Consider the following 108,129-nt stretch of genomic DNA (forward strand, 5'->3'; position numbering starts at 1 on the left):
AAAAATGTTACATATTGCTTATCAAATTCATTACGTAGTTTTAATCAACAAATTTACTCACTTGAACAATGTAAAAAAGCTCTATCCCCGTACGATGATAAAAAATTTGTATTGGAAAATAATATAGACAAAGCCCAATATGAATATTAAAAATTTATGGATATTTATATTATATTCCTTTAGAAAAAAAAGAAACAAAAACGTAATTTAATTTTCTAATCGACATCCGTTTTATTGCTATTTTTAATTTCTCTAATTACTTTAATTTTTTTAATATATGTTAGTTAAGTTTAGTAACAAATTTTACAACTTGATCTAATTAAATATTTTTCAATCATGATACAATAACGAGATAACATTTTACATTAAAATTTGTTACAAAAGCAATACATATCTGTTCACATTCATGTGTTTTCTTTATACTATTGATAATTGTAAACATCCTTTCATTTTCTTATTATTTAATAATGAACCAACTGAGCTTAAGTATTGTTAAGCAATTATCTTATAACTTCACTTTCCTTTAAATTATCACAAACAACATTACTAATTTTATATCTCTTCAAGATAGACAGTATGTTTAACATATATTTTTAAATGTGTATTTAAATAAAGTATGAAATTATTGTAATTGAATAATATTAATTAATTCAAGTAAATAAAGGAAGTGTAAATTATCCATAGTTTATTTAACTGGCAATTACTTACTGCTATTACCACAATTAAGTAATCAATGGATGAAGCTGTCTGTTACTATATGAAAATCTCCATTATAACAAAAGAAAATAAACAAAATATATTAAATTTTCACAAAAAAAAAAAAAATAATTCTGTGAATCTTTCTCTTCTGTAAGCAACATGTAGAATGAAAAATTTGTAAAATTTATTTTGTAGATGAGCAAGCGTATTTGAAAATACTCATTCTAAATTGAGTGATAATTGCAAGAAAATGTAATTATCTATCCTCACAGAAATTACTATTGTACTGAGAATTCAATGTTGTCTGATTTTCAAATAAATGTTTGAGCAAAGTATGACAAAATCACCATGTCATCAATAATATCATAGAAAAGTTAGAGAGAAGACTAGTAAAACTTAAATGTCATTATTTGACTTAATAATAATACAAGCCTTCAAATAAGTGTAATTTTAATGGTATAACAATAAAAACAACCATGTATACAAAGAAATATTGCGCAATAAAATACGAATACTCAATATTTTATATTGAGCATCTTTGCTACTTACTCTTCAATATTCATATTTTATTGCGCAATATTTCTTTGTATACATGGTTATTTTTATTGTTATACCATTAAATATAAAATAAATAAACAAAACTACTATAAAAAAATGCTTTATTATATACCATATGTAATAAAACAGCATTTCAATAATTTGTAATTTTTTATTTTTAATTAGCTCTTTTTCTTCTCTTTCTCCTTCCTTTTCTTAATATGCTTCTTTAATTTAGTTTTACGTTTTTCAGCTTGTTCTTGTTTAACTGCTTTCTTCCTCGCCTATAAATTTGAAAGCATCTTAATTTTACTGGTGTAAATTAATTTACTTAAATTTTTACTTAATATGGACTATTTCTATTAATATATATTTTAAATTACAAAGAAATATTCCATATCTGCATACTGCATTTATGTTCTTATAGTCTATGTCTTATTTTAGTATTTCAGTATTAAACCACTTATGTATTGGATTCAGTGTAATAATGAATATTTTCTAGAATAAGAAAATTTCCCCAACCACCTGACAATATGAGGAAAGAGAAAATATATGAGGAAAAGGCTGGTCCTACAACTGTCCAAACCTGATTTGGGAAGTTGATTTTCTGGATTTAACAAATCCATCTCATTGGATTTAAAACTCTTTCTTTTCTTTCTGTTTAGCCACCGGAAACAACATAAGATATTTTTTCTCAACCAGTGAAGCATGTTCCCCTGATTATAAGAAGTGTTCAGAAGTGGAAAGAGAAATGAATATTGGTAAAATAGACGAAGCATACAGGAAACCTAAGGAAAATTTTGGGGTACATAAATTAAAATCTAATGTGATAGTTAAATAAAGATGATATACCGATTTATAATATGAAAGGCAAAGTCGATAGACGGGTGGAATATATTGAAAAGTTATACGAAGAAAATGAATTAGAAAATGGTGTTATAGTTGAAGAAGAGGAAGTCAAAGAGGATGAAAGGGGAGAAACAATACTGAGATCTGAATTTAAGAGAGCATTAAAAAATTTGAATGGCAGAAAGGCTCCTGGAATAAACAGAATACCTGTAGAATTACTGTGCAGTGAAGGTGAGGAAGTGATTAATAGATTATACAAACTGGCATCCAATTTGTACAAAAAAGGGGAACTTCCGTCAGACTTCAAAAAGAGTGTAATAAGCAGGAGCAAATAAACATGAAGAATAAAATCAATTAACTTAACTAGCCATGCATCAAAAATCTTAACTAAATTCTGTACAGAAGAACTGACAGGAGAGTGGAAGAAGTGTTAGGAGAAGACAGATTTGGTTTCAGGAATAGTATAGGGACAAGGAAAGCAATTTTAGCTCTCATATTAATAGTAGAAGGAAGATTAAAGAAAAACAAACCAACATACTTGGCATTTATAGATCTACAAAAGGGTTTTGTAGATCCTTTTGTAACATAGACTGAAATAAAATGTTCAGCATTTTAAAAAAATTAAGAGTTCAAATACAGAGATAGAAGAACAATTGCTAACATTTACAGGAACCAAACAGCAACAGTAGTAACTGAAGAACATAAGAAAGAAGCCGTAATAAAAAAAAAGGAGCCCAACAAGTATGTTCCCTATCCCTGTTACTTTTTAATCTTTACATAGAACTAGTAGTTAATGATGTTAAAGAACATTTTAGATCCGGAGTAGCAGTACAAGGTAAAAAGATGATATAGTAATTCCAGCTCAGAGTAAAAAAGACTTAGAAGAAACAATAAAAGGCATGGCTGAAGTCCTATGTAAGAACTACTGCATGAAAATGCACAAAAATAAGACGAAAGTAATGAAATGTAGTAGAAATAATGAAGATGGACCACTGAATGTAAAAGTAGGAAGAGAAACGACTGTGGAGGTAGAAGAATTTTGTTATTTGGGAAGGAGAGTTACTAAAGATGGACGAAGCAGAGCGATAAAAAATGTCGAACAGCACAGGCAAAACAAGCCTTTAGTCAGAAATATAATTTGTTTACATAAAAAATTAATTTAAATGTTAGGAAAACATTTTTGAAAATATATGTTTGTAGTGTAGCTTTATATGGAAGTGAAACTTGGACAATCGGAGTATCTAAGAAGCAAAGACTATAGAAGCTTTTGAAATGTGGTGCTATAGGAGAATGGTAAAAATCAGATACGTGGATAAAGTGACAAACAAAGAGATGTTGTGGCAAATTGATGAAGAACAAAGCATTTGGAAAAATATAGTTAAAAGAAGAGATAAACTTATAGGCCACATATTAAGGCATCCGGAAGCCTATATTGGAGGGACAGGTAGAAAGAAAAAGATTTTGCAGGCAGACAATGCCTGGATGTATGTAATGAATGTAGGGGGTATATAGAAATGAAATGACTAGCACTAGATAGGGAATCTTGGATAACTGCATCAAACCAATCAAATGACGAGACAAAAAAAAACAATTGTAAGAATATTTGATTAAATGAAACATAAAAATATAAAAATGACGAATATATTTAATGTAATATTTTATACTACCAAACAAGATGAATAAGAAGGCTTGTCTAGAAAATATTTAAAACACAAAATATAACTAAAAAAAAAGCAAAATTTATCAGTTCATGCACATTTAGAGTGTTACTTTAAACTGTCCCTTTATCATAGTAATATTTAAATTAACTCTGCAATGTGTGAAAAATTTCTTAGCCTGACCAGGGTTTGAACCCACAAACCTCTGGATGAAAGGCAGAGATGCTACCAATCTGCCACAGAAGTTGGCAAAGGAGGTAATTATAAATTTCTATTCAATATATTTCTACCCGAATCAACGTTGATAATTATCTGAATAAAATAATAATTTGAATAATTTTTTGGTTTATAAATTGAAAATTATTTTTTTTTTATCTTCAGTCATTTGACTGGTTTGATGCAGCTCTCCAAGATTCCCTATCTATTGCTAGTCGTTTCATTTCAGTATACCCCCTACATCCTACATCCCTAACAATTTGTTTTATATATTCCAAACGTGGCCTGCCTACACAATCTTTTTCTTCTACCTGTCCTTCCAATATTAAAGCGACTATTCCAGGATGCCTTAGTATGTGGCCTATAAGTCTGTCTCTTCTTTTAACTATATTTTTCCAAATGCTTCTTTCTTCATCTATTTGCCGCAATACCTCTTCATTTGTCACTTTATCCACCCATCTGATTTTTAACATTCTTCTATAGCACCACATTTCAATGAAATGAATATTTTTAATAATTTTGGAAAATTTTGGCACCACAAGATGGCCACAACTGCGGGCGGGACCAAAAATGCTGGCTTCTGTTTGGCTCCTGACACAGGAGCCCTATTTCCACACTACTCATACAAATTTAAGCTGTAAATATAAATTCACTCTAACTTTTTGATCATATGGTTATCAAGACCTTTATAAATGTTTTCAGAGTAAATTTTTCAGATTTTCTGAATGATATCTCCAGTAAAAGTATAATACACATTTTACTTAACTCAACTAAATTTATTGAACTGCTTCTGATAAGTCCTAAGTGGCACATTTCCGTTATGCAAGCACAAAACATATGTCATTTTATCTTTATTATGTTACTGGTAATGATTCTGAATGTTTGTTCTGGCTATATGATTATTGCATCCCACATAAGTAATAACAATCATTATTATTGTTTTGAAAGTTATTATTCATGAGACTGTATTTAAGAAGAATTTGCTTAAATTGGGATCGAACAAATGAATGTGTCTTTTAAACATCTAATCAGTAAATGATGTATTATTATAATAGTTTTAAAGATTAAGTACCTTTTTGCTTTCAGCTGATTCATTTCTTGGCCTAGCTGAACTAACAAACTTTGATTTTCCCTCTTCATCTTCCTCTTCACTACTATTACTTTCTGTACTCCCCTCACTTTCAGCAGATTTCTCTTCTTTTGAATTACTAAGAATATATGGAGTTCTTAATGGAGCTAAATCTTTTGTAAACCCTGCTATTGTTCTATAAACCAATTCTGATGTGTCTTTCCCACATTTAACTTTATTAATGTCACGCTCAAAGTCTATTACCTAAAAAAAAGAACAGAAGAAACCATTAATCATCTGCTAAAACTTACTAGCACAAAGTACATCCTTGAATAAAAGAACCGGGTGGTTCAAAAAGAACTTCACAACTTTAAAAGCATTTTTTATTTTGGGTGAAAAACGCTTTTGCTTAAAAGCATAAACAAGTCTATTTAGAAAACTTACAGATTTAATTGAGGTCTCATTTCATAGCAAAACACACAAAGTTTTGACTTACGTAGTTCATTAGCATCGAATTCGGCTACCAACACTGTTACAAATGAATTACATTTACTGTGTGGAATGTGCTCACTTGTATTTCAGTTTCATGATTTACAGTCGGCATCTGCAGTTCAACGTAATTTTAATAGAGTATGATAAAAAACCTCCTAATAGGTATACAATTTACACTTTGCTCCAAGCATTCATTGAGACAAGTTGTTCTGTTAAAATACAAAACTAACAGGACATCCAAGCATTCCTGAAGCTGCTAAGGAATAACTCAGAGAAAGCTTTGCATGTAGTTCAAAGAAATCAACTCTATGTGCATCATGTGAGATTGGCATTTCACAAACAATTGTTTGGAGTGAATTATGTAAATGATTGCACTTGAAACGTCAAGGAGGCAACATAAATGGTATTCTTTATCTAGACATACTTCAAAATATTTTAATTCCTCAGTTAAACGATGACGAGCAAGATGGAAGCCAATATTATCAGCAAGATTGGGTACCACCTCACTACCACCTAAAGTCTGAGATTTTCTTGATACTCAATTCCTGTCGGTAAATTAATCATGATGGTCCATTCACATGGCCACCTCGCTCCCCAGATTTGACCCTGCTAGATCTTTTCTTGTAGGGGTCTCATTTATGATCGGGTATATGTACCACCTCTGCCTGCTGATCTTGTTAAGCTAAGACTTCCAATTAATGCTGCAGCTGCAGAGGTAATCCCTGACTTGCTAGCTATAGCCTGGAATAAAATCGACTTCAGGTGGGATGTGTTGCATTACAAATGGAAACCATATCGAACCAAAGTGAATGTCGGCTGTCAAAAATGATGTCTTTTTCTACGAAATGACACCTCAACAGAATCTATGAGATGTCAATAAATTTATATGCTTTTAAATTTATGAAGGCATTTTTTAACCAACTGGTATTTAAAAGATCAATAACTGAACTGGCTTTTATTTGAATATTGCTGAATTTAATAGCAAACTCACTGTAATAAAAGCAACAATGAAAAACCTATCCATGTTCAACAGTTTATTCATAATATTTTTATATTCAGAAATGCATGATATCCAGAGAAGATTCATAAAAGAACTGAGAAAACTGAACTTCATTCAAGGAAAACCAATTTTATATATATATATATATATATATAACTAATATTATTTATTTACTGCTTGATGTTTTCCAGTACAATGATATTATTAGTATGAAAAAATAGTACAAACTTACTTCAGATAATGTCTGTGGGATATATATATTTTTAAATACTTCTTCTTCAACCTGTTGTTCATTACTGAGAGGCTCAGCTTCTACAACTCTTTCTGATACTTTTTCTAAATAGGCATCCATATTTTTTTCATTTATAGTTGGATCAGTAATGAAATCAAATAATTCTTTAACTGTCATTGTAGCTACTTCTTTACGTTTGAAAAATTCTGTAAACAGAAGTTATACTTATATTTTAACAATTACTTCAATCACAAAAATTTTAAGTACATATGTATTTTATCACAACGATATCTGAATTCTGTGTACATTACACTAGTTTTTACAATTTATTTAATTTTTTTTTTTAACAATATTAATTTCTTTTTAAATTCTTAATGATAATAAGATTATACACAGACATAAAAGAAAATCAACATACCTGATACATTCGTGCAATCTTTTCTTAAAAATTCTAATGCGTGTGGATGATCATGTTCTACAGACTGGGATACATCAATAATATAAGCACGACTTTCATGATATCTTTGAAACAAAGAAAGTTATTTTAATGTTACAGTTTTTAATTCAATTAAACTACTTATGTTACTACAACAAATAAACAAATCGATCTTTAAAATGTATTTATAGTTCTAAAATCATTCGCTATTTCTTTTAATTTATTTCCTGTTAATGACACCATACTATTCATTAGTTACTACCATTTCATATAAGATTTAAAAAAAGAAGAAAAATCTTAGGATAATTACACTATTAGTTTTTTATTAAATGGTACGACTATAAAAAAAGAATTTTCATCAAACTGGGTTGCAATATTTGCCATTTTTATTAATAATGCCACTAATCGCTTGCTTTTATTCCTAGTGTACATTTCTTCATGACCACAAGAATGGCTACTCAGATCTTAAAGATTAGCTGGTATATAAATACTAATCATTATAGGGTTTCTTTATTTTGACCAAAAAATCTAAAAATCAAGCAGAATTCCATAAAAACTATAACAAATGCACAATTTAATGCATATTATCAGGTAGATGGTCCTTGACATAAAATTCATAATTATTTTGTAAAACCAGTTTGTACTTCAAACAAATAACATGATTACAATTACCATTTTAGCCAAATACTTGTCTCTTACTGCATAAGAAAAATTAAAATTATTTTTTTGTACAGATTTCAGCTTATATAATAATACATATGGCAACCATTTAGCAATGAAACTTAGACCTCTTTCATTTCTGAATTAATATCCTGGCCGATAAGCTAGCAATTTCCTATTTTCAGACAACAAAATAATTTTCCTGTTACAAGCATATATCATGAATATCACTACTTCTTATTCAGGCAATAAAAAAGGGACAGACAACTTTTTAACTTTGTTTTTATTAAAATAGTAAGAATTTCACACCACAGTAACAATCTTGTTTCTCAGAATGTCAAAAAACCTATAAAAAATAAATTATATATACAGTAAGTATTGTTTATAGTAACATTGGTTTTAGTGACATATCGGTTATTATGACTTATTTTTCCTACTACAATGCAACATTCTATAGTTTATAATGATGGACAGATCTGACTCATCAGTAACGTAGTATATTGGGGCTACAGAAATATTTTGATGGATCCTTTTTTCTTACAAATGCTCTGTAGTTCTTTTTTTTAAATAATTCATGTACCAGACACATTCAGTTGTTATTAATCTTTTGATGTGAGTGTATCATATCGTGTGAGTACAGTATTTTATATTTTATTTTACGTATCCTGTTTAATTCATTCAATAATGATTTAATTACGACTTCGTGAAATACATTCATGATAGAGGAAAAGCCACATATTATCAGGAAGTTAGAGAATGGCCAAACTAATAAGGACATCGCCCAAGAATTAGGCAAAGGTCATTTAAAAATATTGGTGATTTGGAAGAACCACGAAAAAATTAAGAAAAATTTTGAAACAAATTCTGTAAAAACAAAAAAATTACGGCCTGGTCAATATAATGATGTAGACCAAGCACTGTTAAAATGATTTAACTACCAGAGGACTAGTAATAACCCTATTAGCAACCCTATATTGCAAGCAAAGGCAAACAATTTTTCTGAAAAATTCAGAAATTAAATTATTTTTGAAATTCTGAAATAATTAAATTATTATTATTATTATTACTTTATTACAATACCCGTGTAGATGGCATATTAAAATAGTACCACTAAGCTACCTAACATCGGACCAGTACTATCAGTAAACATCGTATGGTTATTGTGACTATCGGTTATAATGACCTAAAATTGTCAGTTGCTTGGAGATAATAAACTATATTTACTGTATTTTGTATTAGCAAATTAATAACTATTCAATCCTAAATTACTATTAAAGTATGGGTCGATCTATTATAAACTTTTACTGTAGGTAACACACATACAGATATTTTTTTTCAGATATATTGAATAATAGTTGTAACAAATATTTTAGAAATATTATTTCATAGAGTTAATATTTTTAAAAAAATAATCTTTCTTTTGGTTGGCCTAGAGCAGAGGTCGGCAAAATGGCGCCCGCAGGTGCCATGGCACCCTCGATGAGATTTTTATACGTCCTCACTATATTACACACCTACTAAGCCCAGTAACTGTATTGGAATTGCATGTATATGATACAATATAATTGCGCAAGAGTCAGCAAATAGTAATCAAGGTCAAACATTGACACACTTGTTACTTAGCTTGTAGGAATATTCTCGATTTTGATAAATTTGGTAGTGTTACCGTATTCTGAGTTCTACGTATTTTGAGTGTTATTATTATTGACTATATTCTATTATTTACATATTATTAGTAACCATATCATGCAAGATAGTCGCGCTTTTCAGTATCAAATATGTATCGTACTGGTTAAACAGATTTTATAAATAACCCATCATGAATAATTGTAAAGAAAAAGAATTTATTGTTTTAATGTTGACTGGGAAGAACAATTTTGCTTTATTGACTTTAAAGGCAAATGTATCTGCTTATTGTGTAATAACAGTGTGGCGCTCTTTTGAATTTATTTTGCGCTCTTACTGACAAAAAGGTTGCAGACTTCTGTCCTAGAGTATTATTAAGACTTTTTTTATATTTTGTTGGCAGAATGAATTGATCATTCATTGGAACTAATTTTTTTTTTATTATAATAATAATTCATTACAATTTAACTCTTTATTTCATGGTATTAATTTAGGTTGTTTTAAGGAAAAGACATTCTCCTATCAGTACATCTGAACTGGCCTAATTTTAATTTTTGGATAATTAGACTTTTATATAATTATATGACCCCAAACATTTTTTAATTAAAAAGTTTAATCCTACGATACTGCTGATACTTACAACATATTATATTCACTAAGATCAGCATGTACCAACTTGCACTTATTATACATTTTCCACAACATGACTATGACATCTCTGTATAACTTACACGCTCTTGAAGTAGAGAGTTCAACATCCTATAATAAAAACAGCATAAAATGATAAATTAACATTAAAGTTTTTGTAATTAAATATAGGAAAGATTTAAATTGTTTTAAAAGGTTTATGAAAACGTACTTTTATTAACAAATATGACAAAAAAGGATTCCTTCTACTACCATGCAAAAGAGCATCAATACTCTTGTTGTAAGCTGACCTCCTGCCCTTGAGGATTGGTTTTTAGTAATGATTAAAATATTTATAAAATGTTTTATATCACATAAACAATGGAAATGAACTTAAAACTGGACTGAAGACTTTTATGTTTCATGTTTCATATGTGCATGCATATGTGGTTTCACATATTTTTTTACAGACAAATCAATTATGTTCAAATATACGAAGTCTGTTCAAAAAATAACTGAACATTTTAAATTATGAGCCAACAGAAATATTAGCGACTTGCAGTTGGCAGCATTGTGTTCTGCATAACCTCCCCTGTAACCTCATGTTCTTGGATTGTTAATATTTCATTTACTTTTCATGTTATTGTTATTTGAGTGCAACATGTTGAAGTGTTAGTAACAATTTTTGTAATGTGCGATTTTCGGGAGCAATGATACAACATAAAATTTTGTGTGCAACTGGTGAAAACTTTCACAGAAATGTTTCAACTTTTGAAACAGGCTTACAAAGATGATGCTCTGGGTTGTACCCAATGTTATAAATGGTTTTCACGACTTGTGATCTTCAGTCAATCAAAGATGACCCTCGACCAGGAAGACCTTTGACTTCAACTGATGATACCTGCTTTCAGAAAATCAACTATCTAGTGTCTTCAAATCGCTGATTAACTGTCAGAGAACTTGCAAATAACATCTTGATTGGATCATGCTGTGACATTTTGACTGAAAATTGAATGTGCCTACAACTCCTTGAACAAGCCAATAACGATTAAACATTCACACAAAGGATAAAAACCGGAAACTAAAGCTGGTTTATGGCTGCCACATTGAGACAAAAATTAAATCATCAAAATGGGTCGGCAAAGGATTTCCATGCCCCAAGAAAGCACATCAGTCTCAACCCAATATATGATGCTCTCTGTTTTTTCAATTTAAATGGAATTGTGCATTTTGAATTCTTGCCTCAAAGTGAAACAGTAAACCATGCATACTATCAAGGCATTTTACAACAGTTACACGAAAAATTCGCAAAAAGAAACCAGAGTTGTAGCGAGACAACACATAGTTCCTTCACCATGATGACGCCCCTGCACAATCAACTTTGTCAATTTGTCAGTTTTGGGCCAAAAATCAGATGACTGTCCTCCCTCAGCCTCCCTCCTTGCCAGACCTGGCTCCTTGTGATTTTTTAAATTAAAATCAGTGATCAAAGGATGTTGGTTTGAGGCTATTGATGATATTAAAGCAAATTCATCATGGACCTTAAAGGCCATTTCAAATGATGCTGACCAGGACTGCTTCACGAAGTAAAAACACTGCTGGGAAAAGTGTGTGAATAGAGGAGGGGAGTAACTTGAAGGGGACAAGGACCAATAATCTGTAAATTAATAATAAAGATTAAAAAAAAAATAAAGTTCGGTTATTTTCTGAACAGACCTCATATATTAAAAATTCAATTGATTATCTTCAAATTAATATGTATACACATATGACTATATTTGTAATATATTTGACTGTAAACTCATATTTGATTTACATTTCAATAAATGTGAGTAAACAGTAAAATGACCATATTAAAATAGCTATTAAATAGTAATAATGGGTGGATAGTGCACAAAAAGAATTATATTCTTGACAATGAACAGTAAAGACTTTTCTGAAAGATTTTCATTAGAATACAAATATATATATATGAGGTCTTAAAACTGAACTGCTACAAACTAAACACAGTTACACATAATATTTTATGAATGAAATGAAAAAATTAGAATGTAAATTAAATTAAATTTTGTATTTACATAAGTAAGTTTACTTATTAACAATATTTTTACAAAAAATGTTAAAAGTGAATGGAAAGTCACGTTTTTCGTTTGAAACCGACCCTGTAGTTCCCCATTTTTTAACCAAACTGTGTTTGCTACTCTTTGCAGGGATACAAATGCCATTTGGCAATTTCTCCTTGAATATTCAACACATAAATAGACATTAAATACTAACTCATAAAAATAATAATAATTTTAAAAATCAATCACATTTTACATCACAACTGAGAAAGTACATAAATAGTTTATTATAAATATTTATAGCAACTTTGGATAGAAGTATGCAACTAAGTACCTTTAATTTTGGAGCAGGCCATCCATCTTTACCGATGAATTCCATCAAAAGTACATGTGATCTTAAAAATAAAGGTTCTGGAACCGGTAAACCAGCCGTATGTAATCTAACTAAATTTCTCATTTCTTTCTCTGCCCACGTACGAACCATCCTTCTAGGATTATGTCGACAATATCCGTGCCTAAAACTATAAAAAAATTTTTTTTAAGGATGCTGTATTCGTACAGTACGCAAAATCGAGCATTTATATGGTATTATCAGTTTCTATAAAATCAATAAGTTGAAATAAATGTCGTCCAATAATATAATAAACTTTATACAAATTAATTGTATAATTTACTATTACTATAATGATTTTATTACTACATTTTCTGATCTTTTAAGTTATCTGTCTACATTGAATTTTTACAATTTTAACAAAGAGTTAAAGACTATCAATAATTAACCTTTATACTAGAGGCCAATAAGACTTGAAATCATGAAGTATTCTTTTGAATAAATCACTGCCCTTGTATCATATATACGCTCAGAGTACAAATCAATAATTGTCCGAAGCATGTCGTTGTACAAACAGATGAAGTTCGGTGCTGATTCTTAAATAATTAAAGTCATAAGTTGATGTTATTATCAATTCTATATTATATTTGAAATTACTTTTGTACATATAACTTGAATGTTTAATATACTTGAAATATTAAATGAATTATTTATATATTATTACATGTTTATTATAATTGAATTATGAACTGGAACTGTTACTGAATGGCTCCTTTTGGAGTGCATCCAAAAGGAGCCAAGTGACATGTAAGGAGCCATTGATTCATCAGCAGCCGAATGCATACAAAAGAAGTGGAGTGTACTGTAAATATCTGAATGAATCCAACTGAAGCCGAAGATATTTAAATTTAAAAATCCTATTAAATACATTAAAGTTCCAACAATTAAACAATAACAAAATATAAATATATAAAGAGTATTTAGGAATTAAAGAAACTAAGTCCTTAGTTAATTAGGACTTAGTTTCTTTAATTTTAATCACTGGCATAACACTGTTACGGTGTTTTGCCAGTTTCTACATGCTTTCTATTGTTTATAAATGTGTTTATAAAGGGGAAATAGCAAATTATACTTACAAGTCACAGTTTTAACCTATGCTTTGCAGCTGATTGTAGGCCTTCCACTAATTCAATATTATTGTTGTACCAGATAGAATAAATTGCCCAATAATAGGTAATAGTTATTCAGATAACTATTTTCAACAGTCATTAAAAAACTATATTTCTACTTTACCTACAAAGGTGCCAAAACCCCACTTTTAAGGAAGTAGATAACCAGCATGGGTTCTTCAAAGGAAAAATAATAAGTTCTCATCAATTTTTACTGTAGTACAGGTGTCATAAATATGAATTGAATTTTTTAACAAGAAATCAGCTATCACTTCATGCATATAAATGTTCCAATTTATGTATTAATTTTAAGAACCTTTTCGCAAAATTTTATGGTAGTCAATTTTTGCGACCAGTAATATGAATAAAAGAAAAACAATATTTTACAAAACAGCCATCCTTACCCTAATAGATACATGTTCTGTTGTAATTGTTTATATTCATATCACAGTATTTTTCATAGCACCATTGTTGATGATTATGCAATAGCAACACAATTTTATTCCATTACTACATTTTTGTGGGTTACGCAAAACACCATGCTCTTCAAAAAAATTTGATTGCATCTTCACTTTTAATACTTTCAACCAAACAAATGAAATTTGTATTAACAACTTGTCACACAGATAACACAACGCAACTAAGTGATGTACAACTCATAAACCAAGCTTATTTTTTCTGTGTTTTCCAAGTACATAAACAGGATGATAACAATTATTTCCTTCCTATCTTTACTTAAAGATGAAGAGTATCTGATTGTTTTTTTATTTAATTTGATTAAATTATTACAAGTTATGTAGGCATATAAGTGATAAAACATCCAAATTTTTTGCTAAGATTTAAAGGCAAATAAAAACTGAGCAATTAATTTTTAGACAACCAATCACGCTTTTCAATTAAACCTTGTTAGTTACACAGGTGATTTAAAATCAGATAGCAGTACACCAATGTTTTGATTCTGAGAATAAAATTTATAAATGTTACTCTTTGTATGATATAAAAATATACAATCTTTCTGTCTCATCAGTTTTAATGTTTTTCACCAACAAATTTACTCTTGTCATCTCCAAAGTTAAATCTCTCTTGAATTATAAATACAATCTAAACGATGCCCAAAACATCAACATTAAACCACTAAAGAGAAAAATAATTTTTCTAGAGTAAATAAAATAATTATGGTTAACAAAAAATTATCAGAAACAGAGGATGTAATGTTGCTCATTAAATATGAACAATTCTCATTAGATTAGGGGACGGTAGTGGTCTGCAAAATCTGAAGCGACAAGTATCTCTGAAATAGACGTAATTATAAATAATAATTAAAATTTAACACGCTAAGAAAAGCATATATTTTTAAAAATAAGTATAAAACTAAAAAAAATATGACAAAGCAATTACCGAAATTCTCCTCTCACATATTTATCTCTATCTTTAAAAACAAGAATAGAAGTTTTATAAATTTTAATAGCAAAATCTTTTTGTCCATCTTTGAATGATGTCGCATGATAAACATTGGCTTCTTTACCGGTAGATATGCAACCATTTACTTCAGCAATTGTACCTCTATTTAATAATTTGAATAGAATCATTCTTGTTCTCGGATCCATTACTTGTTCAGCAGTTGCACGATCGCATTTATCTTTTGTTCTTAACCTGTCAACAATATATAACTATGTAGGATCTGTTTTTGTACATAACATAATAATCTATTTCCTCATCTTACAAATTGACAAAACACAGTAAATAATCTCTACCGCAAACAATGAACTTAATGAAAAGTTTCTGCAGTCAAAGTATGATGAAGGATATTTTTCATTTGTATTTGCAGCAACTGTTAATGTATGTTACTGAACAGGAAAGTAATTAGCCATAACAAACACATCACTTTAGTCTACATAAACGCAGCCTAGTAGTTGATGGTTGCACCTTTGGGATGATGACTTTCAAGTTTCATAAAAATCAATAAGAATAAACTGTTACAGTATTACTAATCAGCTGTTTAACACGAGATAATACAGAATTCAAGTAAAGATATAGCTACAAATTTTAAATGTCCGACTGAATGAATACAGAAATAATGACTGGGGAGAAAGTTCAATAGCATTCAGAAACGAGCAGCCTGAGGTTTGACATAACTATTAACTTATTTTTAAAATAATGATTATTTAATGTATTATTTCACTATCTACATTTTCAAGGTTACTGTATTTTAAACTAATAGCCTCATTGATTAAGATACTTTATCGAGTAAAATATTCACACGATAATTCATTTTTTTTATTTTAGAGCTACTGTTGTGTTGTTGAGTGCTGCTCTATGGACAGTTGCCAAAATAACGCGGAGAGCTGGCAGTTCAGTTCAGAAGTGGAGCTCACACAGTTAGCATGATACATAATCAGTAGATTCAACCACAACGATTACAGATTTTAATTTATACGATTCAGTATTAACCATTAATAGTGGTTAATATTCAGCGAAAAGATATCGTTAAATAAAGTTTTATAAAATTGAACTTAGTGGGATTCATTTGTTCCCCAGCTACTATGAATTGTAAACAGGTATTTTCACAAAATGATTATGGAACCCCTAAAAAACAGACCAGATTAGCTGACTGTGACTCGAATTCATTCACAATTTTAGAAGATGCAATTAAAAATAATTTAATCACTTATATTGAAAAAAATGAAAATATTATCACTTGATAATATTAATCACTTGAATGAAACAAATAAAAATATTTATTTATTTTTAAACAATATAAAAAAATTGCATTTTTGATATTTTAAAATCACATATATTATCAGATGCTGTCAAATTATTGAAATGTACATATGAAAAAAGTCAAAGTGACCAAATCGATAGTCAAGACATTGCTTTTAAAACTAAAAATATCTCCATATATAATTGTAACGATTTAGATCAAATTATACATGAAGCGTTTGAAAAACTGTTAATTGAAGAATCTGAATTTCAAGCTAAAAGAAGCGTTTGATCTTTAATCAGTATTGATGGTTTATTGTTATGTATAAATAAGTTTAATTTTAAGTTTTAAGCCATTACATGGTTCTATTTTCTTTGTCTACATCTTTAGCCTCACTTGAAATTTGATTGAAAGAAACAGAATGGCGCAAACAAAATTTTTCTAGCTATCCATTAGAAGCACTAAATGTAGTACCTCCTAACTTAGCAACAATTTCTTTCGCTTGTTATTGCATGACAGGCTCCAAAATAAAAAGATTTTTTGATCTTGCATGTGTGAACCATTTAAATAAAATTGAATTTATTTCTTCATTTTTGCTTTTAGTCTGCCATCTACAATTAGCAATCCTTTCATCTTTCAACCATTCTTCGTTGATTTTATCTTTATTTCTTAAAATTACAAAAAATTTGTGTTTTACCAAAATTAAACTTCTCACTAAGTTCTTTAACATTCGTTTTAGAAATTAAATTAATAACCTCTATTTTGTGTCCTTTAAATGTAAAGTATTTTTTCTTGGCAAAATTATGATCAAAGCTTTAAAAGAAGAAAAAAGTTTTAGCATGTAACTAAAACTAAAATAAGTTACAGTTTTTAAAGCGTAAGATTCAACTAAAAATATAGGCACGTATGTACTGTATTTAAACTCTTAACAGATAACTAACAGAACAGGAAACTATAATAATTTACATCTACGACAAAATAAAAACTATACTGCTGCGTAGCACGGTGTTCAAGGCACTGAATAAAATTATTCTCAGGACTGTACATGGAATGTTTACATAAGCTGCCGCCTGCTATCAAATTATGTTAATGACCGTCGGCAAATATGCCAGAAATTTGGAGCCAAGAATGTGATGGTGTATAATTAGATAAACAAGTTACAATACTGGACTATAATAATAATCATCATCATCTATTGGATTTATAATTTGCAAATCATGGGAATATACAATCTTTTTTTTTAATTTCCTCTCTGTCATATGGGAAAAGATTAATATATAAAATTTAAAGTAAAATCTATGTTTCCTTTCCATTTCTGTATTGCAAAGTTTTCCATCTTGAAGAGATTAATTTCTATAAAAATAAATCAGGACTTGGGAAACCATACATATTGAGGAGGTTTCTGTTTTTTGGAGGTTCTGTTTTGTAGAGGTTTCACTAGATTTACAATGAACCAGCAAGTAAGAAAATGCCAAAACCAAGTGAAACTGCATTAAAATTTAAAAAGTACAAAAATAAATTTCCAATGCCTGTTGTAGCATATGTTGATTTTGAACACATTTTGAATCTGACAACATATTATATAACATACACAAAATCTTATAGTTAGTTATACAACACATATACACGAACCGATGAGTTATTATCTATATTTAATTTGTCATGAATCGATTTATGATGTTTCAAAAAACAGACATTTGGTCTTATGCTTCAGGGTGACCGAATGGGATCATTGTAAGAGAAATGCCAAGCAAACCAAGACCTGAAATCATAAATGGAAAATTAAAATCTACCCGAGGCTAAGCAATACATAATTGAAATTAAAAATTAAATTTTTTTATATAGATTTTATAATGAATAATTTAAGTGTTGAAAAATATAAATGTCAAGACGAACTGTTAACATATAAACTATACTATAAACATTATCCATTTGTGGATAAATTAGATATGGGTCCGGAAATCTGAATTGCTAAAAAAATCAACCAGATGTATATACTGTTCCTGATGATAGTTTTTTGATTGTTTGTGGGAAACTTGTAGGTGAAAATCATCATCAGATTAAGTATATTTTGCAGGTGCATTTTTATTCGAAGAGAGATTAAGTATTTTTTAAACAGATAAGTAGCCAGCAGTAGAAATGTGGGTGTAGCAACGATTATAAAAAAGCAATTTCAAAGACAAAATCTTTAATTTCATTGGCTGTAAGAGCTGAATGATAAATGGTGAAAATAAAATTTATATAGACAATGATGGTATCTTAGTTTGTACATTCCTTTATCGCTGTTGACAGATTTTGCTGAAGATTACAAAAAGATAATCATAAACAATAGACAAAAATTAAGTGTTGAAATGTAGTAATAACAACATACAACACTATACATTCTATAGTTTCAGATCATAAATCTAAATTAGAAATAACAGAAATCGTATCGACTGTACCATATTTAAAAGCAGCACCTGAATTTCTCCAGCCATTCCTCAAACAAATTCCAAAACATGAAATGTAAAAACATCATGGTTAAGACAAACCATGTTATGTTACTGTAGGTTTTCAAACCAATAGGAAAGATAACGCTGTTAAAGATACATCAAAATTTGATTCTTGTAATGTGAAAAATATTAAAGAAATGATAAATTCCACTCAATATCCATATGAAGATTTATAAGAAGATAAAATGTTAATGTAAAGTATGTTTATATAATTTCAAAAATCATATTATAAAAATATTGAATTGCCGTACACATTTTCAGATTACAACAACAATTATCAATTATATGTGATTGATTGTTCTCGACAAGATGAATCTATAAAAATAGGTGTTGTTGATTTGAAAATTAGAACTGAAATTGAAGAAAATTTTAAGGCTAATATAGCAGCATATTGCTTATTAATATATAATGTAGTTAGTTATTTACCATTAACTGGAAAAAAAACAAAACACAAGAATAGAGTTTGTTTTTAAAGATTTTTTACTATTTTTAAAATGTGATTTTTATTAAGAGGATCTTTTTATATGTTAATTGTTTTTAAAATGTATATTCATTATGCAACTATTATTTTAAAGAGAAAGATTAAAAAATAAGATATGGGAAAAATATAAATAAATGAATAATCATAAACAAACTACATGCTCCTCCACCATCTGCCTTTTTCAAAACCAACAGTACACACTGATCCACTTTAACGATCACCTGGTGTAGTGGATCAGACCCAAACTTTTTTTTGATTCGATCGTTCTTCGACCTCTCTCTGCTTCCTTCAGTCCTAAATTGCATTTTTATGTTGATAAATAAGCTTGTGCGAAACGCCTTTTAGCTGTCAGAAACCTATGGTTAGCATGGAGACCAAGTACTGAATGTATACAAATAATGACGCATTACAATGCAATGTAAAACCTCAAACATAAAGAATTGTCGATTTTAATAAACATAACTTATTAATGATATCTTTTAATGTATATTATAGGCAAATAGAAAAAGATGGGTTTTACAACAATGAGATTATAAATAGATCAAAGGTTACATTTGATAATATTAAATTTTATTCATATCATTCAATTTATTCATATTCAATCTTATTCATATTTTTTTTATGTAAAGCTGTATACTATGCAGAGAAGAACTGAGACTGTATAACACTACACTTCATTTACACCAGTACATATCACTCATAAAATAAGAAGTACTAAAAAGAAATTGCTTCACATTTATGCCAACCTTCATTGTTATACCTTTGGATGTAACTGTGGAAAGAATCAATAAATCTCAGAAAAAAAATAGTTATGCAATAAAAACACAAATTAATTCTGCTTACTTAAAACTAAAGTAAAGAGCCGTAACATACCTGTCAGCTTCTACTCTTCTATTACTCTCGATAAGATGATTAACAGCAGACTGCGGAAGTACAGGGCCTTCATATTTTTCTACATTTATTTTGTGAGAATATTTCTTAAACAATTTTTCAGCTGGTTGATAATTTGTTATTTTATCACTGATTACTTGCTTATTGCTTCCTTGTGATTTAATAAAATCTTTATGTTTATGATATGATTCACCTATTAAAAACATATTCTGTAATTTATAACATGCAAATTAAGTAAAAACAAGGTATTACAATTAGGGATTAATTATAATTAGAGACTTAGGAATTGTTAAGAATCTACTATGCAAGAATTAGGAGTTTATAAATTATGCAAATCCTTTCACTGTATCATGTAACAGTTAAACATCAAGCATCCAAGACAAATGAAAAATTATGAGAAAATAGTGGTAAAAAAATCATTGTTGGAAAACAACTGCTTAACAGTTGATTTTCAGAACTGTCTGTTCTTAAGTACAAATCCTAGTAAAGATACGTTACTTTTATATGGATTTGAAAATTACAGTAAATGCCGGTGTACTTTGTTGATTGAATTCAATAAACCACACATCTCAGAATAGTGATTCTGTGACTCACAATTCATATGAAATAAATTTCACCGATGTTTTGTGCTTTAGGTATGTAACAGAAAAATCTGTTCAAAAATTATTAATTCTTGACCAAGGTTGCATTGTTAAAATATGTTTCAGAAAATTATGAATTAAGTCATTAATGAGCTAAAATTGTTTAAATGTTTTTTACTGCTGACAAATGGCTGAGCATCAACAAAACAGCTCGCTTGTTTCAATGGGCCAAGCCCCCTACGATATTTGATAAAATCATTCTTAATATTTTTTTTTTTATTATTGTAGTACTCAAATTAATTTTTACAATAAGCTATGTTCAATAACGAATACTATTTACAAATTTTACGTAGGCCTATTAATTTTACATTAAGTTATACATAAAAAAATTGCAGATTTATGAAATGACAATTCACACATCATTACTTTAGGAATTATTGGCCAAAAATAATACCGTAACCATAATATTCACACAAACATGGCTTGAATAACTTTTTTCTCTTCTTGAGAATGCAAAACCTTTAAAAGGTTAATACTTCGTAATCAATTAAAATATTAAACAAAGCTGTTGACTGAACTGAAGAATTGACTGTAAAGTGCATTCCTGAAATGTTTTGAAGACTGGAAAAATATTCTTCAAGTGTGTTTGGCTTAAATGTGATTTATGTAACAGAAAACTTTAAAAGTTAATAAAAATGTAGACAAATACTTTTTCAAATAAACAAAAATGATTAAAAAAAATATTACCTTCCACCAATTCTTCATCATACTGATTGTAACCAAACTCAGGATCTGAAGAAAAATGTTCCTCTGCTGAGCTGTAAACATCTTCAAGGTCATTGCTGTTATTTTTATTTTTTATTGATAATAGATCTAGCTGCTCCTCTATTGCAAATTGAACTGTTTTATATGCAGGTTGCTTACTACAACTGTAAATTAAACAACAACAGCAATTGTAAGGTTGCTTATTACCTTCTTATAAATTAAATTCACTTAGTAACAACTTCACTTAATTACACCAACTATGTTAGCTTTGTTAATTAAGTGAATTAATAATCAAACTAACCATATTGCTTTTGACACACAGAAATTTTACAGTTTCAACTAATGAAGAATAAACAAACTACTTTAAAAGAAGTTTTTTTTTTTAAATTTTGTACCCCATTTTTAACAACAGCTAAACAGTTTTCTAACTATATGTAAAAATAAATCTATGTTACAATGATACTTTTGATATTATTTACCAGTCAAAGAAAACTATATGCAAAGTAAAATCTTCTTGAGTGTAGGAGCATGAAAGAATACACATCCTTTCTAACTGTGTATGAAAAACATAGCTTGCAGTTGCTAGTTACAGCTTTTATCAGGAAATAAAAATTAATACAAGGCGATATGTACAAAACCTGTTGAAGCTTCAAAACATGAATGTCCTTTTAAGTCAATAAAATCTATGTAATAACATTACCTATCTAAGTTATTTCACAAAAAATATACTAAAATCACGAATACATTCTGAAATAATTTTTTTTTTTAATAAAATTTCATGTATAGATATCCTTAAATTCATCCAGCTAAAATCTTTGTAATGATAAATTTAAAAATTATAAATTGGAATAGAAACTCGGAACTGAATGTCCATATTGCCAATTTGTTTAAAAACAATTAACAAAAACACTCTTCAAAGTTGAAAAATTCATGTTCCTAAATCACATTTTAAAATTAACTTTTCAGAAAATCAGTACACTTACAGAACAACATTTCGACGAAAACAATGCAGTTGATTCTCAAAGCTATCTCTTTGATATCTTAAAAGCAGAAAAACTACCAAAATTTAATGTGGGATTTTATTATTCACTTTAAATGATGCAGTATTAATGTAATAATTATATCTTCACACTAATACAAACAAACCATTTCATATATCTTTTAGCTATTATGAGTATACTGTCAATTTACAAAATTAAAAAAAAAATCCCTTTCGGCATGCTGGAAGGCGGAGGTAAATTTCACCAGTGCTAAATAGGGGATAAAAAATATTTCTACCTTAAAGTTAAGAAAAACTTCAAAATTACTCAATACGACGATGGTTGCATGTGAAAAAGTTTCACATGTTTAGCATATGACAAGCCCCATCTTACAATTCCAGCAACATTTTGTTCATCCCTTGCTGTAAAGGTTGGTCATATAAAAAATTGTTTCAAAAAGTTTTAGGTAATGTTAAGAGAACTAACGATTACTTTAAACCAATTCGATACTGTGCCTATTAAGGGAGATAGATTTTTTTTAGTCTTCGAAACCCCATTTTTTCCACCCCCTGGGCCAATGGTTGGCAATATCAAAAAACTTTACTTAGATAAGTTTTAGGCCCTTACCCAAAGAATAGTAGGAACTTCAAATGAATTCGATATTTTACTTATTCAGAAAGTTATAGCGATTTTTTTCTTCTAAAAACCCTCCCATTTCCACCCCCATGGCCCGATTTTGTCCATTAACAAACTCGACCAAGATTTTGGGTAGCTATATTTTACGTATAAATTTGAAAGTGATTGGCAGAAAATTACAGCAGTTATCGTGTTGACAAGAAAGTAAAAAAAAAATATATATAAATGTATATAAAAACTTTTGAGCTGACAGTGGTTTTGGGGTCTGGTGGATGTGAAACATGAAGATATTTCAAAATTTTCCGGAATTCAAATCTTGATGCCCATCACTATTGGCAGCTTTCTTATGAAATCTACCTAATAACGGATCTATCATTTGGAATCATATGTAAAAGTATACCAGGATCTGTTACAAATATATTTACTCTTTTAAAATATTATTATTATATTACACACACATAATGGATTGGTAACAAAATAACAACTATTGAAAAAATGTTTAATGGCTTCAAATACTTTTATTTTTCTACATACTCACAATTTCATTCCAAACACTTCTGATGTATGAAACAAGTTTCTTCAAATCCATTGCATAAAATTCTGCAATCTTTTGAACTGAGATTTCCAATTCTTCATTTCCTCAAATCATTAAGATGCAAGCCAGTTTTTAAGATGTAATGAAGAGATGGTAGTCACTGGGCACAACATGAGGACTGTAAGGGGATGATAAAAAATCTCCCAATCGAATTATTTAATTGTTTCTGTTGTGCATGAAGCCATTGGTGGATGTATGATGTCATGAAGAATAGTTCAGCATTCCCCACTGTCAGTTTTGAATGCCACAATGCAGTTTAGAAAGTGTTTCACAACAGACTTGTGAAGTAATGCGGTAGATGTTCCAGTTTCCACAAAATCAACCAGTTTGAATTTGGAAAGGACTTGTTTGAATTTTTTCAGTTTAGGTGAACCAGGATGATGCCACTGTTGTTTCATCTCAGCATTGATATAATTCACATTTTGTTACAAATGACATTATGGGAAAAAAATTTGCCTTGTGGTTAAAACAAGTCAAGAAAATTACATGCAGATGTCATTCTGTTATCTTTGTCAGCACTTGTCATGTTTTCAGTATCCATCATGCACACAATTTACAATAGCCTAAAGCATCAGTCACGATTCTCGACAACATTGTCTTTGAAACTTCTGGAAATTCTAGAAAAAGATTACTTATAAAATGACGATTTTCTTTCAATTTTGAATTCACACATTCAAGGAGATCCTTCAGTCCAGACACTAGCTTGCCACTTCTTTGTTTTTCGTGAACATTTAAATAGCCTTCCTTAAACTCTAAACTCACGACACTGTTGCCTCACTCTTCCTACACTCAGTGCAGTAAGCCCATATGATTCACACACAAGTGATAGTGAATTTCAGCAGCATTATGTTTGGAGATCTAATCACTGACTGAACCTCCCAATTGGCGGTTTTTGTTATTACTGTATTAATTTTAACAAACTGCCTCGCAAAGGGCAAACAACAATCAACTGACAGCAATGTGGCAGTTACATGCACAACAGATCACTTAAAGCTACAATGCATGCCAATAGTGTTGCCAATAGCTACCTATAACTCACCAGCCCTTACTTTTGAACTGCACCTTGTAGATACGTGAGAAATTTTTTAGCCTTATTTGCCAAAGTGGGTGAACGAAATGGCAGGCTAAGCAAATAATAAAATTACTATTGTTATTATTACTAGTCCTCATGTTTTCATTTTCAAACAGAAGATTTTGTTCATTTCAATGTTTTAAATTTAATTATCAGCCTTTCATCCAGAAGGTCTTGGCAATCGCAGTCTTTTTTCATAAACTACATAATTTCCATTCCACATTCCCACACACAAACTTAAATGGTGAATTAATTATAAAAAAGATAGATAAACTTTGCTTTAATTTAGTTGATTTATATACACACATTTTTATAGGGTGTAAAAAAATTATGAGGAAATGTTAACGGCAAACAAAAACAAACAGCGCACAGAAATCTATTATGGACATAGAGTTCATTCATATAAGCAAAACTCCATAAGAGACTCAAACTTTCAATCTTATTTTTGAAAAAAAAAGTAATTATATTCAACTTTTGTTTAACGTGATACATAAATCATGAGTACATTTATTTCTATTTATGTATGATTACCAGAAAAAATTATGAGTGGTAATGTATTAATATACAAGTAGCTTTGATTTTTAAAAATAAAAACTTCTCAGTAGATATTGAAAGATAGGGTAAGCTAAACTTACAATTAGAGTAAAAAACAATCGCATATTAAAATTACAAACACAATGAAATTCTAACATTACTAACCTATCTTCTTCAGCATCACTAAACTGACCCTCCACAACGTCCATCTTCTAAAAATAATTAGATGCACAGCACAGGACTTACTAAATCCACACAGAGGTTACCAATCTGAAGGAAACGCTCAACAGTAATGATATAAGTAGTGGTGGGGAACTGTAATTAAATATTTCACAATTTGCATCATACGTAAGCAACCAACACGTTTCAGGTTATTTCATAACCCTCAGCAACTCGAAAACAATTGCAACACAAGTGTGCTGCAACTTTTCTTACTAACTGACTTCTTATCTTCCAGGAATTGTGTTACAAATAATAATAAAATACCGAATATATTTAAAAAAAAAAGAGTATTATAGAATTCAACTAGCTGAATAATAATTTCATTTGATAAAATAATTTTCTCGTGATGTCGCACTTCACGATAGCCATTAAGTCGATATATTTACTTTTTACCATCTAATAAAATATCGATTCATATGTTTGTTTGCCACTTAATATTAATTATAGTTATGATTTTCAAGTTGTTTTAAAATAGCATTATATGTATGTATGTGAAATATTTTTGTTATAAAATGAGTATTAGTTAAATAAAATAATCTCCGTGTTTAAATAACAGTTGTAAATTGAATAGGTTAGTCTACACCAAGGTTTACGCTCGCTTTATACGTGAAAGCTTTTACGTATAACCAAATTACATTGGTTCATTTAAAAAGTAAATATCTGTCATTAGGGTGTTTTTAATTTACTAAGGAACTAGTGATATGTCATCATCAGATGCAAAACATGCTTTAAGGAAACTTGAATTTCCATTTCGTGCAAGGGAAGCACTAAGCCGGATAGGTGAGTGATGCATTTATACAGGTAGGCTGTATGTGTTGCAGTATTAGGTGTATAATGTAACAATTTAACAAAGAATCGTTAAGTTTTTCAAGCCAAATTACGTTTGATATATCTTGAGATACCAACCTTAATATATAATGTTTGAATCTAGTAAGGCTATTTTTTTACATATGTACGAAGTGGATTTTATAAATTTATACAAACTATTTTGAATGTATTACCATTTAATACATATACCTACTTAATCCATTACATATGTTTTGTTAATTTAATTTATTTTTACTAGCTATTTTTCTAATTTAAATGCATTGGATCCATTTTGTAATATCTTTAGGTAACACTAAATTTTACTTGCCATTATTATATAAAGATATACATGAATATAGTGTCAGACATAATATTATTTGGCAAAAAAAGATTAGAACATTATTGCTGATGGATTTCTTTGTGCCGAAAATTTTTAGCTGTTTAAGCATATCAGAATAAAAGTGCTTAAAGATGTATTAGATATCCTTCTCAAACATTATCTTACAATTACTGCAAGAAGTTTGTGGAATTTTATTAAACACTGTCAGTACTAAACAACTATACTGGAATTGAGATATGATTATAACGTTGTAAACAATAATCTTGAGTTGGCAGTCTAGATTCCTTCCCATACTACAAAAAATATCCCTTTTTCTATAAATGTAACCATAAATCATTTTAAAAGTCACATTATTATTAATCATCATTGAGTATTTAAACATATTTCTTTTAAATTTTAATTACATTGCCATAGTTAATTGCATATCTCCAATTGTCGTTTTAACCTATCATCATGTGTTTTGTTTCTATTCCGTTTGCTAGCAATCTATTTTTGACAGAGTATTTTACAAAAGTTTAATGACTTCATTTACTTTTAGAAATTAATTCACTGCAGTTCTAATTATAACACACTATCTACAAAAAAGTCAATATTAAAGTATTCAGTTATGGATCAATCTCATTTACAAATAAAACAAAAGTGGCCCCAGAATATTACTTGTATGTAGATTTGTAATTATCAGTTGATCAAGTTATTGACTATTGTAACTTATTGTTCATATTGTTAGGTTTTGTTTTACGACCGATCACGAAGGCCAGGAAGAAGTTTTATGGCTATCTTTGGTAATTCTGTGCAATTGTATGTTCACCGTCAATTTTTTTCATGTTTTAATATACCACAATAAATATGCTTACGATCAGGAAAACACAAGATCTAAATGTCAGAAACCAGGTTAAGAACGGATAAGTATGCAACTCCATAGATAAAAAGATTATTCCTTCAGCATTTGCTGGTTGGATTAAGGAAAATCAAGATAAATTCTTGATTAGAACACATCATAAAATACATAATTTTAAAACAAAAAATGAAAGTGATTAAACCCTAGATTGATTATTTAAAATATAAATACATGAAATAATATTAAATTAAATATATTGATACTAAGTGAATTAGATATGCCACACTTAAAATAGCATTAATAAAAATTATTATTTGAGCATATTTAATGCAGATATAGAAAATTCAGGTTTTAAAAACAAACAAAAAATTATTAGTGTTTTACAAACTTATCGACAGAGTAGCCTTGTTTCTGTAAAAGTTTCTTTTTATTTAAAAAAATAATAGTAGAAAAGATCTTTTAAATGGCTCAGTAATTTATTAAGAATAGCCTTGCAATCTTAAGGAGGTTCTATCTCATAAGCTGAATTCTTGTGTTGAGGTATATGAAACCATTATGCTGTCTGATTTGGTAGAGGTGAATATTACTTGACTGAATAGAATACATGACTAATTTGAATAAGAATACATAACTGTTATGCGAGCCCATACTTAAGTCCATAAATAAATAGGATAAAACTAATAGGTTATTTCAATTATTTCACCTCATTTATAAAATTGTTGTAAAGTTTATTCACTTTAAAAATTTATTTTACAGAACAACTCTGCACTGTACATACCGGTAGTCATTCTCATAATAGTCGTCAGGCTGAACTTGCTAATGATCTTATCACTGAATTTGTCTTTTGTGAAATTGATAGAAGAGGAAGTAAAAGAAGGGTAACATTTCTAATTTTATAACATATGTTGTGGAATTAATGTTTAACGTATATATATATATATATATATATATATATATATATATATATATATGGCCAGGAAGAAGTATTATGGCCATCTTTGGTAATTCTGTGCAATTATATGTTCACCTTCAATTTTTTTCATGTTTTAATATTCCACAATAAATATGCTTACGATCAGGAAAACACAAGATCTAAATGTCAGAAACCAGGTTCGGACAGCAGTTGTACCATGCAAGTTCGTACTACATTATCAGTTCTCTAATCGATTAGCTATCAGTTTTGTCAGTTATCATTTTATCAGTTGCCTGTTCAGATGCAGATGAATTGACTCCCAATACAACATTACTGTCAGAAGAGGTAAACCAGGTAAAACCTCTGTAATGTCATCTGGAAACATATTCCCTTTATTTAATCTTACCATAAGGTGGGGTAATTAATGTTTTGCAGCTGTCAGTTTTCTGAAGTCTAATTCAAGTGTAGATATTCGAAATCACAAATTTGGTTCCTGATTAAGTTTATTTCTTTACTTGTTTATCAAGAAGACTAGAGCAGAAAATTTACACTCAGACAAGTATGTTGATGCAGATGGCAGTAAGTGTTATAAAGCAGACCTGTTAACATTTGGGTAATCATCCGTGCATGGCACCAAAATTGCTTCAGAATCATAGCAGCAAACAATTTTCAAACTGGATTCTTCTAATAGCTTTTCCCCTACTTTGATGGGAAGCTATTTTCTGAAACCATGAAGGGGTTTTCATCTAGTTATTATTTCCACTTCTTGAAGGAGAATATTCCCTTAATTTCAATGCCAATAACTTAAGATTTTCTTTTATGTTTTCAATTATACCAGACAAGAGTTGATCATCATTTACTGCAAGAAAGTCGCTGAGAGATTGAACAAATTGAATTCTTGATTAGTAACTCGGTGTGACCATAAGTTTAATTTCTGTATTGTTGCTTCAATCTTATCCTGAACAAAGAATATTATTAAAGACGAACCCTTAAGAGTGTATCTTAGAGCTAAAAAGCTGATGTAGACACCAAGTAACTTCCTTGGATGCCTATTAAATTACATTTATGATGCGGTCTATGAAATCATGCCATACGTTGGCAGTGTTATTTTGCAGTAGAACAAAAATTAACAAGCAATGTCAAAAAAATTGATATGTAGGTTTTAATGGCATTTATTGAATGAATTCAATAATAAACTTTCAACTAAATTCAAATGTTGCCAACGGCGTTTAAAATACTGAAAACGGATCTTGAAAACATACTGCACATTTTAGAAACCATGCCATAAGTCTGTAATGTTAAAACTCCATTGCGACTTATGGCATGGTTTCTTCAGAGGTTTCGATGAAAATATGGTAATATTTATTATGTTAATCCATTTTTAGGAGACTTAGGAAATTATTTTTTAAATAAAAAGTATACAATGATTTACATTTTTTGTTTTTTATAACAAAATTTCTAACGCAAAAAAGTGTTGAAATTATAAAAACTGAATTTTTAACAGAGTCATGTTATTGAACAGTATAATTTAAATATAATTTTAGAATTTTACAACATGAAAGAATTTGTGGTAAAAGAAAACGTTTCCTTATACAATATTTGTACCAGTAGAAAGGGTATAAAAATAAAAAACGTAAACAATATTGTTGCTAAACTTGAAACGTTGTTTTCTAATGTGGATTGGTTTATAACGATTTGGCTATACGTAAACATCAAACGATTTAAAAAAAATGAATTAATCAAATTATTAGATGAATGTTTTGTTTACACATATGATAACGATCATATATATTATAATATTACGTTTGAAGTAATGAAATATTTAAGTACGTATCAAATTAAAAAATTAATGAGTATTGCTTTATAAATTCAGACATCTTTTTCTTCATTACCTTTTTATTTTTTAAATTGTTTTTTGTATTTATCATTATATATATATATATATATATATATATATATATGTGTGTATGTGTTAAATTTGTTATTATCATTATCATAATTTTTTATATATTAGCTTTTTTGTATCATTGTATTAAATGTTTTATGCTTTACATATCCATATATTAAAAGTTTGATTTTTTCCGATATTTTTTTTATTTCTTTTTCACCTTATTTTTTTTTAAGTAAGGAAAATATTTTTTTATAAATTTGTTTTAGTTACAAAAAAACAAATACATTTAGCTTGGATTAAAATTACATTTTCGTATGTTTTGGATACACGTGATTTGAAAGAGTTTCTGAATTGGTAAAAAATAGTTTCTTATAACACTTAAATCCAAAGAGATCGAGGTTTATTTCACCCGATTTTATAAATTTTCCACCGAACTCACTGTATTCGGAAAAGATACCTTACACTTACCCGAATTCAGTAAAGAAAGTTATGTTATACATTACCTCTCCTTCGTTCTTTTTTTGTTACATCCTTAGGTTTAAACCCGATTGTTTTGTGAGATGTGTTGTTATATTCCTTTATCAATTCGTCTAGAATACTTACCCACCTGTAATTACCCATTTCAGTAAATTTACGCCACATCTTGTTTTTCAACGTTCTATTAAAGCGTTCCACAATAGACGCTTTTCTATGACTGAACGTTGAGTAGTGATTAATATTGTATTTATCCATTAATGATTTAACTCTGTAGTTAAACCACTCCTTACCGTCGTTTAAAAGTTTTTCATCTTATTGTTTTTCAATATAGCTCAAGAGCTTTGACGACTTCTTCGGCCGTTTTACTTTTTAATGGTACTGCATATGCAAATCTTGTAAAGCAATTAATAATCGCCATAACATATTTAAAACCTTTATTAGAATTAGACGGCAGCATTCCTACTAAATCGGCCTGGAACAAATCATAAATGCCCTTAAGCTTTACATTGCGCGTCGAATAACTCCGCCTACCTTGCTTGTGAAGGTCACGGGCAATACCTTCTCACGCTCATCGTTAACAATATTGAATAAATAAAATAATTTTAATGTGCTTATATAAGGAAAAGGTAAAAAAATTATCTACATACATACTTTTTTATTGTAAAGAAAATCCACACAAATATCTTAATACATAACTACAAGTGGGCGAATAACAACGATGAATATCTATCGGTTCGTCTTCTTTTTCCCAATTGTAGAGTTCAATACCACATTCGATGCAACGAACGGAGTCCGTCTCGCCTGTATAATAGAATCCGGCGTCCACAAACTTTTCGATTTTCAACTGCTTATTCGGGTAGTTGTACGTCGTCTTCATTTTTTCCTTATTAGAAAGCATAGTAGATAACAGTTCTTTTCCATAATCGTTATCGCTTTGTAACATCCTACAATTTGGATTTTCATTCACGAGCATAAAAATAATGTTGCGGTGAGAGCACAGTATCTGTAGACCAATCACAAAAATAATATTACACTGTTCGTTTAATTGAAAACCATGACGTTTTAAAGATAGTAACGCCATATTTCCTAATTTATTTTGTGCAATTCTAAATCGCAAAATGTATTAGCCATTGTTAATTTGTTACCATCGACAAAAATACGCAACTGTTTTAAGTGCGGTATTATTCAAGATCGAATATTAAATATTCACTGTACTCGCGCAATGAATCTTCTAGAAAATAGAACGGAATATAATAAGTTAAACACAATTTTACAGTTTGCGAATCCACTATAACTGTTTCACCCCACGGATAAACCCTCCACAATGTCTTTCAAATGTTCAACTGAAGCAATTTTATTTCCACCAGGAACGAATAAAATTTACCAACGGTCAGACGTAATCACAAAGGCTCATGATTGCGTACTGATGAAAATAAAGTTCATTTCATGACACGATAACACACTTCCGTTTAATACGTTTTCATTTTTGAAAAGCCGCATTTATCAACATTTTTATTTCTTCTAAAAATGTAATACTTTTCTTGTTTGAAATTTGGATCAGTTACGCAGTCTCTTGTAAATTATTCTTCTACGATATTTTTAATTATTTCTTCATGTTCTATTAAAAAGATAACGATTTCAGTGTCCAAATATCGCATTTCTTGGAAATGAACGTCTTAAGACGTTCAGGTAATGTCTTAATAATTTACCTGAACGTATGGAAACACACCTGAAGACGTTTGTCCCAGATCTCCTATGTTATAAGTGCTAGTGTGCTATCTGATTGTTCTTTCAGAAGGTTGTGGCAACAATTTTGTCCTGATATTGTTGTACAAAAACCCAAAACCGACTTGTACAAGACCTGTCAATCAAACTACATTACTCTAAATAAAAGTAGAATTTCTTCAGTAGCTGAAAAGACGGCAATAGTGCAGCAAATGTCCTTGCATTTGAAAAAAGTAATGGAGGAAAGAAAATCTTGTAGAGATAGTATAGAGTTGTCAAAACAAGCAATGGCGAATGTAAAATTTTCTCCAGGCCCATGCACTGCTAGATCACATCAGGAATGTTGTCATTCTTTTGATATGGCTCAGCAGGTTTTTATAGCATCAAACCCCTTGCAAGCAGGGCCTATTTATTTCCTTGCCCATACAAAGTGGCAGTTATTGGGTGTAATGTGCAAGTTAGCCCCACAACATAACTACTTGATTCCAGAAGCTGCTGTTACATCAAAGGGAGCCAACACTATTGTTAGCGTGGTTCACCATTATTTTGAAAGTTATGGTTATGGTGAAACAGACATGCTTCTGTCTGCTTGTCACATGCAGACAACTGTGTGACCCAAAATAAAAATAACATTTTAATGAATTATTTAAATTGGAGAATCCAAAAAAAATTGAAAAGTCAATAAAAACTTAATTTCTCCCAGTGGGCCACACAGTTTGACGGCTTTTGGCTTGTTAAAAAAAAAATTCATAGTTAGTGTTGCTTCCTTGTTAAATGTTTTAGAGAGAATTATAGAATACAGTACACCAACATCTAAACTGAATAAAGCAGTTGTAACGGGAACACATAAGGATGATGTTCTGATTCCATTTTGTAACTGGCAGGAATTTTTTTCTAATATAAACTGGAAAAAATTTCTGAATTTAGCCATTTTATGTCCAGCAGTAAAGTATTGGGTAAAGTAAAGTGTCAATATGGAGTCAGTGGAGTATCTGTATCATTTCACTTAGGAGATCTTGCGCCTCGTGATTCAAGTTTTCCAGAAAAAATTGTTCCAGAGGGTTTAACATATCTATGACAGAAGTACTTGTATGAAAAAATTAGAGTGTACTGCTCTGCTGAAACTGCTGATTTGATTTGTGCTTGCCCTAGTGGCACTATAGTAATTGAAGAACTTGTGGATGATCGTATTGACCTTCACAACCTCCATTAAAGAAAAAGCGTGGGAGGCCTTCAAAAAAGTGAATTGTGTTGAATGTGTATATATTGCTAGTCCCATTGAGTTGTAGCTTGTAATGTGCTATGATTATTGTAAAAAGGATCTTATTAGTAGTAATAATTATTGTAGTTTTAAGTTTTTTAATTAAACTTGTTTGGCTCTCCCATGTTGAACGTTAAATGTCATGTCTTACAGCCAGCTGAGAACTTATAATATCTCTGACGTAGCTTAATGGAGTATTGCGTCAGGCCTATTATTTTTTTTTTTTAAATACAGGAGCAGTTATTTATGTTTAAGTTTGTAGGTTAGATTATGTTCTCTCTGTTGGTAAAATGTACAATGTTAATTTTTTTGCTGGAAGTTTATGATAATTTATAATAATTTCTTTGTTTTTTGTTATGTTTGTCCTTTCTTACAGAGTACTTTATGTACTCTTACAGAGAATGTTATGTTTGTCTCTTTTACAGAGTATTTATGTAAGTTTTTGAACAGAAATAACAATTAAGTAATAAGCTGGTAATTAAGCTAAAAAATAATTTGAGTTTGTAATTTTCAGCTTTTTAAATTATGTTACATGCTTTATCTTCAACCTTCATACATTGAAGATTTACGTTGTGATTTCTTTATAATAGGCTGTTTTATAAGAATTTTTTGTTGAGGTCTTAATAGGGTTATTAAATCTTACTAGTCAGAATTTTGATGTAGTTATTTTTTAACTGAATAGTGTTTGAATATTTATGTCTGTTTGTTAGGATTAATGGATAGTCGAAAATAATTTGCAGATTTAATTTTTTATATAGTTGTGTGGTTTTGTTATTCATTTTGTTCCGCTTTATTGAAAACAGTTCTTTCACTTCGTATTATTAGTAAATTTTTATTTGTTTCTTTGGATTCAATAAATGAACTGTTATGAAATAGGAATTTCTAGAAAATTTTGGAATTTGTGATATGAGATTAATGTAATTTCTTTATTACTTCCTATGATTCTTCTTTATCAAAAAAAATTTTAAATGATACTATTTATTATTTTATAATACATAACAATCCTACACAAAATTCTGAAAATTTAATATAATGAAACATTCTTTCCTTCCTCGGCTATTGATTTTTTCTTCTCAAAAACTTTGGATGCATTTTCCCGAAAATCAACATTTAAAAAAATCGGATATGAAAAATCAATTAAAAATTCTACTTATGATAGAAGGTTGATTTTAGTGTCAAAAATTTTCAGAATTTTGTGTTTTATTAGAAACGGTGAAAACCAGAAAAATGATTTTTCCTACTTATGGTTTGGTTTCATAGACTGCATCATATAAACACATTTTTTTCAGAATGGAAGAGACCAGACCAGACTTATCAGACGGATAATCGAACTTTTCTGGAACAAGAAAAGCAGACCGAACTGGTTATACGAAGTACAGAAAGTCATGGAGGAATTAGACATAACCCGTGAAAACCTAAAAACGAAAACCGGAAACTATGAGAAATTAAAAAATAAAGAAACAAGATTCCTATCAAAACCCAAGAAAACAATAAGCCGGGTGTACTCTGAACAAGAAAGGGCAAGAAGATCTGAAACCCTTAGAAATTACTGGCAAAAAAGAAAAGCTGAAAAACAACAAATCAGCAAGAAAAGAAAGAACTTGCCAAAAAAAAAAGAACTAAAGCGATCCATTATGGTCTTAAAAGTAGTAAAAAAAAACACATTTTTTGCTGCACTTCATTTAAACTTATTTCATTTGAAACTGAGATACGATCCTCAAATTCTTTAATAAAGTGGACAGTTACACAATCGTGATGGACACCACATTGCATCACATTTTTTTGTGGTATCTATGTCAGCATTTTCTCGCGTGTCATTACCAAGTCACGATCAGGACCGCCACCGGCGAAAGAAAGCCACACCCCCGGTCGCCGCGGCCACCCCCACCAGCGGGCCCGCAAATCAAATCATAAACAATACCAATATAACCGTGGCACGATGCCAATGCGCCTACTTCAAACCAATCCAATGCCTAAGCCGGAACCCTAGCCAACCGGGATCCTAACACGGTCGAGTACCTCGATTAAACTCCCTCTGCAGACCTACACACTGCAAGGGCGCGGAGAAAACCAGCCACTATAGACCACTCCTCGCGGATCATCCAGTTAATACGGAGATCCAGAAAGAAGTATATTCTCTCAAGTTCCCTAGCAGTTCGTGAACGTTCGACCTCGTATCGGGGACAGACGTAGAGGACATGGTCCACTGTATCATCAGTCCTGAAATCCGGACATTGACTCGAATCCACCAAATGAAACCTAACCAATCTCGCCCGAAAGGCATCACTCCCGGAGAAAAAGTGTGTGATATACCGACTGGGGGAGACCCATCCAATCGCACCTAAATCAGAAACCGTACGAAATATACCATGCGTGTGGCGACCTGTGGGGGATTCGTCCCACTTGACCTGCCACGACGCAAAACCCTGGTCTTCAATCTCCTGCTTTCGTTCTGACGTCAATAGGTTATGTACCTTGTAAGTGTAGTGTTCCTTATGCTCATTAGTCAAGATATCTATTAGTTTGACTCCGGCTAAAACACAGACTGCCTCCCGCGAAACTGTTCTATAACCGCCTATAATAGTCACCAAGAGGAGTCGTTGGGCTCGCAGCAAAATGTCCGCGCAATACCTAAAAGCCATGCGGTGAGCTCAGACCGGCGCAGCATACAGCATAATAGCTTCGCTGACACCTTTGTAAAGGATACGCATGGTTCGGTAATCCAGCCCCCAATCGGGATGAATGACTACGGATGCCGTAAAAAGCATCAGCGGCCTTTTTTACTACATACTGTAGATGTTCATTGAACCGAAAATTCTCATCAAGGATAACGCCCAGGTACTTTTGAGTTGTAACGTATCGAATTGGGAGACCAGCCATCCGAACCCGGATTCGTCGGGAAGCAGCCAGTCGGCCCTTAAGCAGCATCATTTTGGTTTTCTCTGGGTTGAAAATCATCTTATGTTGGAGACTCCACAGTCGGAGTGTCTCACAAGCACGAGCAACTTGGAACTCTACCTGGTTATGCGAATCCTTTTCAATCAGTAGCAGCGTGTCGTCGGCGTAGGCGACCATACGACAATCACATGGCAACCTTAAACGCAACATTGAATCGGATTCTGTGATCCAAAGAAGGGGCCTCAGAACACTGTCGTGAGGGCATCCTATAGTTAAGGTCTTACGAATTTCCGAGCCGCCGTAACACAGGAAAATGGTCCGATGGCTGAAATAACTTGAAAGCACTTCTGGTTCATTTCGTGTACACTTACGCTTCTACATCTGAAACAGGGGAGAAGGGCACCATAAGTTGTTAAATGCCCTGAATATGTCCAGGAAAATCCCTAATACATATTTACATGGATTAGAGGAAGCTATATCCATTACCTTTAGTATGGCATCCTCAGTGCTCTTGCCCGGTCGGAAATCATACTGGTTGTCCATTAGCAAATGATCAGTGGCCAATCTAATATTAATACGCAAATACAGGACCTTCTCAAAAACCTTGCCAATCACGGGCAAGAGCGTTAGTGGACGGTAAGAAGAACTAACAGTAGGATCTTTGTCACCACCTTTGAACAACAACACCAAGTCTCCACGCGTCCAACTCCCCGGAAAGTGGCCGGCGAAGAGCAACCTATTATATATTCTAGAGGACCGTGGACTACTGGAAGCGCTAGGACGAGGAACTCCACTGTGATACAATCATATCCGAGGGTCTTGTGCTGTGCCATTCTACAGATTACTTGGCGCACTTCCGCCTCAGTGATCTCAGAAGATGTTTCGGTCTCGAAAATCGCGACTTCCCGTCTGACACGCCGGTGATATGAAACCTCACCCATCATAGTGTCATTCGGGAGTAAATCATTCAGCAAAATGTTAAGGACACGTTCCTTATCAATTACCACATCCTCGCGGGTTGAGAAGGCTGTCAAGAGGACATCTTTCCTGCGCTTATGTCCAAGGGCTCTATACACTACATCCCAAGGGTATCTATTAACTTACTGCTGAACGAAGGAGCGCCAGGAATTACGCTTGGAGGACCTAATGCTGTGAGAGTATCTAGCCGTCGTTCGGCGGTAATCTGCAGTTAGGGCCGAATGCCGATCGCGATCACCCTGTCGTTGCGCAGCCTTCTGAGTCGGTTCACAGACTTCTTCATTGCTGTCAGATTCCGAGACCACCAACCAGATAACGATCCCGACCAGTGCCTCTAGGAATGGCGGCTTCAGCCGCCGCTACCACCGCAAAAGTGAAATTTTCTGCCAGGACATCTAATGGCAGACTGTCAATGTCTTAAGAAAAAATCTCCATTCTGGACTCTAACAAAGAGAAGAATTTCGGCCAGTCCGCCCTCCTATGCAGGAAGTGCGCCCCCCCCCCCACCGATAACAGGAAAGTGTCCCTCATGGCCATCGCGCAGCTCATTCTCTATTTCAGATAGTATCAACTGACGATCCCTATAACAGTCGTTGTCCATAGACCATACAAGGACCCTGCCAGGGATGTTCCTACCAATGGTGATATCAATATTTATACCTGAAAAAGGCCCTTCGTCCAACCGTACCGACATAAGTGGCAACATTAAAGACCTCAAAATTGTGCTCGTGATGAAACTGTCACTTAGGCTACCGCCATGATCAGTGATCCCATAGTGCCAGAAAAAGCTACTTCTCATTAACATTGGCACCAGTTAGGATTGGACCATTGCCCACAATTGAAGGATCCTATCCCATCTCGCTAGGTGTTCCTTAGTTGGGTCCCTGTAATGGAAATAGGAACTGTAAGGTTCTGTCCACAAATGGCAAGTCTGACTACAACATGATGCGCATCATAAACCTGTCATATAAAAACACTATCAAGTAACTTCGTACATAGAATAGCAGACACAGGTATGCCCTATACAAAACTTTTTCCAGCTGTGAAAGCCTGGCAGAGCACCCCTAATGACATATGAGTACTGCAGAAGGATACCATCGAGACTCCATCTCTCTACAATCTCACCTAACTCAACCTGGACTACATAAGCACCATGGACATGTAGTTGACTGAACCTAACCATCTAAGGAATGAAAGTACAGCACAGCGGCCCTTACGTAACAGCCACATTCCTTACTATCAACTGGGTGCTCATAATTCTTGTGCAACCTCTTACACTGGTTGAAGCCTTGGACCTATACGAACAATCATCATGTTTGTGGCCCTCTTCGCCACAATAGGCACACACACCAAGGCAGACTTACAAAATTTAGCCCTGTGACCATATCTGCAGCACTTGAAACATTTTTGGACATCCATGTACTCTTTTAGTCGACAGAGGACCCTAAATCAATAAATAGTTTGCCTGCGGACGTAAATTTTTGAAAGAGACCAGAACTTACCTCAAAGACTCCGTGATATTTCTGGGTATCATGCCTACTCATTTTAAACACCAACCTGCAGTCCTGCCAGAAGGCGGTTTCATCCAGATCAGTGTTCTGCTCCCTAATGAGGGACGACATCATTGGTGTCAGGTTACGGTCAATATCATAGACTATAATGTGGGGCCTTCGCGTTCTCTTCAGGTCTATTTTCAAATTCAATCGCTTAACCACCGTGGAATCTCTAATTGCCTGAATCGTCTCTGTATCATCCACTATTACAACTAATCACCTCTTTGCCGCTACTGGATCAAATGTGTGAAATCAAAGATCAACCCACAGTTACAGATTACTATGTGTTGTAACAGTTCTCCGACAGCAAGATTGTGAAACTGGGGAAGGTACACACTTGGCAACCAGCTCAAAAATAGCACTAAAAAAGACTTTATACAATGCAAACCTCTACTCGTGAAAAGAGACCATAGGTAGGCAGTATGACAACTTGAAGGTTTGTTATTGTGAAAGTATAGATAATTTTTGACTCACGCTCATAAAATGGAAATTACTGAATAAAAAAAAAGCTGGCATTTGAATTAGTCTATACTTTCTTGGTATTGTGAAACTGAAGCTGTATTTTGAAAACTGGTTTCTCAAGGTTTTCTCTTACTGCTGTATTCAAAAAAGTTACCTTCTTGGTACCATAATGTAACTGGCAATCAGTCGCAAGGATATCAATGGGATTAATACCAGAAATAACAAGGACTAACTATATATATATAAATATATTAAACTATAGGTACCAATCACAAATAACAATAGGAGATGCTGGGCCCAGAACAAAATATTCCTATAATATTTGTAACTCATTCAATGAACCCAGACAGATGCTGCATACAGCATTATAGATTCGCAATTACTCTTATATAGAATATGTATGGTTCTGAAATTACATCGCCAGTCGTGGTGAACTCCTCTCCGAACACCAAAGAAAGCAGAACAAGGCAATTTGGCAGAATATTGAAAGTGCTCCTTGAATTGAAGAGGGTAACACCAAGATGGATATTTTTGCAGTGAACATACCTTATTTGATGACCTGCCATTGATACACGAGGTTGTCATGTAACAGCTAGTCTGCCCTTGAGCAACATCATCACTTGTTTTCTCTGGGCTAAACACCATGTTGACTAAACAGCCATTGATACACGAGGTTGTCATGTAACAGCTAGTCTGCCCTTGAGCAACATCATCACTTGTTTTCTCTGGGCTAAACACCATGTTATGTTGAAAACTCCACAACTGGATTATCTTGCATGCCTGGGCTGCCCTGAATTCGATATCATTCCTCAAATCTCCTTTAACCAGCAAAAGTCCATCATCCACTTATGTGATGATGTGACATCCTCTGGGTAACCTCAACCACATCAAAGAATCGAATTCAACAACCCAGAGCAAGGGTCCTAAAAAACTATACTGCAGACATCTTTCAGATAGCATTTTCCCTACCTCTGAGACGCTGTTTCGAAGAACATCTCGATTGCTGAAATTAACTGTATAACACATTCAGCTCATTCTGTGTACAATTGCACTTCTGCAGCTGAAACAGGGTAGACGGCCACCACAAATTTTTAAGCACCTGAAATTCCCAAAAAGATACTTAAAACAATGTTTAAACCTTAAGAATAGCATCTTCCATGCCCTTGCCTGGCAAAAACCATACTGATCATCCATCGACAACTTTATAGAATTCAATCTATTAATAATATGAGATATAATACCTTCTCTAAAACCTTTCCAATTGCTGGCAGGAGCATTAAAGGCACATAAGAGGAGCATACAGTGGGGTCCTTTTCACCACCTTTAAACAATAATTTTTGAACACCTTATTTCCAGCAAACTGAAAAATAGCCAGCAAAGAGAGAGCATCCTCTTAAAGATTCTAGTCAAAGTAGTAACACAAATTCCAACTGAACAGACAAGGAGCTCCTCATGATTCCATTGAAACTCGGGGCTTTATTCCTACCAGAATGCAGATTGCCTAACATACCTGTGCTTCTGTAATTTCCACAGATAAAGCATCAGAGCAGAAAGCAGCAACATCCTCTCAGACTCGCAAATGATAAGTGGTTTCATTAGTTATAACATCATCTGGCAACAAATCATTCAACAGAACATTAAAAATCTCAACTTTATTAGAAACAACAGCCTGCTGAGTCGAGACATCCAACAAATGAATATTTTTTTTTTACACTTATGACCTAGAACTCTATACACAACACACGAACGATCCTTATTTCCTTGCTCTCTAGCAAAAGAATGCCAAGAATTCCTTTTTAATGTTCTGACCAAATGAAAATATTCAGACCCCCTGCCTTCGATAGTTACCTACCAAAACTGCTCACCATTTAGGATCATTTTCCCGCTCAGCAGCTCCCTTGAGGCGATTCATGGACTGTTTCAACTGTCTAGTTCACCTAGGGGTAATTATCTCTCAACTCAAACTATAAAGATTGAATTCTCAGCGGCATTTGTGAAAGTCAGAAAAATGTTTTCTGCCTGTTCTTCCAATTGAATATCATCCAGTCTTTGGTCTAAGAGATGGAGTCTAGCAGAGAGAATATTAAGAAATTTAGGCCAGTCCTCCTTCCTGTGCAGTAAGTGCCCCAGATGAACAGCGACATGCATCTATAAGCATCTTGCAAATCCCTAACCAACTCAAAGGTAATTAATTGACTATCAACAGAACAATCAACCATACCAGGAATATTCCTACCAACAGTAATATCAAAATTTGTTCTTGCAAACAATATCCTTCCATCAATTCATCACTCTCCATCCATTTCAGCATATGTTGGTAACTCACCAAAGACATTAAAGACCTCTAATCCATACTGCACAACAAAGCCTTAAACTTATTCACCACTATCATCTGTGACTCCACTATGCCAAAGAAGCAACTTAGCATTTATATCAGCACCTAGCACTATAGGATAGTTACCAGCCAGACCAAGAATTCTATCCCACTTTTCCATATGTTCCTCAATGGGATCTGCATATTGAAAGTATGACCTAACAACACAAAAATCAAGACCATTAATAATGGTTGGAATATATTGTTATACCTTTGGGCACTATGTCTACCAGTTTTGAATAAAAACCTGCACTCAGACTTGAATGTCACCACCTCATTCAAGTCAATGTTGTGTCAAGAGACACAACCTCCTCCTTATTCAGGCAACACTCTACATCATAGACAGTGACTCAAGGCCTCCTTTTTTTTCGTTTGTGATCTACCTTGACCTCCAACTTTTACTAACAACGGATTTTGAAATGACTGTCTCTCTGTCATTTGCTATGACAAACAGACCTTTCTTAGTATCCTTTATTTTCCTAATTTTCAAATTTGACCTAATGCCCTGAAGAGCAATCTTAAATTCCTCTAATTTCTTTAAGTGTTTCTGTGGACCCCTCCTTCATGTTTAGGAAGATGATCTCTGGCTTCTTGTGGGCTAAGCTAGCCTCCTGCTTGCCTCTAAGCACCCCAGCATAGTTCTGCTATGCTCTAATATCAGTGGCACAGGCACTGATACCAAGACAGAAACTACCTCTTTAACTCTAACCTCCTTGATTTTAGTTGACTAGAGGCAAGTGCCTCAAATCTATTCACCAAAGCAGAGAACATGGCCTTAAACTCATTAAGCCTCAGGATCACTCATCTGTAAACCGCTGCAGAGGTGTTTCGATGGCCTTCAAGAAACTCCAACAACTGCTCACATTGTTTCTCAAATTATGCTACTACAGGGACAGAACTACCAGCCTTAATGAAATCACTAATCAGACTACTTTTTGGTACCCGGGTGGATATGTCTGCCTGACTAGCTTGGCTTTCATCATGGGAGAAGACAGAAACATCATCCTCCCCCATCCTGACAACCTCTTCATTTGTAACCTGCCTAGGTTTTCCCTTAGACTCTCCTCACATTGCAATCTACATCTTCACATACTTACTTAAGTGATTAAAAATAGACCAGCAGCTTACTTGAAAAATAAAACTGTATCTAACACTATTGAATGTAAAAGACCTTATGAAGTATTTTTTGGTGAAAAACGTAGGACCAAGTTTTTAAAATTGTAAGCAAGCCAAGATTTTGCAAGAACACCAGATCATTTTAAAAAATCCAAATGGGATGATAAATCAAAATTAAGAATATTGTAAGGTTATACAGAAGTAGGGTACCGAATTTAAGTAAATAATAAATACAAGAATTGTTGACATAATAGAAAATAATAGGCTTTAAAGGCAATATATAATTGATTATGATAAAAATGGATCAAATAAAAGTAAAACATTAGATACAGATATTAAGTCTGAAAAAAATGAAAGTAGTGAGTCTGAATAAAATAAAACTAATGGTGAAAATAATGAGATAAAATCTAGATGATCAGTAAGAGTAAGAAAGCCAAATAGTAGGTATGTTGTAAATGATGATTTTGTAACTGATTTGTTTAATTAATTTTTGTGATGTAACTGTACCAATTACATATGAAGAGGCAATGCTAAGTAGTGAAGCTGAAAATTGGAAAAAGCTATGAATAGAAAAATAGAAAGCATAATAGAAAATAATAAAAGCATAATAGAAATAGCATATAATAGAAAATAGAAAGAAATAAGAATAGAACTTGGAAACTCGTTGAAAAGCCAAAAGTTAAAAATGTTATCGATGTAAAATGGGTTTTTAGAAAGAAAAGAAAAGCAAATACAAATTTAAGGAGCAATATTGAATATAAATAAAAGAAAATACACATTTATGGAGGCATGTTTAATGTGTAATATTTAATAAATTTATATTTATTTATGTTTGTAACATCATGAAATAAATGAGAAAAGGATAAATAATTTTAATCTTAATAAACTAATCAAATGGCACACAACAAGACAGCAGCAACTGAATTTTAATTATTTTTAATGCTGCGATTATTTTAATAAAGTAAGTTTAAACAATTTATGTTTAACGGTTATTCAAACAGTTATTCTAATAATCATCAATCTCTTTTTCTTTCTCCAAGACCTCATTTGATAATATCTTCCTTTTGCATATACACTCTACATGTACTTGCCATCAGTTATCCCTTTTTTTGTCTCTCTCATAGACAGTTATCTGTCTGCTTTTTTGTTACAGATTTGGCTTCATTTCCCCAAAATATTTCTTCACACTATACCTCCTACCTTTCCAGTGATCTTGCCTTTCTTCTCTCTACATTCCTCATTCTGTCAATTTTCCTTGTGGTTTTGCATGTGCTTTATTCTTCTCCTTTATCATCTTTTGCAAACTACAGAGGTTTTAATATTTTAAATAAATAGATTTGTATCAAAAAACATTAGTAATTTTGGTATATTCATTTGAAAGATCAGTTATTTTTGTAATATAAATGGTATTATTAATAATTTATTTTAATAAATCTCGGATTTTTGTTTGTTTAGAAATTGACTTGCATTCAAGAACTACAGTTACTAGAAGTTCTTTGTGACTATCTGTCATACCCAGGAGGAAATGAAGCAGGAAGAAATGCAGTTTTTATGTTTTTATTCCCTGGTTCACATCCAAATAGATCTCGTTTACTGGTTAAATTAGTATCAATGGCGATATCAACAAATAATAGCCCTGTCCTTATGGCCACTGCAATACTTATGCAACAGTTATCGTGCACTTCCAAATTTTCATTACAGTTAGCAAATGGACTTGTTAATGATTATTTTGTATTAGTGCCAAAATCAGTTGATCGTCTTAAAGAGTTATCTAAAATAGCACCATTATTTACTGCAAATTTTCTTACTGCTGTCACTGAAATGTATGGATGCTGTTATATTGGTATGTTTATCATTAATATTAATAAAACTTTTATCTGATATTAGAAGTAAAGTAAAATATTTCTATATCTCTCAGTTTGCATATTTGTGCTTATGGTAACATCTGCATTGCAAATATTACTTAGTCTATTTTAAACTTGTCTTTCTCTTAAAGTTTTTTACCCTTGTATTGAATAGTTTTTAACACAGGGTTTAGATTATATTAATTGTGTACTTAACAAGATCTGAATGAACTGAGAGTTATGCAGTGTACAAATTTTTGAAAATCTACATGTATAATTAATTACTTTTATTCAGTAATAATTTTCTGAAATACTTAGATGAATATTCTCCTATTCATTGGTTTATTTTTTAAAAGCAACTATTTTTAATAGTGTATTAGTAGTGTTCATGTTTTCCTTCTCTTTGATGTGTCCTGCTATACAGGACATTTCATAATGTTCTTAGGAGGTATAAAAATTCAGTACAAAAAAAGTATTTCACTTACCTAAATGAAAGTTGTACGAGGTGATGCAGGGATTCAAACAGTTTTTGTTAAAATCTATAAATGTTCAATATGTGTTCCTCAGGTGACATGGCACACATCAACACGAAAGTCTAGCTGTTGCCAAACTCGTTCTAACATGTCATTTTCGATAGAGTTGATTGCATTGATTATGCGATCCTTTAGCTCAGCAATATCGTGCGGCATTGGTGGAATAAACATGGTATTTTTCACGTAACCCCAGAAAAAGAAATCACATGGTGTGAGGTCTGGTGATCTTGGTGGCCACAGCATAATGTGTTGGTCTTCTTCAGACCCACGTCCTATCCAGCGCCGAGGTAATGTTGTGTTAAGGTACTGTCGAACCTCATTATGAAAATGAGCAGGACAACCATCTTGCTGGAAAATGAAGTCGTTGAGTAGCTGAGGCATAAGCCATAATTGTAACATATTCCGGTATATCATGCTGGTTACTGTAGTTTCCATAAAAAGAACGGCCCATACACTCACATCTCACAAGAGATCGCAGAAAAAAACATTTACTTTCAGAGAATCCCGAATGTGTTCCACATAAGTGTGTGGGTTTTCAGTTCTCCAAACTCGCACGTTATGATGGTTTACTTTGCCACTAATATGGAAAGTAGCTTCATCGCTGAAAATTATCTTGTTTAGAAAACCTTCATCTGATAATATCTTTTCCTGTAACTGTAAACTAAAATCGAGCCTACATGTTTTATCTCCATCAGAAAGACGCTGGATTAATTGAAGATGGTACGATTTGCATAATAAACGTTTACGGAGAACTCTCTACACTGTTGTTTTCAGAATTCCTAATTCTCTGCCTGCAGCTGCAGTTGATTTTGACAGGCTGTGAATGAAACTTGCATGCACACGTTTGACATTGACTTATGAGGTTGATGGATGACCAGTTGATTTTCACTTGTACAAGCAACCAGTTTCACTGAATGTTTTATAACATGCACGAATTGAATTGTCACTTGGTGTCTCCCCATGAAATTTCAACCGAAATGCACGTTGCACAGAAATTTCACTTTGACAAGTGAAATTCTAAAACACAAAACGACTTCTCGTTTCCCGTGGCAGCCATTTTCTCTATTGTCGACGCCTAGCAGGCAAATGGTTTACTAACTGCCTAGTATATGTGGATAAAACTATTTTTCCACATATACTAGGAATACTTGTAATAAGTACTCTTTCGTACAGTACTTGTTTTATTCTTATGAGTGAAATAGTTTTTTGTTAATGAATTTTCAAAACTCCAAAGAACATTATGAAACGCCCTGTATAATGTTTATTCTTTGAAAACAAACTATTTTTAATAGATTGATGGTAGCGTTTGTGTCTCTTTACATGGTCTCACTCCCATACTTTATTCTGAAATAGAATATTGGTGGGATGCTTATATGTTTGGTAATAGTTGAATCTTAATGTATTACTTGCATCAGTGAATTTATACTTTCTAACTATTAGTGTTTATAATTTGGATTGGTTTGTACAAGAGTGGGCTGAAAAATTTCCAGCCTGACAAAGAAACAACAGTTTTTATTTATTTCTTTGTTTTTATATTTCAATATAATTTCCACAAAGACTGACACACTTTTCATTACAGTACTCTAACACAGTTATACCAACTTTATAATGTGATTCATTAAGTTCCTCAAAATAATCATTTACAGCATCAATGACTCCCATGTTGCTCTCAAGTTCACCAAGCCATTTTTTGAGGTTAGGAAGTAGTTGATAGTTGCGGGGTGTTAAATATGGCAAATAAGATGGTTGGGAAAGCAATTGGAATTTCAGTTTGTTTATTTTAGCCATTGTGATAATTGATGAATTTGCGCTGGTGCATTGTCATGGTGAAACAAGTTTGTTTTTTCACTAGATGTAGTTGTTTTCTCAAATATTATAATAATTTTGCTTATTACTCACCATTGATTGTTTTAGCTTTTTAAGATAATCAATAAAGATAATTCCTTCTGCATCCCAGTAAAGAGTCGCCATAACCCTATTAACTGAAAAAGTTGTTTTTGCCTTCTTTGGCGTCAGTTCATCTCGTCCTGTCCATTGCTTTAACTGTTGTCTACTTTCAGTCTTGTATAGGTGGATCCAAGTCTCATTTACAGTTATGAATCTACACAAAACTTCACTGGGGTTTTGCTTGTAAAGCACCAAATGCTCATTTAAAACAGTTTTCAGCTGCAATTTTAGCTCAAGCATTAGCAAATGAATCAACCACCTAGCGCAGAGCTTTTCCATGCCCAAATAATTATGTAACATATTACCTACACTTTCATTTGACATTTTAATAATCTCACATATGTTTACTCTATGATCCCCCAGCATGATTATATAGATTTTCTTTATTGTTTCAAGAGTTATGACCTGAACAGAGTGACCAGAGTATGGTATATCATCAGCGCTTTTGTGACCTTTTTTGACCCACTGTTAAAAACCCTCTGCCATGAGTTTGATAAAACCCATTGTTGAACGTAATGAAGTAGAGTGTTTTAGTATTGAATCCATTTCTTATTTGATCTCAAATGGTGGCGTTAAACCTTTCAAATAGAACTATTTTATAACTTCACGTTTTTTCCAATTTCTCCATTATTCATGAAAATAACTGAGGTGTTTTTTCAATAGGCTGTCAAATCCAAACTAACAGAGCTAAAAATCTGAAATTTGGTAAACAAGCTAGTGAAGGATAGTACTATAGAGTGGCAGTAAGAAATTAGACGTGCTTCCTCCATATATATGCAAAGGCGAAAACTTCTCTACCCACCCTCAAATTTTATATAGTTAACTGAAAATATATATTTTTTTTTTTTTACGAGGGCGGTTTAGAAAGTTCACAGCCTAAGAAGGAAAACACAAAATTTCTTACCAAATTTTTTTTATTTTTCAACATAGTCGCCTTTTAAAGTAATACACCTAGTTTATCACTTTTCCAGCATATTTCTTCCTTCAGTAAAATATGATTTCTCAAGCTCTGCAAAATAGCTCGGCTATCACTTCGTCGTTTGAGGCAAATCTTTGCCCACCAAGCCATTTCTTCAAATTTTGGATAAGGAAATACTCACTTGGAGCTAAATCTGGTGAATATGGTGCATGTGGAAGCAATTCGAAGCACAGTTCGTGAATTTTAGCAGAAACAACAGAAGACATGTGCGTGGGTGCATTATCATGGTGAAAAATCACATTTTTCTAGCCCAAATGTGGATGTTTGGTCTTAATGGCCTCCTTTAATCTTTAATTGCTCCAACAAAACAATATTCTCCTGTAACCGTCTTTCCTTTTTCCAGATAGTCTATGAGCACCACACCACACACTTCCCAAAAAAAAAAGTGGCCCTGACTGTTTACGCCATTGCGTAAAGTAGCATTTATTCCAATAAATTCAAAGTTAGGGTTGGTCTTGTAGTTGTTATAGGCTTGGTAAATTTATTGTGTTCTTTCGTATGGGCTTGTCTTATGTGTATCTTTAAAATAGATTGTTTTGGTTTATTGTTTTCGTTATCGACTCTCGGCGCCAGTTTGACTGACTGTTTTGTCATCTTTAGTGTCAACGTATTCATATCACGCATTATTTATTGCTGTTTCTTTCCCACACGCTTTTCTAACCATTCTCATACTAATACACACACACTCTTCTGTCCATTGCCTAGTTCGCTTCCCCTACTTCTCACCACACCATGTTTTATTCATTCCAGTTCAGATTTTCTCGATGTGTGGAGCACAGGCTGGTCCTCCGGCCCGGGGACCATCCTTCGATTCTCTCTCTCTCGCTTTGTGTGTTAATTCTCGGTCGCTATATCGTCTAGTTGTATTTGTCAGTGATGTCTCGTGATTTTACAGATTTCTATGTTCTTCTTGCCTCGTTTCTTTGATAAGTTAATTTTCAAATTCAGTAGATAACCTCTTTTTTTGAAAGTGGTTCAGTTACTACAAACCAGCCAATTTTATCGACGCCAAATCTCTCCAAACTGTTTATTACAAATTTGTGATGCTCCGTATTATTCAATGTCTGGCAACATATTGTTACCTCTGTTATTTTTTATATGCCATTGTAGACTACGCCAAGGATAAACTGTAAGTATATACAGTTTATCCGTGTACTTTGTATCAGTGTACTTTAATTTCACGAGTTCATTTTTTACAAATACTTATGTGTGATTCAGGCAATTTAAAATTATTCATCATTTATTATATTAAACAGTTATGCTTTTAGTAAAATTTGTGAAATATTCAGTTAATTGTACATTATAAATTTGAAATTCAAGATTGATTTAAAAAACCATTTCTTCACTCAAGTGTAGTCATGAACGGTGGCGTAGATAAAGGTTATGTTATCATTTTTCATGTGTAGCACATTTTATGTGTTATTAATGCCAACTGTTGTTATTTTAAAATCGACTTGAAATTAAATACTACTTCAGAATTATAAAAAATATGTATGACACAAACCTTAATGAACATGAATGTGTTAGTTGATAACATTTTATATACATTTTAGCAACTTTCGAGAATGTTTTCTATTGTATTTCATTGACTCTTGTAACTACACAACCTCTTGATTTCATTTGGATAACAATTTTAATGAGACAGTTATAGTCATTTGATAATAATTATTTATAATTTTATTTCTTTGTTTATTTTAAGTACTAAAATTTGTTATTCAGACTTCTTATATTTTACATAATTTCAATGTGTTAGATTCTTGCTGTTGTTAATAATTTTTAACCAATGTTAAATATTGTTTTGCTCCTTCTGTATTATATTATTTTTACAAATTACAAAAACAAAGTCATTAACATGAGAATGACTAAGGAACTTAAATATTTTCATGAAAGCTTGCTTACTAAATGAACTCTATTTATATGTTTACTTATTACAATTTGTTTATATTGTAATTAACTCTATCATTTAATTTAATGTAATTTGTTAATCGCAGAGATTAATTCTTATTTATTCATGAACTGAATTCTTATTACTTTTCTTAAATTAATCTAAAGAAAATAACTTCTGAAGTGAAGTTATGATTTTGGACTTCTTTGTAATTAACATTGTGATTTGTTCTAGTAACATTTATTGCTTTTGTATTCCATCTTGTTGTTTGAATAATAATGTATTTAGTTACTTAAACTGTTTTTAGACTCGTATTTAATACAAAAGATTTTCAAAATTATTATTTGAAAAATGTATATTTATGTATTTGTCATTTAATATTACTATTGATATGTTGATTCAGCTGATATTCCTTGCATAAATATTGTATAGGATTAAGTTAATTTTATTTTGTATTTTCATTTAATTTTTTAAGTATATGATTGTAAAAAAGGTGATTTATCTTCTTTTGTCTTCAGGCTTTGTTTAATTGTACATTTTCATACTATTAGCCTATATGCAGTTTATTTGTTGTTTATCTAATTAAAGTCCAATTTCTTTTGGCAAATACGAGCTATCTCATTTTCATTTTTGTCAATTTTACCCAACACTGACTTTTCCTGCTGTTCAAACACTTTTTGCCTTCTTTGGAGCACTTCCACCAGTTTTGACCGACTGTTTGGACTGTTACTTCGTCTCAGGGCTGTAATAATGATTCCACGTTTCATCAGCAGTAATTTAAATGTCATTAAAATTCAGTCGAATTACAGTTGAACATGTCCAAACACTGAGAAATGTTCATTTGAGTGCGTTTCTGGTCACCCAGTAGCAAAAGCAGCATCCATCACACTGATAGCTTTCTCATACACAAATGATCGTGCAAGATCTTGCGAGTATGGTCTACTGATATTTTTGCAAGCTCGTGTATCTTCAATTGTCAATCTTTTAATTGTGAATTATTGCAATGTCGCAATCAGTCGTGGCGGTTGCAGGGTATCGTGAACGCTCATCATCAAAGATGGAGGTTTGACCTCACTTGAATCTCACTTTTTTACCATCAGAAATGATAGAGAGGATTCATTTAATGTTGAATCTAATTCCTTTTTTATATTTGTCAAGTTAAAACCTTTCACAACGAAATATTTTATTCTGCTGGAATTTCAATTTTTATTGATTTTCACAAAACAACATCACTCATTTACTACCTATTAACCACAACAATTAAATAACTGAGAAGGCATGTTGGAAACTGTTTAGTATGCCATCTAATGGATATCACCATTTGGACCTACTAGTGGTATCTCTGTATCAGGCCACGAACTTCCCAAACCACCCTCGTAGTGTACACTTTTTAGATAGATGTTTCTAGCACGAATATTTATTGTTTTAATTGCAGATTAAAAAAAAATTATTTATAAAAAAAATGTAATTTTGCTTAAATAAGCCCTTTCAGTTAGTTGCTTTTGCAATCTTTGGTATCATTAAATGTTTTGGCCTTATTTTTAATTTTTTTCATACTTATAGCCATATTTAAACATTTAACTTTTACAATACTAAACCAAACTAATTTTTCTAATAAAATGTTTTATTATAATAGTTAGTTGTTCGCAGTGTCTTGTGCTGTCTCACTACAAAAAGATAGTGTGATCAGTGTATCTGTGCTGTTATTTAATTTCATTAGCTTGTTTTTTGTTGTTGAATGTATGTTTTCAAAGATTTCAGATAGGATGGTAAAAATAGGGGAACCCATAGACCAACAAATTCTGTGTAGCATTTGATGAATGTAAAGTAATATAATTTTAAAATAATGTTTAGTATATTTATGTTTTCTGAGATGTGTTCTTGCGGTATCATTCTGTTTTAGTTTATTTTTAGAAATGGAAAGTATTTTTGTTACTGAGATATTATTCTACAGGTTTGTTATGTTGAAAAATGCTGAAGTGAGTTACAGGTCTGTGTTGATGTTTTTTATTTTGTTTAGTTTGTACTGATTTTTTTTCTATGTATTAGTGGTAATGTTTGTAACCTTATCACAAATTGTATTACGTAGGTTTGTGGACAGGTATATTTTGGTATAAAATTACCAATTACAAATATCTCTGAAAACATTTTAAAGTTATAGAAAATGTTTAAATATAATATTTGATTCGGTTTGCCATTACAGTGTTTGTATTGTATAATTATCATTCTTGATCATTACAGACAAAAGCATAGTAAAATTACATTTATTAATATCATCTATTCATTTATTCTTTAAAAAACTGAATATTGATTAATAGTGAAAAATGAATGATCTGGTATCTTAGAAATATTTATCTCCTGTTATAGACAATCAAGTTTTTATATTGTTTTAGCATAAGACTTAAATTATACTCTTATGAAAACAAAAATAAAAAATAAATTCTGTAATCTATATTTTCAGACAAAAATGAAGGATTGGAGTGGAAGGGGCCGCCTGTTTCTTTACTGGAAGTAATTACTGAATGGGTATCAGAACAGCCAAATCTATGTATAACAGCACTACTGGTTGATTTACAGCCTGCTCTTCCTTCTGGTGGAATACCGATGCCAGCTGTCACACCGTATGCTGGACTTTTTAAGTATGATTTTAACCGAAAATTTATCTACTTACTAGAAAAAAGGCAGGCCATTGTCTGCAGCAAAAATTTAAATGGTTTATCAATACACATGATTTTGTTAAATGTTTTTGCCAATTGTAACTGGATAACGTTCATGAATTTAGCTTACCAACAACAAAAACTTTTACAACGTAAGCTGCAAAATCGTGAACATTTTTAGCTGTTCCTTGAGTTATTATTTTTTAACACAGATCTAACCCCAATGTTTTCTTTTTTATCCCCAAAACACAAATATAATTTTAGATAAATTGTTCATATTAAGAATAAATCATTTGAATGAATGAATCATTCGTGTGCTGCTCACAGCCACCTGGCATACCATCATTGTTCTGCTCTGCGCCAGTAGCAGCTGAGTGAGAACATACAACAAACAAGCAGACAAACCCATGCACCATCCTTTTTACTTCCTTGTACAAAGTAAAGGAATTATTGTAATTGCGGAAAATTTCAGATTTCAGATGGAAATATCCATTTTAACCATCCCTGAATCCATTTTGACTAGTTTCAGCTTGACGTCTGTACATATGATGTACGTATCTCGTAACTCGAAAACAATTAGCCATAGGATGTTGAAATTTTGGATTTAGAACTGTTGTAATATCTAGTTGTGCACCTCCCCTTTTGATTGTGATCAACTTGACCAAAAGTGTCCAAAAAAGTCCAAAATCCAAAAAAATTTGGATTTTGTAATTACTGCAGTAATAAGTCCTCATTGAGAGCTTTTCAACAATATATCATGTGATACTTATTTTCATTGGTTCCATCGTTATTGCCAAATAAAATTTTATTTAATTAAATATTTGGATCTTACAAGAGGAAGGCATATTGGTTCAAATCCAACATAATCTCTTTCTTTTTACTTTTTTTTTTAATTTAAATATATAAATTTATTAATAATTATTAACCCGTGATTGTAAACAAGTTTTATAATAAATAATAATCCAATAATAACAATAAAAAAAAATATATGAAAAAATATCAGAAGCTATTTATGAAGTAAAATTTTATGTACTTTTAATTTTAAAAAATATATATGTATATGTAATTTAATAGCAGGGTTTTGAGCACGACTGGAAAATCTGGAAAACCTGCAAACTCATGGGATTTCATTTTGGGTCTGGAAAATCGTGAAAATTTGAAAAGTTTCTGGAAATTTTTAATTTTATAATCACGTGTGCAAAAGTAGTACTCCTGATGCTTGTGCCCGGTGGCAGAACTCCACTTTCTGGCAATAGTGCCCAGAAGTAGTGTACAGAAGTAATATTTTTGCACATTAACATTTTTTCTTGTACGTATTTTTTACATAAAATTTGATAAAAATTAAAAATATTTGTTTACATCTTGTTTTTTCTGGGCAAATTTTTGAAATGTCGCTACCTTTAATTAAAATTTGTTACAAGTTAAGTAATTTATATATCAATTAAAATTTTATTCTGAAGTTTGAAGTATTTTGACTTTTTCTGTAATTTCAATTAAATACAATTATCTGTCATACTTATGTGCACAAAATTATAAAAAGTTATGTATGTAACACGTGCGTGAACTTAGGTGGCTCATGCGCAGACATAAACTGTTGCATGAAAAGTTACTTCATGCGCTTGTTGTATAAATAACTATAAACAAATCACCACACACGTCATCTCAAGACACAATCATCTCCACACATAATGACACTTAAATAAGCCTAACAGCTAATATTTACATGCTTTTTTATCAGTGTGACAAAAATTAAGAAAAGTCAATTAATTTTTTTTATCTATTAATAAAAATTATACAAAATAGTGTATATTATTCAAATACTAAATTACTTTAATGCATTCCAGAAACCATAGCTAAAACTAAGTTCAGTCCATTATGGCTTGAAAAATGAGTACAAACCTTGGCTTGATAAGTGTGACAAAAATATTTATGATGCGTTTTGGCAAATATTGCAAAAAATCTTTTTCTTTGGCAGAACATGCAATGATTAGTCATAAAAAGAATTTAAAACATAAAGCAATGCTAAATATAATTAATCAAAGAATTTCGATACAGAATCTTTTCTCTATTGAAGCTTCTAATCCTCAACAAAAAGAGATACCAGCAGAAAATTTTGTTAATGCAGAATTAAATTTAACCAAAAATGTTACTAATAAAACAGAATAACTCAAAATAACACTAAAACTTTGACTATGTCATTTTGTACACCCAGGAATGAAACAACAAAAGCTGAAATTATTTGCTGCTTTAACACTGTTTATAACAAATCAAAACCAGTAGAAATTATCACGTACTAAAATAGCTTATACCATAACATGTGGTTTAGGTCCATATTTTCAAAGTCAATTGGTAGATGAAATTAGAGATAGCCATAATTTTTCATAAGCTTCAATGAGTCTTTAAATTCAATATCTCAAAAAGAGCAGCAAGATATATGGGTAAGGTTTTGGTCTAAACTATCGCGTAGGCCAGAAACACACTATATTGGTTCAGCATTCCTTGGAAATACCAAAGCTTCTGATCTTATTAATGGATTTAAAAGGTATTTATTTGATTAAAATGATTAACATAGCAGTGGATGGGCCAAACGTTAATTTTAAATTTCTAAATGATTTGACAAAAGATTTGAAAGATGTACGTGGAAAACATTTTAATTTATTTGATACTGGAAGCTGTGGTATTCATACTGTTCACAATGGTTTCAAAACAGCTTTTCAAGACAGTACGTGGGCAGTTTCATCATTTCTTAGAGTAGTCTATAATGTTTTCAATAATTCTCCTGCACGAAAATCGGATTATACCGAGTTTACTAGTTCTACAGTATTTCCTTTAGAATTTTATTCAACAAGATGGGTTGAAAATATACGATTTGCCGAACGTGCAAAACTTATCATACCTAACCTTAAGCAATATTTAGAAAGTATAAAAAAACTAAAAAATAAAAATTACATCAAATAGTTTTAAAATTATGGAAAATCATCTAGCAGATAAATTACTCGAAGCAAAATTGTGCTTTTTTATTGTTTTAGCTAAAACAATAAAAAAGCACAAGGCTCTACCTCGTTAGCTAACGAGGTAGAGCCCTTTTTATGAAAATTCTAAACTGATGAGCCTATGTTCCCATATTTGTACACCGAATTGAACAACATACTTGTAAATGTAATGAGTAGATTCATTAAAAGAGAAGTGATCGAAAATTCTGTAATCTCAAAAATTGATCTTAAACTAAATGATAATTTCATACCCACCAATAAAATAAATATTGGTTATAGTACTCAATTGGAGTTGAAAAAAAATAAAAATATTAATGATAAAGATATTTTATTATATAAAAGAGACTGTTTGAATATTTTTAAGAGTTTTGTTGAAAAAATAATAGAAAAATCTCCTATTAAATATGTTGACAGAGATTTCAAAAACATTATAGGCAATATTAGTTTTAAGGAAAAAACACAGAAGTTCTTGAAGGACAAAAAATCGAGACAGGATGAATTTTGGTGTGATGTACTTGGGAATGATATAAACGAATTCAAGGTATGATGATTCCAAATTCAAGAAATGCTTATGTGTGATATAACGAGTCATTAAAAAATCAAAAAGAATCATTAGAAAAAGAAAAGAAGAAGAAAATAAGAAAAAAGGAAACTAACTATTGCTCGAAAATTGGAAGCAAAAAAAAAGAAAAATTATGACGATTTTAATAAAAGTATAAATTTAATTGATCAAGAAATATCTTTGCTTTCAAAATAATTTTATTTAACTAAAAATCTACAGAATATTGTATTATTCTTTCTATTTTATATGTTTTTAACTATCATTTATAATAGATTTTGTTATTTTCAGAATAAAATATGTACATAAACAACACCAGATTATTAATTCATAATTTTCTATAAATTTATCTCTTTTCATTATAAATATATAACTGGAAAATCATGGAATATTTTCTTTTAATGTCTGGAAAATCATGGAATTCTCAAATAAAATATTTCTAACAACCCTGAGTAGGTGTACAAGGAAGTCATGTGGTGTCCACATCAGATTTTTTATGGAGAAAGTGATTAGTGGTAAATGAAATATTGCTGGGAGTTTTTTTACTTATTTAAATTTTAACAATTAAATTTTTTTTTGTTTTTTATGTTTAATCTTATATAAATTATGCATATGAATAAAACAAAGATTTATCTCTGGTCTGGGACTACCCATCAGGTTACATCATAATGTTAAAATTACTTCTTGTGATCATAGATTTCTTAGTGATGATGATAACACAGAAAATAAAAATAAGATATTTTTATTATTTAATTATTGTTTTGTTTTTTTTTTTAAAACATGCAGCCATTTATACTATGAATTAAAATATTTTATTTGTTAAATGTAATAGTTCGTAAAGACTTGAGGTGCGACTTATTGATAGGTTTTTCTTTTCTTTTTAGGTGGACTGTCCTATCTGCACTTTATGAAACTGATGAAAAGGTTTGTAGATTATACGAACAGTTACATTTGGCTTTGTTGGAATCACTGATTGATTGCATACCATCTGTTTCAAAACGACCAGAACATATCATTTCAGCCCAGCATTTGGCTGCTATTGTGCCAAGCATATTAGATACTAATTACCTGAAATCTGATGAACAATTCCATAATGCCATTGACAGATTAGGACAAGCTGTACAGCTGTCACTTCATACAAAATCTGTATATGGAAATAAACGTGAGTAATTTATTTTTATATAACTGCAATAAAACTTGGTAAACATATATTCATTTTTCTAATGAAAATTGTCGTTAAACAGAGAGTGCTTACATAATCATCTATTATTAAAAAATCCTCTTTTTTTATAGATGGCTAAAAAATAAAACAATTTTTGGCTTGGCTTTTGATATGATATATGAACTTATTTTTTGTCATTAAAAAATCAAAAAGAATCATTAGAATGGTTTGATGCAGTTCTCAGAGATTCCCTATCTAGTGCTAGTCGTTTCATTTAGGTATACCCCCTACATCCTAGATGCCTAACAATTTGTTTTACATATTCCAAACGTTGCCTTCCTGCACAATTTTTCCCTTCTACCTGACCCTCTAATATTAAAGCGACTATTCCAGGATGCGTTAATATGTGGCCTATAAGCCTGCCCATCCATCCACCCATCTGAATTTTATCATTCTCTAGCACCACATTTCAAAAGCTTCTAATCTTTTCTTCTCAGGTAATCTAATCGTCCAAGTTTCATCCCATATAAAGTTACGCTCAAATATATACTTTCAAAAATGTTTTCCTAACATTTATATCAATTTTTGATATAAACAAATTATATTTCTTACTGAAGGCTCATTTTGCCTTTGCTATTTGGCATTTTATATCGTTCCTGCTTTGTCCATTTTTAGTAATTTTACTTCTCAAATAACAAAATTCTTCTACCTCCATAATCTTTTCTGTTCAAATTTTTATATTCAGTGGTCCATCTTACATTATTTCTACTACATTTCATTACTTCGTTTTGTTCTTGTTTATTTTCATGCTGTAGTTGTAGCATAAGACTTCATCCATGCCGTTCATTGTACTAAATCTTTTTTACTCTCAGCTAGAATTACTATATCATCAGAAGATTGTAAAATCTTTATCTTTTCACCTTGTACTGTTACTCCAAATCTAAATTGTACTTAAACATCATTAACTGCTAGTTCTATGTAAAGATTAAAAAGTAACGTAGATAGGGAACATCCTTGTCAGATTCCCTTTCTTATTATGGCTTCTTTCTTGAAGAATTATTACTGTTGCTGTTTGGTTCCTGTAAATATTAGGAATCGTTCTTCTATCTCTGTATTTGAACCCTAATTTTTTTAAATTGCTGAACATTTTATTCTAGTCTACATTATTGAATGCCTTTTCTAGGTCTATAAATGCCAAGTATGTTGGTTTGTTTTTCTTTAATCTTCCTTTTATTATTAATCTGAGGCCTAAAATTGCTTCCCTTGGCCCTATACCTTTCCTGAAACCAAATTGGTCTTCTCCTAACACTTCTTCCACTCTCCTCTCAATTCTTCTGTACAGAATTCTAGTTGATTTTTTATGCGTGAGTAGTTAAGCCAATTGTTCTGTATTCTTCACATTTATCTGTTCCTGCTTTCTTTGGTATCATGACTATAACACTCTTTTTGAAGTCTGATGGAACTTCCCCTTTTTCATAAATATTACACACCAGTATGTGTAATCTATTTATCGCTTCCTCGCCTGCTTTGCACAGTATTTCTGCAGGTATTCTGTCTATTCCAGTAGCTTTTCTGCCATTCAAATCTTTTAATGCTCTATTAAATTTAGGTCCAGTATTGTTTCTCTCTTTTCATCCTCTTCGACTTCCTCTTCTTCCTGTACAATACCAGTTTCTAATTCTTTTGCTCCATATAATTCTTCAATATATTCCACTCACCTATCGACCTTTCCTTTCATATTATAAATCACTGTACCATCTTTGTTTAACACATTATTAGATTTTAATTTATGTATCACAAAAGTTTCCTTAACTTTCCTTTATGCTCCGTCATTTTTCTTTCCACTTCTGAACACTTTTCTTTAATCCATTCTTCTTTTGTTAGTTTGCACTTCCTGTTTATAGTATTTCTTAATTGTCTATAGTTACTTTTACTTTCTTCATTACTAGCATGCTTATATTTTCTATGTTCATACATTTGCTACAATATGTCCTCTGATATCCAAGGTTTTTTACCAGTTCTCTTTGTTCCGCCTAAGTTTGCTTCTGTTGATTTAAGAATTTCCTTTTTAACATTCCCCCATTCTTCTTCTACATTTTCTACCTTACCTTTTTTTACTCAGACCTCTTGCAATGTCCTCCCCAAAACTCTTCTTTACTTCCTCTTCCTCAAGCTTCTCTAAATTTCACTGACTCATGTGGCACCTTTTCTTCAGAATTTTAAACCCCAATCTACATTTCATTATCACTAAATTATGGTCACTATCAATGTCTGCCCCAGGGTAAGCTTTGCAGTCGACGAGCTTATTTCTAAATCTTTGCTTAACCATGATGTAATCTGTCTGATACCTTGCAGTAGCACCTGGTTTTTTCCATGTATATATTCTTCTATTATGATTTTTAAACTGGGTGTTGGCAATTACTAAATTATACTTCATGCAAAACTCTATAAGTCAGTCCGGTCTTTCATTCCTTTTGCCCAGCCCGTATTCATCCATTATATTTCCTTCCTTGCCTTTTCCAATGCTTGCATTCCAATCTCCAACTACAATTAAATTTTCATCCTCTTTTATGTGTTTAATTGCTTAGTCAATTTCTTCGTATACGCACACACACTACCTCATCATCATGGGCACTTGTGGGTATATAAATATTAATTGTTGTCAGCTTAGGTTTTGATTTTTTCCTTATTACAATGATTATATCGCTACTCATTTTGAAATACTCTACTCTTCCTTAACTTCTTGTTCTTATCAAAACCTACTCTTGCCTACCCTCCATTTGAAGCTGAGTTAATTTTTCTAAAATCACCTAACCAAAAGTTGTTTTCCTCTTACCTCACCAATTCTAAATATATCTACATTTAACCTATCCATTTCCCTCTTTAAATTTTCTGACCTACCTACTTTTGATAGGTATACAAAAAAAAAATCAGTGTTTTAAAACTTTTTAATATTGCTTATATTTAACGTACAGTAATGAATCAAAGGTAAAATGAAAGAGTAATTCTTACAGTTTTCCCTACAAATCTTCAATGTGTGCACCCTTTGTCGCACAGTACACATCCAACTGATAGGAGAGTCCATCCCATACTTTAACCAGCATGTTTGAAGTAATGGAAGTAACACCTGTTTCAATCCTGTGCCTCAAATCAGGTAGATCCGTAAGTAGTGGAAGCAAATGCACAAGACCCTTTATAAAACCCCAAAGGAAGAAAGTTAGATCAAGTGACCTTTGAAGCCATTGCAAATAAGTTCTGTCATCAGGTCCATGTGACCAATCCAGCAGTGGGGACATCATTCTGAGTAATGCCAATAAAGAGGCCAAATAAAATTCTCTGGTCCAACTTGGAGTTGAGAAAGAGCCATGTACGCATCATATCCAAATAAGCGACTCCTGTTACCTTTTCTTCACTGAAAAATAATAGCAGTAATTTTTCCACAGATATATTACACAGAAAAAATTTAATTTTGGGGATTCCTTTTCATATTGTAAAATTTTGTGAGAATTTTCTGACCCTAGATATGGACATTATCTTTGTTAATCTTTCCACTAAGATAAAATGTTGATCTATCTCTAAACACAGTCCTATTAAGAAAGTCGACAACTTCTCATGCTACAACATTTCAATTGCGAAGTTGGCATGCAAAGCATAGGCTTTGCATGCAAAGCGTAGGCTTCAAACCCTATAACAGCTGTAAATGTTATGGACACATAGGTAAGCATTTCCTTAAAACATTCTTCACTGGCATCGGTAGTTGTGGCTGGCCTTCCTAAAAGGTTCTTTAGAGCTGTGCTGGAAAGACCACATGATAATTCAAAATTGTCTTCAGACAACCTCACTCATCCTTCACTCTTCCTTTTACATAAACATCTGGCCATTGACAAATGTTAATGTCACTTGGAAGATCAACAATAAACTTTCTACGGAATGCACATTCAATTGTAAATTTACATATAGCAAACTGCAAAGCACAGGGGTCACCATCTTTGCTAGTGGCACTGTCAAACAGAAAGATAGGTCTCCAATAGCTGTGCATTCAAATAAAACTATCCTTTTTGCCCTTTGATTCTAACTATAAATCAACCTTTTACATCTCATCCAAGAAATATTATAACAAATTACAACATCAATATTATTTTTTTTACACTGTATTTATTTACAGATATCTTTTTCATTACATCATAGCACTAGATATATAATTATTATGTTTATTCACTTTTTTTCTCTCTCCTCTCAAGCACCTTCATATCAATCACTATTTCATAAGAAAAAACTGATAATGTAAAATAAATTTTATGTAGGCAATTCAAATCTCTGTTGTAAGGACCTCAAAACTCATCTACAGAGGTGGTATTATCTAATAATTATTTTTTTTTTAATTGACAGTTATGTTGTTAATATTTTTGTTTTATTGACTACTCTCTGATGAAACAGGGATGAATAGTTTCTGAGGAGAGTAACAAAAAGAAGTGAAATATGAATATAAGTTTTATTATAATAATTCATTCATTTTTTGTTGTGATAGCCAAAATGAGAAAACAGATTAAACATTAAAAGTTTATTTTAAGATTCATATTTCATTACCTTCTTAGACAACCATAATCAGCAGCAGTTTCAACTTAATAGGTATCCTTGTTTCTAGGTGAACAAAATTCATTAATCAGATATAGAATTTATATTCTGTTGGTGAAATTTATGGTTGGCAAGAGTTGAAAACATACAACAAACAGTTTTAAAAATCAGTGGGTTCTTTTTATTTTATTTGAATATTTTGTCATTTTTCGAAGACCATTTTTTTATATAATAGACCATTACACAAAGTATTACAAGGTCGGTTCAGAAAATAACCAAACTATTTTTTTAATCTTTATTATGAATTTTACAGATTATTGGTCCTTGTCCTCTTTAAAGTACTTGAAACAATGCCACTCTTTTTCTCGTGTTATTGTACTCTTGTACAATAACACGAAAACTAAATGATATCAACAATCCAAGAATGTGAGGTTACAGAGGGGTTACATGGAACATTACTGCCAAGTGCACATCATTAAATATCTCTATTGGAGTGTAATTAAAAATGTTTGGTATTTTCTGAACAGACCTCGTATATTTAAATTAAATATCCGAGCATGTATTTATTTTAAATTCAAAATAATTCAAGCACATGTAATTATGAAAACTAAAATATGAAATGATACATGCCAACATCTGTGTCTCCACCTTTCATCCAAAAGATCCAATATTCATTCCAGTCTGGCTTGGCTTTCAAACACTAAATAGTTTTCATACAATATTTCTGTGTTCAGGCTTCAAGTATACATCATTAATAAATCAATCACAAGAAAACGTTTGAAATTAAATAATTCAAGATTATATCATTGTCATGCAATGAGCAATTTTGTATGTGTTGTAAATTTAATTTACTAGGGGAAAAGACCTTATTCCTAGATTCTATACAGCATTAGCTCACGCTCAGAAATAAGCTCTAAATATATAATTATTACCCTATATTAAAAATTATTCACTTTTTACCGTTTTTTATTGTTGTTCTCCCAACTACTTTCATATTGTTCACTATTACGTGTACTAAGAGTAATTGATAATGAATTTGCACTTTTTTGGATTTTTGAGGATTCTTTTTTTCATATAAACATTGTTTAACCCTGCCTACATTTTAAATAAAAATAAAATAATTTAATTTAAATAATTAAAAAACCTAACTTGAAAAATACATTAAAATTAGAAAAATGATTGAAGTCAGTAGTAGTTTTTTTTACTATTTTTTTTACTTTAATGATGACTTCAAGAAGTTAAAAATTAGAACTGTTGAATAAAATTAATATATTTATTTTTATTGCCTTTTTTAAGTTGGTTTTATTAATTTTTAAGTCATTCATACTTTGGCTTTGTTATTGCATCTTAACATTTTAAGTATTTAACTATATATGAATTTAATAAAATATATAAATTATATATATAAAACTGTTATTTCATTAAATAACTATAGTTATTTCATTAGATAATTTAGTTATTTCATTAAATAACTATAGATTGATCTATTATAAATAAAAATATTAAAAAAAAAAAAATCTTATTTCAGAAGAATTATTGAAACAGTTGGAAATGCTTCCAATAAATAGGCTAATGAATATGGTTTTAAATGCACACCGTGAAGCTATATGACGGGAGGCTGCCTCGGAATTGTGTACATTGAATGAGTGATGATATCAGTTTATGAATTACTTACATCGTTGTACTGAGCAATTATTTTTGCTACAGAGAGAGACCTACAGAGAGAGAATGTGAGAGAAAAATAAATATGTAAATATCTTAAGAGTTTTTACTCTTATTAGTAGTACATTATTGATAGTAATAGCTAGGTTGCTTTAGTCTCTGGAGAGGAAAACATTCAAAATTTCTTACAAGAAACATGTTTTGTGAATTTTTCATTTGATTGTAAAATTAAATTTATTACTACTTTTTCTCTAGTCAATGACTCGTTTGTTGTTATTCTCTATTCCTTTTGTTCTATGCTAATCCTTCTACTTCAACATAATTACCCTACCCTACATAATACAACATTTGTAAAGATTTTTGTATTAGTTAATTATGTTGAACTAGGGAAAGTTGTGAAAGTTCCAGATCTCAAAACCAGAAACTAAAGTAAAGTAGTAGTAGTTTTAAAAAATAGTTTTCCTTAAAATGTAATAAAAGTTTTGGTTTTTTTTTGGTATCCAACCGCCACTTTTGTCAATTTTTTTAAAGTATGCTTATGTAATTTGCATTTTTTAAAGTTTTTAAAAATTTTACTATTTGCAGAGAAATTATAAATATAATCTAACCGAACTTAACCCTACACTCACTAGTCAAGGTTAGCAAGTGTAAGTTAAGTTTGGTTAGATTATATTTGTACTTATAAGCAATAATGCTTATGTTGGACCTCTCTCAGGTAATTTGGAAGACCTATATTTGAATGGGTCACAGTGTTTGTATTTATTTCCTCTGATTACTTATGATTTGTATGTTGTTATATCGCTTAATACAGTGGTTCCCAAATCTTTTCGAGTTCTGGCTTCCTTTTTCAATTAAAATTTTTCCTTGGCACCCTACCCAAGTAAGAGTATGATTACTCATAAATAAGAGATAAAAATAAATAAAACTCGTGTATCTTCATTATTTTTTTTACTTTATTAACACTAAATTAATAATTATAAGTGTTTTGGTTCAATTAATTATGAAGCTTTTACAATATTTCACAGCGCCCCTGTGAAGAGGTCACAGCTCCCCAGGGCACTGTGGTGCACAGTTTGGGAATCACTGGCTTAATAGATTGGCTTTATACATTTTTGCTTCAATTGTTCGAGATGTTAATAGTCCTGAAAAAGCAGTGAAATTTTTGCAAGAAATAAAAATATTGCATATTGTAAAATGTAAAAAGAAGAAAAAAATAAAATTAAAATACAATGCTAACAGTATTCATTGGTTGTGCAATAAACAATCATGTTGTCAAAATATACATGTAAGAAAAGATACGTGATTAGAAGGCAGCGATTTTTAAGTTTTGTTTATTTATTGCTGTGTTAATAAATGTGCAACAACTAAATTTTGTCTTAAGAAATTGAATGTGCTAACTGAAAGTATCACTAATCAGAAGAACTATTTTCATGAACTTTGTGCAGGTATCTATTGTTAACAATAACTTGTTAACAGGTAAACAATTCTTTGTTTACCTCGGAGGAGCTTAGATCGAACAAATTCAAGAATTCAAATATCTTGATCATTGGTCCAAGAAAAGAAAGTGGAATCTACAGCTGAAACCAGCTGTAGATTTTGTGGAATCTACAGCAAAAGCTGTAGCTAACTTGCCATAATTGGGCAAGCTTTTGCCTCTTTTGCCTCCACAGCTTTTGCCTCTCTAAAGTGGTGCTTATGGAAGTGGGCAGGCATTACCATCCAGACAAAAATCCAACTCTTCCACACAGTTATCATCCCAATTCAGCTCTATGGATCAAAACTTTCTCCCTCCTCCAAACAGACTTGAGCCGGCTAAAGGTTTTTCAAATGTGCTGTATGCACTAGATCATACAGGTCTCACTTTATAACCATATCCAAAAGGAAGTCATCAGATCTAGATGCGGGCAGCAACCAACCGTTGAAGAGCAGATCAAGTGCCGAGACTGAAATGGTTTGGTCATGTGTGCCAATTGGACTCAGATTGGTTGCTGCACAGACTTCTGTGTAGGCAATGTCCTACTCAGTGGACGATTCAGAGATCTGCGCCAAAGAGAACCTGTATAAAACAAGTTGCAGATGATATGAGGAATTAGTCTGTTGACTTCGACCAGGCCAGGATCATTGCTGTAGACCAAAATGCGTTGTTAGCAAAGTGTGGAATCCTAGTACCCACAGCAACGTATTGGTTGCACAGCCAGCTGCCCCCTCCAGTCGCCAGCTAGGGATCAAAGAAGAAGAATCTGATAAAAATTGGTGATCCTTGCATGACAGTGAAGATCAAGTGTTCTTTCTCAAACTGAAAATACAATAGAGGATGAATTCTCCCAAACAGGTGGATTTTCAATGGAATCTGCAGAAACAAAACAGTGTCTTATTTATGCTGTTCTGGACCATACAAAAGATTACTGATTACATACAGTTAACGCTTATATTGAAAAAGGTTGAATAATTATAACTGATAAATGGAAATCTTATGACTATATTCTTCATTTGGAATACTACAACTTTCAACACCTCACCGTGAACGATTCTGAGAATTTTGTTGATCCTGAAACAGGGGCACATACAAAAAATATTGAGAATTTGTGGTTTTGTGCCAAACAATGAAATAAAAAGGAGAGGGAATATCCAGAGAATTAATGGATTTCTATTTATGTGAATTTCTATGTAGACATAGATACAGAAATGAAGATCATATTAGTGAATTTTTTCTGTTTAATGACTGAAAAAATTCTTGTATTTTGTTTTGTTTTCTTCTATTGTATGAGTACTAGTGTTTTGTATTGTTTTGTCTAATGAGACAAAAATGTTGTTCAATGACTGACCAAAAATTTTATTTTGTATTGTCTAAATATAAATTTGTAACACATTTTTAATTAAGCATTCAACACAAGCTATTTTACAAGTTAAAAAAAAAGAAGTTAATTTGCTGTCAGATTCTGTAAAAGAACCAAACTTTTCTTTTAACTGCCTAAAAATATCTTATTCAGAAGTTACGCATTCATAACTTGTGATCGCAATACAACTTTTAAATGGGTTAATTAAATAAAAGAGTTGTGACTAGAAAGAGAATCTTGTAAAGCTGCATGAAACCAGTCAAATGATTGAATTCATATTATTCAAGTAGGCAAGTTTTAGAATATTTAAAACAAATTGTTACAGGCTAAAGATATAAATGGGTTAATTAAATGAAAGAACTGGCATTAGTAAGAGAATCTAACAATTAGCAATCATTCTTCTATCTCTATATTTGAACCCTAATTTTTTTTTAAATTGCTGAACATTTTATTCCAGTCTACATTATCGAATGCCTTTTCTAGGTCTACAAATGCCAAGTATGTTGGTTTGTTTTACTTTAATTTTCCTTTTACTATTAATCTGAGCGCTAAAATTACTTCCCTTGTCTTTATATATTTCCTGAAACCAAATTTGTCTTCTCCTAACACTTCCTCTCAATTCTTCTGTACAGAATTCTAGTTAAGATTTTTGATGCATGTCTAGTTAAGTTAATTGTTCTGCATTGTTCACATTTATCTGCTCCTGCTTTCTTTGGTATCATGACTGTAACACTCTTTTTGAAGTCTGACAGAACTTCCCCTTTTTCATAAATATTACACACCAGTTTGCATAATCCATCAATCGCTTTCTCACCTGCACTGCACAGTTATTCTACAGGTATTCCGTGTATTCCAGGAGCCTGTCTGCCATTCAAATCTTTTAATGCTCTCTTAAATTCAGATCTCAGTATTGTTTCTCCCCTTTCATCCTCTTCGACTTCCTCTTCTTCCTGTATAACACCACTTTCTAATTCATTTATTCCGTATAACTCTTCAATGTATTCCACCTACCTATCGACTTTGCCTTTTGTGTTATAAATCGGCGTATCATCTTTGTTTAACACATTATTAGATTTTAATTTGTGTACCACAAAGTTTTCCTTAACTTTCCTGTATGCTTCGTCCATTTTATCAATGTTCATTTCTCTTTCCACTTCTGAACATTTTTCTTTAATTCACTCTTCTTTCACTAGTTTGCACTTCCTGTTTATAGTATTTCTTAATTGTGCATAGTTCCTTTTACTTTCTTCATCACTAGTATTATATTTTCTACGTTCATCCATCAGCTGCAATATATAATATTGTCTGAAATCCAAGGTTTTCTACCAGTTCTCTTTGTTCTGCCTAAGTTCACTTCTGCTGATTTAAGAATTTCCTTTTTAACATTCTCCCATTCTTCTTCTACATTTTCTACCGTATCTGTTTTACTCAGACCTTTTGCGATGTCCTCCTCAAAAATCTTCTTTACCTCCTCTTCCTCAAGCTTCTCTAAATTCCACCAATTCATCCGACACCTTTTCTTCAGGTTTTTAAACTGCAATCTACATCTCATTATCACTAAATTATGGTCTCTGTCAATATCTGCTCCAGGGTAAGTTTTGCAGTCGATGAGTTGATTTCTAAATCTTTGCTTAACCTTGATATAATCTATCTAATTCCTTGCAGTATTGCCTGGCTTTTTCCATGTGTATATTCTTCTATTATGATTTTTAAACTGGGTGTTGGCAATTACTAAATTATACTTCATGCAAAACTCTATAAGTCAGTCCCCTCTTTCATTCCTTTTGCCCAGCCCGTATTCATCCACTATATTTCCTTCCTTGCCTTTTCCAATGCTTTCATTCCAATCTCCAACTATTATTAAATTTTCATCTCCTTTTATGTGTTTAATTGCTTTGTCAATTTCTTCGTATACACACTCTACCTCATCATCATCATGGGCCCTTGTAGGCATATGTTAACAATCATTGTCGGTTTAGGTTTTGATTTTATTCTTACTACAATGTTTCTGTCGCTATGCATTTTGAAATACTCTACTCTCTTCCCTATCTTCTTGTACATTACCAAACCTACTCGTGCCTGCCCATTATTTGAAGCTGAGTTAATTATTCTAAAATCACCTGACCAAAAGTCGTTTACCGCTTCCCATCAAACCTCACCAATTCCTACTACATTACATTTATCCTATTTATTTCCTTCTTTAAATTTTCTAACCTACTAACCTTTTTTTAGACTTCTAACATTCCACGCTCCGACGTGTAGAAAGTTATTTTTTAATTTTTTGGTGACCCTTTCCTTAGTAGTCTCCACCCAGAGATTCAAACGGGGGACTAGTTTACCTCCCGAATATTTTACCAAAGAAGGCACCTCCATCATTGCTATACAAATATGCAGAGAGCTACATTTTCTTGGAAAAAAAGCAGCTGTAGTTTTTCATTGCTTTCAGCTGTGCAGTACTTAGAGGACTGAGTGATGTTGATATGGCCATTTAAGTTGTCCTGACCTACATCCTTAACAACTACTGAAAGAGCTGCTGCCCTCTTTCAAGAATCATTCTTTAGTCTGGCTCTCAACAGATACCTCTCTGATATGGTTGCACCTTCGGTCCAGTTACTCTATCACTGAGCACTCAAGCTCCCTCACCAACGGCAATGCCTCATGATTCATAGAGGGAGATATACGTTATTACATGGTTAAATGAGATAATACAAATAAAATGATAACAGTTTAATCTAATAACATGTTTAAAAAAATTTTCTAATTCATTATAATGTTTATAAAAGAACTGTTTCTAGTATTATTTAAACAGCCTTATATTTAAAGTATTACATGAGTATTATTCTGAAAGAGTAAATTCTGAAGTTTTCTATCTTTAATACACTTTGATATGTGCACCATTCATTGCCCTACACATGCCCAGTATTTCCTACATACTCGCCAGCATGTCATTTGTAATGGATGCTACTGTTGCCACAATCCTCTCATATAGGTAGTTCATGTCATGGATTTTCACAAAATAAACAGTGTTTTTCACATGCCTCCTCAAAAAAACTTTAGTGGGGTGTCTGGACTTCTTGGCCCAAAATTCTTGAAATTAATGAAGTTCTTAATATGACGGTCAGGAAATTACTCTATCGATTACACTGGGATGGATTTATTATCGGGTTTTATATCTTGTATTTGAAACCTTTAATTGGACATGACAACAACCAAAAATTATTATTAGGTAGGAACATATGTTTGATACCTTGCAGTTAAAGTCGAACTGTGAACTGCGATTGGCCCTCCTCTTCTAGTCCACCTGTACAACAAATACACCGATCTCCAACAACCAATACAACATATGAATCAAACAGACACAGCACAACACAAACCGTAACAGCAACAAAATTCATGGTGAACATCTAAAGCAATCACATCGGCTAATCACACATACTCACCATACAAACACATACACATATACGCCCAGCAATATGGACACATCAAAACTTACCAAACAGAGTCTGTCACCGGGACTGGAGTGCCCAGGGCCTCATTGCACCAAGACGATTCCCACACATTTGATGGACCCTCCAGGCACTGAGCTGCAAGACTGTCTGGCCCCACACCCTACATACATCCCCTTCTGCAATATTCCTCCTATACTCTCAGTTTTGCTATCAGCATCCTAGAAAAATTTTCTACGGCTTTCCAGGTGTTCACATCCTGCATCAGAACCCACTGGGTGTTCTCTGGGCCGGAACATGGACTCTCAACCTAGTGTGTCAGTGAAACGGTGCATCCACCAGCCCTTCGTGGACTGATCCCATCTTTCCTGCCATTCTATCATCAACGCTTCCTTGATTTCCTTGGTTTTTTGCTTTTTGTCAGGCGCTGGCAGAGCCCTCACATCCCTGAGTTTCTTCCTCATATGTATCTCCAGGTTATCACCATCTGCCCGGACAGGACTTCTGCAACCTCCTTAGATACCGTCTGATATGCTGATATCATTCCCAGACAGCATCTGCGGTGAATGGACTCAAGCTTGCCTCTGTATACTCCATATTTTACAACTCTCCAAAGCTCTACACCATACAATAGCGCAGAATATGCAGCTCCCACAAGCAATCTTCTGCTTGCTGTGCTGGTTTGCAGCTATTTGGAAGGAGGCCGGCGATAAACCTCATTGTCCTTTCCACCCTCTCAGATGCTTCTATGGCCTGTGTCTCGAACCTGAGTCTTGCATCAATCCAGAGGCTGAGATACTTGATCGCCGGCCTTGTAACTATCCTCCTGCCTTCTAACATAAAGACTAGTGTGGACCTCCTTTTGGCAGTTTTTATCGCCACAGCTTCAGTTTTATCTGGAGCTAGTGTCAGTCCAACCCTGGCCATCCAACCTTGTATCGCAGAGTACAAATCGCAAGCCCTGGAGGCTGCCTCCCACCATGAGTGAGTGCTGATCACCAAGGCTAGATCATCTGCATACCCATACAGCTTCATGTCCTGAGGAAGAGGAATGTGGAAGATGCCATTTTAGGCAAGATTCCAAAGAGTCGGTGCTAGGACCAACCCCTGTGGAACTTCCCTGAAGAGCCTCCGTTCAACAGAACCATTCTCCACTTGATAAACAAGATGATGCCCAATGAGGAACAACCGGACCAAGTACAAAGGACCCCAAAACTCTCCAGTGAGTTCATTATTAGGATGTGAGAAATTCTGTTAAAAGTATTTTAACATCCAGTGTTATCAAGACAGATCTTGCCTCTGCCACCTCTCATATTCTTTACACCTCATTGTAGACCCTGGCCACAGCATCCATGGCAGACCTACCTCTGCGAAACCCGAACTGGTTCACAGAGAGTCCACCTGCTTCTTCTACTGCTGTGGTTATCCTCCACTGAAGCATCCTTTCAAGAATCTTTGCCAGTGCGTCTATTAATGCCAGTAGTCGGCAGGAAGGGAGTGAAAGATTCCTCCCAATCTTAGGGGCTAAAATCAATCTCTGCATTTTCCACTTGTCTGGGAGTACTCCCTATATTAAAAACCATTGTAAACCTTCAAAAAGACCCAATTGTGTTCCAATCTGTGGAAAGACATAAAGTTTGAGCATGTCACAGAAAAATACCCCCATTAATCGTGCTTTCTACAAAAATGAATGGGCTCACAATATGGTCACTCATCAGTCCTACCCAAACATTGACTTTCGTAAAATCACGCTGATGTTTGATTATCTCATGTGGTGGCTCTGATCCTCAAATACTGCAATTGTGTTGATTTACTGACCCGCTAATGTGGAATGTCGCCTCATCTGAAAGTATGACTCCTTTCAGGTCCTCATTTAATCAATGTTGTTAAGCATTAAAGCTGTAAACTCCAATTCTTTTCACTTTGTCATTGGATTTGATTTCATGTAAAAGTTGTACACACATAGTCTAAACCTCTTACACACAACTTTGTACACTGTAGATTTAGATATTCCAAATTCTAAGTTGTCCCTTACTAATGACTTCTGTGCTATGTGAATAAGATGCTCCTATATTCATGTCGACAATTATGCTGAACTGTAATAACCAATTTTGCTTTGATAAACCAAATCACATACTGAGCTTTCTGTTGCAGTGTCATCATGATAGAGTGAGACTGCCGACTGGATGCGCAGTTAAGGTCACACAGTGGTGCTAACCACAATAAATATTTGCGATGAAAAATGTAATAATAAAACGAACATAAATATGAAAACAGTTGCTTTTAACTAATTCCATTATTTCATTCTGATTTTTTGGAACCAAAGAGTTCTTTTTAAACACTCTATATAAACACTTAATTATGTAGTAATGTTAAACAGATGAAACTTTTACAGCATTATTCTTTACCAAAATATTATTACTCTGTGATTGGCATAGCCCTGAATGTGCTTATAAAATAATTTTATAAGTTTAGTTCATTAGTGCAAATAAAGAGCTTTGCTAAATAAGTATTAAAATGAATTAGAAAGTTAGAATATACTCAAAATTCATTTCCAAAACTTGTTTACTTAAGTTGTAAACATAGATTGACATTTTGATTGTTTAATGATCAAAGCCTTATAGAAAATATAATATATAAAAAAAGGCAACTAAATAAATTCAATAAATAAATGAAAAATAAAAAAAGAATTCATTTCAGCTAATACTGGCCTGAAATGTAAAAATGTTTTGTCAAATCTCACCATGTACAGTCTTCACAAAGTTAGTATTTTCATAACTCATGCGTACAAGGGTAAGTCATGTAAACAGGACTTTTGTCTTCATGGCTCACATATGAGCAACCACCTAAGCATTTAGGTCTCTCTAGTCAGAGCAATAGGTTGCATTGTTGGTTGTGTAACATGTGTTATCTTGAAGCTTTTACAAATGAGATCATCAAACCCTCCAAAATTTTAACTGTGTGTGCAGCTTGAGGATATAACATGTCATGCACCCAAGAATATGGCTGTGCTAGTAGATTTAGAGGATAGCATGAAACTAGAAAGTGAAAATTACAATAGGCGTCCTAGACTAGCGAAATGGATGACAACATTCAATTGATCAGTACCTTAGAGATTGATGTGAGTATTAGTACTCACGGAAGTGAGTATTAGTACTCACGGAAGTGAGTATTAGTACTCACGGAAGTGAGTATTAGTCATGAAAGTGCCCATTCCATTACCATAAAGCACTGTGGGTTCCATTCCGTTATCACAAAGGCTGTGCAAGGTGGGTTAAGACTTTTGACCTAAATCAGAAACTGGCCTGACAGGAAATTTGTCAATGGCTGAATTGACTATGAACAGAGGGAAATAAATTTTTCTACATTGAATAGTCAAGTGTGATAAGACATAGGTCCCGTCACTGAAGAGTTGAAATCAGCGAGTATGAAGTGGTGAAAGAGTGGTAAGTCTTGCCCTGTTAAGGCGAAACATACCCATCAGTTGGAAAAATCCTCTCAACCATCTTTTGGTTCTGGAAAAATGTATTGTTCACAGTTTCTTTCAATGAATTTTGCATACTACTACTACCAGTTCTTAAACAAAGTGAAAACTGCCTGCAGGAACAAAAAGTGCCATCAACTAGCGATGTGATTTTCTTTCATGAGTCAGGCCTCAGACAGGTATTAGCATTTTAATAAATTAGATGAAATTTACTGGGAAACTTTAGAACATCCCCTTACAGTTCAGATTTATCCCCCTATGGTTTTTTTCTGTTTGGGTCCTTGAAGAAGGCACTAGAAACTAGAAGGACATTGATTCCAGAGTGACAACGGAGTAGAGGAATTTGTGCACAATTTGTTCATGACTCATTTTCTCAAACTTTTCATAAAGTGATGCACAAGATCCCTTCATGTTGGGAAAAATTGTTTAGAATTTTAGGAAGACTACATATAAAAGTAATAGTATGTTTTGTATTATTATTCTGTATTAATGTGAAAAACAAAAGTCCCAATTTATATTTGACAAACTCTTACATTTACAACCTGTTATACAGGTTGTTTATAAAATGGTCCCCCACTAAGGATGACCTCGGTAATGCAGCTACAAATGCCATCTCTTGACTTTGCACAGGCTTAACAAATATCCCTCATGTATTTGGCCCTTGCTATATGTAATGGTATAATACTCTTGTACAAAAGCAACAAAAGGTAGTTTCATTCATGTACCTATCAACTAACTTCATCCTATCCCAGTCTGTAATATACTACAAGTTTATAAGCACAGAACTTTATCATATTCTAAAGTAAAAAAAAAAAAAAAAACAATTTTCTACTTAAATTTCATTACAAAACAAAAAAAAACAAATTACATAAGATGTTTAATCTTCCATAACTTTTAAGTAACATGTTTAATCATCCCGTGTAATAAAATCATATACATTTTATATTGCCTGTAACACATCCAAATGTCAGCTGACAATATTAACTCACTGGGTTGGTGTAGTGGTGAACTTGTCATCGCAAATCAACTGATTTAGAAGTCGAGAGCTCTAAGGTTCAAATCCTGGTAAAGGCAGTTACTTTTATATGGGTTTGAATACTAGATTGTGGATGCTGGTGTTCTTTGGTGGTTGGGTTTCAATTAACCACACATCTCAGGTATGGTTGATTTGAGACTGTACAAGACTACACTTCATTTACATTCATACATATCGTTCTCTGAGAAATACCTTACGGTGGTGGTTCTGGAGGCTAAACAGAAAAAAGAAAAAGATAGCTAACAGTATCAAATAACTCAACACGCTGAAGTATCTAACAAACATTATTAGCTATTAACCAATACTTATTTACACATAAGAAGCATATATCATCTTAATATAAAATATAAAAAACCACTTACTGGCAATCATTAACAAATATCAACAAACATTCTACGTTTGATGTGAATGTCAAACACCAACACTTATAAAGCAACCAACATTTCTGGGACAAGTTAGTAAGGTTGGTTTTAAAACCACTAACAAAATTCAGAAGATTAAATGATTATTTATTAATTAATTAACAAAGCTAATATAGATAAACCAAGAAACCCAGGAATAAACATATTAAAACACAGTAACTGCAGACTGAAATATTTCTTGAAGAGTATTAGGAAATTGTATCTGTTACTCGTATTTAGAAAATTAGTAATAATTTACCAATTATTAAATAAAAATTTTCATCTTCCAAGCAACAAATAATATTGATTATAATTCATACTCGTTACTCATTTGAAATGTTTTAGAAATGAGCATAATTTGCTGAATGAGACATAGAAAATGTTCTATTCAACTAAAAATGACAGTTTAGTTTATTTATTTAGCACTAGCAACCCGTCGTGGCTTCGCTCGCGTTATTTGGTTACTTGCGTTTCCATTGCAACCATAGTAGATAAACACTGAACAACAAAACACATTTCCTTCAAACTCACTTCAAATGTATTTTTTTTTGTTTGCAAAACTTTTAATAAAATATTATTAAACTAATTATGCAACCGTATGCAAGTTTGTTAACAATTTTTTTATTTATTTTTATTTTCTACACTTCATTTACTATTTCGCAGTCCTAGCCTAGATACTTTTTCCTGCAAGATCTTAAGGTTTTTCTTTTTGCTTGCGAGAACTAACGGACGAATTTAGAAAATTAAAATTTTGTAATATGTATCTTGTCCGCACGGCTTATCTTTTATATATATAAAGAAGAAAGTCTGTTTGTATATTTGTTTTGTAAATATCCAAATCTGATCATAAATACAATTACTCGAAATATCTCGACCCCCTACGCCAATTAGCGGGTCCAAACGAATTCAGAAATCTTCGCAGGTATGCGCACAACCCCCATAGCTTCATCAATCGCAATCGGATGAATGGTACAGGAATGCATATGGGACAAACAAACGAAAAATTCATTTTTATATATGTAGATAATCACATGATTTATTTTTCAATGATTATTTATAATATAAAAATCAACCTTACCACAAATTTATATTATATTCCTAGCGCTTTCGGTCATTCGACCATCCTCGGGAGAAACCTTTTTCGTAATTTCGCGAGATAATCAATTTAGGCAACTCTATAATTATTAATTATTTGCTTAAGTAGAATATCATCTTCAAATTTGATTTGTTCGTTGATTAATTTATTGACATTATAATATATATTAAATTTTTCAAGAATGATGGTTTTACAGAAATAGTTGGAGAAATTTAATATTTTAATAAAATTATCAGTCTTGTAACTATGTTTATTTTGTAAATGTGTGAGCATAAATGGATTTATCTAAATTGCTTTTTTTGTACTATTAATATGTTCTTTAGTTCTAATAGAAAAAGAGCCGTTGATCATACAAATATATTCTAGATGGCAGTCTTCACATTTTAAACTATAGATTCCTTATCTAAGATATTTACACATTTGTTGTTTATTATTTTATTGTTAGTAGTGTATGTTGTTTTTAGGTAATAAGATATATATGTTTTATTAAAGTATCTATAAAATCAATTGAATTCTATTTTTACATAAGATTTTTCTGAATAATTATGTAATAACTTTGTTATCTTTTATATGTATTTTATTTTTGATTTAAAAGTATAATTTATTAATCAGTTTTTCAGTGTAATCATTTATTATTGCTATGTTCTTTATAATATTTAATTCAGAGTTTAGTTTCAAATTGTTATGTTTGAGACATTTAATATGCTCTATAAATCAAATAATTAAAAGCTGCCATTTTTTGATTCCAAGCATGAGATGAAAGCATGTATTCTAGTGTTACGCTGTGTTGATTTTCTATATATGTTGATTTTAAAAATATTATCATTAAATTTTTGTCAAAGTCATACCTAAATAATTAATACTATTATTGATTTCATGATTTATTGTAAAATTAATATTATGTTTATTTAAATATTAATATGATGTTTATTATTTTATTAAAAATTATATTTGTTTCATCATCAATATTCTGGTTAAAAATAATGACAATGTTATCAAGGTATCTTTTATATAAAAGAATTTTATGGTTGTTGAATATGTTTGGTAATAGTGAGTTTTCAAATTCATTCATATAAATATCTGTCATAATAGCTAAAAAGAGGTGAGCCCATAAGTCCTTTTTCTTGTTGATAATACTTATTGTTAAATTTTAAATAATTGTAATTGAAGCATAATTTAAGTAATTCAATTATTTCATCTATCCATTCATTATGTAAATTTAATTTAGATAAGTGTTATATATGATATTTATAGTTTTATTTGTATTAATATTAGTGTACATATCCTTTATATGTAAGGTTATGAGTTAAGTTGATCTGTTTGTTTAAATTTTGTTAATAATGTCTTAATTCATAACCATTTTTTAGGTTATATTTGTTATTTATTTTAATGTTTTCCTTCAACATTTTGGATAAAAATTTTCTTAGTTGATATGTAGGTGAATTAATAAAATTTATAAGTGGACATATGGGAAAACCAACTTTATGAATCTTGGGTAACGCTTTAAATATGGGTACATGAGTATTAATTAAATTAAGTTTGTTTTTTTATAAATATCCTTGAGAGCGTATTTACATTTCAGTGGCAGCTTGCGTATAGGCACTGTGGAACTGCAGCACCCATATTTCCATTTGATATTATCGACAACATTTAAGATAATTGGTCCTTTTTTTTGTTTAATTCATTCTTTATACTTGTACAATATATAATCGTTAAGTTTAATGTCAGTAGCCATCCCACAATTTATGAAAAGATACAAAAATCTTTGTATGGAACTGTGCGCTTCACAGTTCTAGCGGCGTGGTGTTTGGCTGTTGTATACATGCACACATAGGAAGCAGCACACAAGGCTGCAAGGGAAAGAGGGCACTGTCGCTCCTGCAGTGCCAACCCTGGTGTGCTGTTGGAAGGGTTTTTTTTTACTCCGTGTGGGTATGGAACACACCTTGTTCATTCACTTTTCTAGTTTAGTGGGTGGAAGGAATATGAAAGTGGTTTAGTTGTTTTTTCTGTAGTGATCAGAAGATGGCAGAAAGCAAGGGCTCTTTGATTGCCAAATCTGTCCAAGAACATGCAAAGGCATGTAAGGCTGAAAGAGAAGGTAGTTAGTAAAAACTAATTATGTATATTATAAAAAATTTAGCACCATTGAACTATAGTGTTTTTAAGCAGAAACTTTATTAAGTTATTATCTAATCATACTAAAAAAAATCTGTATTGACGTTTTTTTTATTTATTGGGTTAAACCAAACACTGTTCGGTTTATATATTCTTGTATGTGATAAAGCGTAGAATTAGATTATTACCCTGCTTTCAAGTATTCTATCTGATTCATTTTTTTTCATTTGTTTTATTTTACAGTAAACTTTAACCATGATCTTGAAAAGGCCCAGAAAAAAATAAAAGTGGACAGATACACAATTGTTAAAATATTAGTTTATTAACATCAAATATTTATACAATTATTAATTCAACAATCTTACCCGAAATATTAGGCTAGAGCAAAAGTCCCTTGGTTACTCTTTAAATAAATTGTTTACCAAATAATCCAATAATAAAAACTGATTATTCTACACTGTAAGGTCAAAACTAATATTTATAACCTGTATACAGGAGTTCAATAAACTGAATACTTAATTATTATTAACTTTTATTTATACTTTTATGCACCAGAAATCTTGTGCATATTACAAACAAGTGAAAAAAATGTTTCATAACTTTAAATTGAATACAATTCAAAAATGTATTTTATTTTTCTACCAAATAATTAAATAAAATGATTTCTTTTTAAATAAATTATACAGTTTTTTAAGAATTTGCTAAGAAAATCCAAAAATAATACAATTCTAAATTATAATTTTCAATTAATATTAAATAATCAGATGTTTCACCAAATATATTACATATACATATAAGTAATGTCTATTAAATTACATTTACACATTTTTAAAAGTACATAAAATTTTATTTCACTAATATTTTTTTTTTTAATCATTGAATTATTATTTATTGTAAATTTTTTTTTACTGACACCAGTTAATAATTATTAAATCAGTATATTTAAATTAAAAAAAGGAAAGTTAAAAAAAAAAAGGTGATGAAGTCTGATTTGATCAATGTGCCTTCCCTTTAAGATCCATATATTTCATTGATTATAATTTTAATTTTAATTTCAATTGCAATCAAAAAGAAAGGTGCACAACTAGATGTTACAACAGTGCTAAATTCAAAGCTTCAACATCCTACAGCTAATCATTTTTTAGTTATGCGAAATACATATGTACGTGCAGTCATCACACCAAAACTAGTCAAAATGGATTCAGGGATGGTCAAAATGCATATTTCTGTTGAAATATGACAACCAAAATGTTTTGCAGTCACAACACTTCCTTTACTTCATACAAGGAATTAAAAAAAATAGGAGTATTTCTTTTATCAGATTTGACTATGAAAGCATGGTTATTTTTTAGTTTAATTTTTATATTTGCATAAATATTAAAATTATCATTATTGTATTTATGTTCATTTCCTGAGTGTTTGATATTTTCAATATATATTATAGTTTGTTTAATGAAATTATTTTTGTTTATAATATGTAGATTAAATTTATATACATTTTTTGTAATATTAGGTTCATCTTCAGTAAATTTAATTTTCATTGTATTAACGACACTATCTCTGAAAGTATGTATTTGTTTAAATGTATTATGTGTGTTTATTGATTAAATTATAAAATTTCTTGTTCATTTCTGTGTATTTATTGATCATTATGTTATCAATTTAATTCTGTAATTCTTAAAAATTCTTGAAAAATGACAACCCAATTCATATACTAGATCCACTTGTAAAATATATAAATAATGTTAAAATTTTATTTTTTATTATATAAGATTTTAATTTCATTTTTTAACTAAAATAATTGGCTTTTACTTTTGGTAATTTGAGCTACTTGAGTTTGACTTCTAATGTTAACGTTAATATATATATATATATATATATAGGTGTTATATTTCAGCTGGCCTCCATGGCGCAAGTGGTAGCATCTCGGCCTTCATCTGGAGGTTCTGGGTTTAAATCCCAGTCAGGCATGGCATTTTCACACATGCTACAAATCATTCATCTCATCCTCTGAAGCAATACCTAACGGTGGTCCCTGGAGGTTAAAAAAAAGTGTTATATTTCAAACAATTTATAATATAAAAATGACATACACTACTAACAATAAAATAATAAATTTTATAAACAATAATGATCCTTTTAAAATAGTAAACTCCAAATATATAAATATCATAGTTAAGGAATCTATAGTTTAAAATGTGAAGACTGCCATCTAGAATATATTTGTATGATCAACCGCTCTTTTTCTATTAGAACTAAAGAACATATTAATAGTACAAAAAAGGCAATTTTGATAAATCCATTTATGCCCACACATTTACAAAATAAATATAGTTACAATACTGATAATTTTATTAAAATATTAAATTTCTCCAACTATTTCTATAAAACCACCATTCATGAAAAATGTAATATATATTTTAATAACAATAAGTTAATCAACGAACAAATCTAATTTGAAAATGAAATTCTATTTAAGCAGATAATTAATAATAAAGTTGCCTAACTTGATTATCTACCTCCCACTATTATCATTCATAACACCTGAGACAGTCTTACTGAACTGATGTAATTACTTTTATACATCGGATGACCAGTTGTTATGCTTTTAATATTTTATAATATTTTTGTGTTTTAAATTACAAAAAAATGTTGCTCCCGAGGATGGTCAATTGACCAAAAGCGCTAGGGATATAATATAAATTTGTAGTAAGGTTGAATGTAAATTAGTATTTATAACCTTATAACAGAGTTTTAACTCGTGCTCAGGAGCATTCCCTGCCTATTCTTTTTCTTGAAAAAGGATTAAATGGAATTCTTTTTCTTTGTTAAGATGCAGATTTTTCACCTTTTCTCCGGTACCACTTAAGTATTGCTTCAGAGGATGGATGAAATGGCAATTCTATAGCAAGTGAAAATGGCATGCCTGATGGGGATTTGTGACCTCCTAATGAAAGCCGAGACGTTACACTCGCGCCACGGGGATCAGCGCTTTAGCTTGACTTGTTGGATGTCTCGTAAATTACCTTTTCCATATAACAGCGTTTTTGTAAGACTATTCATATTTTAAATAAAACTTAGGGAAATAAAAACTAAATTTCGACTTTTTGCATTTGGAGCCAAATGAATGGTTAGTACGTTTCTCAAATCCGTAACTATATAATTAAACGTCGAAACGTAAAAATAATTGAAAAATAATTTGGTATTAATTTTTTTTTTAGTTCGAGATTTTCCTATGTCGGTTTTATGTGTATTATTTTTTATAATAACAAAACCAAATTTTTAATTCCACCCTGGTTAAAAAAAATAATAATAATTAATTGGTTTGGTTTATCTACAAAGCAATTATTTTATGTAATAATTCACCACTGATCATGACTGAAGACAAAAGTTTTTCATTATCGAAATTTATTTTTGTTGAGTTGGCGGTGTGTACTATTTCATTGTTGTACCTCAACCGTAGTTTTTTCGATTGTGGTGGCGTTTTTTTTTTTTCATTGCGGGTATTAATCATTTATTACGTTATTAAATATGGTAAGCATCTTTCTAAACAAGATCTCTGTTGGCTTATAACAATTATTGTTCTGTGTTTTACAGTTTTTGTTATTAATTTGTTACTTGACAGGCAGCGTGCTGCGCGCTTGAGTATGGCGTCTACACGTGATCGTTATCATTCGATAGAAATTAAGAATACTGTGGATTAATATATTTCTGCTTCTTTATTTTAATTGTACGAAAAGGTATAATTATCGTAAATACAATGTTAGAAGTGTACATTAGGGACACCGGCAAAATTAAATTATTATTTGAGGTTATGTTAGACGATTGCAAAGTTTATTTTTTGCTTTTTGTTACGTTTTAGATATTTGATTTTGTACATACAGACGATTTTTATAATTATTTAAGCTATCAACTTTATCTTTTGTCGTATCAGACTAATGTTTCATAATCATAATTTTAATTCATATTTCATAATTTTAGGTGTTGCTTAAGCCATAAGTTAACATATATCTTGCATCATCAGTTATCTGTTAATAGATTGTAATCTTCGTCATATTGTGTTGTTTCTTCTACGACCAGATTAACAATTCCTGGATGTCTTAATATGCAACTCAGTTTTTTTAAATATAGTTGTTTTGTGTATGGGCTTACTCTGTTTGCGGTCAAAATTTAACATGTTAAAACATAGGTGACAGTTGTTTTTCATGTTCAAGAATTTTTAGTGATCTGTTTTTCAAACAACAAAACATTTTAAACAATTAAGATACTAATTATATCCCCTCTAAAATCATTTAATTAAAATTTCATTAATGTAAACAACTCAGTTGTACCACCATACTACTAAATTTCAAGTTACAAAACTCTCTATAGAGATCTTTACAGTATGTACATGAGCCGTTGATTAAATTAATAATATCATTGCCTCATATGTAGAAATATCTAAACCAAATTTGAAGTTTTAATTTTCAGGCATTATCAAAATACAGGCCAACATACATACGTGTATAAGTAAATGGTACTTTCGTATTAACGCCACTGCAGCTACAGCTTTATTTAAAAACTAAGTAGTCAATCGGATTTCGGTGGAAAATGAAGTCTGTTTATTAATTTTAATAAATGGTTATTTATATTTATTTATTTTATAAATATAATTTAAACTTAGCCTTCGCTCGCTAACCTTGACTAATTAACACCGTAATTTTTTTGAGTTTATTTAATAAATTCAGTATTGCAATTATTTATTAATCATTAATTATTAATCAAAACACTCCTGTTAATTAGTAAAGGTTAGCTAGTGAAGTGAGTGTAGGTTAAGTTTGGTTAAATTATATTTATAAAATAAATTAATATAAATAACCATTTATTAAAATTAATAAAGAGACTGTTTTGAATCTATGTTAAACTATATCGGCCCATTTTCCAAATTTTAAATAAAGCTGTAGCTGCGGTGGCGTTAATACGTAAGTACCAAATACATTAGTATAATCTACCTTATCAGCCCTATCTCTAGATATTTTGGCATACTTGGAAACCATCATGAGGAGTTAAAATTAATGCATTAAGTCAAAGTTAAAAAATCATAGTTAAGATTTAAAACTATTTTTTATTAATTTTAACTCCTGATGATGGCTTCCAAGTAAGCCGAAAGATCTAGAGAACATATCAACGTCCTAGTAAGGTGGATTGTATTAATTAATTTATTTAAAATATCAGCTGTACCATGTTTAAGAAAAAAATGCATATGTATGTATGTTTCTACATAATACATTTATCAATATATATATCTTCACATATTTTCATTTAGAGGGGAGTCATGAAATGTTGAGATGAAAAAACCTCCACACCAAAATTTTCACCATATTTTTTTTTTTTATTGCTGTAGCTACTGAAGCAGCTGTACAAAAATTGCCGAGAAAGTAAAAAAGTTGGTTTTAGAAGTAGTAAAAAAAAAAAGAAGTGGTGTATTTTAATGTTTATCTTGAGGGATGCATTCTAATTCAGTTACAGTGTGATAGTCCTATCTTGATATTAATTTTGTGACCTTCATAGTGTTTAAAACAATTAAATTTACACCTATGAGGATAGAATGAGAAGTTTCTAGCGTAACACATAGATGATACCTAGTTGATAGATGTGGTACCCACATAGATAGGTCTAATTTCTTAATAACATTATGTAGTAGTATCCTAACTAGCTTCAAATATCAAATTTCAGGTTAGTAGCTTTGTTAGTCCAAGTTTCACAGCCTATTGAAAAAGATGTCTGTTATTTTCATGGAAATTGAGAAACTGGAAAAACAAGCAGTTATAAAATACTTCTATTTGAAAGGATTAATGCCATTTGAGATCATACAAGAAATGGATCAACAGTAAAACACTGTTCTCCATCACATTCAACTATAAAACAGTGGGTTTCTGAATTTAAAAAAGTTGCAAAAGCACTGATGATGTACCACATCCTGCTGATGTGAACCACTCCTGAAAGAGAAAATCCATATAATCTTGCTGGGGAATTTCAGAATAAAATTGCATAAAATACTGAGGTTTTTAAAATGTCAAATGAAAGTGTAGGTAATATTTTACATAATCGTTTGGGCATGGAGAAGTTTTGTGCAAGGTGATTGGTGCATTTTGCTAATGCTCGAGCAAAAGTTGACAGAAAACTGTTTCAACTGAGAATTGACCTATACAAGCAGAACCCCAGTGAATTTTTGCATTGATTCATAACTATGGATGAGACTTTGGGTCGACCACTACACTACTGAAAGTAAACAACAGTCAAAACAATGGTCTGGACCAAGTGAACCAACCCCAAAGAAGACAAAAATAATTTTTGTCAGTCAATAAGGTTATGGCGACTGTTTTCTGGGATGCAAAAGGAATTAACTTTATTGATTACCTTGAAAAGGGTAAAAATCAATGGTGAGTACTATGCAAACTTATTGTATATTTAAGTGATGAAGTAAAAAGAAAACTATCAGTTTAGGGGGGGAAGAATGTAATTTTGCATTAAATCAGAGATTTAAATGCATTAAATGGAGATTGACTCATCAATCTCCAAAACTGCACCATTACCACCTATTTTGGCCTTCAGAAACTGATGTACAATACAACAGCTACATAAATAAACAGAATTATTGTGATAACAAGTAGATAATGAGAAATAAAGTAACGTTTGTAAGTGTGCACAACAAAAATAATGCATAATAGTATATAATATGTAAAATATAATAGCTATATATGTAAAAAAAAAAAAAAAAAAATGTGTGCCGGTGTAATGCACAAGTGCAGAAAAAGAACCTTGTTGACTATTACAATGCACCAGCATAGTCATTAATCATCACAACTGTTAAAATCAATGAAATGAAGTTTCAATTGCTTTATTTGACAAATTCAGCACCCAGCAACTATGGCCTATTTCATAACCTCAAAAAATTGTTTGATGGACAATGATTTGAGAGCAAGCCATTGATACTGTAAATAGGTATTTTGTGGAGCTCAAAGTTGGTATAATTGCATTAGAATACAGTTATGAAAAGTGTATTAATCTGTGGAAATTATATTGAAAACTAAAACTAAAAAAAAAGTGCTGTTTTTTTGTCAGGCTGTAAACTTTTCAGCCCACCATCATATTATAAAAGAATAATAATACAAGTAATACAAATTACACACAGTTCAATTATGAGTTTAATGTTTATTTATTGAGGAGTTTTCATGAAGGTTTTTCTTTTACAGACAGAGGAAGTTAATCCAAAGGCATACCCATTGGCTGATCCAACATTAAGCACAAAAATCTTCAATCTTATTCAGCAGGCTTTGAATTATAAACAGCTTAGAAAAGGAGCCAATGAAGGTATAGTATTAACCTTAAGTCCTCTCACTGCTAACAAAAAAATTGTTAAAATAAGAGGGCTTTCTGTTTTGAAGTTGTTACTATCAGTAACCTAACACATGATTGAAACAGTTGTAGCCTTTATAATTTATCTTAACTTGATTCTAACATTTATATAAGTTTAAATAATTATACAGATTGAGTTAGCTTAAGGAAGGGTAGTAATTAGACTGTTAAAGTGTAATAATTTTTCTACAAAAGAAAGCAATAGAGAATAGAATTTTTAATTAACGTTTAGAAGATAGAAAGAGTACATTTCTAATCATTAGATAATTTCTTACTTAAGTTTTATTAAAATTGATTATGTTATGAAGTAAGCAAAAAATTTAATTGATGGAATTGTGATACAATGAACTGATTATTAAATTCTTTTACTTTCCTGGCTATAACAATATAAACTGTTATAGCTATATATAATGGGAAAATATATACTCATAGATAATCAGAAAAAAGTAAAAAAATAATTTTTTTTTTAGTATTCTGCCTTAAGCAGACATTTAAAAAAATCTTTAGAAAAAATTGATTTAAATAATTAAGTGTAAATTATTTGTGTCCTCCCAAGTCCAAAAATTCTATTTTTGGCATAAGGACATTTGTGTATATGTACGTTGGCCTGTATTTGGTGTGAGGTTGCTTTGGCAGAAATAAAATTTCAAATTTTTACTGGGGCCACTTTTGCAAAAAAAATTCTAACAAAAGTTGTAGTTTTTTTTTGTCAAGCTCACAATTACCATCATTTTTTAAATATTCGCTCCCCCAAAAAAATAACTAAATAATTTATTTTTTTTAGCTACATTTTGCTTTGGAAAAGAAAAGAAGCTAACGGAAGATTTCTGCATCTCTATTTTCTACAAAAGGCTTTCAACCCCATTATAGAAATTTTTTGCCTGTCATACTCAAGGTCTATGATAATTTTTTTTTAAATTTAAAAAAGAATTTTAAATTTAAATCCATCTCGTAAGTTACTCATTGAATTTAAAATGTAAAAAATCTTAATTTGTTAATAGCCCTTGTGCTTTAATATTTCTTGAAAAAATAAAAAAAAAGCTAAAAATTTTCACTCTTCCTAGAAAATTACAGCTTCATTTTATTTAGAATTATGATTGTATCTTTTAAACATTTTCAAAAGTTTTTTTAAAGTTATTATCATGATGTACGAGCCCAAATTTTCAAAAAATCAAAAACCTTTTCAAAATTCCAATACTAATATTAAAAATTTTGCTTACTGCTTTAATTTGTTGTGCATCTTGACTTAAAAATTTAGATGATTTAAATATAATCAAACTGGATTTAAATGTATTTTCAATTCAATGAATTGAAAAAAATGAATTGCATAAATTGACCAGCATTGCCAGTAAGGTTATGAAATTCATTGCTGGCTTTTTTTTAATGGAGATATGTAAAAAGGCTGTATTATTAAAAATATATACATAAATGTTTAATTTTGTTCTCATGTTTTAACAATAAAAATTTATATTAATTTTTCTCAAATTTTTGTTAATTGCAAAGCTTACTAGATTTTCATAGTTTTTGAGTTTGTAGGGAGATAACGATAATTTTATTATTGATAATAAAATGTATACATCTGAATAAAACATGAAGTATTTTACTCATCTCAGAAATTTATGTTTTGGAAAAAAAAGATGTGATTTTCTAGTTATCTGATTTTATTAATTCATTTTATGGTCATTTAATTTCCAAACATTATGGTTAATGCATTTTAAGCTTTGATCGTTTAGTTTTTGATCATGGTGTGATTTGTATCTGAATTAATTGTAATTATTTATTTTTACAGCTACAAAAGCTTTGAATCGAGGTTTGTCAGAGTTCATTGTTATGGCAGCTGATGCAGAGCCCCTAGAAATTCTTCTTCATCTTCCTCTTCTTTGTGAAGACAAAAATGTCCCATATGTATTTGTTCGTTCAAGACAAGGTAATTCAGCTGTTAAATTTGTTTGTTTTTAATAAAATACAACACTATATTTTTGTAATTCTTAACTGGTATCTTTCACAGTTCAGTCAATGGATCATTTTGCTCTAACCCACCGACCTAACAACCACTTCTTCTTAATATGCTTTTTAATCAATTCTCATCAATTCTTTGTTCAAGATTTTCAATTCTGTTCCTTCTTGATTCTTCCTGTTATGTATCTAATCCACCTTAGCATTATTTTCCGTATTTTACAACAAAATCCTTTAGTTTGTTACCTCGTATTATATTCCATTTAAGAGCTCTGTTTGTGTTTTCTATTATGTTTCTAAGGAATTTCAATTTTGTGACTTTTAAATCAGCCATGTTTCAGATGCAGAAGTGTAAGTGTACACGAAATGAATTAAAGTGCTCTCAAGTTATTTCAGCCATCAAGCCTTTTCCATGCATGATGGTGACTCAGAGGTTCGTAAGACCTTAACTAAAGGATGCCCTCAGGGCAGTGTTCTGAGTCCCCATCTTTGATCATAAATTCGATTCCATGTTGTGTTTAAAGTTGCCATGTGGAAATTCGATTCCATGTTGTGTTTAAAGTTGCCATGTGGTTGTCGTGTTGTCCCTTATGCTGACGACGCACTGCTGCTTATTGAAGGGGATTCGCATAACAAGGTAGAGTTCTGAGCTGCTTATGCTTGTGAGCCTCCACACATAAGATGATTTTCAGCCCAGAGAAAACCACAATGATGTTGCTAAGGTCCGAATCGGAAGGTCCGATTAAGGTCTGCTTCCCGACATCTGGGTTTGGATGGCTGATTTTTCCATTCAGTACATTACAACTTCTGGGTGTTATTCTTGATGAGAATTTTCGGTTCAAGCAACACCAATAGTATGTGGCAAAAAAGGCCGCTGATGCTTTTTATGGAATCCATAGTCATTCATCCCAGTTGAGGGTTGAATTACTATACCGTGCATATCCTTTACAAACGTGTCAGTGAAGCTATTATATTGTATGTTGCACCTGTCTGGGCTCATCACATGGCTTTTAGGTATTGCGTGGATATTTTGTTGCCGGCCCAGCGACTCCTCTTGCTGGCTGTTGTAGGTGGTTATAGAACAGTCTCACAGGAGGCAGTCTGTGTTATAGCTGGGGTCAAACCAATAGATATCTTGGCTAATGAGCATAGGTAGGTTGGCTATGCTACATTTCGAAGGTAAATAACCTTTGACGTCAGAACAAAAGCAGGAGATTGAAGACTGGGGCCTTGCGTCTTGGCAGGTCAGATGGTACAAATCCCCCACAGGTTGCTAAATGCATGGTATATTTATTTCCTATAGTGTCTGATTTAGATGCGATTGGATGTGTCTCCCCCAATTGGTATATCACACAGTTTCTCTCAGGTTTCAATTCCTAGATTGTGGGACTGATGATACAGTAGACCACGTCCTCTATGTCTGTCCCCGATACGAGGTCGAACGTTCACGAACTGTTAAGGAACTTGAGAGAATACGCTTTTTTCTGGATCTCTGTATTAACTGGATGTTCCGCGAGGAGTGGTCTATAGTGGCTGGTTTTCTTTATGCCCTTGCGGTGTGTAGGTCTGCAAAGAGCGTTTAATCGAGATACTCGATCGTGTTAGGATCCCAGGTGGCTAGGGTTTCAGCTTAGGCATTGTGCCACGGTTATATTGGTAATATTTGTGATTTAATTTGGGGCTCCCACTGATGGTGGTGGCCACCCTGCCAGGGCATGGTAGCCTGTCTGATCAGGGGCGTGGCTTCCCTTTGCCGGTGGCAGTTCTGATTGTCACTTGGTAATGCCACGCAAGACTCCATGATGAGACAAGGTAGGGGTGCGGGGTTTATCCCTGGCTCCTGCACAGACCAGAATGAGGTTACATTCCTCTTGTTGGGTGACCTAAATTGGTTGACGTATTTGGGTGTAGGTCTGAATTTCTATGTTGCGTAAGACATAATTTTGATTGGTATGAGTGTTGCACTGATATAACTTTAAACTCTTTCGTTTTCTGATTCATTCACAGTCACGAACGTTGCTGTCAGATCTGGACTAGGCGCGGAGTTTGTGATTCTGCGGTTTTGGTCCGTTAGTTCGAGGGAATCATGTTAGGTTGGATATGAAGATGTTCATTTGAGGCCTATGTGAAGGCAAAATTGGATCTGTATTTTACTGATGCAAATGTCTGCTGAGACATTTACATTGGTGGCATCTCAACCGGGGCCTGGCTGATGACCGTGAATGTAATCAGTTGGGTCTAAAGACAACCTCCAGTAAAGCCCCTCAGAACTCGGAACAGAGGTGTGGTGTGGTGACTGGTAACACGTCACTAACTGGGTGTCTTCCCTCTATGGGGTTGGGATTACCATTTCTAGAGTGCAGTTGAATAATACCAGTGAGAGCCTTGGCAGAGACCTGTTTTGATCTCAAATGGTTCAGAGAGCTTGCCTCTGAATTTTACTTTCGAGTGTGAATTTTTTTTCTAATGTTTGTGAGGGTCAGTTTTATCATGTTTATTAATTTGGTATGTAGTCCGAGGTGTCAGAATTTTTAGTAGGGATTCTCTGTGGATGCAGTCATATGTTATCACTGTGTCTGTTTGTTTTCCTATTGTAATCCATTACTAGCTTGAGATAAATGATCTGGTCTGGACAGCTCTTCCAGGTATTCTCCTAGTTCATTCTCAAGTTGTAAGCTGATCCTGTTGAGGATGATTCTTGAATGAATTTTGTATGTTGTATCTAGGAGTGAGATTCCCTTGCAGTTGTTAGTGTCTGTTTTGTGTAGCGAATGGATGGGCTATTATTCAGTGTACTGGTTGTTCTTTGATCCAAATGTTAACAAGCTGTTGATGAAGAGTAGTTTTTGCTGATCTTCCTGAATGTTTCCAGATCTCTTCAAAAATCTGATCTTCTCCTGCTGCTTTGTAATTCATATCACTTGGTGCTTGGTAGATTTCTTTTATTGTGAGGGTTGATGTTTTTTGGTGGTGTTGTGTTATTGGGATGTTGGTGTTGAAGTTTAGGAGTTCTGTCAGTTTTTCACAATTTAACAGTTTGTTGAAATACTTAGCTAGGATTTCTGTATTATAGTTATGGGCCAGTTTACCATTTTCATTATTTATTAGTAGGGTTGGCAGTTCGTATTAATGTATAATTCATATTAAAGTAAAGTATTAATACAAGAGAAAATATTTTTTATAATAATGTTCTTGTAAAACTCTTCCTTCCTCAAACTGACACCACAAAATAATCTCATTTGACATTCTTCATTCATTTTTCTTCTGTGCTAATCATTTGTTTTCTTTGTAGAATTGAATTACCTAACCATAAATATGTTAAAAAATTAAGTTTTGGTTCAATTTTTTTTTTTATTAACTTTTTTATTTGAATTAAATATTTTTAATGCAGCATTAAAAACATAATTCTATAATTAGACATTCTGTAATGCAGAAAATTTTTTTCTGGTTTTTGGTTTTCATGTTTCATTGCTACAAAACGATTAAGATTAATGGATATTCCTCTATGGTTTATAAGTGTTTTTAATGTTAGTATACTGTGTTAATTTTTGCTTTTATCTATCATTTATAATTTAACTGCATAAATAACAAAATTCTACCACTTCTAGTACATTTTATTTGGAGATTTAATTTATCATACTTAATTACTTTTATTTGAATTATCTACTAAAAGTGAGTGTATGATTCAATATTTTAACTTGTTTTTGAAGAAAAATATTTAGTTGTGCTATTTTAATTTTAAATTAAAACCTGAAATGGATGTAGGTTGCAATCTACTTATCGGAGGAAAATAAACTATTTTATTACGTGCTCAGTATTTTTTAGTGTTTTGATTTTACATGATTTTTTACAATAAGTCGTAAAAATAATGTGGAACAGAAATTAGAGAATAAAACATAGTGAAGGAGATATGTAGGATATTTATACTTAAATTCAATTCTAATATTTTAATTATTTTTCAAAACTTTTAATCGATTGTGCTGTTTATATTAATTTTGCCCATTCATTTTTAATTAATTACTGTTTCTTTTTCCAGCTTTGGGTCGTGCTTGTGGTGTGTCAAGACCAGTTGTGGCATGTTCAGTTACAGTCAATGAAGGTTCTCAGTTGAAACCCCAAATTAGAGCTATTCAAGATGAAATAGAAAGGCTACTTGTGTAATATGTTAGGTATTCACCTATGTAACGTTACGTTGCTTGAAAAACTTTCTGAATCTATAAATATAATAAAGATTGAAAAATAAAAAATAAAAATAATCAAAAACATACATGAAACAACGTAAAAGAAAAAAAAATAGAAATAATTCTGAATGACAGTTTATTTATAATTATAAGATTACAAAGATATGGATTATTTTGGTGAAAATACAAAATAAAAGTTTTATGTTTGTTTTTAAGTTGAAATTAATGGAAAAGGATAGAGCAGTTTCTCATCACCATGGGAAAATGCATTCTTCTTCTGTGTGTGTGTGTGTGTGATTCAGTGTTAGTTACATATGTACAGAACAAAGTACAAAATGATTTATATTAAATCTGCTGATTGAACATACAATTTGCATATGAAGTGGATAGTTTCTATATTATACGCAAAGCATCATTGTTATCCCAGTTGAATTTTTACATCTAACAAAGAAACAAAGAACTTCTTGTACTATAATTTCTAACTCTTATTTCGTGCATAATCTATCATAATAGAAACCAAAACAGTAGTCCTATGAAATAAAGGCTTTCAGTTCTTAACCTTTTCCAAGCTACAGTTCTGACTAACAATTTCGTTGGTAGAGCATATTTTTTTCAGGAAAAATTTTTAATTTTGACATTTTTTTTATGATCTATTTTGTTTTACTGAAGTTAAAATATGACACTTATTTGATTGAAACAAAAAATATATATATATAATTTACAAAAATAAACATGTTTTCTTACTGAGGTGTATAACCTTGCGTACCTAACCTAACACCATAAGAGTACGTATTTGAAAAATAAATGATATAGTTTCAATATTTTAGAATTTTACACTAATAAAGCATCAAGAGTGCAATAGCTTTCATGATTATCCATTAGCTGTAAAATTTTGTTTTCTTTCGAACACCTTATATGCTTTCCTGTAAAAATAGAGAGCCAATTGTCCATCTACTTGTGGGACTGCTTACTAAGCCTAAACTTCCTTGAGGTGCTTCAAACAACAATGTATCATAGAATTTCACAATAGGAAATACAAACACTGGAGGAACTATACTTCCGACAGCATTGACTATTGTTCCCCAGACACAACCTGATGAGTTCCTAACTTAACAACCACTTATGGAGCATGAAGTACCATTCATACATTTGTCTCATCTAGGTTGTATATACAGTCCCTAGTAAAATCATCTGAATGTATAGCTTCTTCATAATTTTCAAACAAATTCTGCTACATTTGCTTTATTAAAAGCTGTAGCTCTTGACAAGATGCTGTTTTCTGGCTTTCATGAGGTAAGCTGTTAATGATAATTTATAAAATCGTAGATCCAATCAACTCCAGCTATTTTATTTTCATCCCAACTAGTTGACATTTCGGGTAACTGTACACAAGCTGTTGTATTTGTTTGTAAGTTAGGTCATGTTCATATTTGAACTTTTTATAATATAATCACAAAGCATATTTTCTTGATTTGAAGTGAAAACTTGCTGTTTTGTATACTTCGAGCAAAGTAATTTTATGAAGTATTCATTGTTCAGTTATAGTCAAACTTTTTTTTATTCTATAAAATAAACCAGAGCAGTGCATTCCATCTAAGTCTGCAGCTCTTCTAAGGGACATACCATTTTTAACTGCTTGCATGAATCTCTTCCTCACTCACTTCTGGCTTATGCTTCTTTATGTAAGTTCGCATCATATTGCGTGAATTGAAAAAAATTAATTAAATTAATATTTAACTATTGTGAGGGGTACATTTGAAGAGCATCAAAATCTCCCCCCAGAGATTTATTGAAATCATTCCTACATAGTATTGTTAGATGCAGAAAATCTTATTTAATTTGATGATTAAATCTAACTTACCTAAATGTATGTTGAGTAAGAAAAATTAATTGATGAAAACAAAATTCAGTATCAACTTTGTAGGATAAACCAGAACTCTTCAAATAACAGTTCCAGTGGAGAGAAATTCAAACTGTTGAAATGCGTCCCCCTCTACCCTATGTACAATTTCTTTCTGACTCTCTGCTGCACTTTACAACTCTTTGATTATAAGTGTAGCTTATAAGTCCATCACACACTTTCATTATGATAATACAGTTTAATCGGCAAATTTCTTTGATTGCACATTTAAGCTGGAAATTTTCAAAACAATTACAAAATATTCCAGGCTGTATTGAGACACTATTTTATTTTTTCAGTTTCAAAAAAACTTTGAAGTGTGGAACAATGTATAAATTAGCTATGTATATGCTATTAAAGTAGGAAATAAATAATTTTATGCCTTTATAATGGATACCCTCTACTGGAATTGGCAGAAACATTCAAAGAAAAATAAGTTAATTATTAACCTTAAAGAAAATTACTAAAATATAAAACTATTTAAATCTTTATTGCTGACTTAATAATAAGTGTTCATTTTTACAACAAATTAATCTTTTTTTCTCTACATTATGATAAAATTTTAAACATTCTTATCAGTTGTTAAACCTATTTTTTGAATGTTTTCTTTTGTATTTAATCTTAATAATATATTTTCAGTTGTATTCAAGTGTTTTATTTATTTTACATTATCAATTATTCTTTTTGTTAAAGCAGCTATGTATAATCACAGGTTAACATTAGTATGTAACAAATTGCCTCACCGAATCTCATAATGTATTACTTACCTATTGTGAATCATAGTTAGCAGAATTATTGAGACTAATCAATTTCTTGTTATTTATTCTTATAAAAACATACAAAATTAGACTTTATTTATTAAGATACTCTTAGATTGGAATTAAATTGTGTATTGCTGGGATTATTAACCAAAATCATAACCTTTCAGTATTATTGAGCAAATCTACATATTGTGTCTACATGCGGTTGGTAGTTAGTGACATGCGGTTGGTAGCATTGTGTTTTACATAACCTTCTCTGTAACCTCATGTTCTTGGATTGTTGATATCCCATTTAATTTTCATGTTGTTATTTGATTGCAACGTGTTTAAATGTTAGTAGCGATTTTTTGATAATTGAACTTTTGTTTCAATGTTATAGCTGTAAACCCAGCTTTTGTCTCCTGTTATGATCTTTTGCATGAATGTTCAACTTAATTGGCTTGTTCAAGAAGTTGCCAACAAATGCCCATTCTATGTTCTTTATGCTTTCTTTTTTTATATAAAAAATAAAAGGATTTAAAACTATTCTAAAAGATGAATAAAACTTACAACTAATATCACAGGTAAAAACTAATATAAAATCAAGAGTAATTAAATTTTACTAAGTCCAAGATGGGTGTAAAGGGCCCATTCTTCGATAACTAAAAACCATAAAGGGTCTAATATAAAACTTAAAACTAGATTAAAAACTAAAATAACAAAATTAAATAAAACTTAAAAGTAACACAAATTATATAATTAAAACTAGGTTAAAAAAAAATTAAAAAGGTGAAATAAAACTTAAAACTAACATTACTAAAATCTTACAACTAATATCACAGACGGTCTTTAAAATATAATAAAATAACTATATAAAATTTAACAAATTCTGATAAGGAGTGTAAATCACTCCTAATCGGATAAAAAAATCAAAAACTCAGAAAAAAAGAAACATTAAAAACTCTTCCAGCATTAAAAAATATACTCAATGATATTAAATTTTTTGCATTAACCCAGCACTACGCAGAAATAAAAACAACCGGGTTAAAATTTCATTATCATTGCACAAGACACCACGGATGTTTCTGGGTAGAATTTACGACGCAACGCCGCATAACATATGCAATCCACGAGTATATGGTGCACAGTCATGGGGTAGTTGCATCGTGCGCATAGGAGTGCTTGTCCTCTTGTCATCAGGTAATCGTGTGTGATCCTCGTGTGTCCTATCCGCAAAAGGACTACTTCCTCACGCCGAGTTTTTCTGTCGGAGTTTATTATCAACGGTAGCCGTCCAGTCACCTTGCCACCACGCTCTCAGTGATTGTTTTACACAATTAATAAAATCAGAGGTAGCAATTCAGTTGGTGAAAGGAGGCTGATTACATGCTTCTTTGGCAGCAGAATCTGCATGTTCATTACCTGGAATCCCTACGTGGCTAGGGACCCAGCAAAAAGTTACTTCTGTGTTGCGATTATTCAACTCAGCGATTGCGTTGTAAATTTCAATGACGATAGGATGTTTGGAATAAAAGTTTTTTAAGGCTTGGAGAGCACTACACTAGTCACTGCAAATAAGAATTTTCCTATATTTAGGGTTAATGATGTTTAAAGCCTTATTTATAGCGTGTATAGTTCAGTGGTAAACACACTCGTAATACCGGGTAGACCAAACATATAAGTTCTTTCATTGACAATAAATGCACAACCAACGGTATCGTTTGTTTCGATCCATCAGTGTATACAACCGCGTCTGGTTTCATCTTGGAGAGAACACACTGAAACATTTGCTGGAAGACAATAGGTAGTGTTGATTGTTTATTGTATGTCGTAAGGTCAAAAGTAAAATTTATAAGATTTATTCTCCATGGAGGATATGAGCAAGGATACGTAGGAAAGAATGACGGTGTGTCAACATTTATATGCTGCAGCAGACGCCGGGTATGGACACCTACAGGTGCAGTACGACATGAATGGTCCTCATACTTTACTAGATTAGGATTTCTAAAGACTGACTCAAGAACCAGATGATTTGGCTGGTCTTGTCTATCCCAAAGTGATAGTTCACCACAGTCTACAAGTAAGCTTGCGACAGGACTTCATCTAATCGCGCCTGTGGCAAGCCGAAGGAAAGCATGATGTACACTTCACACCAAAATTGGTTGCAAAATGGAACAGGTTTATGCACATTTCACCTATATGGGAAATGATAGCACATGCACTGAAGAAGAAAAGTGTACAAAATGCAAAGGTCCACATTTGGCTTGGTGCTCAGCATGAGGAATCATACAGTCTGGTGTTAGTTTTGTACAGGCTCTCTCGAACAATGTACATAAAGAGAAAGAATGTACATTGTGTGAAGAACTCACTAAATTGGTAGAAGCTTTGTCAGTACAATTATCATTTATCCCCAGGATATCATTTCACAGATACGTGTGCGAGAGATGCAACCATCTCAGCCATGTGGCTGAGGGTAGAGAATGAGAAGGTGTGACTGTTTTCCTAAAGGAAGCTGCTGTATTGGCCACTTCGATTCTGCTGGATATAAACATACCTGCAGTCTCAGTAAAATTATTGGCACCATTTAAAATTAATATCTACAACTTATATCTTTCCCCAAATTCCGATATTACTGAGGATAATTTGTCCAGTTTTTCTCACAGATTTCTTTACCCACCCTAATAATTGGCAGTTTCAATGCCCATCATTATTGTTTAGGCTCATCATAATGTTCTTCACAAGGCACGATATGACGACTGAGGCAGAACTTTCCTTGTTGAACGATGGCTGTACATGTTTGTCATTTTCATGCATCGATCTTGTTGGATATTTTTCTGTGTATGAGTGTGTATTGTTCGTGTGTATTGCTCTCTGGCACATTTCCAAAAATTTTATTGTAAGCAATCACAGACTGGTTGTAATCTCAGTCTGTAATAATGATTTGCCCCAGTGTCAGGTATGCAGATGGATGGTTGGTAAAGCACACCTGATAGTTGATGGTGCAAATGAATATATCCCATTAACAACTGGAAAATAAAGGCACCCTGCTGTTCATTGCCGGAATGAAGACTGCAGGAGTGCATTAAAAGATTGTGGTAGAGGTTTGCATAATTTCAATTGTAGGCCTACAACAGAAATGCTCTGCACCTTCCATAATGGTGAGGGCTATATGCTGTTGAGTGTTTGTGTGCTAAGCAGAAATCATGGCTGAACTATGTTGATACCATTTCTCAGACAACTTTATTATCAGTTATTCAGAGAAACATACGGGCGATGTGTGGATCAGGAAAATTGTCGGTGCTGATTGGACTGGGAACAGCATCCATAACCACTGCGCCAATTGATGTGGCAAACTCTTCAAATCAGTTTCACTTGCCACCCTACTGTCCTGAGTTTATGAGGTTTAAATTACAGGAAGAAAGTGAAAGTGTCCAGTTTGTTGTTGGAGATTGCAAAATGAATTAAACATTCCATGATCTACTGGCCAAGATCTACTGTCCCATTTGGCATCAGAGCTCATCACCTTTTCTTATCTCTACAATTACGCTAATTATTCTTAAATTAAAGAATCAATTATTCTTAAACCAACTGTTACTGAACATTATTACCCCTCTCAGCGATCTTCTTTTGTAAATTATTGCTTTAGTCTTGGTCGATAAAAAATAGACTAATCTGGTTATCATACAAGAAAAATTATATAATATTGTAAATAGCTTGAATCTAGATGCTATATTGTATATACAGATGGCTCTTAACACGATAATTTTGTTGGTGGTTCTTTGTGCTTGGCAACAGAACATATGTTTGTTCCAGTTCGCCAGTGTTTTTGTTGTAGAGCTGTTTGCTATTAATAAAGCCTTAAATTTATGTAACCCAACATTCCAACCTGCACTTGTCTGTTCAGATTCCATGAGTGCATTGCAGGCAATTAGTAATATGTACTCCAGGCATCCTGTTGTCATTAAATACAGTCTATTATTTCTGAAATTATTCAGCGTAACCTAAATGTGAGTTTCTGTTGGATCCCCAGCCACATTGAATTTCCAGCAATGAGTGCACTGATTGTGCAGCAGCAAAAGAGGCTTGTTTGCAGCCTCTTTTCATTAATCATGCTGTTTCTGAAGATTTTATGTTTTCTTAAAAGGGTGGTTCATGATGAGTGGCAGAGTGAATGGCATGCTATCATCAACAATATACTTCATCCAGTTAATGACAAGGTGTCTGTGGAGCTCTTCATCCAGGAATAATCGACAAGAGGAAGTTATTTGCAAATAGGGCACACACTAGACTTGCTCATAGATAACTTGTACTCAAACTAATGCGCACCTGTTTGTGTTCCCTGCAACTTTCAACTAATAGTATACCACATACGTGTAGACTGTGTCTGTTTTGTGGCATTTGGTGAAATTTAAAATTGGGGCTAACATCAGAATTTTTTTAGAAAATGATATGGCTATGTTATCCAAAGTCTTACTATTTCTTAAGGCCATGGATCTGTATTCAAATATTTAATTATTATTATAATGTCGTTCATCCAGTTTTAAGTAAGATTTTCAATATTGTTTTTTATTTTGCTTTCAACATACGAAATAGGCGTTTTACATCAGTCTAATTTTTAATTGCTTACAATAGTAATATTGTGTCTGGGCATTGAAACAATACTTCCTGTTCATGGAAAAAAAAATTCATTAGGTGTAATTCATTTTGTAATGCAAAAAGAAACACTAATTTAGAGGTAGTAATTCAAAGAAATAACTTAAATTTTAAAAAACTTCTGCACAGGAAAGAATAAGATAACTTGAAACTAGCCCTCTAGAAGTTGTAGATGAAATCCACTGCGCAAACTTGTGGTTTGGTTGAAACTAATTCATTAGTTTTGTCAACCAGAAAAAAATAAGAGAAATTATTTCTGTTTTCTTGAAGATATTTTAGTAAGTATAATATTTTAACGCACGCCAAGTATTTACAAAATACATTTTTCCTTCCATACATAAGTGAAAACCATGACCTGTTATTGTTTTAGAAAAAAAAATTATACATGTAACAGTTCAGTTGTGGCCTGTCAGCAGCAGGATGTATTATCGTAACTTTTGTCTAAGTTATATTGAAACGCTTATTAAAACAAAAGTGTCAAAAGTTATTTCTCCTGTACGCTTACAGACAAGCCAATTTTACGTAAAAAGTCGTAAAATATAATGTACACAGTTTAATGATTATATGTATTACGTATAATATTCATTTGGATAACATGATACATTAAAATAAACTAAGCTACTATTGAAAAAATAAAAAGATAACTTATCTTTACTGTCATGAGTTTTTGTTTTGTTCTGTTTTATAAAAATATACACTAAAAATATTAAAACATGGGGAATGCTGTAAAATGTAAATTTATAGAAAGGTTTTACGGAATTACTTGAGAAAAAACAAATCGTAACTTACGTTACATATAGACTACATAAATTTCAGTTATTCTGTGATTCCATTAACTGCTTGATCTTTTTTGAAGTAAATTTTTTTATAGTGAACAAAGGCATCATTTTCAACTTTATAAAAATCGTGCAACTGTTCTGGTCTTCCACTGAGAAATTGCAACTTTTTCCCTAGAACTGGAGAACTTCCGCACATTGGTTTTTTATTTTAACCACGGTAATTGCGGCCAAATTTCCTCTGTTTCTTCAATCTCATCCACTTCCAGTACTTCATACACAATTTCATCATCAGTAATAGAAGCACGAACAGTAATATTCTCATTAATAGAGATCCACTGATTTATTTTGTTATCCACTTCTTCGATTGAACTTATCGGCATGTCATCATCAGATTCAATAAAACCACCTTTTTTTAAAACAGTTATGAATGGTTTCAATTTTTAATATATTCCAAGCTTTGTATAACATATGAGTAGCATCTAAAAGTCTTTAAAACAGGTAGGCGTGATACTCAGAAATATCACGGAGTCTTTGAGGTAAGTTCTGGTCTCTTTCAAAAATTTAAGTTCGCAGGCAGACTATTTATTGATTTAGGGTCCTGTCGACTAAAAGAGTACATGGATGTCCAAAGATGTTTCAAGTGCTGCAGATATGGTCACAGGGCTAAATTTTGTACATATGCCTTGGTGAGTGCCCATTGTGTCGATGAGGGCCACAAACATGACGATTGTTTGCTTAGGTCCGAGGCTCCGGCCTGTGCTAACTGTAAGAGGTTGCACAAGAATCATGAGCACCCAGTTATTAGTAAGGAGTGTGGCTGTTACGTAAGGGCCGTTGCGCTGAACTTTAATTCCCTAGTTGGTTAGGTTCAGTCAACTAAATGCCAAGGGTGCATTATGTAGTCCAGGGTGAGTTAGGTGATATTGTAGACAGACGGAGCCTCGAAGTTGTCCTTCTGCAGCACCCATATATAATTAGGGGTGATCTGCCAGGCTTTCACAGCTGGAAAAGGTTTTTTGTAGGGCATACCTGTATGTCTGCTATTCTGTGCAGGATGTCGCTTGATAGTGTCTATACGGTAGGTTTCTGATGCGCATGGTGTTGTGGTCAGACTTGCCATTCGCGGACAGAACCTTACAGTTGTTAGTTCATATTTCCAATACAGGGATCCCATGAAGAACACCAAGCCAGATGGAATTGGATCCTTCATATTGTGGGTAATGATCCAGTCCTAGTTGGTGTCGATGTTAATGCGAAATCGCTTTTCTGGGACAGTGTATCATTGATCATGGTGGTGGCCTAGTTGACAGTTTCATCGCACAGCACAATTTTGAAGCCTTTAACGTTGCAAACCAGTTGGTTACTACGTCGGTACGGTTAACTGTCGGACGAAGGGCATTTTCAGGTACAAATATTGACATCATCATTGGTAGGGACATCCCTGGCAGGCTCCTTGATTAGTCTGTGGTTGACGACTATTCTAGCGATTACCGGTTGATACTATTTGAAATGGCGGATGAGCTGCGCGATGGCCATGAGGGATACTGTTCTGTTTACCAGGGGCGCTTTCTGTATAGGAGGGCAGATTGCCGAAATTGCCCTCTTTGTTGGAGTCCAGACTGGAGATTCTTTCTCGTGACCTGGACAGCCTACCAGTAGATGCCCTGGCAGAAAATTTGACTTCTGTGGTGGTGTCGGCGGCTGAAGCCGGCATTCCTAGAGGCACTGGTCGGGGAACGTACAACTGGTTGTGGTCTCGGAATCTGACAGCAATGAACCAGTCTTTGTACCGACTCAGAAGGTTTGCGCAACGACAGAGTGATCCCGATCGGCGTGCGTCCCTAACTGCAGCCTACCGCAGAGCTAAATACTTTCATAGCATGAGGTACTCCAAGCGTAAATCCTGGCGCTCCTTCGTTCAGGAGCAAGGAAATAGAGACCCTTGGGACGTTGTGTATAGAGCCCTTAAACATAAACGCAGGAAAGATGTCCTCTTGACAGCCTTGTCAACCCGCGAGGGTGTGGTAATTGATAAGGACCGTGTCCTTAACATTTTGCTGAATGATTTGCTCCCGGATGACACTATGGTGGGTGATATTTCATATCACCGGCGTGTCAGGCGGGAAGTCGCGATTTTCGAGACCGACTCACAACCTTCTGAGATCACTGAGGCGGAAGTGCGCCGAGTGATCTGTAGAATGGCACGGCAAAAGGACCCGGATATGATTGTATCACAGTGGAGTTCCTCGTCCGAGCGCTTCCAGTAGTCCATGATCCTCTAACTAGAATATATAATAAGTTGCTCTTCGCCGGCCACTTTCCGGGTTGTTGGACGCATGGAGACTTGGTGTTGTTGTTCAAATGTGGTGACAAAGATCCTACTGTTAGTTCTTCTTACCGTCCACTAACGCTCTTGCCCGTGATTGGCAAGGTTTTTGAGAAGGTCCTATATTTGCGTATTAATGTTAGATTGGCCACTGATCATTTACTAATGGACAACCAGTATGGTTTCCGACCGGGCAATAACACTGAGAATGCCATACTAAAGGTGATGGATATAGCTTCCTTTAGTCCATATAAATTGTATTAGAGATTTTTCTGGACAAATCCGGACATTTAACAATTTCTGGTGGCCCTCTGCCGTGTTTCAGATGCAGAAGTGTAAGTGTACACGAAATGAACTAGAAGTGCTCTCAAGTTATTTCAGCCATTGGACCGTTTCTCTGTGTGATGGCGGCTCGGAGGTTCGTAAGACCTTAATTAAAGGATGCCCTCAGGGCAGTGTTTTGAGTCCCCTTCTTTGGATCGTAGAATTCGATTCCATGTTGCGTTTAAGGCTACCATGAGGTTGTCGTATCATCGCTTATACTGACGACGCGCTGTTACTGATTGAAGGGGATTCGCGTAACAAGGTAGAATTCCGAGCTGCTCGTGCTTGTGAGACACTCCGACTGTGGAGTCTCCAACATAAGATGGTTTTCAGCCCAGAGAAAACCACAATGATGTTGCTTAAATGCCGATTGGCTGCTTCCTGACGAATCCGGGTTCGGAGGGCTGGTTTCCCCATTCGGTACGTTCGACTCAAAAATACCTGGTTGTTATCCTTGATGAGAATTTTCGATTCAAGTAACATCTACAGTACGTAGAAAAAAAGGCCACTGATGTTTTTTATGGAATCCGTAGTGTCATTCATGCCGATTGGGTGGTTGAATTACCGTACCACGAGTATCCTATACAAAGGTGTCAGCGAAGCTATTATGCTGTATGCTGCCTGTCTAGGCTCACCACATGGCTTTTACGTGTTGCGCGGGTGGTTACTGTACTGTTTCACGTGAGGCAGTGTTGGTGATTGCAGGTATGAAACAGAGATACGTGATTGCGTCTGAGAAGCAGCATGGTATGTTGCTAAGAAGTCCAGCGAGTTGACTTTGGATAAAGTTCGAGAAATTGAACAACATGGCAAGACAGATGAAATGAGACAGATTATGGATATTATACGCATGATCTCTCTCCAAATGTTGGTTTGTGGTACACTTCTTGGGTGCATCCTAAAAAATATTTGATGCAATTTCTTTCTGGCCATGGTGCTTTTAGGGACAGACTGCAGAAATTCAGCCTGGTAGATTCTAGAATGTGTCCTCAGTGTGGACAATTGGACGACACCTACCATGTTCTTTTTGAGTTCTTGAAATACGAGTTAATGCATATGGAGACCATCTGTTGGCTTGATCTTACTATGTTAGCATTGGATCTCCGAGTAAACTGGAGGAGCCAGGCTGAATGGGCAATAATGGAGAGTTTTGTAGTGTATTTAGCAAAGGAAAGGATTGCTGAGGGGATCTAGAGTTGTGCTTGGATTTCTCTTTTATTCTATTTCTGTTCATATTTTGTTTTATAAATTGTTTTTGTCCTTTGTTTTGTTTCAATGTTACTGTGTTGTTATTGTTCTGTGTAATATTTTTATTTTTCATGTTGTGTGTTGAACTCGCTTTTACCTTCTACGGGTAGATAGTTGAATTCCTTTGTTTAGTTAGGTATTTTCAGTCATGCTTAACACTTGGTGAGAAGTGTTTTGTTTTGAATTCATTAAATAGTAGTATACCAATGGGAATGTCACTTGTGGCACTCCTGGCTGAGGCAGACTGGAATATGTCAAAAGCTGAGGTTTCAAATATGAGCTCTGGTAAAGCCCATAAGAATGAACAGGGTGATGGAGAGTGTCTTCCCCTATGGGGTCAGGATGTATTAAAGCCATTGTATTCAATGGTAAAAAAAATAATTCCATGCTTTTTAAATTATAACCCTCTGATGTACAAGCTAATTGCCTAAAATTAAAGCTATTTTTCTTTTGTGACTGGTTTTTATAAATAATTTTTATTTCATTTAATCAAAAACAGATAAGACAAATCAGTCATCATCCATGTATTTTTGTTTGAATTGTAGTTTACAGACAAGTAAACATCTATTACTTTTTGATTTGCCTATAAGTAGGAGTTCTTTGTCATTACTTCCACTCATGTTGCAAGTGAGAACTGTTACAGAGTCTTTCTGGTTTTTTCCACCTAAGTTGTCAGTTTTTTAAAACTTAATGAAAAATCAAGTAGTGGTCTGAAATAGAACCCTAGTTCATTGCAATTGCAGATATCATTGGGTTTAAATTTTATAAAAATTTCTGTTATGCAGTTCTTCCAGTCATCTGTAGCAGGTTGCATCAGCATCCAACTTTTCACTGAATGATTCTTGTAAACAACATTGTTTCTCTCTTTCCAACAAGAGAGCCAACTATCTGTTGGTTGAAATCATGATCACCAAATTTTTCTGAAAATGGTTTGCTTTCACCATTAACACTCCACGACTGATGGGTGCATTTTATGTTCTTGCCTCAGTGAACTGCTTTAATAAAGCGTGTATAACATTTTCCTTCTTAACATTACATTTCCTCTTTATGTTCATGCTCTCATTTAGGATGACTGCACATCCAATTCTTTGCGATTTTAATGATACAGGAAAGTGAAGTCTGAGAAAGTCCCAGTATTGTTGCAGTTTCTCGCCGACTACGTTTTGGAAGTTTATCATATTTTTCTAACACTTTAATTTTCCATGTAAATTTAAATCCTTATGTTTTTGGGACATAGCTTCGAAATTCATAAAAATTTAATTATAGTACATAGAAATCATAATGAAACAATAGTAATGGAACACTAAATATTAGCAACAGTTGAAGCACATGCCAAAAACTAAAAGATTTAAACAAATATACAAATCAAACAGTACAGTATGCACAATGTAGAAAGATGAAACACACTGAAAGAAGAATGACGTGAAGTGTATTGCACTGCATGTATGCATACATAGTTTGCCATCTTTTTTCAACAGAAATCTGGCACTGTGTTGTTTATCTTGAGCCAGCTAGTGCCAAGACCATGGTACGATGTGACCCATTTCCTTGTTGTAATTATCTTAAACATTAAATATGGGTACTGCAGTAAAATTAAGCATAAACAACAAAATGCAGCGTAAATTATTAAAATGTTGATTCAATAAACCGATTCTTGATTCTATTAAATGAAGAAATTTATTATATAAATTTTCTGTTTTTTGGTTGGATTTTAGAAAAATGATTCAATAATCTGGCTGATTCAATTACTCACTGATTCTAATAAACGGCATCTACTGGTATCATATCCAGGATTTTAAATTGAGATTCAGTGCCCACATCATCATGCCCTTCCCATAAGTAGGCATGTAATCATCCTTATTGTGTTTTTAAACACACTTTGTAGGTTTCATACTCTTAATCATTTTATTCCAGCCCCTAGCATTGCAGTCAGCAAAGTGCTCTTAAGAAGAGCTTGTTCACAAGTAACAATGTAAGTGTAAAAAAATTTCAATTTGTGTTCAATTCAGTTAATATGTTCGATAAATCATATCAATAGTAAGTTATGTTTAAATTATTTTTTAAAATCTCTGATGTATAACATCTCAAAATTATACATTAACTACCTAATACAGTAATAAAACTCAAATCTAGTGAATGATATCTGTTATTATTCCTTGGAAATTTTTAAAAATTAGTTTTTTTTATATCTGTTAAAGCATTTTGGCATACATATAAATAGTGATATTTTTCATTATTTTAGTTTTCTGAATTACTTCTCTTTTGTCATTTATTTATATTACTCAGTATATATTTTATGATTATTTTCTCAGATGTCATTCATTCCACACATTACTTTATGTATAAGTTCCATCCTATTTCCCAATGTTTTAAGTGATGCTCTGTTGGCATCATAACAGCAATCAGTGATGTTGGCATCAATGTCATGGAATTAACTACACTAAAGTGAAACTATACCTAACACATTACAAAAGTCAATAGGAACCAGTTTCTTGGTTATTGCTTCACAAAACCTCAGATTTTAAATCATAACATGTTCTATGTGTAATGGACTAATATGGTTGTCAGGCATGCGGTTAATAATTTCACCAAATTGTTAGAAAGTTAAGTTACAGTTTTATGCTTTTACTTCATACAGTGTCTAATTAATTTGTAGTAGTTAACAAAATCGTGGTTTAACATGTTCAGCGCGGACGTCTCATTGACATCGTCATGGGTTAGGCTACAGGGCTGATGATGTCATTGTGACATCCCTTATTAATGCTTTTTTTAAGTGCTAGGGGATCAAGCAACAATAGTTACCAGTAATGATTCATTCACTACCACCTCAAAGAAGGTTTGAATTATATATTCGTGGCTTAGTTTACCATTCCTTTCTTAAGTCATTTTTTTTTAATTTTCAAGTTTTGATAACCGTTTTTGTTAAAACTTTTATTTTATTTTAGTTTTTTCAATTAGAATTTAATATAAGTTAAACATAGTAATATTGAATATAAGTTCAATGAAAATCAGCCCAGCAATGACATAAAAAAAAATAAGTTCATCTTTTGATTGTACTTTCCCGATGATTATTTTAGTATTAATACTAAATAATTTTAATACGTAATATTTTTTAGCTCATAACTTCATGTAATCACTAATTATGTACTGTTATGGAAATTTATAAAAAAAAAAACAGATTTAAAAAATCGGTCAAATAATGAATATATTATGCCACATAATCGATTCATCACTTTTACATATTCTTTGAATTCGTAAGATTTGTCTCACTTTTTTATAATATCATTTATAATCATTTCTTATAAAAATCTATAATATTTCCATGTTAACATTCCTGATTATTTCAACTTCTTTTTTTAGAAACATGAATACAATTCTGAGCTGCCAGGTCCTTCAGGAATAAATAAAAGAAACCTGACCATTACTGCAGAAGAAAGAATCTTGTCATCGGAAGAAGTGTTTAATTTCCTAATGAATTCAGATATCGAAGATTCTAAAGATGAATGTGAACCTTCTTCTGACAGCAAAGAGGAAGAAGACGATCAATTAGATAACATAATTGTAGTTCCAGAACCTGTTATTGATAATCATAGGAGAGTAGAAGAGAATCTACTGATTAGCTGGCAGACCGAATGTCCTGCACCACACCAATTCCCTTTACTGGCAATCTTGGGCTTAGAGTTATGCTAGCCGGCTGGGATCCAATACACTATTTTTAACTTATTGCAAATGATGATTTTTTTTAATTTAATTTTTCAAGAAAGTAATTATCAAGGAAACAATTAAAACAATTCCCCCTTTTTCGAATATTTCCTCGTGAAAATTGTTTGCAAGAGAAGAGTTTGAAATTTTTTTGGGAATTTTGTTTCTTTCAGGTTACTACCCAGCACCTAGTTTTAGTCACTTATGGCAGGTCAATATCTTATATGATTTTACGATTATGAGAAAAAATATGGCTAGAGTTCGCTACATGATAATTTTAAGGGCCCTTTATTTTTCACCTAATCCTGCCAGTGGTGAGGAAATTCCAGGATTTTATTATGCATTATACAAAATTAGACCTTTAATTGACATTTTTCACACAAATATGACTCATATACATTATCCGATGAGAGAGATGAGTCTTGAACAGTCCATGTTCCTGTGGAGAAGTTTGTATTTTT

The 108,129-nt window shown here is 32.0% G+C and overlaps 3 protein-coding genes across 3 annotated transcripts; 2 read left to right on the top strand and 1 right to left on the bottom strand.

Annotated features, from left to right (window-relative positions):
• Positions 1-1,341: 1,341 nt before the first annotated feature.
• RIOK1 (RIO kinase 1) lies at positions 1,342-25,893 on the bottom strand. Its single transcript, XM_075368801.1, has 10 exons — positions 25,558-25,893; positions 21,558-21,739; positions 20,212-20,422; positions 15,063-15,317; positions 12,499-12,685; positions 10,115-10,233; positions 7,171-7,274; positions 6,753-6,958; positions 5,032-5,292; positions 1,342-1,520 (listed from the first exon to the last, which is right to left on the bottom strand). The coding sequence occupies exons 1-10, from the start codon at positions 25,599-25,601 to the stop codon at positions 1,419-1,421; spliced, it is 1,671 nt and encodes a 556-aa protein (XP_075224916.1). The 5' UTR covers positions 25,602-25,893; the 3' UTR covers positions 1,342-1,418.
• A 138-nt stretch (positions 25,894-26,031) lies between these two features.
• On the top strand, positions 26,032-64,302 carry LOC142326361 (integrator complex subunit 15). The gene is made up of 6 exons (XM_075368803.1): positions 26,032-26,394; positions 28,356-28,477; positions 44,703-45,090; positions 52,897-53,074; positions 57,529-57,806; positions 63,910-64,302. The coding sequence occupies exons 1-6, from the start codon at positions 26,316-26,318 to the stop codon at positions 63,990-63,992; spliced, it is 1,128 nt and encodes a 375-aa protein (XP_075224918.1). The 5' UTR covers positions 26,032-26,315; the 3' UTR covers positions 63,993-64,302.
• A 17,589-nt stretch (positions 64,303-81,891) lies between these two features.
• Positions 81,892-94,540, top strand: hoip (NHP2-like protein 1 hoip). The gene is made up of 4 exons (XM_075368804.1): positions 81,892-81,995; positions 85,697-85,814; positions 87,649-87,786; positions 91,852-94,540. Exons 1-4 carry the CDS (start codon positions 81,993-81,995, stop codon positions 91,974-91,976), a joined length of 384 nt encoding a protein of 127 aa, XP_075224919.1. The 5' UTR covers positions 81,892-81,992; the 3' UTR covers positions 91,977-94,540.
• The last annotated feature ends 13,589 nt before the right edge of the window (positions 94,541-108,129 follow it).

Source organism: Lycorma delicatula, chromosome 6 (genome assembly GCF_047948215.1).
Source record: "Lycorma delicatula isolate Av1 chromosome 6, ASM4794821v1, whole genome shotgun sequence".
NCBI lineage: Eukaryota > Metazoa > Arthropoda > Insecta > Hemiptera > Fulgoridae > Lycorma > Lycorma delicatula.

Excerpts from the sequence above, each read along its gene's own strand:
- RIOK1 (XM_075368801.1), bottom strand. The coding sequence starts at position 25,601 with ATGGACGTTGTGGAGGGTCAGTTTAGTGATGCTGAAGAAGATAG. Across the intron at positions 21,740-25,557 it reads AGTGATGCTGAAGAAGATAG|TTGTAGTAAGCAACCTGCAT; the intron begins GTTAGTAATGTT and ends TTTAATTTACAG. Across the intron at positions 12,686-15,062 it reads TATGTGAGAGGAGAATTTCG|TTTTAGGCACGGATATTGTC; the intron begins GTAATTGCTTTG and ends ATTTTTTTATAG.
- LOC142326361 (XM_075368803.1), top strand. The coding sequence starts at position 26,316 with ATGTCATCATCAGATGCAAAACATGCTTTAAGGAAACTTGAATTTCCA. Across the intron at positions 28,478-44,702 it reads GAAGAGGAAGTAAAAGAAGG|AAATTGACTTGCATTCAAGA; the intron begins GTAACATTTCTA and ends TTGTTTGTTTAG. Across the intron at positions 45,091-52,896 it reads GTATGGATGCTGTTATATTG|ACAAAAATGAAGGATTGGAG; the intron begins GTATGTTTATCA and ends CTATATTTTCAG.
- hoip (XM_075368804.1), top strand. Across the intron at positions 85,815-87,648 it reads TAGAAAAGGAGCCAATGAAG|CTACAAAAGCTTTGAATCGA; the intron begins GTATAGTATTAA and ends TTATTTTTACAG. Across the intron at positions 87,787-91,851 it reads ATTTGTTCGTTCAAGACAAG|CTTTGGGTCGTGCTTGTGGT; the intron begins GTAATTCAGCTG and ends TTCTTTTTCCAG.